The 141,084-nt window shown below is 42.4% G+C and overlaps 11 protein-coding genes and 1 non-coding gene across 18 annotated transcripts; 4 read left to right on the forward strand and 8 right to left on the reverse strand.

The window, feature by feature from the left end:
* Positions 1-749: 749 nt before the first annotated feature.
* Positions 750-12,860, reverse strand: msna (moesin a). The gene is made up of 13 exons (XM_076101191.1): positions 12,555-12,860; positions 5,665-5,748; positions 5,037-5,132; positions 4,639-4,913; positions 4,442-4,525; positions 4,145-4,291; positions 3,939-4,035; positions 3,687-3,850; positions 3,433-3,563; positions 3,162-3,322; positions 2,981-3,073; positions 2,099-2,332; positions 750-1,589 (listed from the first exon to the last, which is right to left on the reverse strand). Exons 1-13 carry the CDS (start codon positions 12,564-12,566, stop codon positions 1,425-1,427), a joined length of 1,743 nt encoding a protein of 580 aa, XP_075957306.1. The 5' UTR covers positions 12,567-12,860; the 3' UTR covers positions 750-1,424.
* Positions 12,861-15,425: 2,565 nt separating this feature from the next.
* On the reverse strand, positions 15,426-30,583 carry zc3h12b (zinc finger CCCH-type containing 12B). The gene is made up of 6 exons (XM_076101186.1): positions 30,481-30,583; positions 25,609-26,388; positions 25,357-25,496; positions 24,978-25,212; positions 24,616-24,722; positions 15,426-24,494 (listed from the first exon to the last, which is right to left on the reverse strand). Exons 2-6 carry the CDS (start codon positions 26,232-26,234, stop codon positions 23,068-23,070), a joined length of 2,535 nt encoding a protein of 844 aa, XP_075957301.1. The 5' UTR covers positions 26,235-26,388; positions 30,481-30,583; the 3' UTR covers positions 15,426-23,067.
* Positions 30,584-30,948: 365 nt separating this feature from the next.
* LOC142959754 (APC membrane recruitment protein 1-like) lies at positions 30,949-36,697 on the reverse strand. 2 transcript variants are annotated; one of them, XM_076101185.1, is made up of 3 exons: positions 36,258-36,697; positions 32,399-35,192; positions 30,949-32,220 (listed from the first exon to the last, which is right to left on the reverse strand). In XM_076101185.1, exons 2-3 carry the CDS (start codon positions 35,082-35,084, stop codon positions 32,171-32,173), a joined length of 2,736 nt encoding a protein of 911 aa, XP_075957300.1. In that variant the 5' UTR covers positions 35,085-35,192; positions 36,258-36,697; the 3' UTR covers positions 30,949-32,170. The 2 variants fall into 2 exon arrangements, with proteins under 2 accessions (XP_075957300.1, XP_075957299.1); XM_076101184.1 differs by having other exon boundaries at positions 30,949-35,192.
* A 422-nt stretch (positions 36,698-37,119) lies between these two features.
* gab3 (GRB2 associated binding protein 3) lies at positions 37,120-47,398 on the reverse strand. Of its 4 annotated transcripts, none has more exons than XM_076101187.1 (10): positions 47,212-47,398; positions 44,316-44,616; positions 42,190-42,346; positions 41,628-42,085; positions 41,376-41,425; positions 40,481-40,730; positions 40,086-40,176; positions 39,833-39,917; positions 38,691-38,810; positions 37,120-38,089 (listed from the first exon to the last, which is right to left on the reverse strand). In XM_076101187.1, exons 1-10 carry the CDS (start codon positions 47,365-47,367, stop codon positions 37,970-37,972), a joined length of 1,788 nt encoding a protein of 595 aa, XP_075957302.1. In that variant the 5' UTR covers positions 47,368-47,398; the 3' UTR covers positions 37,120-37,969. The 4 variants fall into 4 exon arrangements, with proteins under 4 accessions (XP_075957302.1, XP_075957304.1, XP_075957303.1 ...); XM_076101189.1 differs by having other exon boundaries at positions 37,120-38,086; positions 40,481-40,727; positions 47,212-47,397; XM_076101188.1 differs by having other exon boundaries at positions 37,120-38,086; positions 47,212-47,396.
* A 7,843-nt stretch (positions 47,399-55,241) lies between these two features.
* On the reverse strand, positions 55,242-55,314 carry trnav-cac (transfer RNA valine (anticodon CAC)). Its single transcript has one exon. It is a non-coding gene; the product is annotated as a tRNA-Val (tRNA).
* A 2,136-nt stretch (positions 55,315-57,450) lies between these two features.
* radx (RPA1 related single stranded DNA binding protein) lies at positions 57,451-62,896 on the forward strand. 2 transcript variants are annotated; one of them, XM_076102477.1, is made up of 15 exons: positions 57,451-58,547; positions 59,129-59,271; positions 59,375-59,567; positions 59,654-59,762; positions 59,913-60,013; positions 60,117-60,236; positions 60,341-60,436; positions 60,524-60,691; positions 61,173-61,330; positions 61,415-61,536; positions 61,659-61,706; positions 61,785-61,888; positions 61,970-62,206; positions 62,306-62,488; positions 62,597-62,896. In XM_076102477.1, exons 1-15 carry the CDS (start codon positions 57,950-57,952, stop codon positions 62,746-62,748), a joined length of 2,532 nt encoding a protein of 843 aa, XP_075958592.1. In that variant the 5' UTR covers positions 57,451-57,949; the 3' UTR covers positions 62,749-62,896. The 2 variants fall into 2 exon arrangements, with proteins under 2 accessions (XP_075958592.1, XP_075958593.1); XM_076102478.1 differs by having other exon boundaries at positions 57,453-58,547; positions 62,632-62,896.
* Positions 62,897-66,646: 3,750 nt separating this feature from the next.
* On the reverse strand, positions 66,647-78,779 carry npas2 (neuronal PAS domain protein 2). The gene is made up of 21 exons (XM_076101845.1): positions 78,733-78,779; positions 77,573-77,727; positions 77,309-77,400; positions 76,898-76,987; positions 76,323-76,443; positions 75,197-75,310; positions 74,616-74,734; positions 73,733-73,815; positions 73,522-73,628; positions 73,269-73,416; positions 73,032-73,116; positions 72,808-72,934; positions 71,525-71,622; positions 71,327-71,413; positions 70,781-70,975; positions 70,210-70,254; positions 69,895-70,068; positions 69,142-69,326; positions 68,837-68,929; positions 68,520-68,730; positions 66,647-67,236 (listed from the first exon to the last, which is right to left on the reverse strand). The coding sequence occupies exons 1-21, from the start codon at positions 78,762-78,764 to the stop codon at positions 67,030-67,032; spliced, it is 2,568 nt and encodes an 855-aa protein (XP_075957960.1). The 5' UTR covers positions 78,765-78,779; the 3' UTR covers positions 66,647-67,029.
* A 25,016-nt stretch (positions 78,780-103,795) lies between these two features.
* On the forward strand, positions 103,796-116,705 carry brwd3 (bromodomain and WD repeat domain containing 3). Its single transcript, XM_076101952.1, has 40 exons — positions 103,796-103,967; positions 104,144-104,202; positions 104,307-104,336; positions 104,521-104,580; positions 105,636-105,786; positions 105,912-106,010; positions 106,139-106,299; positions 106,529-106,750; positions 106,843-106,943; positions 107,054-107,124; positions 107,357-107,457; positions 107,554-107,594; positions 107,692-107,796; positions 107,893-108,043; positions 108,138-108,272; positions 108,355-108,483; positions 108,797-109,022; positions 109,140-109,280; positions 109,539-109,719; positions 109,852-109,945; positions 110,037-110,207; positions 110,320-110,393; positions 110,474-110,675; positions 110,774-110,884; positions 110,965-111,072; positions 111,628-111,752; positions 111,843-111,925; positions 112,447-112,558; positions 112,739-112,800; positions 113,051-113,206; positions 113,312-113,432; positions 113,547-113,672; positions 113,771-113,846; positions 113,958-114,008; positions 114,104-114,247; positions 114,362-114,514; positions 114,602-114,771; positions 115,028-115,122; positions 115,433-115,567; positions 115,679-116,705. The coding sequence occupies exons 1-40, from the start codon at positions 103,934-103,936 to the stop codon at positions 116,575-116,577; spliced, it is 5,466 nt and encodes a 1,821-aa protein (XP_075958067.1). The 5' UTR covers positions 103,796-103,933; the 3' UTR covers positions 116,578-116,705.
* A 4,282-nt stretch (positions 116,706-120,987) lies between these two features.
* On the reverse strand, positions 120,988-125,930 carry LOC142960708 (terminal nucleotidyltransferase 5C-like). Of its 2 annotated transcripts, none has more exons than XM_076102685.1 (2): positions 123,373-125,930; positions 120,988-122,301 (listed from the first exon to the last, which is right to left on the reverse strand). In XM_076102685.1, the coding sequence occupies exons 1-2, from the start codon at positions 123,936-123,938 to the stop codon at positions 121,686-121,688; spliced, it is 1,182 nt and encodes a 393-aa protein (XP_075958800.1). In that variant the 5' UTR covers positions 123,939-125,930; the 3' UTR covers positions 120,988-121,685. The 2 variants fall into 2 exon arrangements, with proteins under 2 accessions (XP_075958800.1, XP_075958799.1); XM_076102684.1 differs by having other exon boundaries at positions 120,988-122,272; positions 123,326-125,930.
* Positions 125,931-126,651: 721 nt separating this feature from the next.
* chmp1b (charged multivesicular body protein 1B) lies at positions 126,652-129,067 on the forward strand. Its single transcript, XM_076102687.1, has 8 exons — positions 126,652-126,846; positions 127,514-127,611; positions 127,708-127,854; positions 127,966-128,034; positions 128,166-128,273; positions 128,362-128,405; positions 128,551-128,623; positions 128,886-129,067. Exons 1-8 carry the CDS (start codon positions 126,831-126,833, stop codon positions 128,928-128,930), a joined length of 600 nt encoding a protein of 199 aa, XP_075958802.1. The 5' UTR covers positions 126,652-126,830; the 3' UTR covers positions 128,931-129,067.
* Positions 129,068-131,258: 2,191 nt separating this feature from the next.
* rraga (Ras-related GTP binding A) lies at positions 131,259-135,058 on the forward strand. The gene is made up of 10 exons (XM_076102686.1): positions 131,259-131,417; positions 131,743-131,866; positions 132,795-132,894; positions 132,993-133,059; positions 133,157-133,379; positions 133,669-133,764; positions 133,849-133,971; positions 134,071-134,162; positions 134,270-134,385; positions 134,491-135,058. The coding sequence occupies exons 2-10, from the start codon at positions 131,840-131,842 to the stop codon at positions 134,592-134,594; spliced, it is 948 nt and encodes a 315-aa protein (XP_075958801.1). The 5' UTR covers positions 131,259-131,417; positions 131,743-131,839; the 3' UTR covers positions 134,595-135,058.
* A 2,199-nt stretch (positions 135,059-137,257) lies between these two features.
* cnga2b (cyclic nucleotide gated channel subunit alpha 2b) lies at positions 137,258-140,975 on the reverse strand. The gene is given in 6 exon segments (XM_076101386.1): positions 137,258-138,753; positions 139,140-139,246; positions 139,351-139,458; positions 139,564-139,740; positions 140,657-140,767; positions 140,875-140,975. Coding segments are annotated over 6 exon segments (2,100 nt in total).
* Positions 140,976-141,084: the final 109 nt, after the last annotated feature.

Raw genomic sequence — 141,084 nt, forward strand, 5'->3', positions numbered from 1 at the left:
ATTTTGCCTGCCTGGAACACAGTAGCGTCCTGTAGCGTCTGGCTTTTCATTGGTCCCATCACAGGCGTGTTTGGGGTGTTGCTTGTTCCATCAGCTCACTATCACAGCACTGAGCTGTGCTATTAGTTAACACCAAAACGATGTTCGTTCTGAACAAAAACTGTTACTTTGACGAGTACTTCTAGTTTTTTTTTTTTTTAATAATACAAAAATATCCTCAGTGGTGTCTGTTTTTCCACCTTACATAGTTCTAGCACTTCTGAAAAAAATCCAAATTACAAAATACACAAACGTAATTAAATACATACAGTATATCAAAAAAGCATGCATTGGAGACAGTAAGTCTGTCTTGACTCATTTTGCAAAGGTAAGCTGTGGTTTTCCAGTGCATGGTTAATGAAATCATTTTATTCTATGAAGATTTTTTTCAAAGGAAAGTTCCCAGAATGCAAGTTTAAACTACAACTTTTACCTTTACAGATGACTTTATTTGTGACCACTACAGTGTAATTCCTAATGCTGAACTGGTTATAGCAATGCAAAAATATATATATTCTGATTATCCAACAGGCTCCTCACAAGTAAGCAGAACATAAAACTAGAGTAAAACCCTTAAAGGTACAGTAAAATCGACTCATTGAACGCTGAATCGACTAGATGGCCCTGAATACTACAACATTTACACTAAAGCCTTGTAGTTGCAAACTGACTTGAAGGAGTTTCAGAAATGTAAAATCAGACAAAAAAAATGTAATGAAATTGATCTTTAATATCACCTGTTGAGTGGGGTGTGAATACTGAACGATTTATAACAGTAGGCAGATTCAGAATACACTCAAATGATCAGTAAGTCAATTTAAAGGGAATTTGCCAAAAGAATAACACTGCTCTGGTGATGCTCTACGTGGATTACAGAGCGTTTCTTTCTAGAACGATGGGCAGCGGATCAACGTTTAGCTTGATGTGAAGAACCGTTGCATGTGAACAGGCACAGTTTTCAATCGGAAATTTTGATTGGTCTCCGAGCGTTTTATTTTGAAATCATGATACAAAAACGTGACAGAAATATATAAAGAAATTAAAAATGCTAACTCAATGTGTCATGAAATGAGGCGAGAGCCCATCGCCAATATGCTACATAAACCCCTCGTGAGGGATGAAACTAATAAAATACAGTTTGTCCCTTTTCAACCAGTAACTTGCCAAAATTCATAGTCAGGAATGATAACAAATGGAGATCCATGTTTGTACATTGTGCTGTGCTTGTGCAACCATGTCATGTTGTGGATCTGATTTATTTGGGTGCAGAGGAAACAGCTTGAGTGAGGCAGGACTGCAGTCCAGGCAGAGAGGCCCAGCGGAGTGGGCTTTTTTTTGTTGTTGCTTTTTTTGCTTTTTTGTTGTTGCATTGGGCTGTGCAGACATCACATGCACTCGAACTCGTCAATGCGCTGTTTGGTGTTTCCTGACCGGATCTGTCTGAGGGTCTTGTACTTGTCTCGTCCTGCCTTCATGTTCTCTGCGTGGATCATGTCGTTCATCGTTTTCTTGCTCTCGTCCCGAGCGTTGGCCAGCTCCGAGCTCAAAGCCTGGAAGTACAGACGCGGCGGCATTAATACGTCTCACAGCAGTTTGTTATCACGGACACACGAGACTCGTTCTCCTCCCTGAATGTGCAAACACCACGTTCTCAGTGATTCACATCTGCTTTTTGAGCCAACCACATCTGTTTACAATGTAGCAATCCTTCTCTATTTGTTTCTCTTAATCTTCTTTTTCTCCATCGTAAAAATTGATTTATTAGAGAAATCGAGAGGCGATGATCGATTTATCTCATCAGTCTATGAGAGTAGCCAGTGTATTTATAAACACATATTTGCACTTCAACACTGAAGCTGTAGAGGGACAAACTGAAGGAAGAAAAGCAGTAATGAAACCCACTTGCCCATTTTATTCTTAAATTAAAATGAAAAAAACATTAAAAAAGCCCTTTAAAATGCAGCTGTGTGTCTTATAAGATCGAAACTTTACAATTAGCCTCTCGATCTATCGATCCAATCATTTCTTTACGGATCAAACTTGATGAGCGAAGACTTACGAGTAGATGTTTCTGCAAGCGCTCGTTCTTCTCGGCCTCGGTCATGCGCTCCTCTTCGCTGCGGTCCTTGTACGCGACGGCGGCTCCGAACTCGGCGCTGGCCTCGGCGCTGCTCTCGTCGTCCTCGTCGTTCTCGTCGTTCTCCGCGCTGGGGGGCTCCTGAACGTGAGACACCATCACCTTGTTTCTGAGCTCCTCTTTAGTCTTCTCCAGGTCCTCCTGCACCGTGGTGGCCTGAGGGGACAGAGAGCGACAGCAACACAAGTCACGCGACAATCCATCCCATAGTTTTCTCTAATCTCCAGAGAACTTCGGAGGACGACTTGTGCTTCGGAATTTGTTGAACAATAAATTAAAACCGCTGAGAGAGTGAAAATGGAGTGCAGAGCCAATTATGAGTAAGGCTGGAATTTCAACTGAAACTAAACCGTTTGCCAAAAAATACACGATATGGAAACCAGCACTTAGCACTTAGAAGACGGAACATCATAATGGTGCACAAGAGACACGACAGGATTTCCTCGGCACAAAGACGGCCTTCACCGCCGCAAACGGCATGAGTCACCCTGCCCATAAAGAAGAAGAAGGGGCTGGCCTGGCACACAGCGTTTAAACCTAAAGAGACGCTGTGAGCTTTCACACCCCCCCCCAGAAACACACAACAACAAGACCTCAGGAATGTCCTCACTGTGGGACAACATGATCAGCAGAATGTCAGATTGATTAACAGTCTGCTATTCACGCTGCTATGGTCATATGCACGATGTAAAAACTCAAACAAACACTTTCTTTTCATGTCATGAGTTCTAATGTCTTTTGTACTTTAATCTTCAACAACTGCAACCACAGGAAGAAGACTGGTTAGTGTAGATCAGATCATACCTTCTCTTGCCACTCCACCGCCTCTTCTTCCTTCTTCTTCTTGGCATCCTCCAGGAGGGAAATCTTGGAAGTCAGATCAGCCAACTCTGTCGCCTGAAAGCACGTTCTTTTTCTTTTAGTTTTTCTTGATATTTGAAGCGTCAGAACACTCATTTCTTTCATATAGTTTTGGATAACTGACCAGGTGTTCCTGGTTCTTCATCTGGTTCTCCGACTGTTGCAGCAGCGCCTCCTTGGCGTCCTCGGCGCCCTTCAGATCGGCCTCCAGGCGCTCGGCCTCCACCTGAGCGCTCTTCCTCTCCACCTCCAACTCCAGAGCCCTCTGCGTTTGCTCCTCCAGCTCTGTGCAGACACACGTTCACAGAGAAAGCACTAAAGGTCAGCACTGCGTGACAAACAACACCGTCAGCATTCACCACAGAACGTGCACGCTTCTCTAACGGGTCGCTCACCATGTTGGGCTATTTTCGTCTGCTCCTCGATCTGCTTTAACCTCTCCATTAGTTCCTCCTTCTCCTTCTCAATCTTTTCCTTTTCCTTTTCGGCGACTTCTCTTTTCCTCTTTTCGTTCTCCAGCAGAGCTCTAATGGAAACAGAAACAGTAATCATAGATCATCCCCATATTATACACGGGGTGTTTAAAAGTACAGTAGTTTACACATCCATAATACAGGTTTTACAGTTCAAAACATCAAACGTCTCTTACCTCTCCATCTTCTTGTGATTCTTCTCCTCCCGAGCCTGAGCCTTCATCTGCTGCACTTCAATGGTGTCGGGTTTGCGGCGGCGCATGTACAGCTCGTGGTTCCCCATGCAAAGAGCCAGGATGCGCTTGTTGATGCGCAGTCTCGGAGCGTAGAATACAAAGTCCTAAAACGGCGACATTAGAGATTGAGGAGACTAGGAGCGATACGCAGACGTACACACAGAAGTTGTCCGTTATTGAGGGGTAACATACGGGTGCTTTCTTGTCGATTGGTTTGATGACAAACTTCTTGTCATTAAAGGAAATGTTCCTGATTTCACTCCAAGGAAATCCAATTTTGGGCGTCATTCTGTTGAAGACAATGCAAAAAAAAAAAAAAACTCGGCGTCAGCTGCATGACATCGGACAGGAACACAAATTGTGAGCGTGTGCATTCTCGCTGTGGCGGAATCACTTACTTGTCATTTTGTTCATAGATGTTGAGCCCCAAAGCGTCCACTCCCAAAAACAGTTCCGTTCCTTTCTTGTTCTTGATGTTGAAGTAGTTGACTCCGTACATCTCCAGATCTTGAGCGATCTTCAGATACTCCATCATGGACTCCTCTCTGTGGACAAATAACAAGTGTCTTTAACCAGCGCTACGGAGAGACGGATTAAGGAGCACGTATACACACACTTCAGCCAGTATTTTTTGGGGGAAAGGTGGTAAAAGAAGATCCTTCGTTGAAGGAGCAGGTCTCTTCTTCGAACGCTACCTCATCATGCTCTTGTGTTCTTCGTGCCACACTTGAATCCTCTCCTCCCACTGGTCCTTGTTGAGTTTGTGCTGGTCCAGAACTCTGAGGAGACGAGACATCAGAGTGTGAGACGCCACGCAGAGACACACTGGCCCGACAGGTGACGTCTATCGGACATCGACTATCATTAACCTGGCGACATAAACCCGCGTTACCTCTGAGGGAGCAGCTGTTCACCGGACAGATAGCCTGGCGTGTGGACTTCCTTGTTGTAGTCGGCGTACTTGGCCTGCACTGCGTAGGAGGCCAGGAGGACTGCGGTCTCTGGAGGGCAGTAGATGTCGTCGTTTAGGATCCCCTCCTTCACCTGCAGGAAGAACAGCCGCTGTGTGGCATCTTGGATTAACTCCTCCGTCACATCCTCGGGGAAGAACTTGGCGCGGAACTTAAACAGCAGCGGGCTTTCCTTCCTCACATCCTGGGCCGTCACCTAAAATAAAGCGTGACCCGGGTGAGGGGGTAGAGGTTATGCTTCTGTAGATAGACTTGAGTTCAATTTTGACAAAGAAAGGCAAAACAGATATTGTGTTAGACGTTGTAGTGAGGATCTCACCTTCTTATTGAGCTTGAGCCATGTGGAGAAACCCTTCGTATCCTGGTATTGGAGTCCAAAGTACCAAACCTCTCGCAGCCCGATGGTCTTAACAACCTGGAAACGTGAAAGCACAAGTATTGTGTGATCCTCTACACAACACGAGCACGCAGTGAACAGTGAACCGCAGGCAACAGGTGCCATCGTCATCTACTGCATGTTTGTTGTTGTTTCATACACTCAAAAACAGCAAATACTAATTATTTTGTGACATAAAAAAGAGCATCCTAATCCTGCATGTGATAAAAATAGAAACATAAATAAACAAATGTGACGGCATCCCCAGAATTGTTTTTCAGAATAAAGTATATGCTCCTTAGACAATTTAATAACTGTATTTTCTAGATAAAGCAGAGGTTAACCCATATATGTTACAATGGCAAATAAAATGTATTAAATTGGCATTGTTATGTACCTAACAAGTTATAGAACTATTACAGTTATTAGTTTTTTTTACACTGTAGTTGAAAATAAAGCTCCATGCCAATTACCTGCTGCTAATAGTTTCATGAAATGTTGTTTTTATGTAACAACATTAATAATACCACACAAGAATGTCACAGTCACTGTAAATCATCTGTTTTCATACCTGGTCAAAGAGCTGCTTTCCTGTTGTATTTGGCTGAATGGCGAATTCCAGTTCAGCGTCCATTGTAGTGACTCTCACACTAATCTGAGGAAGAGAGCGCATTGGAAGAATGAGGGGGGATATTTGGGGGATATATAAATATCTCACATACATATTGTGCTAAAATTCAAAAGAGCAAATGACCTTTGTATGTCTTCATTATCATTCTTGGCATCATCAGGAGATTATTATAAATGGTTTCATTTTTAGGAAACACTGAATCCCTCGATGCTTTAACTAAAATAAAGAATTTGAAAATGTCTCAATGTTGCCCCCTAGTGGTATTATTTAATAGAAATAATCATCAGAATGCCACATGAGAATGATTAGAAAAGATGATATAATGACATATAATCATACATACAGTGGCTGATCAGCTCTTTTTGAATAAACCTGGCTGTGCTCAAGCAGCAGAGGTGCACACACAACCCTCTGTGCACACCCTCCACAGGACACACACGCCTACTGTGAACAACCGGCTAAACCACGCCGGCATCAACCCTGAAAAATGTTAGACGTGTGGAGGATTCGATCGTGTCTCAAGGTCCCCGCCTAGTCAGCGACGAAACGTGCCAATCTGGCTCCGTCTTAGTATAGAACTTATCTACAGGAAGTAACCACATCCTCTGTGGCTGTGAGGCACTGCTGCTGCTGAACACTGAGCTCTCATGAGAGTCGCCTACATCCTGCCGTGTGTCAAGCGACCCGCCAGCTATCTGCTAAGCTATCTGCACAAGCAGCATTCAACCAGAGCAGGCTTTGATAAGTAGGCTCATCCTCTACAGGTAGCACGCTTTGTGACAGCTATTTAGCCAGTGAGGCACTGCTCTTAAGAGATGATATGTCAAGAGTCAAATGAATATATTTAACCTTAAAACCCCCCTCAATGAGGTCGCCCAGAGAATAAATTCATTCTGTACTGAGTAAACCGACCATGTAGGCATTTTCTCTGTCCTCTTAAGAGATGACGAAAACAGCAGCAAGCATGTCTGTTGAGAAATAACTGTGCAGGCTGAGGCCCACGCCTGCCCGGGACAACAATGGTATGCATTATTTCCCAGTTGCGGGGCCTGATTAGAGTTGCGTTCTTTCCCCATTCATGTCAGCAGGACCCCATTTACTGCTCAGGATACTTGCCCCCGTCATCTCACTTCCTGTCATCACCAGGGGCAGAATGAGTTGTAGTGAAAACCTACAATCTGGGCCCTACGCCGAACTACACCTCCAGTCATCTAGAGTAGACGTACCGCTCTTTAAACAAAGTATGAACTTTCATGAGCATCTGCTTCACTAGAGTGTAGATTAGAGTTCACTTCATGTGACCAGCCCTGCTGTGGGTTCAGCGCTTTCGTTTCCTGTGACAGAGCGGCTAATTCTGCCAGAAAAAGGAACTGTACTCGAACATTTTCTGCCTGGTTAGGGTGTGTCTCTCATGGCCAGAATTCAAAAACACTTAACACCCTATTATTAGGACACGCTCAAAAAAACACCCCTCTCGGGACAGCGCGTCGAGTTTCCATGACCTATTCTCAACACTTTTAACAACTTTGACAAAGCTTCACATTTAGAGGCACGGGTGACAGTGTTGTTGTTGAATCACCTCTATAATGTGAAGCTCTCTTCAAGAGTCCTCTGCTTCACTGACTGCCTGAAATGTTGGGTTATTTCCAATATCTCTGTTTACTTTATCCTTATTCATACAACTGTCATACTCCTTCTATTGACCGCACAGTAACCAGAAAGGCTCCTGTGTTAGTGTGCCTCGCCTTTGAGTTATCAAACCAACTCATCACTTCATAACTAAATCATAGCTCTGAAATTAAATAATATGAAAAACTAAAGATGGTATAAAAGTATACTGACTTATTATTTAAATACATCCAGAGAGAAATGCCACAAGCATGGTTGAAATCTATTCTATTTCAGACTCTATTCGTACATATTGTAATGCTGAAAACTCTTAACTGAACTGTAAAACAGAAAACACGAGAGCTGTATGACTGACAGTATTGAAAGCTGTATTAACCCCATCAAGAGAGACAAAACCCGCTGACCATCATTTGTTGTCGTGGACAAGTTTGTTTTAAAATCAGATGGCCGTTAGGAAGCATCAGCAACAACGGAGAGGTTAACCTAAAAGTGAACTCTAAGAAACACACCTTGTGAGGAAGAGGAAGCAAAACTACAGAAATTCACTGAACACAGGTGTTCAGCATTCAGTCAGTTACCACCACCCTTACATTCCCACACCGGTGTTACCGCTGTGTGCCGTTCACAACCACAACAGGCAACAATGAAGACACCGCTCAGTGGTTTTAAGAGCGAGAGGGAACTGCAATGTTGACCGACAGCTTCATTACGTATGTGGATCACAGGATTTGGGAGCAGGATTGTCGTCATTTAATTTTACTTCTCAAACAATACAAGGCGAAGCCGCTTTATTCGAGCGGTCAACTGAGCGTTGCAGCACGTGTAATGCGCCATCTTAAGTAATGTACATCTAGTATTTGAAATCTTCATTCTAACCATGTCACTCCCAGCAGCATACAGTTAACAGTTATTAGGTATAACGTCAAGCTGAATATGAAGCGTGAGAAATGTGGGAAAATGTGACGGTGACGGCCAAATCTGTCTTGAGGCGCGGCACAACAGACTTGTAACTATGATGATGTTAGCACTCGAAGCTGAAAGGGTAATCATGTGAGAAAAACAATGAGCATGTTTATGTCCTCTAAAGCCCATACACACACACACACACACACACACACACACACACACGTTACCCTTCACTACAGTGCTGTGTTTGTAGAGGGCCAACAGGAGCGCATCTATACGACAACAAAACAGTTCAGATCCTGGTGAGTAAAAGCACGAGTGCTCTATTGACACTGGTCCCAACGAGCTTTTAATAAGAACATCCACCGTGGTGATATACTGCTGCTTCATCCCCTCCAATAATCTACATCCTGTTTACTGTTAAGCTGACTCATCACCAGCTAACACACTTGTCCTTCTTTACCCCATTCATTTTGGTATTTTATCAGTCATTTAATTATCATTCTGATGACATATTGCCTTCCTTTCTGACCCCTGCCATCTTGTTTGCCAGCTGTAAGCCTCCTACTGACCAAGTACGGGCTGTTTTATCCCGACTGCTGTTGTCTGCCAAGTCTCCTTTTGGATCAAAATCCACAGTTATATTGTTACCGCCATATACACAAAAATATGTAGACCCAACAACAACACCAGGCGGCAACATGTAGGTGTAATACTTGTCTGACTATATTCCCTTTTCCAATATACATTGTATGTACCTAATACGACATTTTATACCTAGTTCCATGTTTCCAGCGTAGTCCAATCCTACAGGGTGTGGCAGTAATGCACTACTGTGTTTACTATTGCTCACTGTAGTGCTCTGTTTATGCTATTCTTTCATCAAGTACACAGTTTGTTGGCTTGAAGGTTGTACTAGACACTTCCATTACAACGAGGGGCCAAATAATCATAACATCCATTTGTCATGTCCTTTTAATGTGTAATTGTAATATTTTAATGTCTGTAACGGTAGATTATATCCAATCCTGTATGATCTAAACGGAAAATTATGTTTTCTTTTATTCCAATAGCAGCTTTAGCAATAGACAAAAAACAGAGGATAATAAGTTCATATTAAAGTAAAAATAAATAAATAAATAACAACAAAGGACTTACTTTCAGAAGTTTGATTTTCTCACTACCTCCAAACAGAAAACATTGAACTCGCTACTTGTGTGTAAAAAAAGGTTTTGATTGTAGTTTGTCCGCCACCTCCACCTCCACACACACCGTTAATCTGCTCTGCTATGTGCACTATACAGACTTATTTAATCCCCTGCTTGCATACCGCTGGGTGTTTCCATTTACCATTTCTCCACAGCCACACTTGTTAAAAGTTTGGTCGGAGAAAACAGCATCTGTCGAGGTTTCTACATAACAGGCTTTAATGGTAAATTCGGCTCAAAGTTTTGTGTAATAAGTTAACAGGAGGCCGTTTCTGTATTCGGGGATAAAAGGGTGCTGTATAAGTGTTAATGTTATTTACGTTAATTTTATTTTTGTCACTTAAGCGCTTGAGAAAAATGGCCTATCTCAAATATCTAAATTGAGGGTGCTTCCTTAAAAAAAAGCAGATAATAAGCCGCAACTACACATCAACATTTAAATATCGATATATGCAAAACTGATATCCACTAAAATGTACAATATAACACTGATAAACACAGACAGAAATACAGCAGGTCCTGAACTTGTTGCACTGCTGTAATGCAATCTAAAGTGGAGCATGGCATCCGAGGACCGCGCTAGGGGGAGAGGCAGGGAGGAGAATAGAGAGACTGTGATGTGAAAGTCCTTATAAGGCTGCAGGCGAGGAAACTACCAGAGAGGAACTGATGTAAGAGCAGAAACCTTGAGTCACAACATGGCTTCCTTGGGAAACTGAAGCACTGCCAAGAGGAGTCCAGCAAACTCAGAGCTTCTCAATAATTATTGCTTTTGTGAGACGTCAAAGCTGTTACACTACATAAATCACCAAAACGGTTCATGGAAAAAGGCTATTTTTGAAGGGACAGAATGAATTTTACTCCCTGACCCGGTTTGTTGTGGCTGTGACTATAAAATCGGAGGAACAACTTCCACTGGGAGCAGTTAGCTTTGGATCATTTGCTGAATCAGTGTCTGCTTTCTTCTGCCAAACGTCGAGTCTACTGCAGTGTCTTACTAAAGGAAACGGCCCACTGAGTGTTGCAATAACAGGTCTAGGTTTTAGCAATTTCATCACCGATACGTTACTTTACTGGATCCATACATAGCTTCTCTTGGTGGTCGCTAGTTCATACGTTTAGTGTTGGAATACAAGCCTTGTTGTCTAGATATCCCAGAATCCTGTACGTCATAATTTACGCCCTGTTTATTTTGAGAGGATCTCGCCACTTCCTCTTGAACCGTCTATGCCGTCCACTACTAGTTTCCTCTGTCCTAGCTCTTTATTATGTGCAGGCGAAGGTCTCTACAAACACAGCTGCAGTGTCCCTGTGCTAATGTGAGCTGATGGCGACTGCCAAACAGATTCTTCAGAGGTCTGTCAGGTCCCCAGCTGTTACTCCAGTAGCTGCTGCACACAACACAGGCTACTAGTGTTGTACAGAGTCTCTCTGCAGAGATCTGGCCCAAAGACAAGCACTAAGTGGAGGACTAAGAATACATATAGAGAGAACAGCAGCGAGAAACACTAACAATGCTAATTTCTATAAGTACAGTACAGGACGTCTGAAGGTCCTCCTACCACAAACAGGATACCGACCGTATGTAATTCTAACCAATGTTTCACTTCTTTAAAATTGTTACGGTCTTGGGCAAATAATTCTACTTTCAATTCAAAGCAGCATTAAATGTGCCAATGTTAATTGCCCCAGAAGCACAATGTGATAACATAAAATGGCCCTGTGAAGGCTGATGTGATAAGGGGAATTCCTTCCAGGAAGAGGAGGGTAGTGAACACTTTAAGTATGCACTTTAAATGCCAGGATGCTATGGCTTTTTTTTTTTTTTCTTCAAGTTGACAGCTGGAAAAAAAATACAGAGGAAGTAAAAGCAGAAACAATGCGGCAGGAAGAAATCAGCCACAAACTCTGGTACCATTTGTACTTCTGCTTTAAATTTTTGGAAGTCCACAGGTTTAATGCTACGTCAACGGTGATAAAATACACAATATAGTTTTTATAATAACGGGTAAATTATGAAAGGGTAGTGATGCACAAGATGATCCCATGATGCTCCATTGATATTCATTAATATAGTGATATAATGAATTAAAGTGGCTACACTGTGCCATCTAAATGGCTTTGTACACAGCATCAGCTCCATCACATGGGTCACGCCTGTCTCTTTTTGTAGCATCACGTCTCTTTCATTGTCAGAGTGAGCACGTCGGCCTTACAGACTGTGAATAAGAAGGATGGCAGACAGATTTCCGGTTCTATATGAACTTGCAAATTCAAAAAAGCGTGACGCTGACTCAAAAGCCCAAACTCATGCTTTCACCAAACAGAGGAGATGGGTTGGACCCCACTTTCCCCTCAGCGTGCAGCTGACGAAGGCACAGAGAGAGCCGGGCTTTGCCTGATGCTGCTTGAAGAAAACAAAAGAGTCAAGTCTGAGTCAACCATCTCTTTGTTCACAGCTACAAATCTGTGAAGCTCTGGGTGCTTCTTCATGTGATATCACAACATTTTGACATATTTCTCTTAACAGTGGCAATAAAGCACAGTAGTTCATGGTGCCTGCCCCCTTTGTGCCACCTCCCCCGTTTTAAGTTTGCCTCCATTTGCTCCAGATTTTGGGCTGCACAGCTGGCCCTGAATGACAGTTGAAATCCCTCCTTGTTAGACGTGAGTGAAAGGGAGGCCTAGCTGGTTAGCTCGTGCAGGCCACACAGTCGATGAGAGCCCACAGCCTAAATGTGATTATCTTGAGTGTGGAGAGAAAGCTCACAGTACCGTAATAACGTAAGAACGCCTAAATGAATGATCTGATTTAAGGTGCTAATTTTAATGAACAAACGGGCGGGCGCGCGCACGCGCACACATCTAACGGAAAGTACCCCCGAGTCTAACGGGACGTAAAGGGGGCTAAAACACCGCAATGTGTACCAGAGATGCATTTAGGGTTGATTTAAGGTTAATTTTAAGCACCAGTGTCAAAAAAATAAACCTAATTGTAAAGATATTATGGGGCGAGAGAGCGACAGACAAAATACCGTAACGTTAGTTTTTTTTCACATGATAACGTTAATGCGTGTTCATTCTTACCGTCTTCGGCATCTTTCCTTTCTTTTACGTCCGGCTCAGGTTTTATTGAGAAAAAAAAAAAAGTTATTAAATCAGACGACCGGTTAGCGAGACCAGCAGAAAACTTTTTCCCATTAGAACAAACGGCGCCAACCGAACGTCTCGAGGACACGAACGTTACTTCTCGCTTTGACCACGAAGAAGAACAAATTTTCAACCGAGTGGGTTTTTTTTTTTCTTTGTTTCGCCTTAAAGTGAAATGGCTCGAGCTTGATTTCCTGCTAACGGTACCCCCGACTGCAAAGACCACACCCAGGCCGATGACAGTATAGCAGTCAGCCAGACAGAGAAAAGAGGGTTCAGGCCGGCAGACTCCGCCTGCTGCAGCCGCATCATCATGTGCTGACTCTCGGTCACAGCCCAAAATGTTCACCAACACTCTCTCTTTCTCTCTCTCTCTCTCTTTCTCTCTATCTCTCAGGCAGCAGACACTTTAACACAGATCCATATGTTACTGTTGTGACCCTCTAAATGTGGACTACATCACATAACCGTTAAAGCAGGCCCATTAAAGGTGCTGTCACTTTAAATCATTTTAAACACTCAAACAGAAGGGGGCCACATTCAATTAAGGGTTTGTTCAGTCTGCCTGTAACCAACACAAACATGATAGATAATAATCATGAAATTCCATTAATTGTTTTAGAGGAGGGAAGAAAACCTAAAATACAGGCTACTAAACAGATTTAACTATGAGAGAATAGTCTACTTAGTAGTTTTAAATCTCTTAAGCTTATATATTTCCAACCAATATATTTATTTTAATTTTAAACGGTGGTCTTATTTCTTAGGCTGCTCACATCCAGTAGACCACATGTAGTGTTTGTACCATGAAGGTCTGACATAGATCACTTTTTCTCTTTCACTTTTGCTTCTGAAGAAAGTGAATGTAATGAGCAGTACTATGCCCTTAATGGAGGTCATGTAGAGACACTGCAGCTATGCTTCCCCTGCATCCAGATAAAGAGGGGTTGAATCAATACTGACACTCACTTCAGCATAGTTTTTCTAACGTTAATTACAGGAGGCAGACACAATAGTGCATGGGATACAACTGACACTTTGAGGTAACTTCACAGTTGCACTTCTGCAAAGTTTGGTTTATGAGGTTAAATTAATGTCATAAAAGATATCCCTTCTGTAGTTTGAAACAGAGAGAGAGAGACAACCAACAGAGCTCTAAAGACAATGTAAATGACGACCAACGAGTTATATCACACGTCCACAGTGAGAGCATATTATTCCTAAGTGTTCAGCTTGTGTGGTCAGATTTGAAGAAGAAATAATAATGTATTTGTGTAACACAATAGCCTTTTGTCATGAAAGCTTAGATTGTTTTGTTGTGCTCCCTGTGTAAAATATGTTTAGGGCCAAAATAATGTAATGTGGTGGAGACAATCACGTTACCACTTGTGTCGTAGTGAGTGACACAAAAAAAAAAGTTGTTTTTGTGGTTATGAAACTGTTTCCGTGACCACTGATGTCCTGTAGAGGGATTCCTGGGTGCCTTCAGGAGAGAAATGTTGTCTTCAAAGAGCGACCCCGATCACTGAAACTAATCTTTTGCTTTGTCAGAGGTTCAACTTGGTCATAAAATGTTCCCTCAGCAGACGGCTTTATTGGACCCACAGAGCATGCTGACTCATCATACCACACCATTTTCCCTCAGTAAACCAAAATATGTCTTCTTTGTACCACTAAAAAGTGAGAGTGTAATGCTGAACGTACACTTGTGCATCGTGTGGACGTAGAATAAAAAATAAAAAAACATAATTTAAGGTTTAAGGACAAAGCACAACAATGACTCCATGAAGGAATCCCAGGAGACTGGAGCTGGTGCTTCAATGATCCCACAGAGACGTCAATGCGTTTGCATGTTGACTCATCTTACACTCCCAGGGCAGGATGACCTCCCACATTCTGTGCTCAGTGAGCTGCTCACTGCAGCCCAATCAAAGGGAAGATGGTGTGTAGTTCCAAAAAAAAAAAGAAATCAAGGTTGATACTGACCAGACGTTTTCTGTGTGTGTCATAAGGCCTCAGCTGGCCAGAGAGGACAGACCCGTACAAACCTCTTCTGTCATTATCACTGTGTGGGTTGCACGATCTGTACGATCTGCCGTATACTCACCAGACGTCAGCCAGGGACTAAAGGTCTCTGCAGCTTTTATTGCATTAGTTCAACGGGCTGATTTTAGGGTCTGTTTGTGAAAGGAATCAATGTAAAATCACAAAAGTCTGTTTCCGTGAATGTGTGCGTCTCAAAGCCCTGAGCCATTACACCCTTTCACCACCAGATAGTGTGCATGTGCTGTGTAACCTTTTGCACAACTAGCTGCTGTACACACACACACACACACACACACCATTTGGTTTAGATGAGGTGCTTAGTAATCATAAGGGCTTTGCCATACCACTACCAAACCTCTAAGACCATTACAGGAAAACAAGACATGGCATTCTTTGGGTACATTGTTCCTCATGTACGTATGTAGCTTCCTCTAACAAACAATGGAGACTGTTTTCAAGGAGCAGCCGTTTCCAGCTGTCATGGATAAAGCATGATGCTATTATTTCAGTGTGACTGAACAGGATCCATCCAGCTTCTCTCTGTTCTCGGCTAACTTAATTATAAAGTGTAAAAGCTATTGAGCAGTAGCTACAGAAAAGGCTTGAATCCAAAGAAAAGTGGCATACAGTGGTGGAGGATAAGAGCTGTAAGGGAAATATTTTTCTTAGATTTCATTAACTCCGACATCACAATTTAATATGCCATTTTATTCAGGTAAATAACCAACACACTCTCCTGTCTCATTAAAAACAATAAAACAGTTTGAACAGCACTTTGCTTTATTTATGAAGAGAAACACATTTTGTCATTAAGACTTACATTTTGTTTGAGCCCACGGACCCAAATAGTCTATTCTTGTATATTCTGGTCTATAAAAGCAATGCTATCCAGTCAGAGTGGATTACAATACTGCAGATCATCACAACACACACAACAAAAAAACGTGCTTTATATCCCCCCCCCTTTTTTTTTTAAACATTGCACACACACACCGGTCTACTCAAACAGGAGACTTCAGAAATGTGACCAAAGTATGTGATTTAAAATGTTTTGTGTGACTTGACCTGAGCGATACACCGTGTATATATGTAGCCGTGTTTAAATACATCTTCCTCTTCTCGTTTGTACACCAACACTTGAAATTGTAACAGATATGGTTGCAGGAACTTCAGGGGGTTCACAATAATTTGACCACAGCTGTTTGTGTACATGTGTGTTTGAACCAATTGTTGTAACTCCGTGTTGACCTCACAGCCGATGCTGAACTTAAGTTGACGTTACATTGACATCAGAATAGTAAAACACATCACAAGTCAACACACCTCACTCCCAATAAATTCCTGTTTTTAGAAGGATGTGTACCTGAAGAGCGTTAAACGTCAAACACAAATCGGAGTAAAAACGGACGGAGTTTAACCATTCAAGTGTCAGCATGATGCTGATGCTGCACTCTGCCTCTCGTCCAGACCATCTCTGTGACCCGCTGTTAACCGCCCGGCTGACCACAGGTCTGTGTTTGGTGTTCAGTTGCTCTCGAATTCACGTCGTGTGGAAAACAAAACCCTCCGTCCGCTGAAAATACAGAACGCATTGCACGACAACGGGCGTGTTCAATCACAACAACTTACGTTTGAGAAAGCCACCCGAGAACAACTTTGGCATGTTTTATTAGGCAAAATATATTCAAAATATATTGAAATTCCCATTAAAATAGCGCAACGCTGACACGTCAAATCAGAGGAAATAGATGCACTTAACCAGGGTGCACAGGTCACAACACAGAAATCATCGAAGTATTTGAACAACTGAAGTAACTGTTACATTTTACAGATCGCATTCTATATATATATACATACATACATACACACACACACACACACACACACACACACGTGTGGCTATGTACAGAGAGGACATGATGCTTACTACTGTACACAGGGTATCTGTGCACCGGTATGTAGCACGTAAATGTCCCTGTAAATTAACTACTGTACCCAGTAAGAATTAGTACATACCAATGGGCTACTCCCAGTGACACACAGTGTCACCAACATTATGGCATTGATTTTTTTTCTTTTTCTCCCTTTATTTAAATAAAACTATTTTCATACTATACATTTCATATTTTGTTACATTCAAGGTATAGATACAATTTGTATCAACAAGCAAAAGTCAATTCTAGACATTTTGTGGCTTAGTTGTTTGCGGCACTTTCAAAAGGGAGGGTGGGGGACACCTACGTTATGGCCTTTAGTGTAACCTTTTAGCAAAAGAAGCTAAATAAAAGTCTTTTGTGGTGATAGTGAGTTCATTTTTAGCCTGACAGTCGTCTGTTGTCGAGCAAAAGCACAATCTTTCTGAAGGTAGTGTTAGGAACAGGGACGAAACTGAGTATTAACCAATAAAGAAAGAAAAATCAATGAACGACAGAGCTTGTGTCCCTACGTTTCTTTACTCTCTGTGTCCATGTGGGGGGAAATGTCCAGAGGGAAATTTGTGAAAGTCTAACCTCTAGGATTAGGGCAGCTACCATCATTATGGGCACACATAATTAGCAGCCATTGGGCTTTGAATGTGCATTTGCTCAAACACTCGTCAAGCCCACACTGTCCACGAGTGCATTTTATCTAATGACGGAGAAGTGCAGGCCGCGTGGCCCTGTGCCAGAAATAGTAACACAGGTTAAACACAAGTTTAAATTGAGTTGACATTCATTTAATCGGGTGTAAATCCCGTGTATACTACAGCCATACAAAGTCTACTTCGACATAAACTGCTGCTTCATTCACTCAATGATTTAGTAATTCTTTAACACATCTAAGTAAATGTACTCTGCGTTCATCGGGGCAGTGTGACTATCCCAGTGTTCAGGTTAAAGAAGGATCTCACTATCACCAACAAACATATTAAACCACATTAAAGTCAAATCACTGGTGATGGTACTTTGGCCTCTCAATCAGCAAACCATGCTGATGTGTTTAGGGATATTCCTCACTACTACTACTAGAACTTCTAGAACTGTTTGCACTGTTTCTAATCTGTTCTGAACAATTCATATCTCAAGGGGAAAAGGGTGGCACGCAAACTTTTAGCCAAATGCCAGAAACAACCTTGACAGCAGCCTTGCAGTCTGATTTGTTTCACATGAAGAAACATTTAGGCAGTTTGTTTCACCTTCTCATGAGCAGACAGCCGGCCTTAGGTGGCCTATAGTCTTTTTTTCATGAAAAAACAAAGTCAGCAAAGCCCAATACTCATTTGGGCAGAACACATTCAAATTATTTTTTTTCTTTACGTCTGTTCATATACCACAGTTGTACGTAGACATTATAAAGAAATAAAGATTTTTTTTGTTTTTTGTTTAAAACACCACCAATGAGGAAAAAGTCAGGCTCATACAAATCAGCCCCGTTACAGAGTAATACCACTCAGTTAGAAAATTCTCAGACATTTTTCTTTGTAATCGTGAACATGTTCCTAATTCAAAAGGACACGTATACGGGCCTGCTCCATATTTTACAAATGAGAGGCAACTTCCTAGACAGTTTGAGCTCAACATCACTTCCGTGTGTTTTATTATCTTATTTATTAAGATGATAAAACATCTTAAAAATAAATTACCACCAAGAGATTTCTGTTATTTGATCACAATGGAGTCAGATGTGACATTAGGGGGCGGCTCCTCTATTCTATTTGTAACGCTCATGTAATCCAATAGTAGGCCATAGGAGTACCACACCTGCATCTTAAAGATTAAGTGGCATTTCCCTTAAAATGTAAAATGCACTCAAAACATGATCTTGTTATTAGGGCTGGCTTTACATGTAACAACCTCTTTGCAATTTATAGGCTGAAAGTTTCATGTGGCACTTTGTCCTGAGAGTGGGAATAAAGGCAATGGATCATTACGATCATGGGGGGTTTATCCTCTTGGGAGCATGAATGTGCTTCGCATTAGTTCATATTTCTTGAGAAGAAGTGATAGCTTTTGACCTGATGACCCGGGGGCCGTACCGAATGTCATGATTAGCATCCAACATTAGCGTCCTAAGGCCCAAAGTGTTGGGTAAAATGTAACGGTCTAATCGAGATCACTGGCTCAACAACTGCCAGACAATCAGCATATTATTACAAATATGGGGAAATCAAAACACCCATTTTTGATTTGGGCTGCAACATTACTTCATCTGACTGTAGCTGCATCACGTAAAGCCATCCTATTAGCCCAATTTGTTTTAGGGCTCACGGTGCGTAACAAGGATATACACAAAAAGTACAAAGTTCTGCAATGCCATCTCCACTTCTCAACTGTACATTAACTAACTTTTAAAGTACTACATGGTACATGTAGGTTTTTCACAAAATATATCACTACTAGATCAGAGTAGACTCTTGCCAGTAACCACTGGATTTTGGCAGGGAGACTGAAAACTAGAAAATTTAAAGCATCCTGAGAGCAATGTGCTGCAAGGCACAGCCAAACCCCTCCACCGTCCTCTGGGGACCGGCTGCATGTTTGCGTTCTGTACGTCTGTATTCGAGCAAGCAGCCCCGCCCCCCCCCCCCCCCCCCCCATAAAAAGCCATACAATAAATGTAATCTTCAACATGCATTCTAGCATTCCTTTCATTTTACTTGTACACTTACTGAAGCCTCATACTCTACAATATATAACTAAATGAGTCCAATATACAACTCAGTCCCAGGTCTGACTGTGTATCGGCCAGATTCCATCATTCGATCTGACAAAAGGTAACATCAGGTAAGCATTCAGTCTTCTGCAGAATTCCTTGTGCAAAAACATTTAAACTGTTTCCATCTCCCATAGCAAACTTCTATCACATCACAGCCTGGTTAGATGAATTCTCCATGTTTCACTACGTTTACATGCACTAAGAAACCAGGTAACTTCCAGAAATCAGGTTTAAGGCGTGACACGGGGCAACGTGTTTAGATGCACTGCGATGGTCGGATTTCTATAAAACCAGTTCACCCGCAGTTTTGTCAGGAAGCAGATCACTCCCATTCCTCCATCATATTTTAACTTTGACATATTTTATGTGTATCTAATATGAAACATAATAAACTTGCTAAGTAATAGGACACTGCCACATTGGTTGTTGTTTTTTTTGATTGGAGTATTTGGATTGACAGTACAGTGAGAACTGCATAGCGTGTTTTCCTGTGTGCATTTGTTTAAAGTTAACAAATTAAACCACTTACATTAGAATAGGTAAATCACTAGGTGTGTTCAGCATAGGATGTATTTAGTCTCGATGCAATGATGCATGGGCATAATTAACTAAATTGTCTTTAATCCTGCTAGATTACCGCCACAGGGATGATACCTTCCTAGTCCTGGGGTTTTGTCATGCACATTAGCACACGTAAAACAAAACAAACCCAACCCGTTATAAAGTGTATAAATGGCTGAATTCAATCAGAAATCTAGCAGGTTTAACCAAGTTTCTCTTAGTGCTCTAAACTCATGTGTGCATCAGGATTCAGGTCACTGAGAAAAGCTGGAAATCATCAGACTGCTAACGTGCACGTAAAAAACGACACCAACCCACTCCTGAAAACACACTTGCTCCTCTGACAACGTGAAGAAGTCCATTAGAGCTACTGTTTGAAACAAAGATACTTTGAATATTTTCACATTGAAAAGAATCGGCACGACAAATTTGACAAATATATAAATAGGAAAATCTTGGACGCAGCATCCAATAAAATCAGAACGGTAAACTATACAGCACATAGATGTTAGTTTATACTGTAATCCAATCGCTTCCAGGTTATGTAGAATACTGACACTATATAAAGTCTATCTTTTTTTTTGGCATTATTTAGCAGCTTATAAATGACTTTGAAATAATGGCTTTTGTGTGATTATATGTACATCGATATGTGCACGTGGATACAAGTCAAATCTCTTTTTTGGCTTGCTTTGTGCACTGTCAAATTCTACCAAAATAGTAGCTTTGTTAAGCGAGGCTGAGAAAATATATCTCTTTAGATACTGAGATAGTGCTTTACATTTGAAAATAGGAGGCTTCAACGACGAAAGACTTTCATCGAAACGAATTAGACGATGACTAAAGCGTGAGGTCATTCAGATATAAGGCCATTAAATGTCATAGTTCATGCTGTGAGGTATGTCACTACCTCCCTCTTACTTATCTTTAAAATAAATGCACAAAAAAAAAAGTCACACGGAATATTTACAGCAGAGGCAGACCTAAAGCAAGGTTATTTATAGTTCCACTGCACCAGAAACACTTTAGATGCCTTTCATAACACGTTCATGGGGCCTGAACAAGATCCTCATAAAAGCTACATTGTGTACAAATGTTGACGTTCTCTTCAGTCAGAAGTCCAATGTGGGAGATGTTGCCGAGTTGTTACTTCCTGTCCACAAGCTAGCTATATTAGTTAGTTATTAGATTATGATTAAAGTTAGGTCCAAATTATAATAGTCAACCAGCCGGTCACTATAATTATGTACTCAGTATTACTTAAATTTATGGATTAAACGCGTTAAACAATATTTAAAATATATAAATCAACCAACAATTTGTTCAAAAAAAAATGTTACTTCATTATTCTTATTGTATGAATACTTTTTGGGATATAAATATTTAAAAGTCTGTTTTTAGTTTCCCAGTGACACATCATATTATTTCATAATGACACATATTAATTAATGCAGCCATTTTTGATGACAGTGGTGTTGTCACAGCTTCATCACCTCTCCAACCTCAAGCCAGCAAGCTCAACAACTGCTACCAAATTTAACCAGTTAGCACCAAGAGCAACAACAACAATGCCAAGATGTAAGTGGGTGAAGACAGCACACAGACACAGTAACTAAATGTCTTTAGTTGTTAAGGATTAGCTTAACAAAACAGCTGATACTACCCATCTACCACTTACGCTGGCTTGTGAGCTCCGTTTACTACTCAGCGTCAACGTGACGAGTCAGTGTTAGCGGCGTTAGCTCACCACCAACATCCTCAGAATCAAAGCACAGCTGAGGTGACTTTGATTAGCTGCAGCTTGTCAACACTGGCTCTTCACTTTGATGCAGAGTAATAAACCAACCCTTTGTAGCTAGCTAGCCAGCTAGGTGCTATGTGCAGCCGTATTAAGTTAAATAAATAGAAGGAGAAGACAGTTTATGTGTCTATTTAAAGCAGCAGCCTCTAGTTAGTTAATTCAGAATAACTTTAGCATCGTTGTTGCGTTAGCGTTAGCTAGTGGGTGCTGACTGGCTGGCACTGCGTTACAAGATAGCATACTTCTTACTTTTAGTACAGAGTGCAGCTGCCCTTACAAAGTACGTACTTTTAGGATGCAGTATGCATTCAATTGGGACGTTCAGCTTCTTCATAATAATTGCACCTTTAACTTTGACCCTCTTGCTCATAAATCTGCTGTGCAGAGGATTGTGGGTCAGATTAGCCTGAAAGAATGCAGTAGGACATCCTGGTATTTTTGGCATACTGCATTTGACGAACAAAATCTTTTTTTCTGGCATAGTAAATAGCCTGGTAGTGTGGGCGTTGGAACACACAGTAAATCTGCTAGCAGTTGTTAAGGTTGCTATCTAGAGGCAGGGCAGGGGGCATGTGATTGGCTGACAGGTGACAGGGTGGTGACATCACCACAGTGACGTTGTAAATCGTGACATGAAATAAAAAGGGTACAGGACATAACGCGCCATTGCGAAAAATGCCTTTATGATGTAAAAACAAATTCTTGAAGAGGGGATATTTAGAAATAAAACAAAGAAATCAAATGAATTCCTCAATAAATTAATTTATGTATATTCCACAATATATTCCTGTGGTTATCTATTTCATGAAAACTTATTTATTGACCTAATACTGAACAGTCTGGAGCTCCATACATCAAACCATATGTAATCAACCAAATCAAAGGAACTCTTTCAGAGTTGACTGAGTGGACATTTAACAGCCCTGCTAAATGTTGGCAGAGTATTCCGTGTATATTTTCTAGAGTTAATGACGTTGAACAAAGGCTCAGTTGATCGTGGATATGGTACAAAGCTGGTATGCAGCTCCTGCTCAGGTGGTATGAATGTGTTATGAAGCAGATTTCTAATAAGGTGTACTGCACCACACATAGAAAAACGTAGCTTTCAAATGTGAAACATCTTACAATTTGAGATAAACTTATTAGACAAACTTCCTCTAAGCTGATTACTTCTATGTCATCTTAGTGATGTAAAATCTTATTTCCCCACCCTAAGACATTAAAAAAAAAAAAACTCCTGAGGGCAGATGTTGCACATGCAGCAACATTTTTAAGTGCCTATCTTTGCAATCAAAATCTGTATTTCCCTTATCACATCACTCTTGAATGTTTAATAAGATTAATCGCTTAATGGCATGACCTCAGTTTTGTAACAATGATGGCGGCAAGTTGTTGTGGATCGGTTAAATGAGGGTTCTTCTCCATTACAGAGTGGACTACGTAAGCGGGAAAGATGTTACAAAGGTTCCGATATGTTTGATACTGGTGGTCTGGGATGACGTACCGCTCTTGATGTTCAGCTGCAGATGGCATCTCCCACGGCGAGTTCCAGATTTGCTCCATTTTGTCCGGCATGCTGCGGACCATCACTCGCTCGCAACACGGCATCAGGTTGTTACTCAAAGGATACGAATGATATCCGTAGGACTCGTTGCCACAAGGCAGCGGGTCCCAGCTTGCATGCTGCTCCCGGCACAGTGGAGGTCGCCTCTGTCTCATTGGGTTGCTATCATATAGCCTTGAATCCGATATGCTGTCCATGCGAGTCATGCCGAGGGACCGTGTGGGCTGCGAGGACAGAGGTGGGAGGACGTTCTGAGTGAGGGGATAGTCTCCGGGACAGCTGGACCTGGCTCCCACCGCAATGTGCTGGATATGCGGTGCCAGACGAGATCCGGGCTGCTTGCGGGGGCCCTGCTTGGGTTCCTCAGGTCCATAACTCTGCACCCGAGTCAGCGCTTCATGACGAAACCCATGGGAGAAAGCCTGCATCCGACCCTGCGCAGGAGACTGCTGCTGCCCCTTCATGCTCTCCTCTAAGCTACTGTCCACGGAGCTCGGGTACATGTCCCCGTAAGAGGAGAAGGAGTCACTGTTTGAATGGCTGAGGCAGGACTCAAGGCAGTGGCTGGGATTTCTCTGATACACGCCGTGCTCGTGCTCCATGCTACAGAAACTGTCGACATTGTGCATGCTGCTCATGCTCATATTTGAAAAATCACTGTGCAGTGAATAATAGCCATGGTCGCTAACCGAGTCATACTTTGGGAACTGCTCATTGTACGTAATAGAGGCGCCATGACTATTGGTAACTAAAATAGGAGGGTACTGTACGCTGGACATGTGCTCCAGAGAACTGTGCGCGAACTGCAAAGAACCCGGCACCGGGCTGCTGGCTGATCGTGTGTTCAAGGCCCCAGCTGCGTGACTCTTGACGGGCTGCATGGTGGGCACGCTGAGAGCGGACACCAGGGAAGGCACTGAATTTGCCTCAGACTTCCTCGCGACGGACAGCGCCTCCAGAGGCTCACAGGCCACCGAGCGAATACTGGGGTCAGACTGACGTTTGGGTGCCACGCGTTTGACCTCGGAGTTGCCGTCCCCCTTTACGGTCGCCGGACCAAGACCGCATTTAGCTAAAGCCCCCTCGCTCATCGTCTTCACCGCGGACAATTTGGCAAAAGCCCGTAGTTCGTCAGCCACCGACCGCAGCGGCTGGTTGACGCGCTCCGGATGATAGTACTTGCACTTGTGTCCATATGTGCACTTTTTCCCTTGTTTGAAGAAAGAGTAGATCAAGTCAATAAAAAAAGAAAAAAGTACACACTCAGATTCTGCAAAGAAAACTGCAACATCGTTCAGACCATGATTTGAAAAGACACATAGAGAACTTACCATAGGGGCAAGGTTGTTTCTTGTGCTCTGGAACAACAGGGCGCTTGCGGAGGAAATTTTCTAAGCTCGGACCATGTCTTCCCAAGGGATCGTCAGGTGGCATAAACCTATTCAAAAAAAAAAAATGTCAGCTGTATTGTTTCCAGCATTAAGAGTCGCTGTCGATTTTCTAATTAGCAAAGGCCATAATACAATCACTAAATAGATTACGTCACACATAAATAGTCTTCAAAAGTTGTGAATAAATAACAATGTACACCACTAACATGCTTTGATATAAAAATCATTATATTATAGTGGATGAATTATAGTCCTTGAGTGCATTTCTAAATACTTTGGAAGCCATAAGAATGAATCCTTACTTGTCATTGACAAACGAGTACATTAGGAGACGCTCTTCTATGAACTTCTTCCACTCTGGCTTCTCATTTTGCAAGTCCCTGTAGTTGTCGTTTGACACAATAATTCCATCAGAATCATAAGACAGCTTCACTATGAAGCGATCGTCGTAGCACACCACTCTCCTGCCCTGAACTCTCCGAGACGGGGTGAAAACCAGGATCTTCTCTTTTTCCAGCTTGCGCAATACCTCTTGATCTGAAGGAGAAGTGTCAAGTAAGACCACACTACAAGATCATACTTCAGTCACATACACAGAAAAACAAATTACATGTAGTTTGACTGTTGCCTCGCCAACTACAACTACTCAAACAGCAACTGCCTCACGAACAGCTTTACTACCTGCGATGAGGGCGTCGGGCCTCGACTGTTCCTTTCTCCAGGCGGGCACAAACACGGTGATGTCCTTGTGTCCTTTCTCCAAGAACCACTCGACGGCAAGCTGGATACCACGACACGAGAACACCTCTTTGTTTCCATGGCTAGAAAAATAAAACATCGGGTAGAAAGGGCTTTGTTTACCTCACAAAATTGGACATTGATTAGAGGCAAATGTTTCCTCAACGAAAAAGACCAATTAAGTGTGTGTGTTACCTCATTGCCACATTTGAGCCATCGACGACGATGGGCCTGAGGTTGTCAAACATGTCCACAGAGTCGTCCTCCACCGACACCTCTGGGCTGACGGCCTCTTTAACGCAGGGCGGCCGTGATGTCGCCGCGCTGCCGCAGGGTTGGACTTCCGGCTCCACCTTGTTTCCGAGCCTCACCAGCTCCGCGAGAACGTCGTTGATGAGCGCGGCGGCCCCCAGCTTGGTGAGCACCGTCTCCACCTGCTCCCCCGAGTAGCCCAACTTCAGCGCAAATTCCATCTTGGTCTGGTACTCTCGGTCGCTGGCGGGCTTGGCCCCTGGTCCGGCGCCGGCGTCATCCTCGCGGAGCTCTTGGGCGGTGCTGCCCTGGGAGAAACTGGGCCGGTCGAGGCAGGGAGAGCGGCAGAGCTGCCGGTGGGGTTTGGCGACGGCCAAGGGCTCCCTCTTCTTACACCGGCCGCTCACCCGAACCCTCTGGTGCTGCTGCTGCTCTTCCGGTTCGCTCTCTGAGCTGCTTCCGTCCTCGGAATCGTCACTGGCATGCTGGGCCTCGCTTGAGTCAATGTTCTCCTCCCTGCATGGGCGTTTTTCCATTTTGAGCTTCTCCACCATCAACCATACTGTCATCACGTTCGTCTCGACACCTCAGATTTCTGCCCCATGCTTCCTCACCTCCGCCGCAACCAGGGAATCATGCTGAATGCTGGACTTTAGTGCCACAGGCTCTTTGTTTGGAGCCAAAGTAACACGTGTGGGCAGAGCAAAATCAAGCTATTAAATCCTGAAAGAGAGCGAAAAAGTTTCAATCAGTGAAATACGTTACATTTTAAATGAACCATAAGCAATCATTTGCCTCTGTTCCCATACATAGACTTCATTTGTAGGCCCACCAAGAAGGACTATTATGTATCTTTAAAAGTCTGCTTGGAAAAGCAGTTGAAAGACAGAAGAGTCCACTTGAATGAAACATTTTAGTTTGTTAGCTTGTGAATTCAGACATCTTTTAATGCACCTTGGAGAATGTCCACATAAAGACGATTCAATTTGGGAATATATATCTTTTTCTCTCCGTTTCAGCACCATTTCCCCCCCAAAACTGAGCTTTTCCAAAACTGGTAGGCCAGCCCAATGGGGGTCCGGAGCTGTGTGCCAGCTCGCCAGTAAAGTTATAAGGACAAACTTTAGTCGCCTCTAAAAGCAGAGCCGTCATTCACTTGGATCTGTGATCATTTTGTCCGGATTCTATCACCGCTGTGCAGCAGCTTGGGAGTGACTGCTGGTTAACATGTAATGTTTATTGGCCAATATTAAATAACACTACAAAAAAACGAAAATGATTTGACGCTAATGTGGGTGCAAAACGTTTTCACACGAAATCTGCATTTGAAAATGTAGGTGTTGACTCTCCACCCTACTTGTGGTAGACCATGAACTTTTCCACTTATGGGAAACACTGCTATCTGGGGCAAGTAACAAACTTAGTCAGACACATGAAACGTGTTAGTCACCACCACAAAAAAACCTAATATATAGCAGCACAGGAAAAGGGCTGATATGAATAACGTACATATGCACGTTCTCACTGTCTGACTGTGTTTTTCTGTTTGTGGTTCACAAGCGGCGACTTTGATCTTTTGCTGTGTTTGTTGGTGAAACTGGACGGTTAAATAGTCGGTCAGTGAAAGGTTGTATGTCACAGCTACAAACTCTCTGATTCTCACACATTTACAACCAATGATGTACTTACAGCCTTAACTAACTGCGCATTCAAACCATAGCAAAGCATCGTGTACAGAAAGTCACTTAAGTACTTTCTCCACGCTACAACAAATACATACATACAAAAAAAGAAAAATGTCCTCGACCTCCTCTTGCTTGTAGGTGCAATATGTAAAATAAATATATCGATACAACAGACAGCAAAGTCTCCACCTGACTTGTATGTAAATGAAAAGCCCCGGTCTTCCAGCACAGAAGGTGTTAACGTGCTGCAGTACAACCGTCGCCTCTATGTGCACAAGAAGCCTCGCTGGTCTCTCAAAGCAGCGTCTGAGCCAGACACACGTGGAGTGAGTTCATGCACAACCTGAGACAAAGTGTGGGCAGCACAGTGTATCCCTGCGCCTGCAGCTCTCTGACAGACTCTCTGAATCGAAGCAGAACCCCCGAGGGAACGTGTTTTCATGGTAAAGCAGAGCAGGACTTCAGGTCATAAACATCTGGACATTTCCACATGTGGATACTGGTAATAATCAGATAATCTCAACAACAAGAAGCCCTGGAACTACACTTTCCTCCGGTCTTGCAGAGGGAAGAATACAGCTCAGCTTTTTCGAGCTTCAAGAGGCGCAGCCCGTGATGTGGGTTGCTTAGCAACACAGCTTTGTCATCAGCTAACTCCTTTTTTTTTTTTTTTACCAGTCACGACTAACACAAACACAGCTCATCATCTCTCTTCAGGCAGTCAGTGAACGCAGAACACTTACAGCTGCACTACACAGCTATACTGAAACTCTTGAGGCAGCATATTTTGAGATTAAAATAAAAATAAAAATCACATTACTACTATGTCACTGGTAACATCCTCATCAGGTAATACACAAGACTGGTAATCATGGAAAGACCCTGAAGGTTGATCGATATTCTGTAGTCAATCTACAGCTCCAAATGTATACATTTCACCATCTCACTGTTGATCAGAACTTAGGTTTCAACATTTAAAAACAACTAGCGAGGCTCATTCGTTGGAAATCACACATCCCACTGCCATTCAGGACATTTCACAACATGTTTAAGGGAGCAGAGCTCTCTTCCAGTCCTTTCCCATCCACCTCCAGATTCACAGGCATCGACTCAGCGAGGCCTCCAGACTCTCTCTGCACATGCACAGGCTCGTGTGCTTCTGTTTCATAGCAACAAGTGAAACAGGTCCCCGAAGCCATCCCAACATGGTATACCCAGTATAAAGCAGGGACATAGTCAGTGTTGGGGACATGTGCCACTCGGCTAGTTGGATATGTTGAAATTAAGATTGACATATTTAAAGTGAAGTGCAGCCACCACTATAAAAAAAAGATCCAGCTGTTATTTCCTATGAGACCGACGAATGACAGAATGGCATGTACGTGTTACTGTGTACTCTGTATTATATGGTTGTGACACTTTCACCAGGCTTAAAACTCAAAACTACAAAACTGAGATTATCTTGAACAGCAGCTACTGCAACACGTAATCGGTGTGTTCTGCAAAAAGATGATCCATGCCTAGAAATAAACTTATCTTCTGAGCTGAAAAGCACAAAGATAAATGAGAATGGACATCCAAGGGGAAGTCGTAGTAGTCCGTCATCCAGGGCATGGAACCAAGAAACACTAATTCATCAGATGACGGCACTACGCTCCTATCTTATTTTACACTCATTAGATCAATGACATCTCTACTGCTACAACGGGAAGACTGGATGCTGACTGATCATCATGAGACTGCGTTTACTGGTCATCTTACACACCAACATCCTCCATTTGACCCACTGGTAGATGATCTCTCACAGTGGGTCAAGCCAACACTTCACCAGGAGAGGAAGATCTTTCATTGATAGCAAAAAAGTACGAGTAAAATCATCAGTCAAGCAGGAAGAAATTTCTTCTTTTCAGTCATTTTTGGGGGGTTTTAAAGTACAAATTTAGCCACATGTCATTACTGGGCCCATGGACGATTACTCTTACGTCTTAGGCCAACAGACTAATCTCACCCCAGAAAATCAGCATCATTGCCTCGCACCACAGGTACATAATATAAAGTTGCACCTATTTTCTCTATACTGAATAAGGAAACTAATCTCCTGAAGATTCCTGCTTTATATTAATCATATTAGTCAAGAGTATTGTATGTCATAGATATTGCATTAACTTCTAACCAACAATGCTCTATCGATATCGACCTATTTTTAAGTTTTTTCCTCTCATCACTTTGAAAGGAAAACGAGGAAATGATCCCTTTAGCGAGGGTATATTAAAAGTAGCCAAAAAGAAAGTAAAGATTGAACTGATTTCTCATGTTCAGACAGTTTTTCCTTGACTCACTGTAACATCAAACTACATGAATGTGCAACCAAACTCAAACGCTGCATTGATCCCGATGACAGTGACGGTACATAAAAGCTCCCGAGCTGTGGAATGAACCTATAGATGGACTATAACTAGTTGACACGTCAATAGAAAACCCTCAAGTGCTTGACATCATTAGCAACAGCATCCTGAGTTGAGAAGGGTGAAAAGGAAGGTTAAACAAGATGACAGTCACAGAGCTCTCATACTCACAATGCACTTTTTTCGTGTAGCATCGTAACATTAGCGCTGCTCACGACGTCACCTTTGTGATTGAGAATGACTGGTTTGACGTTCTTTAGGCCCAGAGTCACAGCTAGCACAGCAGCTAGCATGCTAGCGTACCGTTACTTGACCGGCTGGAGAGTCAACATGTTAGCTTCATAAACTCACCGGCCTACTTCGGTTTATCCTGCCGGTCAAAATGGCTGGAGAGCGGTTAGATAGCGGTTATCGGAAGATATCGCTAACAACGAAGCCTGTCAGGCAACCCGGTGTCTATTCAGTTAACGGTAGCAATGCTAGGTAGGTTAGCTAACGTAACGCGACAGTAATAACGGACAATTCAGCGGCTCCACGGGCTAACATTAGTTAGCTTTTGAGCGTGTGCTAACATTTTTCGGCAGAATACTGCTGTAACTTGAGATAAAGTTGACGATCGGTGGCTATTTCACGCGGAGGTGAAACACAGCAACACAACGACATCCTCTACATAATGTGCCCGCATTTCACGGCTCTCGTTGACTTCACACGGGGGCTCATCTCACCTTGTTGCTGTCATCCTTCCTCGCCTGTAACACTTCTGTTTTGCTGCCATTGGCGCTGTCGCAGTTTAGTCCGGGTTGCCAGATAACGCGAAGGAAACAAGTAACCTAAGCGGTGAAAAGACGGGTCACAAGCGCAAGGAAGCGAGGGCATATTAGTGGTGGATTCCAACTGGGGTAATTAAATGGGAATAACTTTATCATGAATTCATAACGGAATATAAATTATTATTGAAATGAGGTCTTGACTGTTTTTGACTACATGTTCTCATTGCATTGAGTGACTTGCTGAAAATGTCAGCTTAAATCAAATACAGAAGAATACATTAAAATGAATTATGTATCTGGTGTATATTAAAGATAAGTGCCACGTCAACTCCTGTCAAGATGGTCGTGGACTCCACACCTCAGTTTCAGTTGAACTTTAAACTGTTCATAGGTGTCGGTGTGAATGAAAATGAAAAAAAGAAATGAAAATGAAAACAAAAAGTTTATTTTTGTATAAGGCAGTGTTCTACTGTAACAAAAATAGTAACAGATTCTCAAGGGGAAGCCCCTAACGTAACATGGATGTAACTTAATAAAAAACATTTTAAAAACAGAAACAATATTGCCAATTTGTAATAACCATTCTGAATACAATGTTAAGAGTGTACAGACAGCTGAGAATATAAATACAAATTCTTTGACATTTCTGCAGTATTCCCCTATAAAAGAAACTACATCATCTGACAGTTTAACCTCCAACCGATCAAAATGCACAAGAAAATGATACAAGGTGAAAACACCAGTTTATCTTTTGACAGATCATTTCAAAACAAAAGTCCAACTACGTTTTCCACAAGCGTACAGTCATGTAATAAGTTGAGTGCATCATTTCAGTCAGAATTTAAACTTCACAGGTGGTCCAGCTGTCGGAAAATGGGAGAAAAACAACAACACCCACAGTAAGGCCGATTCGATTTGTCGGGCCAGAAGCAGAACAGTGAATTTGAGACTATTAGGTTCTACTAGTTTTTTTCCCTCCACCGTTTTATATATATTTTACTCTTTGACTATTTCTTCAACCGGTTATGTAAATCACTTTCACACATACAGGATAACTGCGTGTGAAATGTGCTATGGTAAGTAGATACCTTGTAAGGCCATCTACAGTATGTAAATGACTTGTTTGAATGTGTATATTGTGGACTAGACTATTCCTCTCTGTGAATTGATATATTCTCTCGTTGTTTACTAAACCCAATCTGTCTGGAAATGAGGTACCTCAAAAAAAGAGGTAAAAAAAAAAAAAAAAACAGTATATTTGAACATCATGACAGGCCTACATAAACCTTACTGGAGTAAAGAGAGGCTGTGAAAAAAGTAGTAAACATAAGCCGGCACTTAAAGCAAAAGCACGCGTGATTTCGGGGGCAATTGGCAGAGAAAGCGAGACTTGGCTCGCCCCGTTTGGCTGTGCTATGGAAACACAGGGCTAATGAAGCGCCATCAAACAAAGTGTGGCATTACTATTGAGACCTGGACACTGAGGCTACGTGTGGAGACAAGCATTCTAGTAAAGTTCAGTAGCTTAATGAGATGAAACAATCACTTGCTGAAACACTTTTGTGTCTGTGTCCTTTGTGAAACTGATACTGGGTAAAAGCGGACAATCCCCTTCTGACTTCCCAATGAGGTCGCGCTCCACATTTCAGAGTAGTGTCACGTCTCTCTTGGTGTACAGCAACTTGTCAAATGAATCTGTTGTACAAGTAAAAAAAAAAAAAAAAAATGAAGCAACAGTTACTCCTTTGGATGAGACATAAAAGCACTCATTAGCACATACAAATGGGATTTTCGACGCCAGGAGCCGATTAATTAAAGGTTGCCTCCGGTGAGTTTGCTGCGGGCCACGTCTCTCTGGGTGTTCTCGTCTCACCTTTAGACACACCTGCACTCAGAGGACTGGCGGGATGAGATGTCCCCTCCCTGCTCGCCACTGGTCTGCTGTTATAGGACCGCAAGTTAGTGGCAGCGTTACAAAAAACATCCTCATCCGATTCCTCGTCCATCGTTCCGGAATAAACAAAGGTGCCGTGATGTAAACAAGAATCTGACTGCGAAGGAAGCGATTTACTGTCGGCGCGTTCGCTGCTGGGTGAACTCGAAAATATGTTGCGTTTGACTTGGGTTTGACTCTGAACTTTTTCTCTGTTCTCTCTGTATCCGCCGGGCGTCTTCAACTCGAGGCCTTCCGTGTCCAGAGACCTGCTCCTCCGGTCTAGAGACAACGGATTAGATGTGGGCTGACCGACTCTCGCGAGGTGCCGTGGGAGACTAGCGATCGCCCACGTGTTGCTGATCAGGTTCTGTTCGTACAGGTCTAACATTTGATAGTCGCACTCGGCAAACGCGTCTTTTTGCAGGTAGCTTTCTTCAAATTCCTGATAGGGCGACGAGATGTCCTCCTCCAGCTCCATGTGAATCTGCTCGTCGTACTCGCCCTCGTTGTGCATGTCCACCACGTCAAACGTGACGATGGTGGGTAAGGCCTGCATGTTCGGAGTGAAGGCGGAGTTCGTCTCCGAATCGTCCGCGCCGTCGTCCAAGTCGCTCAGCATCTGGGAGCGCTTCGTGTAGTCCACGAGCGCTTGAGAGAAACACACGGTTTGCCCATCGTCCAAGTCGTTGCCTTCGTCCGGAGACTGAGAACTGATGGTCCTGTACGGTAACGCCACGGGCTTGTTTTCCTCCAGGTGTTGCTCTTTGGGTTCGCAAAATGTTTCAAAATCGGGGTCGGACGTGCTTCCGAATGACACGCTGCTGTGCCGTTTCTCACAGTCGGCATTTATGGATTTTGTTCTTTTTTCAGTGGAAGCAGGCATGGTTCCCTTTTCGTCAAACACATCCGGTTCTATGTTATTCCTGTTGACTGACGCTTGTGGTTTTGAACTCGAACTACAGTTCTTATTCGTGCCGATTTCCTGCCGACCAATCATATTTTGTGCCACCTCGTACATTTCCGCGCCGATCTGCAGTCGATTCATGTCCGGAACGAAGGCGGAGTCTGTCGCACCGACGGGCTCACTTGAATACTCGCACTGTTTGGAAGTGGGCAGCTTCGGTTTGTTCTCGTAATGCGGACTGATGAGACTCTCGTCGGGTGCGAACAGTTCATAGAGGGCGTCGCCGCTGTAACTGTCCCTGGGTAACCTCTCTGCCCTCAGTCTGTCGGCCTTCTCCTGTCCGTCATCCGGCCCCGGCGTAGTCGAGTCGTAGTAGCCCTCGTCGCTGTTCGGAACCGATTCTTGATGCTCACTTTGGGGCGTCAGCACGTCGGCGATCGAAGAAGCGTCCGTGCCGCTGGCTTGCTGCGTACTGTTACTGTTCAGCAGGTCCATGTTGTGAGAACTCGTCAGGTCGGCAGTCAAATCTGCGTGCTCCTGGTTGCAAGTGCAGCAAATTTCCTCCGACGTGTTGTTCCCCCAGAAGTCATGAAGACACTCCTCATCCAAGTCTTCGGGTGAAGCCATTTCTTCACCGCCTCCCTGATAGGTGAGATAACAAGAGGCCCTCTTTCCTCCGCTCCTGCTCCTCTCTCCGGAGACGGTGCTCTCCGTGATGCTGTCGTCTTCCTGATCTGCGATAATGTCCCCGCAGCCGGTGAGGGAATCGAAGCTCTTTAACGACGCGACGTCTCCGTAAATCAGGCTCAGCTGCTCCGACGAGCCAGCGGGCGTTTCCGACTGCAATGCGGGCGAAGGCGTCGTCTGAAGCTTCAGACAAGGCTCGCTGTGTCCTCTCGAACTATCCTTCAAGTCGCTGGAAACTACAGCCGTCAAATTCATTTCCTCCGTTTCCTCATCGCACATCTCATCGTCAAGCTCAGACTTTGGGCTGCCGAGCTCCGCGCTCTTCTCCGACGGCACCTCGTCGGCATCGATACATTCAGGCCCGACGGAAACATCTCGTGGAACTTCTGCAAAATCAGGCACATCGGGTTCAGATCCCAGGCACTCCGTGACATACTGGTCGGTGTTGTCCTGGACAACAGGCACCTCTTTCTTGCAGCGAGAGGTCATTGCAATCATTTCAGTTTTATCCAATCCAACATTTCTGTGGTTTCTGTGATACTTGAAACTTTGAAAAATGCTCCTCAAGCCCCTTTTCTGCCGGGTGAGAGTCAGTGATTTCTGTTCAGCAGGGGAGTGACTACATTCATTGCGACAGCTACTGTGGAGCTCTCCAGCAGAGTCCCTCTGGCCGAGGAACTCACAATCTCTAGCCGAGGTGCACCGACTGCTCCCACTGTCCTCATGACAGACCTTACTCAGCCCATCGTGTGTTCTGCTTTTGCTCATTCCTTTCTTCGAAGACCACTTGTTGGGATTTTTACTCCTTCCTCCAAAAAAACTCGGCAAAATACAGATACTTTTACGAACTCCGAAGAACGTCAGAGCAGTCCTCCTAAATTTCCCAGACTTCGGGGATTTCACCGTCGCAGTCATCGTATCCGGCTGAGGCTCTTCCGTGATGTCGTCGGGGCCGCGTCGGGACGGTTGTGCGGGGGCCGAAGCCAAATCCACGGTGTCCCTCGGTAGCTCGGCGGCTTTCCGAGAAGCCATGGCTGCCGCGTTTTACAAAAGCAGTCCAACGGAAGGCATGGCAGCGGGAGTTTCTAAACCAGCGGACGGGACCGCTGCGGTGAATTTGTCCTCCATCTGATGTGAACCCTGTATCAAAGAAACCAAAATCAATGATCCATTTAACATTTGTCACATTGATGTGTAGGATTCCTGTTGCAGACTTTAAACAATAATTCCATTAGAACGTTGGAATTTCTCGTCGTCATTTGTGTATCACTGTGGCCATCTGCCTTTTTAACCTTCGCCATCGATTAGTGCATTATGTACAGAGCCCAGAAGTACATGAACCTTTAAAAGCTACATACATTTCTTTTAAGATCACATTTTCCCCCTCCATGTCCCTTCCAGGCCTCCGTAATTACAGACATACCAAGTTGCCTCAGTTGTTCAGACAATGTAGATGGACTCATGTGTCTGGAAATAAAAGTTGAATAATAATGGTGACTTGCAATATTATATTTTTGTACATACTTTGAAAGTAAGTTTCCTCTCTATTAAGTAATTTGAGCAAATCTCTTCTCAAAAAAAGCCAGATGCATAAATGTAATGTTTGTGCAATATTATTTGGCTTGGACTGTGTTTAATATGTTAAAAATAGGTGCAAAACTATAACATTAATATAAAGCCAATAGGACTCTTTAGTTATATTTTATTTTTTTCATTTCATTTTAGATCATTCCCTATGCTCGTACAGAATCTATTGTCTTTGTATGATTATTATTATATATCTTCAAGTATGTTATGGAGGCCTATAAGTTGTTTAGTGGGAGAATAGAACTAAATTAAACCAATAAGTTAAACCTTATAGTACTGTTTATCTAAACACACGTGCATGCATGAGAAAGACGGGCTAAGATCAAACTATTCAGGCTATTTAAGTTTAAAAGTGAACATTAATGACAGATCAAAGAAAACCCGTAAGATAGGAAGCAACAGGCTACAGATGTAACTATGATACAGCTGGACAGTAAAAAAAATAAAAATAAAATTCAACATTTCTCCGAAACGTACTACAAACGAGAGCCTTATCAAAGATAATGCACGGTAACGTTAGCTCACGTTAAGTCAGACCTAATGTTCGTTGGAGACCAAACTAAACGCTACACCACCACATTCACGCGATGGAGCTAACCGTAATGTAAACAAACGTACCAACTGAAGACAGAACCTTGCAGCACGGAGCTGGCGTTGTTTCTTCCGAGCAGAAGACGAAGTTCCCCTTCAATGCATTGTTTCTGCTAACGCTAGCTTTAACTTCGGGCTACGTTGGTTCCCGTGTGGAGGACTCGGGGGCCCCGGGGCAGCTTTGTACGGTCTCATTTGTTTCCACCGTTAGCTAGCCGAGGTGTCTGCTAACAACGTTACTCACCAGTGTCTGTGGCTGTAACGCGAGTGTGACACGTTAAACCACATGGTAGCGAGGACCGTGTGGTATCAATACGCGGTCAAACTACACCCGGGACTGAATTAATGGCTCTAGGCATGTCGATTTGAGTCTAGACGCTCACAGGAACCCGTTTTGCGTTTACGGTTTAAATACCGGATGATGACTTCCTCTCCCCGACTTCTCAGGTAATTTACCCAAACCTCCTTTCGTGAACGTCCTTTTGGCGCATGCTAGTGACGCACCACGTGTGTAACCTATGTGTGTAACGTGTGTTTTATAATACAATAATAATATAACTATTCATGGTCATAATAATAATAATGAATATGTAATAAAAAAAACGACATCATTGCATGCTGAAAAAGTGTGACGCCACTATTATTTCTAAACAAATAGACGATGAAGAGTTCCTTCTCCATAATGCATGTTTATCCATTCCGGAATAATTGTAAAATAATATATTGCTGCCTGCATGTGCTATCTATCTATCTATGATCATGGTTTTATCTTTCTGTTTTACACATTTGTATGGGAAAGGGAACCTTGCTGAGATGGGATCTGTTTCCTTTGCTGAGGTGTAGTGTAAATAAAATGCTGACTGGTGTGTCATCTGTGAATAAAGGAGAGTTTTTTTTATTATTTAAAAAATATATAAACTTTATTTGTACTCGACAGCGCATAGACCTTAGAAAATGCCAGTGGGGGAAGACAGAGAGAGAAAAGACATTATACAATTAAATAAATAACCAAAACATAATAAATAAAAAAATATCCAAAAAACATTGATGTTGTTCATGACAACAGATAATGATGGTTTGTCTCCTTTGAATTTTGACTGATGGATGTGATATTTAGCTAGACTTAAGATATGTCTCGTCACACAAAAAAAGTCATCTCCCTTCAAATCACTATGACCAAAGTTAACATTTTCAAGCCTCAATAAGGTTTGTTGGTATGTTCAGGAAACAGTGTCTATGACTTGTGTCCAGAATCTCTTGGAGTAATGACAGCACCAAAACAAGTGGAAATCATCTTCAATATGGGTCACAGAAAGAGCAGAAGATGGAGGAAGCTGTAAAACATGTCATCATTCAAATATTTGTCTTATTTACAGTCACATTCACTATACATACATTTACAGCAGGTCTAACATGTGTTTATTTACAATGAAGAAAAATTATGCCCTTTTTAAAAATTTGGTAAAACGTAATGCTACAGTAAAAATAGTTACAGTGCAAAATCTGGTTTTATTTACAATACTGATCTACTGAGAGAAAACGTTTTTTTCAGTGCAATTTGGTGTTTCCAGCCCATATACAAGCATCAAACTGCTTACCAACTCTTGTACTTTTATTTCCCAAACCATTTTTCAAAGTGCGTTTAAATCTGTTTTCCGGTCCTCCTCGCTGGTGTTATTGTTCTTCTTCTTTAAACAAAGTGTTCCTGATTTTTTCTCTTTCCCGGATGTATGTTCCAGTTATGTTTTTGACTGCCGGACATCTGTCCACTCCATTTTTGTGTTTTGCAGCGCCTGAGTCTTCTTCTCATCCACCCGCACGTAATCTACTCTGTGCTCATCAGACAGAAAGGGCTTCTGCTGGACATAGAGAGGGAGAGATGAGGAGACGGTGAGTGATGCGTTTCCAGAAATGAACATGGTTCTGCTTTACACGTGCAAGCAAACAATCATGTTGCACTAAATGTATTCAAACTACTGATGCTCCGAAGTGTACTGTAGACCTCCTGATGTACAACTCTTTGGGATCATATATTTGATTTCTCATTGCAAGGGATGTCGTGCAACACGCAATTCTTCATTACCATGATAGTAGCAGTAAGCTGTGTAAAGACATCATAAGAAATCGGTCTTAAAATATGCTTACAGGCAAGTTGTAGCTGGTTTTCTTTACCCTTTGGAGTGAGCCCTGACTTGGTCATTGAGATAGTAATAATACAGGTCAGGGGAGCTAATAGTAGGCAGTGACTGTAATGCTACACCCCTGCTGAGTGTGGGCTGGCTGAGCTGAAGTTTAAAGAAGATTCCTTTTACAATGTCAAAGATCATTCACGTGTGGTGTTAGCTGTTCCCTCTCCACTTCAGACACCAAAGCGTGAAGTATTTAGGTGAGTCACATCAACAATGTCACAGTCTGTACCTAAAGGAGGAAGACATTGCCATGTATCTGATCAGAACATACCTTCTGTACAGGAGAGGGGGATGCAGAATTGAAATCCAGTGATAAATAGTCGAGGTTTGATCTTCTCGCCCAGGGCTGAGCCGCTCCATCGAAGGTGAGACAGAAAGGGAGCCTGGACTCCTGTCAGAGAAAGGATTAAATAAAGACCTTACTGAACCGTCACTGTTCCCAGGTAAAAGGATCAGACACACCTATGAGATAGGTTCATATGTGCTGCATTGTCAATAATTACATAAAAACGGCGGCCTTAGACTGATCGAGTTTAGGGAAACCACTTGTGTCCAGAGTGCATCCACTTGTCTGTCAGTATGTTTTTGTACAACAAGAGATACGTGACTAATATGCCTTTACTCATGACTCTTCTCTGACTTTATTCCAGGAAGAATCAATTAAATATGCAGCATTTCCAGAAGCAGCCTTGTGCAACATCACACTGTCAAATGCTCACTCCCTAGAAGGTGCCCCAGTGCGATTACAGTTCGCTGAGGAGAACATTTCAGAAACACATGGTCACTTTCCACACCCACATTCTTAGCTGTGTGGGGATTCAAGCACATTGTTCCACTCAAACATGGTCCTGTAATTATAAGACTGTAAGATTTAGTTCTTTTTTTAGTATTCTGTAAAATAAAAACTAGTAGAGTGACGTCTGGAATTACCTGGAAATTAATTTTGGCTTTTGATATTAAAGTCAACAGTGAATTAAAGATTTCTGCCCATGTGATGGATATTAAAACACTTTTTTATTGCTGTGTTTAGACAGCGGATCTGCCCAACCACTGCAATATGATCACAAAGTGATCACACTGATGTGAAAAGTGAATGATTCATTATGTTTATATACAAGGATGAGAAAAGGTGGGCTGACTGAGTGAGCCACACCATACAAATATATTACCATCAGAGCTACTTCCAATCATCAATTATCATCAATAATGTCTAGATAAATGAAATCCATCTTCATGGCATGAATGCCAGATTGCTTCATATTCCTGAATATATTTTTAGTGCATTAAAATAAACACAGATCTATATGTGAAAGTCCTCCTTCAGTCTCTGCTAGAGACAAAGGTGAGCATCATTAATGAAGTCAGTGACATATGCGTGGTTTGAAAGGTGTTGCCACGACTGTAAAACGTTACCATTGCAGTGCAGTTTGTGTCTTCATCTCTTGGATTGTCCCCGTTCTCAAGTCTTCTTTCAAGGGGTAAAGAGTTTGCTAAAAAGCTACAACAACACAAAAAAATAGGAAGAAGGTCGGATTAGCAACTAGATATGAAATTCTGGAAAAAGAAACTGAGAAGCAGAACATCACTGTTGAGCTGTAACCCTAACCCACATGACTGGAACCCGCTATGACACTTTGAGGATAAAGAGACTTTTTCCCTCTCTCACCAGGATTCATTCAGTGCTCTGCTCAAAGGAAGATGAGTGGGACACTCTGTGATTGTAGAGAGGCCTCTCAAGTCAAGAGGCGGAGGCCGAGCTGTGAACCCAGAAAAGGGCAAAGTTACTGGATTGGTTGTAACATTCCGCGGAAAGACCCGCTTTCAAACGGTGGCGGGTAGTAAAGATCATTGTGTGGAAAAATCTGATACCTGCACGAATCCTGTATCGACATTTCATTGTCAGTATTTCCAATCATTTCATACATTTACAAACCGTGTTTAAAGTCCAGATAAGATCATGAGGAGGCCCAGCTGATTAACTGAGTAGAAATAAAAGCTCAGTTTTCCACACAATTATAAGACATGTAACATGAACCAATCGGGGGCTCTTGTGACTCTCACCTCTCCTCAGGCGAGGCTTGAGATGCCGGTGAACGGGAGGCGGCGCAAGATCTCCAGTTTGGCACGTTAGGGAACCGAGAGTCGGGGAGGACTCAGCGTTGCAGCTTGTGTTGGCGAAACTGAGCATCCTGGGGCTCATGGGGATGTAACCGTCACATTCAGTGGGGGTAACAGAGGCAGTCGGGGAAGCCATGGGGACGTACGACTCGTCCTGGTAGCTTTGAACCCGCGTGGTATTTAAACAAGGCTGCTGAAAGACAAAGTATCACGAGGTCAGACGAGGTCACTATGACGGCATACGTTTTTATTCATAGAGAAATCATACTTCCCCTCTGTGTGCTAAAGTTGTACATTTTCCAATCCTCCATTTCTTTTTTTAAAAGAATGGTACGACGTATTAATGAATTAGATGAGGATATCGTTACCACTCTCTGTGTCTGTACGGTAAATATGAAGCAAGCAGCTAGCAAGCTTAGCTTAGCACAAACATTGGAAACAAGGGTAAACAGCTAGCCTGACTCTGTCCAATGGAAACTTTATCTACGTCCTTCATTAATTAACACAACGTATATATTGCATGTTTATTACATAGAAAAAACAGCTTAAAATTAAAATAAAAATTGACACGTTCTGGGTGGTTATGTTTCGTCATCCTTTCTGGAGCCGTTGTGAAGCGAAGACTCTAGGTTACAGATTAAACAACTGAGATACTGTTTGCAGTCTTTGTGCTAAGCTAAGCTAACTGTCACCTGGCTGCACACCACAGAGTGGTGAGATCAATGTTCTCATCTAACTCTCGGCAAGAAAACAGATCAGCATATGTCCAAAAATGTCAAGCTACTCCATAAGCATAATGGTTTTCTTTGTTTTTTTCTGCTGTTGATGATTCTCTTACCAGATTAAGACTCTGCCTCCTGTTCCTCATCGCTCTGCTATCGGCATTTGCTAAAAAAAAAAAAAAGATGTACGATTGGAAAATGACATTAGTTTACATTCTCAGCTCTTACAGTCAGCTATTGTCAATATGAAAACGTATGTTGCCTCATCATAATAGCACCAGGATTACGATTAATTTTGTTTAGCCCAGCTTTCACAGTTTTTTTTGTATCATGCATTCCGTGGGACTGCTTTCCTACTGAGGACATACCTATTCTGAAATAGTCCAGGCTTGACAAAGAGGTCCTCCGGAGGAATAACGCAGCGTGGTTTGAGAAATGCTGTGCACTGGTTGCCCTCGGCCTGTGAGCTCCGTCATCACTCAGCTGCTCTGACAGGAGATTAGACTTGGGTGGCAGCGCCGGAGGCGTTTGTCTGTCACTCGTGGCCTCGCACGACGCAGGGGAATACAGTTTGTCAAACTGGAAGACACTTGTGGCACAGTGACGTAGTGGAGAGGAAGAGGATGACGGCAGAGCCATGGAAGGGCACGGAGCGCTGAAGGGGGGGTTAGTCGACCTTCCGTGGTGGAGAAGAGACGGACTGGGGCTGGCATGAAAAATGGAGGACGAGGAATTGGTGTAAAGAGGCGAGGGGAGAGAGTCCTTCACGCCTTCGTCAGATGACTTCTGCTCCAGAGAGATCTCAGAGTTTGAAAAGCTGTCATGTCTACATACATGAGAGGGGGGGGGATGAAAACATTGCATTTGTTAAACATTAAACTACTTGCGTCATTTCGTCTTGTGTCAAAGGTTTTTACAGATTGTACATACCTACTAGTGCTCACATTCCCCGTCTCACACTGCGAGAGGAAGAGGTAGTCCAGCGGGTGACCTGAATCTAGTTGGCTTGATAAAGACAGTCGGTCAGAGCTGTTGGGGGACGGGTGAGTTGATGTGGGGGTGTGAGGAAAGCCTTCTTCTGAGCTCTCTGTTGACAACAAGCAGAGCAGAGATCATGGAGTGTCAGGAGTGATAAGAAAACTGCCATCATGCTGACACCAAGGGCCTGGCTAAAGGATGCAAACTGTAAGCAAACACACATGCAGGTTTCTGCCAGCCGGCACTCAAATTTACAATGTATCGTAAATAAAGCAGGTGAATTTGAAAAGAGGAATGGTGTTTTTTTTTTGCAAGGCACCTTGAAAGTAGAGCCTGTTGCCTCTTTTGTTTATACATCCTCCAATCTTCTAGTCAGATTGGCTCGCGTTCAGAAATTTGTTTCATTCCATTTCACTCAAGGCCGCCGAGTCAAGGCTCTCCCTGCGAAACCATGTGTGTGGGGGGGGGGGGGGGGGTGGGGGGGGGGGGGGGACGGACCAAAGTCTTGCATGTTCTCATAAAACATTTTCTACCCTTAATATAGGTTTGTGTTCTCTTGTGGGTGCAGAACAACCTTTTAATCCCTTCTGCAAAAATTATGAAGCGCTACAGCACAGAAGCCTTTTGAGGTCCATGCAGTCCTACTCTAAAAACAAAAAAAACCTTTAAAGCTACATAACATTATTCTAAAGTTCAGTGTTTAGTGTGTGGAATCTAATTTTGCATTCATAATCGACCACGTGTGTGTGTGTGTGTGTGTGTGTGTGCGTGTGTGTGTGTGTGTGTGTGTGTGTGTGTGTGTGTGTGTGTGTGTGTGTGTGTGTTTACGGTAACACGCAGGGCAGCATATCAGCCACATTGCTCTATCTCGCTCACACAGAGGTTCAGTGTTCTAACAGACATGTCTCCACGTTTCCTCACCAAATATCACAGTAGAGCAAAGGTCACAGCAGCATCGCTCTGACAATAGATTGATAGAGTCTAGATGTGTCAGCAGGAGAAGTTTGAATGTAGACATAGTTGTCAACGCCATAAGAATACGGTGGTCATGGGTCAATTAAAGCCTTTAAAAGTGATAGAAAGATGATTCAGCATGTTAAGGGAAATGATACAAACATGACATTATTAATCTGTTAATCTGAATAGGACCTCGGCTCACTGTTGATCTGCGGTTAATACAGCGGCAACATCAGGCAAGGAGCAGCTACAACATTTTTTTAACAGCTGGAATCATTAAACACTGCACTTTGCTTGACCTGAGCACTCATCTGAATTAACTTCCATTCCAGAGGAGTTGTGTGAAAACATTCAGTTACAATATCTCTATATTTCTAATGTTAACATTTTAGGATAATGCAGCATCTACTCGTTGTTGTTTCTGATGCTGCAGGAAGCAGACCGAGAATGATTTGTATCAAATGGTGTTAACCACAGCGTGATGACGTGAGATCGTGTGTGTGGTTTTAGGAGCTGACTTATAGAGAAATCTATCTGAAAAGTCCACAGCTCTGTATCAAGCACAACGGTGCTGAAACTGACTGCTCAGCTGATAAAATGTTTTTGAAATTCGCTACTTCAACCACAAGTGTGGATCTTTCAGAAAGATGGAAACTTACTCATTTAAATCTCGATGTTCCCCTGAAATTTTCCCTCTGGTTTGTTTTATAAAATGTAAATAAAAAACGCTTCACACTATACCACAGAAACCAAAAAGAATACAAAACACCGTGGAAATATTCCAGATGTTTTTTGCATCATTTTTTATCAAAAACTGTCATCTTTAGACTCCATTAAAATAGAGAATGAAGTACTTTAGGTTTGACAAAGCATGAAAACTCAACCTGTGAGTACAGCAGATATACAAATTCTCACTTAAAGCTCAACTTTGGGCGTTTTGCGGCATGACAAAAGAAATTGAAATTGCAACACAGCACCAAATAAACAGCTTGTTTATGTCCACCAGCAGAGTGGATCTGCTGAATTGCAACTATAGTGAATGGGATGACCTTCTGTTTTACCCCATTACTTTGTGAGTAGTAGTAGTAGTAGTCGTAGTCATAGTAGTGGTGTGTATTTACCTGCATCCTCCAGGCTCCCAAACTGGCAAATTTGACTGATATTACTGATCCAGCTGTTCATCTCCTCCTCAGTTTTGGCCACCAGGTAAAAAGCACGGAATGAGGTCTTGACCACAAAGAGGTGCTTCCCGTGGAAGTCTCTCTTTATCCTGAGCTGCCCGTTGAGCATTTCGACCTCACACTCTCTCAGGTCGATGGTGCGGATCGGCTTTTTGGAGTTATTACTTTGGTAGTACTCCAGCACATCGGGATTGCCATTCATGCGGCCTCTTCGAAGCACAAACCAGCGTTTCCGCCACGCCTGCAGGAGAAAAAGGGAGCAAAAGGTTCATCATGGAGTGTTAACTTTATCCTTACTGTGCAGTATTATTCACAGTATTGCATAGTTCTAACAGTCTCCTCTCCCCCCCCCACCACCATCTCATTAGTCACGACCAGTCTTGGGAATAAGATCACAGCTCCTGCTCACGACAGCGAACTTTAAACTGTTTTTTTGGCTTTTGATTTGGTCAGTAAGAGGAACCTCAACTCAAATTTCCCAGCAGTACAGAGAAGAGGAAGTTGTATTTTGCAGAAAATGTCTTAACACACCGAAAGAGGTATTTATACTTGGTCAGTCCTTTTCACTGAGGTCTTACTGAAAACGTAACACTGAAACTTAACAGGTATTTATAGTTCCTGAGATCTACTTGTAATATGTTAACGTCTGAGCCCTCTTTGCATACAGAGTGCGAGTCTTCCCCCCAGTCCTGTCGGTGTCATATTTCATAATAAAACAAATCATAAGGGTAGTAATGCTGGATGTATATTTTCTCTCTTGGTTTTAGTGCCGCTGTGAGCCTCGCCTGCTAATTTTGTGGTGTGTACTTAAAACAAAACTTTTTCTTTGTTCTGCGTGTGGGTAATCCGCTCCTGCACAAGTCAGTTGGTAGTGTTTGTACCAGGAAATGGTTAGACACGCCACACTTACCGCGAAAAACACTGCCAAGTTTAAGAGGAAACCGTAACTCGACAGATGGCTATTCTATCCTATAGGGGTTTTGAACATGGAAAGTTTGAGCTCTGAAAAATGAGTTGTTTTGTAAATATAGTGAAAGTAGAAGCGGATCCACATTTTTTTTGTTTGTTTTCATTTTCAAGTGAAGACGGAGCACTTCAGGAGGTTTCACTGGTTTCATTAAAGTCAACTTCTTATCTTTTCTTTCTGTTAACTGCAGGCCAACACCCACATGTTCTCCCACTGTGGATACCATGCATGTTTAACACGATGACAGCCAGGACGTCAGAAACAACAAGCTGAGGATTGTCAAAAAAGAAAGATACAGACTAGTTTCTTCCAGAGCTTTCAACCACATCTCATGGTCTTCCTCGGCAGACGAAGTTTGATTCGTTGTCATTAGTTGTGACCTAAGAGTGACCTTAATCCACAGGAGGACCGTGAAGTGGACCTTGAGTTCGGATGTTTTTCACAGCACACATCTTCACTTGTCATAGAAGCAAAAGCACAGGTCTGTTCTATTCAACACTGGTGACAGCGAGCCAGAATGAACAACACCAGGACCCTGAAACCGAAGCAGCTAAATAGAATTCATCCATCATTGATTTGGTTATTTCCACCTGTGCTTTTCCTGCTGTGACTTGTCAAAATGTTTTCAGAGAAAAAGGCCTTTGCATTTAGAGGTTAAAAATGCAAAACTATATCCAGTCTCAAAAGTCTTGAAATGATGGGAACAACAGTACTTAGCATGAGATATTAGATGTTTGTATACAGCATCTAATTAATAAGATTTGCAAAATTTGTACAATGGACTTTGTATTAAAGAAAACAGTGACATAGTAGGGCCTTTTGAATAAAATACATGTCCTCAAAGGTGGCAGTGACAATAATGTACGTTTGTCTCTTGTGAGTAAGGACCAACTTCACCACAGTGAGGTGAAATGAAGTGTTGTGGATGCTTCTGTTTCTACACAAGGTGGAAGCTGCAACCAAACAAGTCCCCTTTTGGGACCATCAACAAGACACGCTACGTCGTTTTCTTTAAACTTCTTAATGCTGTGTGAAGATTTTCATTTCACATCAGGATGCCACAGAGCAGCAGCGTACATTCGTCCCGTGATAATTTGATAGCATGCGCTCGACATTTGAATACTGAGTCAGATAGTGTGCCTGCCCATACAACAGTCTGAAAAACATAATTTTCTCTGGTATCTACAGGATTTGCATAGTGTGCTAAAAGAAGTTTCTATTTACCGCCCCGAGACCCCATCAATGCACACCTCCCACCCCCCCGGCCCTGCTCTGGTGTTGACAAATTGCCCTCCTCCTCCACCTCCTCCTCCATCATTGGTACAGAGGAAGTGCAAACAGCCGTCATAAAGCTGGACTATTTCTGCTTGTCACCTAAGTCTGTCTGACTGACATTACTTCCCATGTTTCACAATGCACACGCTCATCACACAAACACACATACACAGAGTGGCCAGCCCAGCATTATCACATGACAACCCCCCCCCCCCCCCCCAACAACCACAAAACACTGCTGACCGTGTAAGCAATTACATATACTTGTTGTAGGAGTCATTTCCATGTTGCCTGAAGTACATCTGCAGGCTGTGACATATTGTTATTGTTGTTGTTGTAACTATGAAGTGCATCCAGAAGCCAGAACACGAGAGCAAGGCGTCATTGTAGAAACGAGGAAGAAGATGTAAAAGGAGAGAGGATTACAGCTCAGTTACACAAACGCATACAAACCCACAGTATGTTTATAAATCATCATTCCACACACACACACACGCACACACACACACACAAGACAAGGCTCAGCAGCACAACCTGGCATTTCTACTGCTGGCAGAGGACATAAACAAGTGTCCGGTGTGTACTCCTACTCACAAATCTTTTTAATTTCTTCTCCGGAGGGGATTTAATGAGCCAGCCGGTGCAGACCACATCCCCAGCACTCATCTTGACTGCAGAGCGTGTCGTCCTCACGGTGGTTGCTGCTGCTGCTGCTGCTGCTACTGTGAAACTGAGAGCACTGCGAAGCATATCCTGTGTTCTGGTATTCAGCCTAGCCACTCCAAAAGGAGGAAGTCGAAAAATTGATCACACTGACAGAGAGAGAGGGGAGGGGGGAAGCATTATGTGCTGATTTTCCTCATGTGCTCTGAGCAAGTGGATGGAGCTGTTGGCTATAATACGACGCGTGAAGAGGTTTGACAGGTTTAAGGATTGGGTTGTAATGATTCCTGAGTCACATGCTGTTAAAAGACCTTATTGTCTTTAATAAACGTGTCGCCGATTCCATTTTGCCGTTATCATGTTGTTCGTTTGTTTGTTTGTTTGTCCAGCGAGGTTCCTGAGCTCTATACACCGGAAAACAGAAGTGGGTTTTGACAGCAGGTAACTGATTCCTACGTCAACCTGCTGCACCTCTTCGATGCTCAATGATAAACTAATGAGGGCTAACTTGAATAGGAGCTTTCAGGGAGGTCTTGGTGCAGAAAGTTAATAAGGTGAATTTAAAGATGAATGCACCGTGTATTGAACAAATTTAGAAAGTAACTTGATCTTATGTTGGATTCACACTTTACTGAGGAACATGGTAACAATTTATTAGATGAACTTTTCACATTTTGTAACTCCTTAGCCACAAGCATCTTCAACAATCAGGCCTCTTAAGATGATAAACAGTACAATTCCAATTTTGCATTGGAAGCCCTTAAAATCCCAACACTGCCATATTTGTGACAAACATTTATTATTAGAGACTGTATTAAACATATCCATTAATGCTATAAATAACAGTCTCCTCGGGCGCTGACGGGGTGGTAGGCTTTCTCTCGGGGTGTCTGGCTCAGTAACGGCATCTATGAGGAGCTGCCACCTCTTCCTCTGATCAATATGTGGAACCCATTATGGATCATAATTCTATAGCGTCATGTCAAAACAGCTTTGAAAGAGGGTTCGGTCATGTAGTCGAGGCCGACGACGCTTGTCATTGAGTTTCATGGTAATCGTATGAACTGTTAAATTTAGTTTAGTTGCAGTTCAGAGGAAATTGCTACTATTGCATTATTTTCTCAGAAACTTGCTGGGAGATTTTTCCAGTTAATTATAGCAAAATGACAACTACAAATTCCCAGTGAAGTATGATATAGCAGCATGTTGCTGTAGAAATACTGCACTGAACTGTAACTGTAAAAAGTCCATCAGATGACTGCGATGTAACAGCATGCTATTCTACAAATACAGTAAAAGTAATGCAACTCAGTATTAATTGTATATTTACACTTATAATACTATTGTAAAATACTGTAAAGTTAACTTTTTCACCCTCTGTTCACCCATCACTAACCTAAAACATTGACAAAAGTTTGAATTCACATAGATGCAAACAACATCTAATTCAGGTGTTTATTTTGCAGTCTGTTACACATAAATGCATCATACATTCATTTAGTTAATTCATAGCATCCAGCATTCAACTACACTGAAGACTAAATACTATAAGAATCAGCAGACAACACAGTTAGAGGAAAGTGATATTAATCACATTTAGTCCTTTTCTCCATTTGCTCTTGCCACTCTTTCAACTCCTGTTATATATTTATGCATACATCAATATTTGAAATTAACTTAATAATACGTTTTGTTGATACAGTCTGATTTTTGCTGACCCCGAGTGGCCGGTCTCGCAGGTTTCAAATCTGCTGAATTTACAATATTTTGGTATAATTTACGGGATTGTCGGTATGAGCGATGTTTGAACGGAGACGGTTACATAATGTGACAGAAGGACGGCCGTTCATTGTTCATCATACTCACCATGAGGTTCACTGTGTATGAAGTGACACCGCGCCCACAACTGCCACTTTTCACCAAGACTTCTTTTTAATTGTCCAGTAGACTCAGCAATAAAACAACAGCTCCTGTGACGTGTATCAACAGTTACACGGTAATCGCACGCACGTGGAAGTGACAATCCACACGTCACGGCTGTGCCCTCTGCAGATCCAAGGTTTCTCGTGTTTACGTCTCCCATGCGTCTCCAACACCTCTCTGCATGTGTGTGCAGTTCAAGTCCTTCTCCAAGTCCTTCTCTTTACACACCCAGAGACAGGTCACTGTTTCAGCTCCCGTGGTATAGTTGCGGTTCTTCTGGATCATCTGCCTGCTTTGCTTCCACCGAGCAGCATCAGCCTCTTGGAGCCTGGTCTGGACTCCACCACGGTTCCCCTTGGTTCCTTAAATAAACCTTCTTACCATCACCAACTCCTAGTCTGTGTCCTGCGTTTGGGTCCACCTGTACCACACCACAATAATATCTGTTTTGTTGAGTTTGTTTTGTCCTTTTTTTCCTTCCTGTATTTCTCAAGTTTCCACACAAACACCACTTTGGGAAGTTGATCCGAAAACACTCAAAGTTTGTCAGATGTGTAGAGATAGATGGACTTTATTGACCTCAAATTGGGAAATTATTGTTACAGCAGCAGGTTATCCACAACAACAGTAAATATACAGTTATAAGTCAACACTACCCCATACATATACCCAACTACAACAACTAGAATATAAAATAGTACCAAAGGATCACATACTATATACATTAGGCAAAAGTGTGCAAATTTGTTGCAGTTTTTATTTGATTTTTTGTTTTGAATTCAACCAGATGAGGTAGCGTGGGAATGAAACATCTCAAGAATTTAGAGGCAAATCTTCAAGGCTCAATCGATTCTGTGACATCAACAGGATTATTAAGTGTAGCATCATGTAAGCAGTCAGAGTACACAGAGTATTTACAGTAGAGGCAGTATTGACCTCAGCATGCAAATGTAACCAGATGCAATAAACTAAATGCAACAACTTTATAAATGTATTTAAAAGACAACACAGACACACATTAGGACGACAACTTGGAGCCCTCAGACATAATTGTCCACTACAAGATGTGCACTCTGCATGCACTGACAGGAAGATGTCTCCTGAAAAAGAGACTCAGACCTGCTGTATAATAAATGCGGAGTGCTTACATTCATATTTTTGGTGCTGTATACTTTTATTTCTTTTTTAATGTATTTTATTTGAACGTAAAATAAACTGTATTTTGGGGATTAGTGGTCTCTCTGCCCATTTTGAGTAGATCAGTGTTGGAGTCTGTCCAGGCCAGTAGGGGGCAGTAGTGGAGCGTTTGAACTCAGGGAACGTCTTCTGGGGGTTATGAGGGTTTATTAGGTTACTATGTGTCATATCTTATTAATAACCACCAGAGGTGGAATGTAACTAAGTACAAAACAAAGAATGAATACTTTTACTTTTGATACTCAACTGTGCTGATATTACTCACACATGTTTACTGTTTACATGTTTTCACTTGTTGTGGAGTATTTGCTGCTTTAATTTAAGTAAAACGAAATACTGAAGGATTGATGTGTTGAGAAAATATTCACATTTCTTAAGATAAATAAACTATTTCATTGTAAAATACTGACAGGGGCCAGAATGAGTACTTTTACTTTTGATACTTTAAGTACATTTTGCTGATAATACTTACACATGTTTACTTAAGGTTTTGAATACAGGACTTTTTTTCACTTGTAGAGTACTTGCTGCTTTAACTTGATCTGAATGCTTCTTCCACCGCTGACAGTCACATAAATGCATCATATATCCATTTAGTTGATTCATAGCATTTCACTACACTGAAGACTGATGTGGAAACCCTCAAGATGGAGTGAAGGTGTGCATCAGTGAGACGACTCCTGTGTGGGTTTTTGTTCATCTTCATCACAGAGAAAAGCTGCTCACACAGGTATGTGCTTTCAAACATGCAGAGCGTTTGAGCAGCATGTAGGCGGAGTTAAGGCATCATTTCGGGGACGAAGCTTGGAAACTTTCGCTACAATCAGAAGGTCTGTAACTCCAGCTTTAATCTCCTGTCAGTCTTCACCACAGGTTTAGCAGATCTAGGATTATTTTCTTTACTGTCTTCAAAAACATGAAAATACTTAAAAAGATAAAGATATTACTCCCCGTCGGGGAATCGAACCCCGGTCTCGTGCCCGCGCGCGGCGCGGGACAGACAGTCCCAGCTCTGTTGAGCCGTGTATTCCGACAGACCCCAGTAGTAATGACTTCATGAACTTCTTCAATGATACGATTATAACCATGTACCGCAGTCCTTCAAAGTAGATGTAATTAATCCTCTTCTTAAGAAACGTCTCACGGTTTCAGCAGCGGAGCTTAACACTCTTAACGTTCTCCATTCATTCTCTATGGTAGTTCTCAGCACTACGGGTGTAATACATATTCTGGCCACAAACGGGATTTTGGGGGCGCTGTTTCTCACTTAAACGAGACCTCGTTTCAGACAGCAGAATACAAACCAGACCTGAAGTCAACTATATGTCAAACTATCAAAACATCTCAGAGGTACATATTGTACTTTATACTGTACTACATCTCAGAGGTACATGTTGTACTTTATACTGTACTACATCTCAGAGGTACATATTGTACTTTTTACTACTTAAGTAAACAAATTGCTTGAAAAAAATATACAAACTGAATCAGCTTTTATCAAAACACCACAACTTAAATGTCTTGATCTTTTTTTTCACTACATCAGACTCAGATGAATACTTAAATTGACTTTAAGCACAAGTGGGCCCACAAACACACACACACAAATAAGTTGTGCTGTTTATTTCACCTACTCACTCACCTATTTACATTCTACTTTATTTAGGACTAAACGATCTTAATCTCTTAGTAAAACACTTTTTCTTTATTAAACTAAATTACTTTCAGTTTAATGACCTCACTGAGTTATTTCGTCTGACTTCATTATGAATAACTTGTTTTAATATAACTTTTACACCAGAGCTACACATGTGTAACAGTTGAAAAGGATCATCTGATAAATGGGGAAACTCTGCCACCTGCTGTTGTAAATGTGTACCTGCACCTAGTAGTAGAAGCGAAGGATTATGGGTAATCCTCACAGCCATGGAGGATTCTCAAGTAGGTAACGTGTCTGTGGACAAAATAATGTGAACTAACTTGAAAAGTACATAAAGGTTGAGCTGGCTTTATCTGTTTGGATGTTATTTGTCTTAGATTATATTCGTCATGTTTTCATTCACTTAAACATTCGTTTTTTGTGTTTTATTGAAGTAAAAATGTCTCCAGTACAGCTAACATACACATGATGCCATCTTTACAGACATTTTTACTGGCGCAGCTTTTCTAGTCTTTACGGTACTCGTTCAGAAGGTCCAGGAAGCACACCGACCAATCACAAGCGTTGTAAATCATATCACGCGATGCTACTCGGCCAATCAAATGTGTGTTCTGATAAGCGTTAGCTAGCCTCCCGTCGGAGGAAAGCTAACGTCAGCTAGCCTCCCGTCGGACGACAGCTAACGTTAAGTTTTAGGCGGTCAGGGGGTACATCCCAAGTCTTTTAATTGCATCCCCGTTTCCCTCACTTGGGTCCTTTCCTTGTGTCTTAGTCCCTCCCACTAGGGATGCATGGAGGAAACCATGCGAGGAGAGAGGAACGAGGAAATATGTTTTAAGAGACATGAGACGTCCTTTCCTCAGTTGCGTCACGTGAAGCGACGTCTGTTTCTGATGACGGAGGATCAGCTGATCACAGCTGTCAGTCGGCTTTAACAGCTGGAGAGACTTTTGAGAAGTTTGTGTCTGTTCACATGATCACTGTACTTAATAATAGAAGTGAAGATGGAAGTTTATTTTGAAAAGACAGTATGCATGTAACAAGCGAAAACAGACTCATGTTGCTGGACTTTTCCAGGAAAAACGCACGAAAAATGGAGTAATATTTCGTAAGATATCAATAAAACGGGGATGAATTTATATCATTGTATAATGAGAGTGACATGAGAAGATCAATCTCATGTCTAAGTTAAATCAGCTATAATCACTATTTTAAAGTGATTAGTGACTCGTCTAAAACATTTAAAAAAGGAATAACTTCAATAGAATCATTCTATACACTGTAGCTTTACATTGTATTGGAATGTAAAGAAAGTTACATTCTAATACAATGTAAAGAAGTTACAGTGTTGCCTTTTCTTTTCTTTTCTTCCCACAAGAACGTAATTTTGTCAGGTTGATAAAATGTCACTTTACTTCCTGACATTATTGTTACTTTACCGCAGGGGTACAGTAGCCTATACATACATTGTTATTTAATCATTTTATTTTCAATGACAGCAAATAGCAATGTAACCAAATGTAAGCATTCATGTATGAACACATCTCAACAACTATTCTGCCTTTCTTTCACATCTTGAACGTCAGATAACACAAAGAACAAGCCATCTAAAAGCTAATTACATAGAAACCGATCAATATTCTCACCTCAAGACAATCTTAAATATGACTTAGTGAGGGTAATGAAAAGTTGTCTAACATTTAAGTTCAACACACATGAAACAGGCTAACGAAAAAAATCAAATTGTCTCTTAGTATCTGATGACAGCGCTTCAGTGTTACGAGCCAGGCAAACATTAGCAAACTCTGTCTTCTTCTCGGGGCAATTATGTTTTCTGCTATTTTCATAACACAGTCTTTGATAAACTCACCTTCCGTAAAAGGTTTGTCATGTTTAGCAATTACCATGGCCACTTGGTAGCTTACTTTGATGATGTTGTCATGTGAAAAGGACCGCTGCTGTGAGGCCAAGTTATCTTGGAGTTGCTTCACTTTTCTAGCTCGGTCGCTCTCTGATAGCTTGTTGTAGCATTAGCATGTTTGGTCTCGTAGTGTCTCTTTACATTATATTCATTAAACAAGGCAACAGTCTCATGACTAATTAGGCAGACACAGTTGTTTCGGTTTTTGGTGAAAAAAATATTGCGATCTCCACCTCTCCTGGAAGCGGCGGCCCTCATTGTCGACTTTCCTTTTTTTACTTGCCGTAACATGACAGTTCAAGGGTCAGAGCCAATTTCAAACAGCCAGACAGTTACAGAGTGGTGCTGCCACCATGAGGTAAAAAGAGGAATTGCATGTTGAATTTGTATGATTTATTCATTCCGTTTTGACTGTGCTGGCGGGCCATAAATAATGCATTTTAAGACAGAAGGTGCGGGCCATATAAAATCTGACCTCGGGCCGTGATTGGCCCGCGGGCCGGACTTTGGACATGCCTGGTTTAAACAGAGTGAAACCTGCAAGAGTCCTCTTCAGGATCACACAGTAAACTCTTCTTTTATCAACATGGGCCACACTACATCCTCATTGAAACAATGATGATTTAATGCAGCAAATAACTGATTAAAGAATAAAAACAAGGGTTTAAATGTGAACATCATGAACTCAGAGAGGATATTGATGATCCACATCCACCACAGTCCAACAACCAAGATGCATCACACTACAGAGAGACATGGGGAAAGGTCCAAAAATTACTCCTAACGTCCTTCCCTAACCACTTTTCCTTGACCTCCATGGGAAACGTCGCGGGTTGCGGGTCGCTGTCTCTGGAGCTTCAGCCTCCACCAAATATTTCATCCATCTGCTGTAAAAGAGACAAAATCAGACGAACAAAGAGATTATTAGTTCACAATGAGGCACTGATGATGAATCAGTTAAACACTGAACAGTGAAAATGGAGGATTGATACTCAGAGAGTCTCACTAACATCGAAGATGTGTACAAACACTCACCAAGTAGCAGTTCTTTCTTATTTATTCTTTTGTGAATTTGTATCTTTTGCATTTAAGGTAATTATGACTTTATCTGTTGTTGTGGGTCAAACCGAGGTTCTGCAGGAGTCGTTATCGACCCAACTGCACGACAAGAAATGAACATATTATATTTAACAACAGACTGTCATCACAGTGACGGCTGACGTCATATTTATTTAAACATTTATGATGAAAAGCAATAACTGTTTCCGCCCGGTCTCGAACCGGGGACCTTTCGCGTGTGAGGCGAACGTGATAACCACTACACTACGGAAACTCGGTGAAATGATGCGTTCAGGTACCACTAGAAACGTTCGACCCGTTCCCTATCTTTCCTATCTAGATCCTAGAGGAAGAGGTTGTTTCACAACCCGTTGTGATGAACCACCAGAAGACTTATCTGAAGAGGACAGATTAAAATGAACTGAATGAATAATTTAGATGACGTATAAAATAAAAGCATAAATGTTTAGAACAAGGTGAGTGATATTTCTTTAAACTAGAAACAAACACATTTATACCGCAGCTGAACATTGAAGGGACTGTTACTGATAATAAAAACAAAACAAAAACAACCTAAATTCATTAGGGAAGCCTTGTCAGCTTTTTCTAAATATTTAAACAAATCAATTAGTTATGAAGGAAGAGATAATGTGTGATTCAACAATCACTTCAGAAGAAGTTAAAGTTGGTCATTTAAAAATGAATAAGTCACCAGTAATAATGAAATTACACAGTTATAATCTGTGTTCAAGGTTCCAAAGATGATCCTGAAGTGGAAATATAAGTCTTACTCTCTTAACTTTCTCCATTCATTCTCTATGGTACTCCCGATCACTACGGCTGTCAGATATCTTTGGCCACAAGCGCGATGTTGGGGGCGCTGTTTGTCCCCTTTCAGTGGCAGACGTCCCAGCGTCATATAAGTTATTGCATTAAAATAAATACAGTTATTGTATTAGAATGTATACATTCATTGCACTAGAATAAATACAATATGTTCATGATATGATTGTCTGTATTGTGGCTCAATGTTCTCATCTGTGTATAGTTAATATCTAGTATTAATAAAAATCACCTGGACTGACTTACTTACTTACACTTTTAATTCAGCGTATCAAATAACAATCCTTTTCATTCATTTATTTAATAGTTTTTTCCAAATCCAACAGATATTCAGAGAAGCAGCAATCCTGACATGATGATTATTGTTTCAGCACTTATATCGTAACTATGTTTATGAATACACCATCTACTGTATGTATATATGTATACTGTATATTTAATGTACTGGTCATTTGTTTTATATGATGTTTTAGGGGCATTGTGTTTTTGTACATTCTAGAATCAGCTCGATACAGAAACTCAGAGTGTTGCGTTCAGGTACCAAACCAAAAGCTCGTCCCGTTCCCTGTCTTTCTTCATTCTAGATCCCGGATCAGGAGGTTGAATGAATAAATCGCCAGTAATGATGAAATTACACAATCAGAATTTGTGCCACAGATACAAAGGGTTCAAAGATGATCCCGAAGTGGAAAAAATACGTGTTTCCGCCCGGTTTCGAACAAACAGCGAAGAGCTCCTGAAAATCCGGCCTGTCGCCGGAGAAAGTCTTTCACTCGCAAAACGGCACCACAGCGCTGCTGGTGGCCAAATATATATTACATCCGTACTGGTTTAGGACTACCATTGAAAATGAATGGGAAACGGTTAAGATACTGTCCACTAAAGAGGAGCGTAAAGCATCATGTGACCCAATCTAACGAATCAATGGGCTGACACGGAGTAGCTAATGAATATTAAGTAGGTGTTTTACATTTTTAAAAAGTAGTTTGTAAAACGCTGCTTCACTGTGATGAAAAAATAGTCCAGTTTTGAAATAAAGAAATCCTGTTTACCTTTAAACCAGGGAGCCTCTAAAAATGTTACCTGGTTGATGTCTAAAGAGGTAAATATTGTACTTTTTACTACATCTCAGAAGTAAATATTGTACTTTTTACAAAGACATTGTTTGCATCATACATGAGCGACTGGCAGCCCAAAACAGCATTTTGATGGATTTTTGTGGCCCTCCGACAAATATATAGCTTGAATATATCAATTTTAAAAAGGCTGACTTGTGTTCAGCCTGGAGTATTACATTTACACAGAAACGTTAAGGGTTAAAGATTAAACAAAAAATAAACTTGAAATCAGAGGATATATATTAATTTATTTATTCAATATTTGATTTTGTCATTGAAGCCGTTTTGACCGTTTTCATGGTAACGTGATAAAGAGCTGTCCCATTCCTATTTACACCATCTCAAGCCCTCACAGTCTCTCACACTCACCCACTTACCAGGTGACGTCAGTAAATCCGTGAGGGTTCAGGGTTTGAGGGTTTAGGGGGGACATTGGGATTGGCCTAACACTCGTCGCATTGATGACGTCAGGTCAGGTCCTGCTCAGCGCGGAATTTAAAAACAACGTCATGCACTTCCTGTTTACGTTAGCCGGCTAGCTTTTAGCTCAGGCTAAAACAATTCTGCATGGTAACGTCAGACATGTAAATAAAGTATTTAAACTATTTCTTTCATTTTGTGCACTTTTTGCTTTGTTCGACGCAAATAGTGACACAATCAAACAGCAACCGCGTTGTTTGCACCGTTAGCCAGAAGTAACGGTAACTTCGTTAGCCAAATAGCTAACGGCTATCCGAGACCGACAGATATTGACTGTAACTGCAGTAAGAGACGTCTACTCTACATTCACCCAGGTACCACTAATTAACCCGCGTATGTTTAAAAGCGTGTAGGACAGAAGCTAGTTTACGTTAGCCAACAAGCTAACATGAGATAGTCTGGTGACAGCAGCTACCTTCGCTCTCTGACAGCTAACTTGATGACTTGATTTAGCGCCACCTGTCCATAATGGAGGACACCTCTTCTTGTTCTTCTACGGTCGCTGGTCTTTCTGGAGCGTCTTTCTTGCAGCGGACGTTGGAGCGGTTATCCTCCACACAGTCTCTGAACGTAAACACCGAGGACGAGGCGGCGACTCCTGTCGCTGTCATCGCACTTCAGCGGTACTTATCCGAGCAAACCGACGGGCAGCAGCAGCTCGACAGCTACAGCTACGACGTGACGGTCACCGACGGAGTCTGGAGAGCCAAATGCTTCGTCCACCCGAGTTTAAATCACCTGGTGCACACTAACACCCTGCGGACTGGGGCCGACATCGACATCACGCAGTGCTCTTTCGTTTACAACGAAAGGAGGCTGGGACACGGCTACATGTGCATCGAAAAGCTCCGGTGCGGTGCGGAGAGGTCCGCGCTCCTGTCCCGCGTCAAGGACGTCGGTTCACTGCCCATGTTGGTCAAGCACGGCATGGAGAGGAGCGTGCTGCTGCAAAGCGACGTTCCTCTCCAGGTGAGCCGCAAACATTACCTGTCTCTGTGGAACAACGAAGACCCAGAGGGGGACATCTGGACCTCCGGGTCTCCCCCATCCGACACGGTGCTGGATGGTGAGATGACCCGTCTGTCCCACACTGATCTGTTCACATGGCTCACATTCACATTTGCTGCTTTGTCAGACCAATGTGTCCTATTGTGGCAATATTTTTTATGCACAAGACAATTTTGTGAATTGAACAAGTTGGATATGATGCATGGCTGCAACTAACAAGTTTTGTCATCAATTTGTTCATCTATTTTTGTTATTTACCTCCTGGCAAACACAACAAATTTGTGGAAATGCTCGTCACAGTTCCTGAGAACACAAAGTGATGTCTTCAAACTGCTTGTTTTGTCTGACCAACAATCAAAACACCAAACTAATATATTTATAATGATTTAAAACAAAGAAAGGCAAATAAATCCTCAAATGTGTCTGCTGACACTGAGAATGTTTCCTAGACAAGATGTAGTCTTACGCCTTAAAAACTATTTGTTGTTGAGAATATTTGCGCTAAAGCTGGCATATTAGTCACTCTATTGCTTCTCCTTATGAAATGTATTTAAGATTTATTTTTGCATGACATTTTGCCACTAAATTGCACAGAAAATCCTGACGATGTGTTATCCTCAATGTCTTCTTTTTCAACAGTGTCCACGATTACTCTGCTGTGTAGTCTGGAGTCCTGCTTTAAAAAGACATGGAAGCCCCTCCCTCTCCTCGTGAAGATACTACACAAATCTAGATTACGCTATTATGGGAAGTTTGGCCTCAAGATTGATTATCCTTTCTACGTGAGTTTGAACTTCCTAAGAATTTGGAGCGGCAGTAACGAGATGTGATCGGGATCTCACAGATCAGAGTGTGGTCTTACTTGTTTTCTCTGTCATATTCCAGACCTACTTTGAAGTGGCTGACCAGACTGGGACAATGTCCCTCGTGCTCTGGAACGAACTCTGCCCAGACTTCTACCAGAGGCTGAGCGTCGGCACCGTGTTGTACATCCAAAACTACGCCCTGAAGCCGAGTTATTCAAACCGATCACACCCGCAAATGGACCACTACCGAATGAAGATGTTTCACTCTGTAGGTATGTACAGATTGGTTTTTGGGGTTTTGTATTAAAGGGCTGAACCACAGGCATACATGTAATGTCTCCATATGTATTTTTCTAAGAAATCGGCCTGAACTTTCGCAACCCTACTTCAGTCATCACCGTGGTCTCACCAAAGAGTGTGCTGCCTCAGTGGCGGTTGCCCGAGGTTTCCTACCAATTCACCACCAGGTAAAGAACAGGCATCGATCTAAAGTTCAACATTTCATCATTATCTAACACAATGCACGCTGTGCCATTATTTACTGCTGTGGTTTATGCACAAAAGACAAACAGTTTTGTTATAACAAAAGTGCTTCATGGTATGAATGTATCTTGCAGGTCAGAGTTAGAAAACCTTTCCAACAATTCTGCGTGTGATGTCATCGGTTTGGTGACGTTTGTTGGCCGTGTTGAAAGAGTCAAGAGTAAAGGGAACAAGGGTAAAAAAATGTTCACTATCTATAAACTGGTAAGTAGTAGTTTTACAACTGAAGTAACGCTGCTGATTTCCCTTTTTTTATATTTTAATGTTCACCTTTTTAGGTCCAGAAAAATACTGGACTTACCGCTGGATCCACGCGGTGGATGGAACGTCGGAGCATCCTTTTATCCTGGAGGTTTTTTCCTCTTCCCACCCGGAAGTCTTCAGTCGTATATGCCCGAGTAAGTCAGCGGTGTCGGCTCCTATCCGACAGCTCTGCTGCCTGCACTCCATATTCTCCACATTTCCATAAACCCTTCTCGATGCATCGTCTTCTCTGCCGCAGTGACCTACCTGGTGTGCACTCAGATGAGGGTTTGTCCGGTGGAAGGCTCGTTGCCCTACCTCACCAGCAGCAACGAGACCGAGACGTTCATCACAGGTGAGCACAGCTGCAGCAATAAAGTACCTGACAACGTGGTGGGGTGAGTGACGGCGTCGGTCACTATGTCATCCGTCTCCACGACAGGCCACCACAAAGGTCAGCCGTATGTGAGCGACCCCAGAGTGAAAAGCTTCATCCAGTGGACCAAAACTCTGAAGGACAACGTCGTCCTCCAGAAGACTGCTGTCGGTGGCCATTACTGCTACCCTCGGCCCCCTGGGACATTCACACAGTCAATGGCGGACGTCTCAAGTGAGGAAAATAAACGTAGAATGGTTTTATTAAAAAAAGTAATGTTTTTACAACATGGCCTCTATCTCAGAATACACCGATTAGCCCCAGAATATTCTTTAAAAAAAATGTATTTTTTATAATTTCAGGGCATGAAATGATGAAGTCCTCTTCAGTACTGAACCATACTGTGATTCATTCTGTTCTCTTGTGGGAGGCAGGAATAAAATAGAATCTGGGTCAGCGTTTTCCTGCACTTCTTGCCAGCCCACTGTACAGTCCAGATAAATCATTTGCACCTGCGCTCTGCATCTTACTTGCAGGGAGTTAATTCTTTCTGCATCTTCATTTGAAGTTGTAAAAGCTGTTCTCTCAAGCTGCCCATAAGACGACTATTAATTTATTAATAGACTACTTACTTATAGACATTGGTTTGTCCTGTAAGGTGGAGTCTAGTGTACCACCGGTTTGTTGTTTTGAAAGCTCTCTGCTCCGTCTGCAGCTCAAGCTCCTCTGGTTGCTGCGGCTGACTTGAAGAAGGAGTTGGAGACTCTGCAATATAGGGAACATAAAAAAGTTGCACTTCAAGGACAGATCACGGCAGTGCGGTACATGAAAAACCCAAAGACCACAGAGTCTCGGGGAACACAAGAGAAAGAGGTAACGGACGTCATTTCAAAGCATTGTTTCCGAGAGTAGTGATGACCTTTAAAACTGAAAAATAACTCGACTGATTTCATGCAGGTGCGAGATGTTTCTACAGATGCTCACAACCATCCCTCAACAGCTGAGCAGACTTTGGCGGCCAGTTCAACATCTGCCTCTCCTGAGAAAATCTCAGCAAGGAAAAGAAGAATTCAAACGAGGTACGATTTGACTCCTGACCAACAGACTTTTTGTGGCTAGAAAGGAGCAAACGCATCAAGGAGAGTTTCTAATCCATAAATTAAATGTAAAATATCAACTTTTTATCTTTTTTCCCCCCTAGAAAAGCCACGCAGTCCTCTTTGAATTGTGTCAGCGCGTTGGCGAAAAGGTACCGAAGATCCAGCTGGTAGTGTTCATCGGTAATCCAGTTTAAGGGTTCTGAGCTCATCTGTTTCTGCTCCTACAGGAGACATAAAGACACCGAAGAAGAAGAAGAAGAAGAGAGTGACTCTGGATCTGAGGAGGCTCAGGATGTGGAATGCCGCCAACAGCTGCAAAATCTAAATCCAGGTGTGTTACAGGAGCCAGAGCTCCACCGCGGTGTACCTACCATGTAACTGATACCGCGTTAACACCTTTTGTGTCCATCAGACGCCGACGTACTATCTTGGGAGAGCAGCAGTTGGCCGAAGCAACGACAAGAAGTGTCCGAACATCTGGTCAGAGGCGGTCTGTACCGGGACAGCGTGTCTCGGAGGTTCACGTTCGACGAAAAGAACGTCCTCCTGCGGCAAAGTAACCTTCAACCGACACGGTGGACGGCGGAGCAGAACGCAGACGTCATTGCTCCTGTGGTGTGTCCGGGGTACTACCAAGTAACAATATTAGGTAATGTTTTATCCTAAGAGATACTCTGATCTGATCTTAGCTGTTTTAAACATCGAAATCAGTTTGCCAATCTGCTTTTTGTTTGAACTTCCCTGACAGGCATAAACAAGCAGATAGCCGTGGATGCTGCATATTTGCCGGTTGTGAGCTCAGACGAGCCCCGGGCTGTCGGTCTTCCTCAGGATCCCCACGGCAACACCATGCTGTCCTGCCTCTCGTCGGGCTTCCTCTGTCCGCTCGGCGACGCCGACAGCAACAGCGAATCAGCGCTTCCCGAGCCAGGTAGCAAACGCACACCGGTGGAAGAGGGAGAGGACCGAAACCTCGTTCGGTTCAGCCTTGACCTGAAGATCTTTTTTTCATCACTAATACACAGCAGCGCATTTTCAGAAATCAACGTGACGGCCCAGATGTTTGTCTTGCAGAGGAGGTCTTGGCGACTGCCGTCGAGCTGGAGGACACGCACGTGGTGTGCGTCCTGGACCTTTGCAGTCTGGGTGGAGACGAGGTGGAAGTCCTGGTCGACAAGGTGTACAGAGTGACAGAGGTTTCTCTCAATTAAGATCAGCAGCACACATTAATCATGTCATTGAAATGTCATTTTGATCCAAAACCTTTGTGTAAATACTTCGATTACCCGTTTACACATGTACAGTAAATGTCACATCATTCAATAAATGATGCTTTTGAAGAAAAGGAAGATGTCAATGCAATCAATTCAAATGCTGAAGTACATGAAACTGCATATTTTATGACCGTCAGAATTCTGATTTTACTGCGACTGACAGAGTAGGTGTCAGCTTCCGACACGCTGCAAGTTTGAACTCCTCGAAGCAGCAAATCGACTTGTTTTGAGAAGCCAATGGATTCATTTATTTTTTTGGATGGCTGACATCAAATGAATCAGTGTGAAAGTGAAATCACAGGCAGGAGTGATGTGATCATATGGGCGGCCCTCTGCTGTGTGAGAGAAGTGTTGAAACCTCGTTGCACAATACTGTATAGAAGTACCGCTGCCAAACCCTTTTCATAGATTAACGCTATTAAGATAAAAAGGCTTTTTGCAATAAGGACACACAGTTGAGAAACAATCCAGTACATAAATCATTTTCTACGTAAACAGTTTGCTCGGAATAACAATACATATGTTTAAAAATATTTATTTTCAAATATTTCACAATATCCAGGTTGATTTATAAATAATTCTATATATATATATATATATCATAGTTAATATCAAGATATTTTAGAATGTAAACTTAATTTGTTAATTTATTTTAAAAACAATATTAACGATATTTTTAAAGCTTATGTTGATGGTGAATACGGAAAGAAAACGAGCCATACAGGCGACTGTGCAACACCAAAACAAAGCCTCTCCTCTAATAAGACACTTCATTATCTGTTACAAAATTACTTTAATTTTAAAGTAATTTAACATACATATATAATCTATGACATATAAAATAATAATAAACTATATATAGTTTAAACTTCTTTTTACATTCTATTATACAATATATTCAATGTTTGTTTCTGCACTGAAGCTGCAGAGGTGGCTGTGCACCAGGTTCGTTGTGTTCGTGTCACACAGAGAGCATCGATCGGACTCCACGCCTACATTTAACGTGTCAGTCACTGTTTTACAGAAAAACAGAAAAAAAGCACAAGTTACATGTGAATCACATGTCTTCAAAAACAATGACACGCAATGGAAAAAAAAAAAAAACCATGAAGAAGGAAAGCACTCTGAAAGTTGGTTTAAAAAAATAAATAAAATAAGGTGCTGCAAATACTGTTAGGAACTACAAGACAAACCGTGCCGATGGGTTATTTACAATAACGCATGTGAAGCAATACACACTTGAAAATCTTCTCTGGCGTTCAAATGGGAAACAACCTCAAGGGGAAATTTTACTGCGATTCACTGAAAGGTTGAACATATCTTTAGATTTCTTTCAGTGATTAAAATGAAAGTAAAAAATAGTCATTTATGGCACCTCTGAGTTGCTGGCTGAGCTGAACTGTTGCTATACCAAATGTGGACGTATAGAAATACACACAGAGAGACTCAGACATCCCTCAACCTCCTAAAAACAGATGTCGATGATGAACAATTGCACTTTTTCTTAAAAGCAATTTAAATAAAAGGGAAAAAGACCCTTTAAAGACCTTCTGCTTGATGAGGACATTTCATTTCATGATCAAGGTGAACGTATATGAGCTTTTACTCCAGAGTGTCTGTGTTTAATTATGTCTCTGCACCACCATGCGATACCTTAAAAAAAAAAAAAAAAAGATACTGCCGATAAACGGTTGGAGGAATGTTCGGACATTTTTCATTAAAAAAATACTTCCATATAATTTACATGGTACAATGGCTTATTATACACCTCGTGAAACATTTAAAAACAGTATAAATTAACATTCTTCTTCTTCTTTTTCAAATGGACATTGCACATAGGGAAAGCGTGAACGAGCACTGCTCGTACATGTAGAGCGTTTGTGGTCCACTGTGAACCAGCACCAGTCTTGAGTGATGTTGTGCGGCTCAGACCGAACGGTCACGCTGAGCGTCAGCTTCTCATAAAGTGGAGCAGTGAGGCTTTCAGGAGACGCTGAGTCACGATAAACTGGGTTTGTTTCTCTCCTGCCGAGCTGGAAACAAGTATGTGATCCAGGAACAAATTTAAAGATAGATTTTGAAATTCAAATGGTGAAGTCAGACTCTATGAGACAGGCAGTTTTTTTCGTACTGTATACAAGTTATCAGATTGTAAGAGAGACGCTCGCATGTTCTTCGCTGCGTTTTCTTCTTGGAAGTGGTTCAACTGTCGCTCCACCGGTACACTCAAACCCCTCTTTTTGTGGTCATCTCACCATTATTGCAGCGCTGCAATGGGACTTAACTTTATACTCAAAATGAGCGTGTGAGACAGGAGTGCAGCTACAAGAGCTGATGAGTTAGTGGCACAAGATCTCCTTCATCTGATGAACTCAGAGGACTGACATTCAGAAAGCACATGAACAGATTGTAACATCTTGAAATACTCACAGAACGGCCGTGGGCAACTTCCAGACGACGTCAAAACGTAGTGTTTTTGTTGTGATATTCGGAACAATAATACATTGGAGAAAAATAAAATAAATTCTTGCGGTATGTCCGTTTTTAACGACAATATCACATTCATAGCAGGAAGCAATGTATTGCTTTTTTTTTAATGTAAATGAGCTCATTTGGTCACGATTAGAGCGTAAATTTAGTGACTTCTCTGATGGTGGAATAAACCCCCCCAAAAAAAAAGGATGACCAGAATGAACGGGGTAATACTGTTAGCAGTCAGAATATCTCCCAAATCATTTCTCCAACATTTTTAAATCTCCAAGCTTACACTTCTGCAGCCCTTTGTTGTTTTGGGCGGTATAAGAGCCACACACACATCAGCGGACTGCTGTGTTATTAAAGCATTAACCCAGGAGGGGTAAGACGAGACATGACCTTTCGCTGTCTCAATGAACACATAAAATCAATTAAAACCTTCGAGTATAAAACTAGTTTCTCAATCAAATATATTGTTTCAAATATATACTGTATGTAATAAATAAACATGAAGGGATTTGGGGATTTCCGTATATAGTTAAATGAATCTTATTAGCTACCATCACTACATTAAGTGTTCAAAAAGAGTTTGGACTCACTGACGAAAAGGTTGCGAAAAAGCATCCAATACATATTTGTAATACACCCATTACAAATCTAGATGTCATTTTGTTTCAATTTGATGCAGGAAAAACAATAAATTATGACTTATGAAAATATAACTTTAGTATTCCAAATGGACCTGAGCTGGATTTTTAAAGCCGTAATCAGACACAACCATCAAAACCGCACCGCGGACGACCCCACGGTGAAAGGCACTAATTATTCCCCCTCCGGTAGCTCGTTTAAGGACTCATCAGAAGACTTCAGAGCTTTGTTGTCCTCTCAGTAAAAAAAAAGTGGTGCAACAGTCGTGGCGTCCCTTCTGCAGGCCCAGATTGAGGCTTTAAAAATCTAGATAGACCTTTCTAATAATTGGAGAACATCCCCCCCCCTCCAGCATCCCTGTGTAGCATCGTCGTGTTACATTTAAATTCTTACCCGACCTGATTTCAGATACAACAGTCATCTCACCGCTGCATGTTTCACAAATGATCGCTTGGGGGACTTTTGTCGTCTGCCGACTGAAACAAACATTGACGTCGAGGTCCCGTATACACAAATCCCTTTGATGAGATGAGCCATTTATACTGGAGCTAAAAAAAAACATCTGACCAGAGGGGATGATTGTCGCTGGGGAGGAGGGGTGTCGAGCTGTCATCAGTGAGGAAAATAGAATATTAATTCAGGGGGCAAACATAAATATTCTACCTTTTGGTAGGGGGCGGGACCAAAGTGCAAACACACACACACACACTTAGAAGGAAACTCTCTTGGATGAAAAACGTCCCCTTGTAAACATGTGAAAGTGGTGTCTTGTTGAGAGCTTTGATAATCCACTCGTTCCAGCTGTTTCACCGATTGGCGACTGAGTGCGATGCGGGCCGAGCCCCTCAGACTCTCCTGTGGATCCTGCAGATGACGTCCGGGTCAGTGCAGCCTCTGCTCGTGGGTTTCACTCCGGCGATGTGCTCGACCGCCTTCTTCTGAACGTGGGCGGCCAGACACCAGCAGTAAGGTCACGAGAAGCAATTCTTCACTTCCAAATGGCCACGAAGTGCTGCCGCCCACACGGCGACGGCACAGTGGGATATCTCGGCCGGTCTAACACGGTCCACGGCCGCTACCGAGTCAGCATATTTCGGAAGTCTGAAACACTGCCCGTCTGGTTTTGGGAATGTTGGTATTGCCTTTGTTGCTGATACGCCTGTTGCTGTTGTGCCTGCGGCAGTTGCTGCTGCTGGATGTATCCCACAGTGCTTTGCTGTGGGACGTTAGTGGTGTGTAAGAATGCTGGAGTAGATCCGCCGTGTACAAGTCCTTGAGCCATCTGTAGACACAAAAGAAAACATGAATCGGTTGCCAATTTAATCCTTGGAACTTAAGCCTGAACCATCATCAGAATGACTTTACTTTGTTTCTAATGCAAAGATACATACAGTCCTTAGTTTTGTACTGATTTCAAGCTTAAAATGTCAAATCACACATGAGTGTTATTAGCAATAGCCAAAATGATGAGTTTAAATTGCAGGCAGGTTGAATTGGACAAAAGGCAAAGTTTAATGTAACAAAGCTAGTTCCGAAGAACAAGAGAGCAGGCTGGTAATAATCTAAGACCAGGGGGGGGAAACTAAAGAGGAATGGAACGAGGAACATTAATTACAAACACAGAACAACCTGACATTGAACGAGGGAGCTCACTGCTGAAGACACAAGGACAGCTCGGTGATTAGACACAGGTGGAACAAATCAAGGACAGACAATCACAAAGGCGGGAAAACACAAAGACAGGAAGTAAAACCAGACACATGAGAGTGAACTTTCAAAATAAAACAGGAACCAGACTAAGCACAAACCCAGGACCATGACATCAATAGTGTGTCCCTCCAAGAGTTACTAAATGAACAGTTACCACTGTGCCCAAATAACAGGCAGCAGCTCTGTGGCTGCTCAAGAGCCCCAGCAGCACCGTAATGTTTTCCTTTGGCACAACAGGTTGGGCTGACATTTAACTTGCTGTAGTTTTGTTATAATGCAGAATAAAGTGCTAGTGGAAAAATAGTGCACTCTTTAGAGAGAGACTGAATCAAAGCCCTGATACAGAGACGTAATGCTGTCCTCACAACATGACAACTTTATGATTCATGGCTGCACACAAAAGGAATGTTTCTGATTTAATTCCACAATCTTTTTTCTTTTCTTTTTTTATCGTAATTCTCACAAGAAAATCATGATTTATAAAATCTTGGGTATGGAAAATGGACTCGTGACATGTGCGCGACAAGCAAGTCTGGTGAACATAATATATCTGACCTGATGAATTTTAGCTTACATCAGAGCTTTGCCGCAAAGACGAGGTTTTAGAGCGATTGAAAATAACACGGCCCTCTGACAGAATGACACAGCAGCCTGTTGCTGTGGTAACCAAGGATTTAGATGCAGTGCAATGCCTAAAATGATCATAAATCAGCTAAAATAGAGCCATCGGTAATTAACCTGAGCTGCGTTACGCGACGAGCCATCACATATTACTTGCAGTTACGAGTATATAAGTCAAAAGGACAACAGTTTTACACAAAGGGACCGACGCCGCGTCATCGCTGCACGGCGTACCTGAAAGAACTGCTGGGGCTGCTGTAGCTGCAGGGAGTGCTGAGGAGCCTGGGGCTGAGTCTGATAGGCTGACTGGGACTGGTTCGCGATGAAACTGTTGTGCGGGATCATTATGGGGGACGTGAAGACCGGGGAGGGGACGAGGACGGCGTTGCAGTTGACCTGCTGCATGGAGAACGACGGGGCGATGATCTGCTGCTCCAAGGTATATCTGTTGGGAGGGCACAACGACGAACTTAGGCACAATATGAAATAGCGCCATTGCAAACGGAGAGGTGTGTGTGTGTGTGTGCGCCGTGGAATAACACGGTTCTCACATGGTTTGGGAGATGCCCATGTTGCACTGGGAAGGCTGCGAGGTGACACTGCCAGTGGGAACCAGCGTCTGCATTGGCTGGTTGAGGAGCATGCTGCGGGAAACAAAACCGGTCACTGAGAGAACTCAATCTGTCCTGTGAAAAAGCAAGGTTTCGGAGAGCATTTTTCCTCATGAAAATAATATCAATGAAGATGTTTTCCCTGCTAACTGCGTCCGCTATTAATTAAGCTGACGGCATATTAGTAATTTCCCATAGCGTATGCCACACCGCCGATGTCTTCTGTGGTTTTAAGTGTCTCTCACCGTAGTTGTCCGTCTTGGTTGAACTCGCCGTCTGTGTGTCTTTGGTTCGCGTCCTGCAGAGACCTCGTGTTGGTCTGAGAGAACATCATGGGGTTGCTGTAGAAGGGCATCGTCACACTTGTGTTCGTCTGCACGGGCACGCTCACCGACTGGGCCTGCACTCTCCGTGCAATCCTCTGCTGGACCTGCTGAAACGAAGGAAACACACACACACACACACACACACACACACACACACACACACACACACACACACACACACACACACACACACACACACACACACACACACACACACACACACACACACACACACACACACACACACACACACCATGTAAAAACTAAACATTAGCCAAGTATCTAATATGCAGATATTTCCTTCCTGCACGAAACTACAGTATAAGTAGGGAGAGGCAAAATAAAGTGTATATTTGATGTTGTGATTATTAAATTCCATCACCTGAAACACTTTTTACTACAGTGCAAACAAGCACAAACTACAAGCAGCATATGGCCGTCAAACTGAATACCACCGGTTGTTGTTGTGATGTTTATACCTTTAAATAACAGACCGACATTAACGATGGTGTCGTGAGCACTGAAGTAGGCTACCAGTCTTCAGCAATGACTGAAGGTGATTTGATTCAATATTGATCCTCTTAACATTAGAGGACAGCTTTCCAAACTCTTTGGACAGATTTACCACAGTTGGTTCGAGATTTTGTATTTTTCACTTGTGCAGCTCTGTACCTGTGTTGAGGGTGAGCTGTTCAGTGAGTGAGAGGATGAATTGTGGGCCCCGCAGGATGGTGCTTTAGAGTGGCTTGAGTGCCGCCTGGTCAACCTTGACTGGCTCTGCTGGGCCGCCCGGCCTGATCCCTGCTGCTGGGGCTGCTGCTGCTGCTGCTGCTGCTGCTGCTGCTGGGGCTGCTGCTGGGGCTGCTGCTGCTGCTGCTGGGGCTGCTGGGGCTGCTGCTGCTGGGGCTGCTGCTGCTGGGGCTGCTGCTGGGGCTGCTGCTGCTGGGGCTGCTGCTGGGGCTGCTGGGGCTGCTGGGGCTGCGGCTGCTGGGGCTGGCCAAAGTCATTTTGGACAGGCTGCTGTAACAACATCTTACACACACATAAAAAGAAATATTAATCTATCCTCCATTACTTAAATGTCTGTAATGCCTTCGAGTTATTCATATTTAGGTGAGGTTACAATGGCCGACAATAAGGGAAGGACAGTCGGTTACGGTTTCATTCTGATTGGCTAACTGTTAATCTGTTGCCTTTGTGTTTCAAATCACAGCTCATCTCATGTCGCCTTCACATCCAGCAGGCAAAATGACGTGTGACAACTTGTGTTTACTAGACAAACACCGCAACGCTCCCAGAGCCTCTTCTCTGTGCTTGTTATGGAGGTCATGGAGTTGATGGTGTACTTAGGCTGAACTGGTTTGTGCTGGCCTCTTGGTGGGGCCCTTCCACCATCGCTCTGAGGGGTTAGGTAATGTGAGCTTACAATATGATGTTGAATTACATTAACAGCACTTACTTAAATGTCTCGATTAAAGTCTGTGGCTATCTTTTTTTCCTTTGATTTAGTGCTGCATGCCATGGTGGTTGTGTTTTTGTCTTCATGGGAGAGTGTTACCTGGAGATTAGCGAGGTGAAGCTTCTCCTTGATGTCGTGCAGCTCCTGCTGCTGCGTCTTAATGTCAGCTTGCAGAATGCGCGTCCTCTCCTCCAGCTGCTCCTTCAGCTGGTTCATTACACAGAGCTGAGGCTGCTGCGGCGGATACATGGGCGACGACGACGACGACTGCTGCTGCTGCTGTGGTTGCTGTTGCTGCAAAGACATGATCCGAAAAAAACCAACAGACATGAGAAAAGCTTGCCAGTTATATTTATTTTCTTCAGTGAACGCAGCATGTGAGGACATAATCAGTTAGCACGAGTCAAATAGATGCTTATTCCTGCGATTCTTCACACTTGAAATTGGTTTTACAAGTCAAAGAAACGATCAGGATGACTGACGGTCTTTCTCACTTGATTTTATAACACATATCTTTTAACTGGCCAAGAGGCACCGGAGGCACAAGCAACAGATGAAATGAACACAAAGCACAATACAATAAGACATCGTACACAAACAGAGGAGAGGAAGGCAACAGGCAGGAGGAGACGTCTCAGCACTAACCATTGCGGAGTGCTTGCTGCAGGTAGGAGAAAGGGGGAGGCTCAGTTGGGGAACGAGGTCAAAGGAATTTTGTCTTTGTGCCAAATTCTACAGGGGAAAATGACAACGTTTTACACACAATCTTGACAACCTGTGACATGATATGGTGTCAACTTATCCCCGAAGACCGACAGAGACACGTAAACGCTGCGAACTGACCTTTGAACTACTGGGTTGGTGTCTGGCAGGCGTCTTCTCGGTCCCGACGGAAGCAGACTGCCATGACGGCGTGCAGGCTTCTGTGTAGGAGTTAGCTGCTGGAAGAAAGACAGGCCACCTCTAAACACACTTAGATAACAGTGGACTGAGGTTATGTTCAGTTAGGTCATCGTCACGGCTTTTCTTCGTCAAATAACAGCTAACGAATAACTGGAACAAAGGCATGATACACTGAAAGTTTTATTATTAATATTTCAGTCTGTCCTTCCTCGGTCAGAGCTGTGCTCATCAGGGAAAGAACAGCTTCATTGAATCTTTGCTTGTATGCAGTAATCTTCATTTAAAGATTAGGCAGAGATTGGGCTCTTTGTTGTGAAGATGTACATACAATATATGAAAAAGCATGAGGTCTCTATTGCGGAAAACCAAATAATCATGTGATTATAACTGACATTAGTGTATTAATAACGCTGCAATGAACTTTTTGTATCCTCTTTGTCCATTTTTCCTAAGCAGAGTAACTATAGCCTTTCTGAGGTGAAGGCAGAACAACTTTTGAAATGAATTTCCTTTCTGGTTTTATAACTATACTGCTGATTCACCCACAATGGGACGCATTCAGCGGATACTTTTTCATCGTAGCCGACGCACAATGAAAAAGCCGAGAGGAAACATCTACTACCTATTTTTTCTGACAGATACAGTTTTATGAATATATCTTTGGAAATAGTGAAAGCAGGTTTATTTTTTTTTTTTATGTGTGGGAAGACAGCAGCAGCAGCAGCAGCTATGTTTATGAACAACTGCAATTAGTCTGCCACTGCGGCTGTGTATTGTTCATAAACACGCAGATGGAAGTGAAAAGTTTTAGACGGTGGGTGGAAGAGCAGCTAAAGTCAGAGCGACTGGAGGCTCAAACAAACAGGGAAACATTTCATTATTGATGCATCGTCACCCACATATATAAAAGGTAGGTGTTTTCCTGACTCCTGGTCTGCTTAGTTAAAGAAGATTTTACCTCCGATAACAACGTTTTCTCAGATCAATTGTAGGATTTGTCAGGTTTAAATCTATTGGAAGGATTTTATTCTAAACTTTAAAGTCTGAGCGTTATCACCGATGCTGCAGTGAACAACAACAGGAGTTTTTTCCTTTGCTGCCATTTGTCCACAGAGGAGAATCCCATTCTTTCCGCTAAACTGAAATAACACAGCAGTTCCTTCAGCAATGTATAGGAGCAGGATTGACCCGCTGTTGAGTTTAGGGAGCAGTCGATGACTCACATGCGGAGTCTGACATCGGCGTGTGGGAGGACTTCCGGGAGCTGTGGGAGGAAACCGAACGTGCGCCGCTGTTTCTGTCCCGCGGAGGGTCCAGTGTGGAGCAGATGTCCAAGTACAGCTCCTGAGCCTGGGACACAGGGTGAGGTTCAACTCCGAGGGTCAGGTCTGAAGCAGATACAAACACTGACACACACACTGTATGTAAAAGGGAATGTAACTCTTACCTTCACTGAAGAGGGAGCGATCTCAGGTGGAGACAGCTCCTCAAAGCCAAACGCTCTCCTCCTTTCAGCTCGCACTTCAGCATAACTGAAAAAAAACAGCACATAGAGAGAGTATGTGTGAGTGTAAATCTTTTTTTTTTTTTTAAATACAACCAATGCCTTGCACACATCCCTAATCTCAGGACACTGACAAAAGCGTACACATCTCCAACTCTGCAGACAAAAGACCAGGCTCACCTGACAACAGTGTGAGTACAGACGATGAACTCAGGTTTGGAGTTCCACTGGTGGTAAGTGATGTAGTAGTGAGTCTGCAACCAAATCCACTGCTGACCTTTGGTCAGGAAGCGATAGTAGCAGGATTTACCCTTTCCAAACTGCATTACTGAGGAGGAGGGAAAACAGAAGGGAGACCTGTTACCCATTTGTTTTTCTGAGATGGATTCGTGGATGTGGTGGTGGTGAAGACAGAGAAGCAACAGTTACTCACGCTGCTTATGACACTGAGCTATAAGCTCCAAGTCATCCACGTGATAGTAATCATAGCCGGAAGTTCCAAGAACCTCAAAGGGTAAATATCCTATGATTGGTGAAGCCCTGAAACATAAAAATGAGTTGATAAACATGCAAGAAAGACAAATTCTTGCGAAAAAAAGCGACACTGCCAATTAATAGGAGAAGGAATCATGCACATCTTTTACCTGTGATCTAAAAACAGGAACTTCCATTCAAGGCTGTGTCTGGATGTGAATTCATCACAGGGATCTTCCACATTACACAAATCCTAAACAAAAATAACAGAGTGAGAAAGTCACATTTTCTTTTTGCCTAAGTCATTGGGACATTTGAATCTCATCCACTAGATTCAGCTGCTCTAATGTGAAGCAGGAAGACGTTACACATCACGTCCTGTCTTCAAATTGTCAACTTTGTTCAGACATAAAGTGTAGAGTTAAAAAAACTGCAGATTTAAACCGGTATTTGCAGTAGATTTGTTTGAGGGAAAAAATAATCCATGTGTCATATGGTGCAGACTACACTGTTACAGTCACTCCATCTGGCAGACCAGTGTAATCAGTGTCTTCTACATTTTGGAATAAGTAGAGGGGGAGAGATGAAGCCTGTCCAATAAATCTGGTTCTTCTGGCGCTTTTTTTTCCACATGTTAGGCAGAAAAATGCCTGAGTAAAGAAAAAAACAATGAAAACACCTGCCAGACTTGCATTTTTTGGGCTTGGAAGTTTAGAACGTGTTGAGGTAAGTATTTAATGTGAGGTGAGTTGATCTCAACATTACCAAGATCTCAGAAAGCTTACAGGACTGTCATTTACTACGATAACTGGTGCGCATATTTCAACTCAGCGAGCGCCTCTGGGATCAGAATTGTCCTAATGATGTAATCAGCTGGAAGGTACACACTGTGCAACAAGAAGTCTCCAGATACTGGGAGTTCTCATGGACCCTCACACAACATCCCACCACCTGTTTATATTTAAAAAGTCCTTTTAAAGTAATGACAGCGCACACATGCAACACAAACTGAGAAAGAAAGGCACAAGATGTTAATATCCGCGCTGGCGTTACCTTTAGAAACTGTGGAGTGACTAATCGTACGGTAGCAATGAGGCAGACCTGCTCCTCCAGCGACGACTGAAGGCTTCTCGGCAACGTCAAATCGAGACCGTTACAAGAAGATGTAGGCACTATGTGAGAGAAGTCAAGGTACATGGGATGTACGGTTGGTTGTGAAGTCCATCTTAATTCAATCCCATGAAAAAAAAAAAAGCTTTTATGTATTTTTCCATTCTGTTTGTTAAAGCTACTACGAGGAGCTTTAACCGGGATCCATTTAGAAAACCTCTCATATTAATGTGCAGGTCGGTTTCTGGTAAACCTGCGTGACTTTGTGTGGCACCGATTTAAAAGCCTTAAGAATGACTCTTAGAAATAGCCAACCTTCTCACTGATGGTCTCATGTAGGTGCTTATGTAGGTCGTATAGAGTCAACAGTATTAAATTGAGTTTCATAACCAGTTCGAAGTTCCTCACAATAGCTTTAAACAAAAGCAGATTTAAGAGAATTGATGGACCTTAACTGCACTAAAGTGACACATTTGACTGAATCTTAAGTCTTTAAAACAAGTAGAAAATAAAAAAATCCTTACCATTGTTATGAAACTTGAAATCTCCCACAAACTTGACGTACTCGTACACCGGCGGTTCCTTTGGGTCGATGTTACCTCTGGCTAGATGACAGCAAAATTCAATATGTGCCTCGTCTGAAAAACAGCAGATTTTATTTTCAAGGTTAACAACCTATTCATGATACAAAATCTCTGTCACAAATTGTCTCTTATTGAGGTGCTTCTTGATAATGTCTGTGTTTTTTTGGATGACACTAACAAAGAAAGATCTAAAGTGTAATTTCTATGCTACAGAAAACAATCATATGAAATCTTGTATTCACAATACTTCAATAGATCTGACAGTAGAAAACGTCCGCTGTCTAAGTATTAAAACAACAAAGGGTTAAGGCATAACGCTTATGTAATATTTTAATATTCATTAATACATTTCGTACATCCATTGGGAGGCAATTTATGTGAATTACACAAATGTGAAATTTCACATCTTGTGTTACATGATTCAGGATAATTTTTAGGTCAAGTGAAGCAAAAATTTAGCTTAAAAGCCAGGCAATCATTTTTATGCAAGAAAGACAAACGATGGATGTGTCTTTTAAAATGTGCCAAAGAGATGAAGATCGCTCCAGACGCGGCTCTATTTAGGCGTCTAAGTATAGGCCGAGACACTAGCTCCTCACCCTCTCTCTTTCTCAGAAAAGCCCAATAGTAACACAGGATTAAGGTCAGTGTCTTGAGCCCCATATACTACACTGCTTTGGATTACTGTGTTAACATAACAGTGATTTAAAGTCTTAACTATGATACTAAGCTAGCTCCTATTATTAGTGAAAGGGCTAATCATAGATCCACACTAATCATCAATCCAATAAACGTTGGACCCCAATTCAGCAACCTGCTCTAAATATAAAGAGGTTTAACTCGGAAAAAGAACTCGTCAGGAGTCAGGTTTAGTTTGTATGTCACACAAAAGCCTCCTTACACAGATCTCTGAGCTAAAAGTGAATAGTGACGACGCCGACTACATATTTCTCTCACATAGTGAACTTTTCACCTCCTGATTTGGGAGACAACCAGACACAACGTGGTGTTAGAGACAGACAGGGGACAGACAGTGTGCGGAGAGGCCGCCCGGCAGGATACTCACTGTCCAGGAAGTCAGCAGCAATGGGGTCAGTCATCAGCATGTGGGACGATAGCAGCTTATACACCTCCCCGTGTTCCCGCTCCGGGAGGAAATTCAAGATATTTTGGTCCACCATATCTGACTGGTGCAAAAGGATAGATGAACTTTAAGCATTTTAAAGTAGTTCCAGACGCGCTCAGAGCTTATGGTCAGTTTTGAACCGGCGCATTCAGCAATCGATGCCGTTTAGTTTCTTCATTACCGTAAAGAAGTTAACGAACTGAAATCTCTATGTGGTACTCAAACAATCTCTTGTAAATGTGTTTTGGGAACACAAATGAAATAAACATCAAGGCAAATATAAAATGTCTACTTCCAACATGTCCTGGATCAGATCAGATGAATTGCAGATATAGATTTACCAGTGCAAGTCAAATATCGGCCAAATAACATATCGGTAAACATGTAACGGGTCTTTTTCTAATCAGGCAGCATTTGTACTTTATAAATTCTTAAATTAAAAAGAGAACAACATCAAAAACAACGCTGTGTTAGGAGGAGAATAGAAGTCACTTATTTCAGCTCATTTCACTTACCGGTAAATGGCCAATGAGTGAAGACACACTGTCAGATACGTATATGATGTTGCCATCTGTAGTTAATGCGACCAAGAAGCCATCTAGGGCCTGAAGGAAGAGGGAGAAATTGGGCACTTTTGACAATGAGCTCATAAGGTGTGAAGGCATAAATGAAAGATTGCACTCTTACATTGTGACATATCGTCATTATCTGTGGTAGTTACCACATGTTTTTTGTACCCTATTTGCCTCTAAGAGCCTCCTCTACTAGTACCACACTTTGGACGTTAGGAATTTTATTCTCATCATGTCTTCTTGCCATGGGCGTTTAAGGGAGAGGGCTTCCTTGTTGTTTTATTAACAGCATTAATCAATGCCCGAGCTTAATCGACTTGGGCTCTTCCACAAACACATCCTCCTGAGCTTTACCTCCAGCATTAGCTGAGTGAACTCCTCATTACTGAGGAACGAAGGCTTCCAGTCCTGCCTCACATCACACGTTTCGCTCTGCGCAGTGATGTCTGAAAAAGACAAGGCCGAGGATTAAGTGTAATAAAGTGCCTGGGAAGAAGTGTATTTGGGTAATAATGGAAGTAAAGGGGGAAATAAATAAAAGGTGTGTCGAATGGGAGAAACAATACTAAGACAGTCCACTTCTCAAACTGTGAATACATGCAGTATGTATTTCCCTACCTTTCTGTTTCTGCAGGAAGTCAATAGTTCTCTGCAGTATGGTGGACTTGTCCATCTTGCGCGGATGTCCCTGACCCTGCAGCATGGTGCATAGCTCCTTGATGAGCACATTGAATTGGTCTCTTCTCTTCTTTTCCGATTTGTTACGAGATGCCCTGCGGCGGTCAACACAAGAGAACAATCATAAATCAGTGGAGTCGCAGGTGGAAGCTCAGCCAATCAAGCACCTGTAGTTGATGTTTGTTTATCCCGTTTGGACTGAGCGTTGCTTTTCCAAACAAAAGCGAGCCAAGGACTGCAGGGACACAGTTAGCTGCAGACAGACGTCGAAGAGGGAGAGAGAAGGAAACGAGAGAGCGGAGCAGCAGCACAGCGATATAGTACAGAAGAAAGTCATTTTCATCTTGATTCCCTCTCTAATGCGTTTCAGCTTGTATCAGCTGTTGCTTTCAACTTGGTTTGAGCCAACATCAATATTTGTGATGATCCCACAGAGAATTATGAACCAACTCTGCAGTTCAACAGAGCTGTTCAGCCTCTTTTAGCTCACTGTTTCGGATTTACGACACACGTTTATTGATGTCTGTCTTTGATACTGTTTTTAGGAAACGCACTTAACAAACCCACTGTGCGTTACCTGCTACACAGTAAACAAAGTTAGCATGCTAAAGCATATTTTTCTAAGGAGTTGGGGGAATATCGGATATCCAACAGGTGGCCAAAGCCTCGTCTGTAATGGAGCCACGTTAGCGTTCGGAAATTGATCAATACATTTATGCAGCTTTAATAAGAGAAAGTATTAAGTTTGTGAAATGAGATGGAGTCATAGATTCTGGTTTATGTGATTAACATATTTCATCAAAGAGGTCAAAGAGGTGACAAAAGTAATCATCGTTTGTGAATTCCTTTTTACCTGAATTATGTCAATTTGTTTAGCAAAAATTGTCAGATTTTAACCATCATGGACTTCATTCTTAACCATCATGGACTTCATTCTTAACCATAATGTGACATTGAAGCTTCAAGGTACTTTTAAAATGATTAACTACCACCGCAGACGCAGCAAAGAGAGAAACTACACATTGATTTAGTAGAGTTGTAAATATAGGAGTTAAAATTTCCACGCTCGACATACAAACGTTAACAAAAAGACTGAGTACCTTTTCGCCCTGTCTTTCTCATCTTCATCCATTAAATCGTCCACGCAGCTGTTGGTGCTGGAAAACACAGGCGTACAAGGTCAATGTAGTTTGTTCGATGATTTCACAGAGTCGTCAGATAATAGCTCGGCATATTTAAAAGTTGTCATGATACATTGTTGAACCTTTCATAACAGGCCTTTTCTCACAGCAGACGTTTCGACTCGTCACGGTAGGAAAATGACATGTTACTAATAAGTAACAACACTGACAATGAGTCTGTTCAAGTGTCTCAGTAAGAGTAAGCCATGGCAGTGTGACAGTGAAGCAGCATGCACAATACCAAAAACCCTGAAACACAAGCAGCTAAATAAAATTCAGCTACAGGTATTTTGTCATTTACACCCACGCTTTTCGTGACAACAAGTGACACGTCAAAATGTCTTCTGCAAAACAGATACAAATTCGGGAGGTTAGCCTCGACAAACTGTGATTCCATGTCTTTAAGCGCTCTCCACTGTTAACACCGTGACCCAGTTGGAGTGCCGTCTTTTCCTCCCGTGTTTAACAGGTCACTGTGGCACGTAAACGCCCTGCTCTATATTTGGTCCGTGCACACTCGGACTCACACAGTTTGATAATGACAAGGAATATGGCAGCAAGTTTAACATGTGGAATCACATTTTTATGTTTTAGAGGACACCTGTTCTGTCAAAGAGCCGAGGGGGGACTTAACCAGCAGCCAGTGTGGATATTTACTATCTGAGGCCAGAGCGGCACGTGTGGACTTTAATATACTGTAACAAGGTCATCAGTGGCAACAGACATATCCATAAAGTCGTAAAGCATTGAGGTATATGTAAACAGCCTCATCCAAAAATAGACTTTAACCGGCCAGCATCTAGCCTGCCACACATAAGCAATTTCAAGGTGTGCCGCCAGGCTTCTGTTGTTGAGTAAAGCTCCAAGCTCGGGTTGGGTTTGGTTATTTTTTAATTTAATCTAAGATAGAAGGTGCCGTTTAAGTATTTTGTATTTTAGAAGCTATTAATGATTAACCATAATTAATGGTTCCTTTCACCCTTTATATGTAGCCTACTAATGCAACATCTTAATTGGGATTAATTTAAAAGGTTGAAGAACTATTTGAACAATATATATATATATATATATATATATATATATATATATATATATATATATATATATATATATATATATATATATATATATATATATATATATATATATATATATATATATATATATATATATATATATATATATATATATATATATATATATATATATAAGTACTGTGTATGGAGCAGAAGTACAATAAAGATCACAAAGTGAAGTTAATTAGTTTGAATACTCACTCCCATTCTCTGTGGCTGGATGGACAGGGGCCCCCGAAGTCAGAAAGGTTGTCCATACTCACTCCTTTTCCCAACCAGGCCCTTTCTGAAGTCTTAGAAGTCCCATCCGCGCTGACCTCGTCTGAACACTCGTTTGGAAAAACCTAGCGCGGACCGGTTGCCCACCGCCTCCTCGAGTCCACCGAAGAAACGCCAAATTCTGTGAAAACAGAGCCATTTCGTTGAAGATGAAAACCGTGTCGCATAAATTCGTATTTTCTTTGGAACCTGTAGAGATGAAAATACAGAAAGATCCGCTATTCATCTGTAAAAAACCTGTCTTTTTCTTTTTACTATAAGGACTTATATGGACTTATATGAATGTGTTCTGCAGGATAACCATTTAAAAATACAATATAAAGTGTACTAGCAATCTTCAGCTCCTACCTGGGTACAGCGTTTTTGCACAGGAGGAGCTCCCCTGACCTAGAAAAATGTCAGAGGCAGAAACCTCTTTTGATAACCCAGCATAAAAAAAGAAGAGTGTAGCCACCTCCTTCACATCCTCTGTACAAAACTACAACACGGAGCAGAGACCTCGATTATAAACCAAACACAACTCACACACCGGAGCCTTGGTCAGCTGCAATGAAACAACATACAGCTGTATTCCATTACAGATATTAATACATTGTCTGCATATAGTCTTTATGTGGTTGACAGAACATACTGTATATCATCTCAGTCACCAAATATCAACTGTATATATATATATATATATATATATATATATATATGTTGTAGCGACCCTGTACAGTAGGGGCTGGTAGTAGAGGGTTCAGGCTGTCATCTCCCTCTCTCTGGCCAATCACGGGATGCACTGTACACGTTAGTCAAAGTGCATGCCTGTGATTGGTAGAGCAGCTGGTTTGTCTGAGAGATTTACACAAGAACCCTCAGGGGAAGCCACCATTATTGCATTTTCTATCATTTCAAATCAAAATGAGCTCCGTTGCCCTAAATAATTACTCCAAAAAACACTATAAGTCTAAAAAAAAGAGTTCCCCTGACTGCACGTTCCTCAGGCTAGCCTGATCTTACAGAGTCTTATGGTAAAGAAGTATATCATGATACTGACATGAAGGTCTTTCATTTTAGGATATTCTTAGGTTTCAATATTCGTCTCTACTCCGACAGCATGAATGAACCTACAACTGTATGCAGCAAATGCAAATATGTGAATGTGTTCGATTGTCTGTCTCTGCGTGTCAGCCCTGGGATTGATTGGATCGTGGGCGTGCCCCGCCGCTCCCGCAGTGTAAATGGTGACGGGGAATGCACTTGCATTTATGTAGCTCCTTTCTAGTCTTTGGACCAAAGCGCTGTACGCTACATGTGAACATTCACCCGTCAATGTCAGCTGGGATTGGCTACAGCCCCCCCCCCAACCCTCTAAAAGATAAGCAGCCAATAGACGAAAGGATGTCCGGACTTATTGAGAAAAAAAGAAGATACATTCTATGTGACAGAGCATTGCAGCTCAATACATTTCTCAAGTGGTGCAACACAGGAAAACACAATTCTCTACATTTTAAAGTGTCTTATATTGACTGACCTTCACCATACTGTCATTGTTCTCAAGTTGTCATGTCCCCAATATTCCCCCAATCTTTACTCTTGTTGCCTCAACATATTGTTGGGGGGGGGGGGGAAGTTAACATTTAACAAGTTGAAATTTTGTTTTTGTTTGGCAGATCAATGCAAACTTGTCAGATCTTGAAATTAAGATTGAGCTATCCATGTCCTCATTAATGATGCACACACCCCACTTTCAAACTTAGCTGGTTCATAGAAGGCACAAACCAATTCAATTGAAACGCACCTTTCCATTAGAGTCTTAATTAATGTCAACAAACCAACATCTCCTCCTCTGTCCACACAAACACACAGACTCACACACACACACACAGACTCTCACACTCACACACACACACACACACACATTAGAAAAGAAAGCAGGAAAAGCAGCAGGGAGAAACTTTGCAGGAAAAGATGTTGAACTGCCGACTGCTGAAATTCTAATATGTTACAGACAAATCAAGCTATTATTTAACTGGGACGTTGGGATTTTAATGTTTCCCAAATTGATCATGATGAGCAAGAAAGAATATTTGCTATCGCTGAAGTTAACACTAAATAAAAAACTCACTCACGTACTACCAAACTACTGTTTCAACAGATTAGAGTCACATCTGAACTTAAAACCTCTTTACTCCACATAAATATCAACCATGCATTCTTTTAACGTATTAAGGGGAAACCACACCTTGCAAGGTTAACAGCACGGAACCGCCAGAGTCTAGTTACATTTGTGCCCTCGGGTATTTAAAGCCTTTAACCAGCGACCTCCGCTCCTGACACCGGTCTGTACACTGAAGTTCAAGTTTATGACTAAACTCTGTACATAAACGGGCCGTAAAAGGGATGGGGGACGATTACTCTGGCAATAAATTACAAAAGAGGAAACGCAAAGTAAGATTAGAAGTGGTTTCTTTTTCTTGAGAGCGTGTAGGTTTCATTTTAAAGTTTAATGGAGGTAAAAGCCCCCGCTGCCACAACAACTGAGCCTCACACCTCCCCCTGTAGCTTGTTGGGGGATACAATGTTCTCCCTCAGTTCATCTGGTTTAACTGTACCTACTGGGTTTCCTGAGGCAAACAGCACTAGCACACTGCAGATTTCTAAAGTTAATACCAGATTTACCAATGCTGTGCCACCCTCAGACACCAGACCTGCTCGCTGCTGAAGATAAAATCCTCCACTGCGGAAAAAAAAGGACATCTGAAAAGCCCTTGTTCCCTCTTCAATTTCTGTCTGTCAGATCCTCATTTACAGAGCTTGCGTGCGGCTCAGGTAATTGTCATTATGTAGTTAATGGTGGATTAACAATGGAGCACACGGGCTGTTTTTTGTCATTAACTTCCTGATAATACTTGGCTTGATGATGGATCTTGACAGAAGACATTGCCTGGAACTGTCATCGCCAAAATACCTGTTTGACATCAGGGATTGGGGGCGTGGCCGGCAAGCCTATCGGCTTCCATACAAAAGGAGTCCAACTGCAGCGTTACATGAGCATTATGTTCAACATCGCCACCGCCACACAGACATCGTAACACGTTATTGTCTGCATTACATTCTTGCAGTAGTTTCACAATGATGAAGCGGACAAGGGCAAAACTCCCGCAGGGCTTTAATCTTAATCTTAACCTCATAATGCTTATTGTTTCAGCATAGATGATGTTTACTGGGCAATTCATACAAAGGTACAGTTTATCTTTAATATATAATGTAAGACAAACCGAAGAAAACCTACTTTACACCTGAATATAATATAATAATGTACCACTCACAAATTAGAAGTAAGACTTGCACAATTACCTTCTAAAGCCTGTCAGCTCCACATCTCTGGTAATATTAAGCCTTTATAGGCAACGTTGCAAATCGAGGAGCAGGACTGATTTATGGTCAAACTGGATTTTGGCAACAATGAGATGAAGCCAAAGATCAGGAAAAAAAAACAGTAAATAGATTTTCCAGAAACCCTCTCACAATATATCAATATGGAAACCGTATAAATCTCACCGCCTCCTAAATTTTGAATCACCAAACAGAAATGGTCAGATTCATATAACTGATATCACACAAAAAAAAGTTTAAACCCAGCCAATATCAGCAGCTCACACATTGGCAGCAGTCTCCAATTTATTGATATTTCAAAACAGAAACTTTAAAAGCCACAGGCCATCTCTGATTATCAAAACCATAAGAAATGCAAAGCACCACTTTAGACCACGCAAACTCCATGAGAAAAACCTGTGCTGCTTTCAGAAGAGGCAAACCGGGTAACTTGCAAATAATGGCTCCATTAACGGCTAATACATTATTTAGCAAATCAATATCAAGAAGCAATGACACACGAGTACAAAATAGACACATTGTGTACGAAAACTAATGAAGTGCTCGACCAAACAAGAGCAAAGACCTGGTCCTCATACTGAAAGCTCACAATAAAAGAAATGCCCGTCATCACTTTAACACTTTATTTTTGTTGTCTGTATTTGGCTATGTCCCTTCATAATGAATTAAAGAGCAACAATTCATAATGCCATTAGTTATTACTTCTGAAGTGATGGCGAAACATCTACTCTCTGTAATACTAAAATAAATCCACAATGAAGAGAGGACTTTTTCTAGGGCCGCCCCCTTTCAGTTGATTCTTAGTCGAGTCGATTACATTTTCTTTAGTAATTGGTTTTATGCTGAATGACTCATTTACACAAAGGTTACGAGCACGTCTCACACAACACAACACGAGATTTAAAGTGGTGCTTTTGTGCGATTATTTGAGGCTAAGCTCAGTTTTAAAGATCTGTAGATTAAATCAACTAATCGATTAGTCGACAAAAATGTCTGTTTGTTAGTCGACCCCGAACTTCTTTTTTCGAGGACAGCCTTCACAGGGTTTATCACGTTTACATTGCCAGACCACCTCCACCTGCATCTGGTTTCGAGCTGACGGCTCAAGCCGTCAGGTAAACATTAACTGGGCCTGGACAAGCTGAGGGTAGTCAAACCGGAAATGTTTGGTTCGACGTATATCTAGGTCTGCTTTATCTTTTATTGCATATAATCTGAAGTCATATTTGTGTAGAATTAACTAATTTGCTTCATTTCCCCATGGTTATTACGGTTAAATACTAAAATACAGAACAGATTATCTAAAAACTGATATCCTCAACTTCCAACATAGATGTGATCACAAATGCATCTGCTGGTCTTTTGATTCTGTCAACATAATAACCCATATATGTGTACAATATGTACATATTTGCATATGCAGCGGTGTGAACATATTTAAGTTCTGATAACATGTAAGATCGTATATTGATCAGTTTCTAAATCAGTTTGAAAGAGTTTGTTTTCTGTTGTGATTCATGGTGTCACGTGATAAGGAAACAGGAAATACTTATATTGGTTACACACTAAATGACAAACAGTGACGAGGCCAATGAGTGCACTCAATGACCCTTCATCCTCCAGTGTACACACAGTGAATAAGTAATTCTGCCACACTTCAGACAGAGGAGATCTCTCTAAAACTATGTCAACTGCAAATGAGAAGCCCCAAAATGCCCCTAGAACAAGAAAAGAGAAGGTTAGTCAGAGAAATGTGAACTCCAGCAGACTTAAAGCTGCCAGGTTGGGTAACACTAGCCTGACCTCAGCCTGCTGAGAAATTATTTAAGGATTTATTTTCCTGTGACATTCAACATTTTGGTCTAACAATGACGAAGTGTTTGCCATGCATGTCATCAGCAGAGGTAAATGGGTTATTTCACCTTGTAACCGGTGCACTTTTGAAGACTGTGAGCTTAAAAAAAACATGTAAGCAGCATTCAAGAGCGTATATGTAACGTTACTAATACAGACTTCTGTATCGGACTAAATACACCTTCAGCCTGCGCAGTCTGGCTCTCCTAGAACATGTTGAAAAGGGGGGGATCATCTCGCTGTCGACGCTTCGACCGCCCCTCCTTTAATTAGAAAAGAAGCCACTCGTGAACTTTGATGTCACAGACTTTTGCGCTCTGTGACGCGAAACTGAAAGCTGTAATTAAATCCCACGTACCTTGAAAGGGGGTCTCCTCCTGCAGGAATAAAGATCCGCGCCTAACTTTGAGCAGTCGAGTCATCGTATTTAAAACTACAGCATGGCAACTGAAGCGCAACTGACGTGACCAGCGTCTGGCTGAGTGGGGCACCGAAAGCGTTAAATTGCATAACAAACGCCTAAGTTAATAACGTGCAGGTTATTAAGATGTCTGCGGCTCCTCATTTATCAACAACACACCAAACAATAAATAGTCCCATTCGTGGTGTTTGCTAGTCTATTTTTCCAGGCACTGTACTCCACATCCTCCGCTGGCAGCGAGTGGCTGAGAGCAGAGAAAGTAGGTCAGCTGGTAGCTCAATACTCGGCTAACGACGGCAGCGGCATAAGCAGTCTGCTGTGCACCACAAGCGAAAGAAACCTGTAGTGGCCGGGAGGAGAAGGGGGGGGGGGGCTGATTGTAATCTTTAACACGTGCTAAATGCATAATAGCACCCCACTGGATGTCGTCCGTAATGCCACTTGGCCGTGGAAGCATGACAAGGAGCCTGATCTATTATGGTGTCCTCATTCATCCGCATGGATCAGTGTCAACTCTTTAAAGTAAGGGACTGACATATGTCTGCCAGAGTACAGTATGGAGGAGAATCACACGCAGAGGAGGTGATGCTGTCTCCTCCCCATGACAGCAAGACGGAGCCAATTAGCCTGTCTGACCCTGGCTGTACACTTCTAATCCATTCATTTCAATCTGGAAGAGAGAAAGAAATTTGACACTCAAATTCAGAAGCAGAACAAGAAGCTGAAGGCTTTTTTTGTTTTTCCCCTGAAGTACTTCCCCACTTCCTATGTTTTTTTTTTTTTTTTTTTTAACTTCCTGGTTGCCTTCTTCCTCAGCTGAAGTCTCAAATGTGGGTCAGCAGTCTGCATGACTTTGCTGACACTGAGTCATCTTAAAGCTGTGTGACTACTTTTGTTTGTGTTGAGCAGGTATCATGTTTAGCATGCTCACTGTCATTAGGGCTCATTCAATGGGGACCATGAACGTCCGTCTGAAACATCATGGCAATGTTATACATTAGTGGCGTTAGTATAGTCGCTAAGATATTTCAGTCTGGAACAAAGTGGTGGACCGACTGACATTGACATTCGTAGAACCACACTTCCAGCATCTCTAAAAAGCACTGAGTATGGGGCGGTGACATTCAACAATAATCAAGAGTCTGATTCAAAGCGAGAACATCCCTATTATCCTTTCACACTGATCCACCAGGACACCAGATACTAAGCTGTTTGTACATCATGACAATCACACTTAAGGATTTCCCCCCTCTGGCCTGTATTGACTTATGTCTGACAGACCTCTGATAACAAATGTGTTCTTCTGTCAGGGTCTTTGATCATTTCGACAAGGTCTTAGTGCTCTAATATAATCTCACAGCGTCCTTTCCTTTTGATTCTGGACGTTTAGGTTGCGTAGGAGAGTTCCCCTAATAATAGATGGACTTGACTTAAAAGCCAGTTGTCATGTGAGTGAAGAGATAATGGAGCACATGAAAATCCAACATCAGAAAACCTTAAGTGCAGGTTCCCAATTAGACGAAAGCAGCTTCTCATAATGGAGAGGGCGAGCTTTGGTCCTGTGAGTATGAGCTGCCTCTTTGAACATTTTCAGCAAATCATTTTAAAGATTAAAAAAATATATATCTACCCCCTTTGAGCACATTCAATACAATATCAATAATAAGCTGTGCAATGTAATATACAGAAATATGAAATACTGTGTGCACTGTGTGCATGTTCTATATTTTTGGGGTCCCTGTGGATGTGTTTAATAGCTTTTAACAACATTACTTTTAAACCAGAAACAGTCTGTGGGTATGTGATTTCAACGTCAAAGCCTCTGCAAGTCCTCATTATTTGACATTTTAGGATTAGAGTCTCTCTCCAGACGTCGTTGGGCTTGAGACAAGAGTAATAGCAATGCTATATTTGCAGACCACTTGCCTCAGTGGCCATCTTCGTGTCATGACTCACACTTTCCCACTGTTTATTCAGACTGCAGCTGTTGTAGTAGTCCAGGTTTTCGATGACTGATCCGGCTTCTGATGCGGTACCAGTGTGATGCCAGTTCAACCAGCTTGTGAGACGTGGAGTCAGAGCCGCACAGCCAGTCTGCCAATTATTGGCATGGCATCTTTTATTGAGGCGATAGCACTCGACTGTCTGTGCTAACTCACTTCAGTCGCAAATTCCCACTGTCTCACCACTCTTCTGCTCCACAGCCGATACAGAGTTTGAGGGAACAGTCTATGACAACTAGTGCACTTAGTTCTGCACTTAGTATGAATGAAAGTGAACTCTTGAGAGACAAGGTGGCTCTATTCAGTGATGGGAGATAACGGTCTAAAAAGTCTGACCTTTAACACCCAGAAATCATGCAACATGATGTCAATAAACTGCACTTGTATTTACCAACCTGTCTAGTCTGGGATTGCTTTACATCAAAGGATACTAACAACCTTTTTTTCCTTAACATGTTACACTTGAGGATTCCTTACCAATAGTAATTGTGCCCCGTTTGCATTGTCTCTTAGTAGTTTTTGCGTTCCCTATCAATTATATTTTCTGCAAGCTCAGATAATGCCTACATAATGCTTGGCCTGCCATGGAGGAAAGAAATGTTCTTCAATGCTTTCTGAAGCTCTCACGTCATAATGACCAAATCAATTAATGAAAGGTAGTGCTAATTAGCAAATATTAGCACACTAACATGCTAAACTAAGATGGAAACCATGGTAAACACAAAGCCTGTTAGCATTGTCATTGTGAGCTTATTAGCGTGCTTATAGCATTTAGCTCAAATAACTGCTGTGCCAAAGTGCAGCCTCATATGCATGGCTGTCGTGTCACATAAATATCTCCCTAATAAGTATGCAGTTCCTCTAAAGTGATACTCTAAAGCCGTGATTCTCAAAGTGGTGTCTGTGGCACTCTGCCTGGAGGTCTTCTAAAAAGTTTTCAGATTAATTTATTCAAATTATTGTGATGTAAAAATTAATAAAGTTTATTTTTTTTCTTCTTTTTTATACAAAAGGCTTCATAGTTCAACGAAAAATATGTTACATTGCCTTGTAAGTTAACAAATTGTATATAATTGAAACACTTCCCACTTCTCTTATGTGTGTGTGTGTGTGTGTGTGTGTGTGTGTGTGTGTGTGTGTGTGTGTGTGTGTGTGTGTGTGTGTTCTAAAATTAGCCTTTTTCTCTTGATTTGCCTTTGATATTGTCTTCAGGTACAGTGTTACTCGCAGCCAGTGGTGTATAAAGTACCCAAAAGCCATACTTGAGTAAAAGTAAAGATACCTTACTGGAAAATGACTCCAGTAAAAGTAAAAGTCACCTATTAGAATACTACTTGAGTAAAAGTCTTAAAGTATCGGATATTTATTGTACTTAAGTATCAAAAGTAATTACAAGTAAAGTAGTACAAGTACAAGTAAATGCTGTTAATAAAAAAGCAAAGGGTCAGAATTGTGAAGTTTATTATTTTAAGTGCTGTGGCACCATCACCAAGGACAAGGAGCTGTGTTGAAAATAATTGGGTTGGCTGTGATCCATCCAGGAGCAACAATGTTCAACATAATATATTGTACATAAGTATACTTTTGCATCTACTATGAACTTATCATCATAATTCTCCGAAAAGCAATATGACACTATGAAGGAGTTGTAACAGTGCGTTTATAAGTATGCTCATTCCAACTAGAGGATGTAGAGGGCAAATGCATAATATTGTGTTCAGCAAAAAATATCCACTTGATGCATCAGGTCAGTGTTGTGAGAAAGGACGCCTGCCTTGTAAACTCCTATGGGCCTGATTTGAACACAATAGGCAAAGGTTTTGCTCAAGCTGAATCTGCAATTGGGCGACTGCTACCATCATAACTCCATCTGATCATCCACAAAATGACTCAAATATCAAAACATGATCAATACTAAAGCAGCACCGAAAGTAACAACCCAGTCATTACTTGAAACTGAAAAATGTCCTGTTCACCTTCAAAAGACAATTCTATTAGAATGTAAAGAAGCTACATTGTAGCTTCTTGATCTTCTCATGTCACTCTCTTTATACAATGATATAAATTCATCCCCGTTTTATTGATATCTTACGAAAAGTTACTCCTCATTTTTCGTGCGTTTTTCCTGCAAAAGTCCAGCAACATGAGTCTGTTTTCGCTTGTTACACGCATACTGTCTTTTCAAAATAAACTTCCATCTTCACAGGAAACAACTAAGGTTTAGGGGATGAAACTACTTAGATAGGTTTAGGAAAAGATCGTGGTTTGCGTTAAAATATCTACGGAAGTGACGTTGCTTGAGTACGGAAGTCACGTCACAAATAAATCAACATTGGCTTCTCGTTTCACACACGGCACAAACTGCGGCCTCCTGGAGGAAACACCAGTGTTTGTTTGACCCATCCACCTCTCCTCATCCCACCCGTCCTGTGTGGAATTCTACTCGTGTTGTCGCTCGCTAGCTATAGCATGTAGCATCCTGGGCATCACTGGGAATCAAAACACCGCGGCTTTGAGAGCACTTGTTTGCAATTGCACATTAACGTGATTAACCAATGATTTAACTTGCAAGCTAGGACCACTGATTCACCAAACCTGCTTGCTTGCAGTATCTGTTCCACCACAGCCCCCGACGCTGGTCTCATGATTCATTTTGTTTCTAAAGGTAGATTTGATTTTGTAGCGAGTAACGAAGGTTTCAGGGGAAATGTATCGGAGTCAAAGTATCAGTTTTCTTTGCAAAATGTAGTGAAGTAAAAGTAAAAGTCAACAGAAATATAAATAGTAAAGTACAGATATCCAAAAAAACGACTTAAGTACAGTAACGAAGTATTTCTACTTCGTTACTGTACACCACTGCTCGCAGCTAATTGAAATGGTGTCAGTTGCGTTGGCTTGTGGGTATCCTGTGTTTAGATGGTGCACATATTTTTTAATACATGTCAAACTTATTTCGAATGCATGCCCTCTTGTGTTGTTCTTTCACATAACAAATACTTTATAAGTGTAAAAGGGACAGCTGCCATTTGTCATATAAAATAACAAAGTCAACTAATGAAGGCTTGTTTTAATGAAATTATCTAAAAATCTGTGTCGTGTGGTAGCTCAAACACACTGCATACACAAACCGATGAGAAACAATGCCAGAGTGATGATATAGAATAATTATGAACGAAATATGCCAGCGACCAACACGTGTGAGACATCTAAGATTCAGAAAGATCTCCCACATTTTACTGCATTATTCACCACCCGCCTACATGGAGATTAGTTCTGCTCTTTTAATGTAGGTCATGTTATTGGATGATGAGATGACATTTAGTGCTCATAACATAAGCAGGCTTCACTACATTACAAATGTTCAGTAGTTGGGTGCTTCACATCCTGTGCCTTTATTCCAGACTGCCTTTGCCTTTACGTCAGTGAAGAAACTGGATTATTGTGATAATCACTCAGACACTAAAGCCATATTGCCTTGAGCTACATCTGTGACACTGGTATTGATGATGTCATCGTGGCCCTCTGCTGAAGCACTGACTGTCATTAATTAGACTGTGGCACTGCTGCTCGCTCTGTGTTCCCATGGTAACAATGTGTGGTGTCTACTTTCCCCCGACCGAGGCAGCTATACGTCCATCAAGCCGCTGGGTTTTTTTTTTTGTTCTTCATGGTCCAGGAGATTTTACATGCACACCTCAAGAAGCCCATTTATTAGACTGATTAATATTAATAAAGTCGCCGTTTGCTGTGATTCCTCATCATAACAACACGAACCTTCTTAACACATTAACACAGCAATGATACATGATTGCATCCTGGTCGGCAGGTAACATTTTGGCATTTTACGGTTCTGCAAGCCAGGGATATGTCGGCATTTCTGAACCAAAATAACGTTTCATGTCAACATTTCTTTTTGTTTGGTTACGTTTAAGTACTTGGGTTAGGTTTAGTAAAAGATCACGGTTCGGTACGTCATTTTTAGGAGATTGAGCTAAAAGATGGGCTACAGAGAGGATTTACTGTTGCAGCTTTGAAGTAATAAGCACAAGTAATAGTTTTTTTATGTAATATTAAATTGTATTTGACAAAGAGAACATCTCAAATAACATTAATAAAACAAAACATCCTGAGGATATGAAATCTGAAGAGGTAAAGAAGAATACGTACCGTAATTCACAGTGTCTACTCATGTGTAGATGAGGCAGGGTTAAAGCCCTAACTGTGAATAGAAGGTACTCTATCTACTCTATCTTGAACTGGGAGGACTGGTATTTCTGATGATGAATGCTTCACTGTCTTCTCCCAGAGAGATAAGAGCGTCACACCAACAGTAGATCATCTTCCTGCAGCAACTAAAGAAAATCACCTTATTACCAGAAATGGTGTCCCACTTTTTTCTACTTAACCGCTCTTCAGTCCATTCTCACTGTTGGCTGGTATGACGTAATACAATGTTCAGGTCATGGGCATTTTCCACCTTGTAATTCATACATGGAGCAACACTAAAAAAAACAACTTCAGACATGATCCAACAGCAGAGGAAGGGCGGGGAAAAAAAATCACAGAAGAGACTGTTTGGTCTATTCTCCACTAAAACAGCGTTTTTCTTGAATTGAGCAGCCAATGGAAAAAAATGTCAGTCACTGGTCAGTAAGGAAACAAGTCATCACGCCGCTCCTCAGCACCGTCCATCTGAACCACACAGCAGCTCACACTAATGCTCCCCTGGGCAACAGCTGAACCCTCGCGCTCACTGAGCTTTACCCACTGGACAACCTGCTGTGCACTAAGGGGGGGAAAAAGAAATGGATGCCCTTTCCTCATGCTCTTCATAACTGCACTTTAGTAAACAACCTGAATCACGTACTTGTATTTTTTTTTTGTGCTGAAATTGTAAATCAAAGAATCTATTTGTCAATCAAATAGTCAGTTGGCCTTTTTAAGTAAATTTGCAATCAAAGATGCCGTTGACATGTCGTTTGATGGCTACTTAGTATTTTTCCATTTCACTTTGGTAATCTGAAGACATCATTTTAAGGGCTCTCATTCAAATTTGATGGAAATTACTGAAGGCATTTAATAGACAGAATCAGATTAGTGTGAGTAAATAATAACTTGATTTGAGTACATTACATTCATAAGTCCTGTCCTTTTTTATGTGGGTTTCTTTCACTTATTCTGTGTTTACTTTTGATGCTCATACCCAACAACATTTGTCAGTGATTCTGCTGATACTTTACCCAAAGTGCCTCTGTGATGAAACATTCACCACACAGCCTCACTGTTGGCGGCCACATCCTTTCAATGAAAACCAGAAATAAACGTCCCTTTCACCAGGTAGACCTACTCTCAAATTTTCCTCACAATTATATTCTTTCAGCAATTCTAAATGAATCACCAAATGATTCCAGGCCTGCTATTGTGTGCTGCTGCTCAGAAAAAAAGATGCAATTACCTAAGGTGGTGTGTGAGCAAATATGTGGGTCACGATTCTAGGGCACGGGTGGAAAGGGCAACGCCGCTCCTTCTTTGTGCCGCTGTCTCGAACTCAGATCGCAGGTTACGTCTTTTATTAAATTCCTGGCCGTGGAAACATTTAGATCTGAGAACCAGAATAATATTGTTTTTATGGATCCATCAGTGAGTGACTGTTCGTAAAAAACCCAAAACCACAACCAGCCGCTTCAGAGTCGGTGCATAACACCGACTCTGAAATGAACTCAAACAGCCTTCTGCTAGCAGCCCATGGAAAAAATGACCTTATGTCTCCATTCCTATCTATTGCTCTTTAATTTTCCTTGCTATGAAAGGTTGCCGTCTGTGTTTCCAGAGCTCCACTCCTGAAAGCACACAAATCTCTCTCTCATTCATTTCAGGTTTCTTTTTAAAGAGAAACGCAGCTTGTGATAAATAAATAAAAAACATGCATCTCTTGAAAAGAAAGGGCGAACCAATTGCTGAATACTAAATTGCACTATGACCAAATATCCATTCTGCCTCATTTTATTCCACTGAAAACCAAAAGCACAGGAGTGAAGATATTTTTCATTGCCAGATTCAAACAGCTAGACATTCATTTTTCATATGTTTGTGAGGTAATTAACATTTTAATTGAACTACAGGACACAATATCAGCTGCAGATGGCCTCTTTTTGTTGGCCCGAGGGCCTGTTAACTGAAGAAATTAGTTAATCACTAAATAAGACAGTGGGTTAATAACGTCTACATTTCTAATGATAAAAGGCTGGATCATTAGTCGTCTGGGGAAAGAAATAATCACACTGACTATTTTTCACATTAACCGAGTGTGTCACTCGGTTAATGCTTCACGCCTAATTAAAGTAGCAAAATACAGCTAATTTGGATGATTTAAAATACCTCAATCTCCTTGAGTGCACACATTATTCAGCTCATGCTAACAGGGAGGCAGATTGGTGTAGTGAGTGCATGCTTCACTGTGATAATGACTCGCGATTCATTCAACCTGCTGAAGTATCCTTGAGAGAAGCCTTGCATCGCTTCCAGCTCTGTAAGAGGCCGTGTTCTCTGACCTCTCTGTGGTGCATACTCTACTTCCTTGTGTTCTTTAGAGATACGTATCATATCAACACAATGTTGAAAATAACAATCCTGCACAAGATGAGACGAGAGCATCCGTCGCTGTAGCATATGTATGCGGTTTTTGTGCGAAACTAGTAGCACGCAACAGAGTTACGTAATTAAATAATTCAAAATAAATGTATTTGAAATCAGTTACAGTTACTGAGGAAAAATATGCAATTACAAAGGGGTTCCATCCTATTATATTGTTGTCGGTAAAAAGCTTAGCCTATATGTAGAATATAATAATCATTGTTGCTCCGTTCTAATCTTAATTCAAGTAATATTGAAGAAGAACTTTCAATAAAAGTAATTATTGTGTGTATTTTCAGCTTTATTGCCCAGTTTGTTAGAAAAGTAATCAAGTGTAATAAGTGTTACTTTGTATTACTTGTAGTAGTCCCATTACTTATGGCATATTTAGTAATCTGTAACCTATTTTCTAAAGTAACCTTCCCAACACTGTCAGTACGTCTTACCTAATTGTATTCACATGGTGACTCTGACACTCCAGGTTCAGTTTCACGAGCCACGATCAGGTTTTGCTTACTCGCCATCACAGATTGCAGATACTGAACATCAGAGGAATGAGGAACCCGGCCAGGAAGTGCTCCTTCCATTCCAGCATCAGACCTGACATGCTCGTTTGTTATACGGTCTTCTGCTGCATTGTCTCCACCAAGAACATTGTGAAGCCCACGCAGCGAACACCCTGAGCTAAAGATCCGAATCACATGTAGGTCAAACGCACATATTGTGAAACACTTTTTTTTTCTTCATTCGAAATACAAAGTGTGGCCGCTCCCGTTACCTTCTGTTGGTAAAGACAGATAAAAGCTCATGTGAATCAGCTACATAAAGGGTCTCCTGAATAAAAGTAAAACAAGGAGACAGTGTAGCACTCAAATAGTGTCCGAATTAATTTCACCTGCTACTTTATGAACCTCATCTTTACTCCTTTAAATGTGGATAACGACCTCAGAAGCCACCCAGAACAATTTAGGTCACCTTTTTGCTTACTAGAGATCTTAGTGTACTACTACTGCCACATCTCTGAAAAGGTTCCACACATTATGCTCAGATGTTTATCTCAGAGTTTCACGCTACTAATATATAAAGAGAGGAAGCAAATTCACATAACGTGAGAGGTCTTGGGGCCTGTAGAAGGCGCATAAAAACAATAAAAATAAAAATAAAATAGCAGCTAAATGTCTTAATCATGCTCCGGTGGATGTGAGCCTGCGAGCTACTGAGGACAATGACTGTGTGCTTTGGAGCAAGAGATCAGCGACAGCAGCAAGGACGATGACGTCTGTGGAGGCCGTTATATAACTGGAGCTGAACATTTTGTCTGTCATAGTTACAAGGTTAAAGAGGGATACATGAATACCAGTCATAGTCCCGAGCGTCATGTGCACCGTCGTTCCACCGGCCCGAGTTCATCGAGGCTGACATCATTCAGTTCGGCATTTTTGGAGCGAAAGGAATGTCCGTGTTTGATGTTATTAATCAGCATGTCTGCCTCTTTAGACACATGGCTTCTCTCAGGGGTTCAAGGCTCCTTACTGGTGATTCAGTTAGAAAACCCATATGGGACAAATTATTATTGAAAGAGTATTTCTATAAGTCTTAAAACATGTCTGGAGGGGACCTTTAAGGACTTTCTGACTTTACCTCCCACATCCAGCTCATTAGCTATGTACAAAGTGTCTCAGTGAGTCTATTACAGCACAATACGCAGCAGATGTAGTGCAGAGTACAGCAACAACATAACAACAAATCATCCTAAGAATAGACAAATATCTCAACATAGAAAGACCGAGAGAGAAATGAGGAAGTAAATAGATAAGTGAGTGTGTGGGCACTCAACATATTGTCATCACAGTATCAAAGATATGATGCATTGGCTGAAAACAAAATGCTACAATTCCAAAATCAACTGTAAAACTCTCTCACAATCATGCAGGAGATGTTATAGGAAGATATAGAGAATGACATTAGGCATAGTCTAAATCAAAGTCTTGTAATATGTTGATATACAGTATGTATCTTCACAGAGAGCGATGCACAGACCACGGTGCCAGTTAGTGAGAAGTTATTAACTCCAGTCAAACTAAATGAGAGACAAACTATATTTTTGCAGAAATTGAACCCCAGTTTGTGTTTTATATCGTCCATTACAATTGTACAAAAGTATTCAAGGACTTCGATTCCTTGGAAGAGTGCAAACTATCTTTGAGGGTTGGACAGAGGGCTTACCAAACAATTGAAACATCAGGAACTATGTGTAACAGGTTGTTAAGGTGCATGGGAAATCTAGTCAAGATCAAGTTATTCCCAAGCGAAACAAGTGTTACAGCCAAGTGTTAAGCAAGTACAAAGGCATCCACGTACAGGTAACATGAGAGTTTCCATATAATATTGAAGGAACTTTTGCACGATGACTCCAAAGGTTTGAAACATCTTTTAGAGGAACAAAATCCAAGATTCGTTTCCTCGGACTTCCTTATAGACAATATAGCAGTAAGCCGCAGTTATCTTCGGCTTCAGCAATAGCATTTACTCTTTGTTTCTAAGAGACAAACTAACATTGATATCAATGTGAGTAAGTGAAATGTAGTCAACCTGTTTCACTCCATTTCATGTGTGTTTGAGGTGAATCAACGTGGGCTGAACGTTCAACATTCATTCTATGTGGAGCGCCTCTGTCTTCTTAAAGAGACAGAGGGTAGAAAGGATGTCGTCGCCGTTGCACAGACCTACACCATTTGTGCATGCCCAGTCACACTAAGCAGCTCGAGCAATATTCAGAGTAGCCTTCAGTTTAAGCTTGCAGGACATGGCCCAGTAACCTACTTTCCCCACAACATGCTCTGTAACATCAGAGACGGGGTTGTGTGTGTCATCAGTTAGCAAACCTTCACCGCAGCATATTTTCAGCAAAGAGACTTAAAAAAAACAGCACTGCTGAGGCAAAAACAGAAGAACCCAATGATCACAATGATTTATCCGTCCATATGTCTCTTGCTCAGTCTACTCTTAAAGGTGACATACGATGTTGTAAACTGATGTTCTTTGCTTATTAACGGTAGAGGAGACACAGACATGTATAGGGACAGAAGAAGGAATTAAATGGCACAAAGAGGACAGGATGAAGGGAGAAATTGTCAAAAAGATTGCGATACTATGGGGCTAATTGTGAAAAGGATTGTCATAATTGTGAAATGCTACACCATAGTAATGGGTTTATTAATTATAATTACAGGATAATCAGTCCTAGTTATATCAACGTTTCTTAAAATCATGACAAGCCTGCACTTGATAGATAGATTATGAGATGTCTTGTATAATAATAATAATTATATTAGTTAATTAATTGTATTGCCTGCTGCAAAAACGGGGGTTTCCCCCCCTTCCTCTGTGTATATCCCATCCCACTACAGTCCATGTATCAGGTGAACAGCACTATAAACTGTGTAACAATACAACCTGAAACCCTTAAGCTATTGTTCTGAGTTTCTAGGTTAACATAAACCACAAACACCCAAAGTGACACATAGTAACAGAGCATTGATTGTGAGCCACTGACACAGTTGGTGTATTTTCACTCTAATAACTATGACACTGGTGATAAAGTACGACCGTTGACCACTTAGATTGTGGACTAATGGACTGTGTGCTGATTGAATGGTTGAATTACTGTTTTAGCAGTTGGTGTTGTATCTATCCTCAGTTTATTTATATGGGATAAAGACAACTTATCAAAAATTGCAATATGACTATTTGGATTGGTAAGAGATCGATAATGTCTGCAGTTCAATGATATTTGCTTTATTGCCCAGCCTTTATTTCTACCCCATAATTAATACAATTATTATTTTCACAAGTGAGAAAGTGAAACAGCTGTCAGCAGAAGGCAGCCACAGCACATAAAGGACAAGGAGTATCGTTGACTCCTGATCTCTGTTTCTGTAGGAGCAGACTGTATACTGAAATCTAATACACTCATTTATCTAGCCCACGGTGTAAATTAGGGTTTGTTGGATTCAGCGTCGGGACCAGAAATTAGCTGAAGCGAGAGGACGGCACCACGAGTCACGAGGCCGGCCCGAGTGTTTAGCAGCATGATGTAAAAGGGAGCATAAGATGCAGTGAACACCCCGGTTCAGTCAGTCATGGACCAGCCCATCCTGTCCTACTCAGCTGTCAGCACACATCCTCATCACTATTCATGTCTGCTGGGCCGAGCTCAGCACTGACGCAGCAAGCTCAAGCCTCAATGAGAGTGTACTCGGATGAAGATGAGGAACAATAATTTTGGACACCGACATGATTTGCACAAAGGCTCCTTTCAGCTACAACACAGGCATTTGGTTGTTGTTGTTTTTTTTGGGGGGGGGGGGGGGGGCAGGTCCCCTTAACAAAGTGGCACAGTTGCCATGGACTTGGCATCAGTCTTTTAGTTTAGAGGAGTGAGACATGAGCCTTGCCTCATTAAACTCGTTTTACCATCACACCATGCAGCACCTCTCACTTATCCCAGTCCTAATAGCCTATATATGTCTTCACACACACATAAACCCTCTCCATTACCCTTTTAAATAAATGCCACTGACCTAGGCTTACATTTCTTTCTCCTCTGATCATACAATGTTGTACTTTTTCAGATTTAATAACGTGCCATTGTAAAAAAAAGCCCCAAACCCACAGCTGGTGTCCAGGTGGCAATGTCAACACATACAAAACATCAATTAGTTACAGTTAAACAGCACTTCATTAATTAAGAGAGTCCCTTCACACTGCTGCACACAACATCAGTGCAAGAGAAAATGTCCATCTCTTCAAATACACCACTACAATGCACATGTGTCAAACAGTCATGTAGGTTAAATGTTTTAACTAAAACGTGAAAAAGCACTCACTGCCTCCACACATCAGCGAGTGTTAAACTGACTGAATGTGAAGAAAGAGACAACTATGAGCATGTTTCATTTCGTACATGGCAAAAGAGTTTCTACACCCGTTCATTTGTTCGCTACAGTGTGTTTGTAACAGCCGTGACGTTACAAGTCAAGTCGAAACGGACACGGTGGACCGAAATCGTTAGCGCGTAACGACACAGAGCTGGAGCCTTACCGTATTCTGCGAGATAAAACGGGGGTCAGAAGAAAAACGAAACGGAAGCATGCGGGAAACCGCCCCCCCCCCCCCCCCCCAAAAAAATCCCCGACGTCCTATCTTCCAAAAAAGTTACCCAGAGATGGAACACAGCCTGTGGAGGAGGAGGTCCTGACCCAGCCCACACACCTCACTCGTTATACAGTCTCCGGTCCGAGCGAGTCCTGTCCACATGCACGGATGAAAGCTGAATGAAGAGATTTCTCTGCAGCCACAGTTCGTCCACTCTCGGAGTCCCGCCCACCGGACTATATACTGTACTAAACAAAGTTATGCGAGCGGCCGTTTGTGTGTATAAGTGGTGGTGGTGGGTGGGCTTTAAAGATGAACAGCTAGTACATTAATGTGATTAAATGCGCTCCGAACGATCCGTTAAAAATGTTTGAATTCTAATTGCCTGATCATACAAATCATCAACAGGTTATTAAAAGCTCTGAACGCCGGTATTCCATATTTGTACAGTACACTGGTGTGCTTGGTGTGAGTCATGCCTTCTGCTTCCTGAGTCATGCTTTCAAAAGCTATTATATACAGCCGATCTTCACATATTGGTCCATGCAATGCTGAAAATGTAAGACAAACGCAGTTGTGAGAGGAATTAATCCTCTAGGTTTCACATAATCCAACAAGTCGTTGAACACTGTAATCAGTGCTGGAAGTAAGGGCCCCTCTGAGACCCCAAGGATTACTGTCTCTAAGAGGCTGTAGCGGACTCAGTTTTATAAACTAAAGTGAAGATATTGGTATCATGTGAAACTAGACGACGTAGAATCCATCTTCAAAGGTCCCTTGACCTCTGACCTTATGTTGATATGATATGATATGTTTATGAGAAATGGGTTCAATGGGCACCCACGAGTCTCCTCTTTACAGATATGCACACTTTATGATTATCCCATGCAGTTTTGATACCAAATCACAGCATAATGTGGTATTTTGAAGGGATTTTTGAAATGGTATAAACCCCAAGATTTGCTACAATTATACATGAACAAATTAATGACATAAAACTTGACACATATTACTGACCTGCTCTACTTAATCTTCAGGTTCGCAGTTTTTGGATGATGTACACCATTTGGAATATACTGTTGATCTGCTGTCTCAAGATCCCCTGTCCCCCCTAAAAAAGACTAAAATGGTATGTGGCTCCATTACAAGTATGAAATACCTGCATTCAAAATTGTTGTATCGGCAAAATGTAGAAAGCACTGATGCAGAAATATGGCCCTTGTGAAAGTTATATTCTATATCATATTACATTACATATTAAAGCATATTAGTGTTGTAACTGGTCGAGGTTGTGGAGCTAATTTTTACTTTATTAATTGGGTATATCGAGTCGTTTAATCTATAATGTTGCCTTATATTTTATAAGCTAATATGTTATGTTGTAGATACAAATGTTTATCTGCAAAGTAACCAACCTGTAACAGTGACATTAATGTAGGGAAATACAAAGCACTACATTTCCCTCCGAAACGTATAGAATGTATACAATCAACGGTAATGTTCAAGTGCCTCGAACATGTAATTAATTGCAGCACTTGATTATGTACTTGGCTACTTTCCATCAGTGGAGCAATTTTCTTTTTTTAAATGTCAGCTTTCAGCAGTGAGCTTCCTCATGCCATTCACTTTAACTTTTGGGATATCTCGAGCCGAACCTGAGAAAGCAGAACCGACTCAAATGCCAAATAATTCAAATCAAACGCTCCACCGTGAATACATACCTTTACAGCGCGGCTCGACCTGGAAGTGTTGTCACTCCTTGTTTTCTTTGATTCCTCTGTTCCTTACAAGCAACATGTCAGAGGTGAACAACTTTGGCTTGTTGAGATACTACACATACTTAATGAAAGATTAAAGGTGCCGGCTGAAAGGCAACTCTGACATGCTATAATTTAGTAGACAGGTGAAATGATTTGTTGTGAGTCAAGGCTTCAAAATAGCTGCAAGGCTTTAAAGACTGTTTTGCACAATGACAATAAATAATTATTGTCACTATCACATGGAAAACAAAACAAAACAACTACAGTAGCACATTCCTGTGGTGCATTTTTGGAAGTTGCATCAGAAGGAATGTAAACAGCGGCAACAAAAAAAATCTGATTGATCTTGTGTGGTGAGTTTTTTTCTTATATATATGTAAACTGTCCATAAAAGTTTTAAGCTAAGACACAACAAACACTGCTATTCTGCTATTCTGCAGGAAATCACTTTTATAATTATTACCCATTAAGAGACAAAAAAAAGGTATCACAATATGTAAGTGTCCCTTAGAAATAAATACTAACCGTAGATTACTGAGATACAGATTTAAGTAAAAACGACATCACTCTCCCAGAATGAATTTCATAAGGGATTTTCTATCATGGTAGGGAAGAATTCAAATTCAAAATTGATGCAGCAGAGGGCAAGATTTTATGACTTTTTGGTGTGCATAACTTTTCAAAAACAGTGGATCCTACACTTCCCATAATGCAATTTCCCTGTGTTTTTAGCAAGACCCTGAGAAAACTCCTCCAGGGGCACAGACGTGATAACCCTCATGACTAGGAAACTGACTAAGTGCCCCTTTAAGATAAAAATATCGATCAACCAGCAAGCCTAAAAGTGTCCTTGAAATTAACAAGGCTATTCATAATTATTTGACAGAAAACCCTTGAGGGCCATTTTAATTTAAAAAAATAGTACTACAGATAAAGCAGGGCATAAAAATGAAGATATTTCTTTAGAGTGTACTGGCACGTCTGAGACCTTCAATCACAATACATCTGTGATGAAAGGCAAACTTTGAGTCAGGTAACTGCACTACACTGCCTTTGTTTTTAAATTGAAGTGTCTGCAGAGACACTATATTACATACTCAGACACTTGGTATTGAAATTTCTTTTAGAGTTAAATATAATATAAAAAACAAGCTAGAACATCATAGCTCCAATTTCATATGCTAAGCATAACGGTCAAACCACACACTGACACAGAAAGTCAATTTAGTGGCAAAGTGAACATACTGCCCATGGTGATATGTACAACCACAACTCCTAAATCCAATAACAATCCATCTGCCTTGCAGTTGTAATGCCAGGCGGAGAAGGATGTTACGTCAGTCATGCACTTCTTTTGTGGGCCACAGTGGTAAAAATAGGTTATAAGGGGATTATGCCTTTCTCAGTTCTTTCTTTGTGAGTGTCAGATAAGTTGGGGAACAAAAAGCAAGAATCATAGCACATTTACCTTCAGTTTTACAAATAACTAGTGACATCTTGGTTGTTGTTTTTTTGAGACTCAGACATGTTTTTATTTCAGCAAATTATTGCCTGTGAAAAAAAAAAGCAGTGCAACACTAGCTCATTCAATTGTTTTTACTTGTTCTGGACCATCTAAATACATCAGTAGGTCTAATTTGTTTTTACTTTTCAAAACTTGTCACAACCACATTGGAAACGTCTACTTTGACAATGAGCAAAAATAACTGTACCATTTTATTAGAATCATATGGCAATCTAATCGAATCTAAAATGTAGAAGATCCATAATTACCTAATCATAACAATAAATGCCCACTCTTTGAAATAAAACTACTGGAAATTTTGCAGGGGGGGATTTGATTGATGTTGGTAAGTTTGGAAAATGACCACTTTAGAATCTACCCTGTACCTGTTCTTTGTTACCATTAAAGCCAAGGAGGCCTCTTACAAAATGAAACCCAGATGCTATCTCTGGAGCGACGGTGTCCAAATACGGCCCAATTATCAAACAGGAATGCACATTTCATTTAACAGAAAATGGTCAGAGGAACACCTTCTTGTGAACTATCTGTGTGCCCAAACATGTAAACAAATAAGATTTCAACAGTTTCAACTTTATAAATGTATACTGTGTATGTAACCTTTATGTATTTGACAGCAACATTTTGTGAACCTTAGGGTGCACACGTGTTTTTTCCTTCTACAGGATGATACATAAATATGGAAACGTATTTTCCCTTACTTGAATTTGAAAACTAAAGCAGGGAAATATAAAGTATGTCTGGCCATTAAATAAAGCAATTATGTTCCTAATTTGTAGGACTAAGAGTTGTAAATATGAGCATTTTAGCATTTATTCACAACTTGGATTAAAAAAACAAACAAACCAATATCGCACTGTTTCACTGGAGGGCGCTAACACAAAGCACCAGGTGGCCAGGGAACAACTTGAGAAAGGAGGAGGCCATTCACTAGCCTGTTTTAGCTACACACACTTAGCTACTGTTAGCTAGCCGGCGGCTAACGAGCAAGCTAGAACATCAGTTTGTCTTAATGTCGTCCGTCTCATCAAGTGATGGCAGGAGAACGGTGTTCACAAACCGAAGCTGGTGAGTGCTGTGCGTGCATTTGATCCGCGACAAAACATTTAGTATTCTCACAGTTTGCAGCTGTGTGCCTGCTAACGCGCTAAGCAACCGAGTGCAACCCGGAGCTAGCTAACGTTAGCTCGGCTCAATAGCAACATTAGCTAGCACCAAGCTAACACACTTCTGTTTCTTTTCAGAACTGTATTACCTCATTGCCAGATTTCTACAGTCTGGACCCTGTAAAAAGGCATCACAGGTAACGACACACAATAAGCAAGATATTGACTAAACCCGTTGGAAAATAATTGAATAAGTAGCTGGTGCTAGCAGCTAACGCTAACTGTGTCCGTCTGTTGTTAGATTCTGATTGAGGAGCTGGAGGAGTATGAGGTAGGTTCAGCTGGTCCTTTCTGTGTTTATTGACATGTGAGGTTTCCGTACTGTTGCGTATCAGTTCGCTTTTTGGGCAACTTTTCAGTAATTATGGCTGGTGTCAGATAAGGGAGCGTGTTGCCGAGCCGTGGACATACTGGCAGTTTGGTGCCGTCTCTAACCGCTTGTTTTTTAACTTTAGTTGGTCCCTCAACGATGGAGTTGGGACGGGAAGAATTACAAACGGACCTTCCAAGACTGGGTGAGTGTGAACTGTCATAATTAACCTTTTAATGAAATAAAGCGCATAACCTTTATGTTAATCGACAATTATCTCTTAGTGATGTGGATATTTTAATTAAATTAACCACCCAGAAGAGACGCTGTGGTAATGTGTTTGTGTTTATTTGAACACATTTAAACATTTATATTAGTACAGGCCCGTTGCGAAATAACTATATATAGCCTTTGGTATTGTGTGGGCTAGTAGGAGGAGATTAGAGACGAGGGTAGGTAGTGATAGGCTGAGCCAGATCCAGAGAGCTGTCAGTCATCCGTTGGAGCCAATGAAATCACAGTTGTATTTGCGAGCGAACCGGAACACTCTTAAGAGACTCTTGTGATTGGCTGTGAGCTTCTCTGCACCGCCTGCTTCTTTCCCTCCCTCTCCCTCTTCAATGTTTTTTTCAACTAGCTGCATTACAAGACCATGTCACAACAATGAGCAAGTATAAACAGGAAGAGAATAAAATAAGTTAGGTCATTTTTGAGGAAGAAGTAATAAATTACAGAGGGTCTAAACAGTGTTTAAATCGTGTCTTTGAGGATGTTGTGTTCCAGTCTCATAAGTTATGAAATAATGAATAAGAATATCGACAACAATCTAGTTTTTATGCCAGCTGACATTTTGTTTATTAAAGTGAAATTGATTTAAATTGAGCTAAACGGATGAATTGGTCGGGCCGACATATTGAACAACATTAGCTTATTGCTGATATTTTGGTTTAGATGTACATGTCTGCTGATGTCTAAAATGTCCCAGTCTGTACACGTCATGGTCACAAATCCTCAAATTGGTCAGTTTAAATAATTGCGGTGCTGCCTGTAAAAAGCACTGTCTGTTAAACGGAGCTGGAGTTCACTTAATGTCTTCAAATGTTTTAGTTGTTTGTTGTAGCATTTTTTTGAAAATATAACAGAGATGATAATATTGTCGTGTTCGTTATTAAATGCTACTTATATATTGTATGTATTGTTGTATTGGTTTGTGTTATTATTGTTGTTATTATTATTAATAGCAGTCTGTGACTCCTGCAGGTGATTTTGAACCAGCACATTCCTGCAGACTATCTGCTCCGTGTTTGTCAGCGCATAGGCCCGCTTATAGAGAAGGAGATCCCACCTAGTGTTCCTGGAGTCCAAACACTTCTGGGGCTGGGAAGACAGTCCTTGCTTCGTACTACCAAAAGTAAGCCTTTCTCTCCAATCCTGCAGTTGTTTTTGTGTGGTTTGTTTGGTAATAGATCTGTATTTAAATCAGTGATCATTCCCTTTCCACACTATGCTTTTTAATTCATTACCTGTGTAATTTAGGTTGTAGCCACAAAGTATGCAGTGGCTCAGCTGTTGCTGCACTCCACCGAGGACGTCCACCAGAACCTCCGGTCACCAATGGAGAGGCTCCCAGTGTTGGTGTGTAAAACTTTCAAAAATATATTTCTACCCATTAAGAGGTCCCGAAGCCCCGAGACCAATTCAGTTAAATCTGCTTTAGCAGTCTGTTGCTTCCACTAATCATTGTCGTCCGTCTTCATATCAAGTGGCCATCTTGGATGCTCGCCAGGCCACAGGCACAGCTCGCTTCAGCCAGGCCCTGCCGTCTTCCACCTACCAACATATGAAGATACACAAACGTATCCTCGGCCACCTTTCTTCAGTCTACTGTGTAGCCTTTGACCGCACCGGCCGTAGGATATTTACGGTGAGTGGTGATTTTCTGGTTCAGATGATTACTGCAGCAAAACTCTACTTGAAGGTTTTCACTAGTTTGTGTTTCCGTCTGCTGAGTCGCACTTGAGCAAACTATCGGCAGGGGTGAAGTACGTGAATAGAAGATTCCAGATGAGTGACGATGGAGACTCTTCAGTCAAAGCTAGTTCCCAGTCAAACAGTGTTTTTTTTATTTGTTACCAATGTCCTTTGTGATTTAGGGTTCTGATGACTGCCTGGTCAAAATCTGGGCCACAGATGACGGCCGGCTCCTGGCCACCCTCCGCGGCCACTCAGCGGAGATCTGTGACATGGCCGTCAACCACGAGAACACCCTCATCGCCTCAGCAAGCTGCGACAAAGCCATCCGAGTGTGGTGCCTGCGTACCTGTGCACCCATCACTGTTCTGCAGGCCCACGGCGCCTCCATCACATCCATACAGGTGAGACCGGTGCATTTTAAAGGAATAACTCAAACAAATCTGGGAATGCAGCATGATGTTTTTAACCAACACTAACTTTCTATCCCTTTTAGTTCTGTCCTGCTGTCAAAGGGACAACGCGGTACCTGGGCTCCACCGGTGCAGACGGCATGGTGTGTTTCTGGAAGTGGCACTCGCTCAGCATGAAATTCCAGTAAGTGTTTTAAGCATCATTTGAAGCTTTTTTTCTCCCATTTCTAGCTCCAGCAGTTGTCCGTCTCCATGGAAATATCTACAGCTGTTGTGTTTCTCCTCTTGTCTCAGTGATCAACCCGTCAAGTTTGTCGAGCGGTCGCGTCCCGGAGTTCAGGTCTCCACTTCCTCCTTCAGCAGTGGTGAGTTTCCCTGTCTGCATATATTATGTAGCCCAGACAGTGATGAAGTAGTGTGTTTTTTAATCATTGTGGGGTTTTATTTGTTTAATGATTCTGTTGGCAAAGTGGGAAACGTTTTGATAGTTTGTTTTAAGATCTAAACATATTAGTAGTGCTTATTGATATAAGGATATTGTTGGAGACTGCGTATGTTCTTGTCACGTCCATTTCAGTCTTTCTTTACTGTTAATAGGTGGTATGTTCATGGCCACCGGTGGCACCGATCACTTGATCAGAGTCTACTACCTTGGTGCTGACACTCCTGTGAAGGTCTCTGAGATGGATGCACACACGGTAAGAAACAAAACGCATTCTTGTTCCATTCTGTTTACCTTCATTGAAACAAGAGCTCTCCGTAAATTCAATACATGTCTCCGCTTCCTGTTTCAGGATAAAGTTGTAGTCGTCCAGTTTAGCAATAACAGCGACAGGTGAGTGTGCTGGCTGGGATCATCGACTTCAAATTGTTTCTCCGTGTGGTTTTTCGAAGCCTCTGACTTGTGTGTGTGTGTGTGTATATGTGTCCAGCCTAAGGTTTGTGAGCGGCAGTCGCGACGGCACAGCCAGGATCTGGCATTACCAGCAACAGGAGTGGAAGAGCGTCACTTTAGACATTGCTGCCAGGCTGCCCGGGTAAGAGAGTGAACAACATTACAGAGTTTGATGGCGCCTCGTCCGTCTCCGCGAACCGCTCAGTGTTTCATGCCTTGATGGGATGTTTTCCTCCAGGAATACTGTCGCCAACGGGGATGATAAAACCAAGCTGGTGGTGACCATGGTGGCCTGGGACCGTGCAGACCGCACCGTCATCACAGCGGTGTCCAACTACCTGCTCAAAGTGTGGAGCACAACCACTGGACAGCTGCTGCATGTTTTATCTGTGAGTGGCTGGAGCTGGTATTTTCTGCTGTGTAAAAATGAACAAAAAATGCCATTTTTGACCAACCGACCGCGCGATGCGCTCTCTGTTCAAGGGTCACGATGACGAGGTGTATGTGCTGGAGGCTCACCCGTTTGACTCCCGCATCATGCTGTCTGCCGGCCACGACGGCAACATTTACATGTGGGACCTGACCAAAGGAGCCAAGATCCGCAACTTCTTCAACATGGTAATTCGTCCATCAATGATCACCCATCAGTAGTGTTCTCTCTACGCTATCATCGAGCTCATGTTGACATTTCTGCTTCCAGATTGAAGGGCAAGGCCACGGGGCTATTTTTGACTGCAAGTTCTCGGCTGATGGGCAGCATTTTGCCTGCACTGACTCACACGGCCATTTGCTCATCTTTGGCTTCGGCTGCAGCCGACCGTACGAGAAGGTAACGACACTTAACTGTTAAAAACTTATTTACCATTGACAAAAATCTCCTTTTTTTAAAGGAACAGCATAAATACAGTTTCGCATCATGGTGGATTTGAGGTTACACACATACTGCTCTTTAATCATAAAATCTGAATTGACGGCAAGTGTCAACAAGGATCTGAAACATTGAAGGCACGTCTGCAAATAACCATCAAGAAGCTCTCTTGTAACTTCCTCTGTGTCCTGGTCTGCCTTGCAGAGGAAGGAAGCAAGCCAAAGTTTTTTTTCACCCTCATTATCAACACTAACGTACTCTTTATTCCCTCCAGATTCCTGACCAGATGTTCTTCCACACGGACTACCGGCCTCTCATCCGTGACGCTAATAACTACGTGCTGGACGAGCAGACGCAGCAAGCCCCACACCTCATGCCTCCACCCTTCCTGGTGGATATTGATGGAAACCCTCACCCTCCTCACTACCAGCGCCTGGTGCCCGGAAGAGAAAACTGCAAGGAGGATCAGCTGGTACCCCAGCTAGGATACATGGCTAACAGTAAAACCTGCTCATTTATTACTCGTGCCGCTCAGAATGCTTGTATAGTAATTGTAGAGTATTTATTGTGAGTATAACCGACAGTTTCACCCAAGATCTGCCTCTCTTGCTGCTTAGGTGATGGAGAGTTGGTTGAGCAGGTACTTGGCCAGCAAACGGCAGAAAACAGAGAAAGCCTGTTGGACGATCTCATCAGACAGTTGCAGAATGAGCAGGACGAGCTTCACAACGAAGAGGAGCCGGCTCCAGACGCAGAGGGTATGTTTAACTGTACATTGTGCAAAGTAAAGCTGTTTACTGTGATTTTAGGTTTTATATGTTCTTGTTTTGTCTAGTGTGCTCAGTGTGACTTAAATTATGCCTTTTTAAAAGTCTGAAATGTATTGTAAAACTGAGCATGAGCATTGTGCGGGTACTAGGTTTTTAATAGTTTATTGTTATAAACTTCAATTGCCAAAGTGCCATATTTGCCAAGTAAGGTATTGTCATAATAAACAAATCTCTTCGTGTTTTCAGCGGGTGATGAAGCAGAGGTGGAGGCCTCCTCTCCGGCTGCTGAAACACACAGGAGTGGGCAGGTGGGCGGGGTGTGGCAGATGCAGCACAATGCCCTGCGTAGTCAAGTGGCCACTGAGAGGGACCTGCTGGCCTGGAGCCACAGAGTGATGGTCAATGAAGTGCCAAAAGGCATATCCAGGTGAGGCAGCGGTAGTTGGATGCAAGGACATTGCAGAGAGTCGATTTAGATTTTTAAACAAATTCATATTTTTATATATATATGGGGTTTTTGTGTTCATTTCACGATGGAAATTATTATTTTTTTATTAAGAGTTGTGGAGGAGTGCAGACGAGCCAAAGGCGACATGGAATGTTCTCTATACAATGCAGAGAGGAGGAAGAAACCAGCAGCCTGCACACCCAATGTATGCAACACTTACCGTAAAAAAAAAAATATATATATATATATATGCCGATTCATTCCGGCTCGACTTATTTTCTAACCTCCTTCCGTAGAGCAATCTGCTGACTTCGCGCCTGCGCTCCCTGCGGCCCACCAAGAAGAAGCAGCAGCGCCACGCCTATCAGACCCGCTCAGCTCAAGTCCGCCGCATCGGGACCAGGAGTCGAAATTCCAGCAACCCACGTAACTCTGACAGCCAGTTGGACTCCGACAGTGACGGAAATGTACGCTCCGCCTTTCTACGCTACATCTCTAAACGTGACATGACAAAGTGGAGCAATGTCTGTTTACCAGCATTCATAACAGTGACGGTGCTTTCTGTCTTTTTGTTGACAGGCAGCAGCGCAGGCGGAGCAAAGCGCAGCCTCCTCTGATGGTGAAACTCGGTGGCAGAGCGAGAGCAGCTCCAGGTGAATGTCTTTTACTGAGCGGCCTTTTCAAGATGTTAATTACGATCGCCCAACTCACATCACCCCTCTTTCCCTCTCAGCAACTCCTCCAGTGAATATTCTGATTGGACAGCCGACGCTGGGATCAACCTGCAGCCGCCGAAGAGACCGACCAGGAGGTCTGTACAGCCCAAAGGTTGCAGCAGCTCTGAGGAGGAGGAGGAGGAGGAAGGCGATGGCGAGGCAAAGGAGGCCAAGAGGAGGGATCGTGAGAAGAGGAAGAAGCCTAAGGAGACCAAACAGGTACGCTAGCAGCCCCTTTACTCGCAGTGAATGTCTCCACCACACGGTGCAGGAGAAGTTCTGGACTTGATCATTTCGTTCTCATTGCACATACCTAGAAACCCACAGCCTCTCTGGCTGGACTCGATGCGGAGGAGTGGCTTCCACCGTCGTGGATAATGGAGACCATCCCACACCGCTCTCCTTTTGTTCCTCAAATGGGAGATGAGGTAAGGAGTGTCCCTCTCGTATCAAACGGAGAAATACATTTTATCCCTTTCATTTTGATCATGAGTCTCCTGTCCTCCAGCTCATCTACTTCAAACAGGGCCACCAGGCCTACGTCCGGGCGGTGCGCAGGGCCAAGGCCTACAGCATCAACCCTCAGAAGCAGCCGTGGAACAGACTCGACCTCAGGGTGAGGCGCAGTGTTATTTAAAAGGCAGTGTTGCGTAGAGGCCCTTACAAGCTCCATTAGACGAGCTGATAAGAGAGTTTGTTAGCAGCAGCCAAATGTTGTAACTTTCGCAAAGTGGTAATCTTATGGTCAGGCCCACTTTCCAGGGCAGTTGGCCAGGTACAAAAAATTGGCAAAGCTGATCCTCTCCGTCGGTCTTTCACCACTGTTCACAGCTGAACCGCATTGTTCATCTCTGTGGTCAGCCTGCTGTGGTTATTGCTAATTAGCTAAGCTAAGGTGGTGAACATGGTAAAAGTTTTACCTGCTAAACATCATCACAGATAACATTGTCATTGTTAGCATTCATCTCAAAGCAACGCTGTGCCTAAGCACAGCCTCACAGCGCTGCTAGCGTGGCTAACATGGCATGGTAGTCGCTGTTTTGCCTGCTGCTTGTAGCATCTTCCAAACAGATGTTGTTTTTGGCTTCAGGGGGTTGTTGTGAATGAAAACAACTTGTGGAGAACAGCTTCACTGTTTTACCCTTTGTGTATTTTCCTCTGCCCCCTCCAGGACCAGGAATCTGTGAAGGTGGTTGGGATTAAATATGAGGTGGGACCTCCTACCCTCTGCTGCCTAAAACTGGCTTTCTTGGACCCAGTCTCAGGGAAAATGACCAATGAGTCTTTCTCATTGAAGTAAGCATTTACATGCAGTACAAACAGTGCAAGATAATAATTGTTGAAGCATGTGCATTTCATTTCATTTTTCATTCCCACACTCTAAAGGTACCATGACATGCCTGATGTCATAGATTTTCTGGTACTGCAGCAGTTTTACAACGAGGCTAAAGAGCACAACTGGCAGCCAGGTGAGTGTTTTAAAGTGATGTGTTTACCACTCATGATTTGATTTTACTTTACCTATTACTTACTTATCATCAGGGTATTTTCCGACATACACCGTGCTGCATAAATACAAGACACAACATTTAACCAAACAACAAAACCATACTGCAAACATTTAACACATCAGATGTTACGAAAAGTGGATGCATTGCAATCAATTCACTTCCTTTAGTGTTCGACCGAGGTACACTGAGGCCTACTTAGAACCCGAACTCTGACTTATTAGTTTAATAGGCTGAAGAACAAAACAGTTGTTTAACATGATCTGTCTAGCCTGGGGGGCTCTAAATCTTCTGCATGATGGCAAAAGCTGATTCTTCAAATAAAATGTCTGTGAGAGGGGTCTGATGTATCGATACCAGCCAGAGACAACATTATTTTAGTGTACGCGGTTTAAAAACAGATCAAGAACATGTTCATTGTTGTGGATAGTGTACCGTCCTTCTCTTTAGTTTGATCCGGTCTTCGCTTTGCTCTCCTCCAGGTATGAGGTTCCGCAGCATCATTGATGACGCCTGGTGGTTCGGCTCCGTGGAGGACCAGGAGCCTCTGCAGCCAGAGTACCCAGACAGCCTGTTTCAGTGCTATGCAGTGAAGTGCGTGTGTGTTTCTGCAGTGTTTGTGCTGCTGGAGTGTATCCACGGTGCTCTCAGTTAATGCTCTTCTTTGCTGACCCGATGTCACGTGTCATCACACTTAAATCAAATAAGCGATTGTAATCTTGCATGCAGTGTGATTTCATTATTAACTAATGTTTTTTTTTCTTGTTTCGTCAGGTGGGATAATGGAGAGCGGGAGAAAATGAGTCCCTGGGACATGGAGCCTATTCCTGAGGAAGGTCAGTGGTATTATTAATGTGACAATTCCATCAAGTTATTAACCGATTTTGAAGTTGACTCCTTTTGAAATAAAAACTGGAGCATAATGGCCACATTATGGTTGTGAATCAGGGCTTTAGAAGACCTTTTTAGAAGAATAAAAGTATTTTATTAGGATTGTGTGGCTGATAATTATCTGTAATTCATACTAGTTTTGAGCAATTAACTAAATACCTTTTCATTTTCTGACACGTTTTGTGGCTCCATCAGCGGCGTTGCCTGAACAGGTTGGTGATGGCGTGGAGGTGGCCGAGGAGGAGCTGAAGGCTCTGCTTTACACGCCTCAGGAGGGAGAATGGGGCGCTCACACGCGAGATGAAGACTGTGAGAGAGTCCTCCATGGCATCGATCAGCTTCTTACTCTGGGTAGGCCACCAAAAGGGTCGACGGCTGTTTGTTCGTTGCGGGGGGAAAAAAAGTCTGATCTCGTACGTGTCTGCCATGTTTGATCTGGTTCCTGTCTGTCCACAGATGTAGCCAAGGCATTCGCGTCGCCAGTGAACCTGCGGGAATACTCTCTGTACTGCACCGCGGTGGCTTACCCTACTGACCTCAGCACCGTCCACAAACGACTGGAGAACCGCTTCTACAGGTGAGGCAGCGCACATGAACACACACACATTCCACCCTCGCCGTAAATTCAACGTCCGGATGCCAATGCGTTGACATTTGAGCTTGAAGTGCGGGTTTTTCTCGTCTGCTGCAGGCGGATCTCTGCATTAATGTGGGAGGTGCGCTACATTGAACACAATGCCCGCACTTTCAACGAACCCCAGAGCCCCATTGTAGCAACGGCCAAGGTGGTGACTGATGTTCTCCTGCACTACATCGGGTAAGTTCATGTAATAGCCACCTCAATGGTATTCTGGGGAAACAGTAATGAACACTGCTGCTCATGTGTCTGATGCCTGAGCCCTCTCTCTCCTTCAGCGACCAGAGCTGCACAGACATCTTGGATCTGTATCACAAACTGAAGTCTGAGGTCAGCAGTGGAGGAGAAGCTGAGGTGAGAATTCGGTTGTGTTATTTTTTTTAACATTATGGTCACTATTCTTTTCATTAAATTACTGTATTTGCTGTAAATAGTCGTTTTAAGTTTGTATGTGTGCCTCTGCAGGCTGAGCTGGATGTGGACTCTGACACCCCGGGCACATCTTCAGGACATTGGGTAAGAGGGACCAGAGTCCAGTGTCTTAGAACACCACAGACTTAAATCATCTGCAGTAGCTCCGGTCTTAATTCATTTAATCTTCTCTCTGCCAGGGAGCCGACCCGAATTCCAAGAAGCGTGGTGTGGTTTTGGATGTGACTCTCTGGCTCGGTCAATGCAAAGAGCTGGTGCGTCGAATGATTGTCTCGCCAGATTCCGAGCCGTTCAGGCAGTCCGTGGACCTCTTTGAGTATCCGGTAAAACAACTTTTAAACAACATGAACAATGCGTGCCGAGGGTGTGTAATTATATGCAGGAGTGAAATAAAAATGAACCTCGTTAACGTTTCCACTCCACCTTGTTTTGTGCAGGACTACAGAAACATCATTGACACTCCCATGGATCTGTCTACAGTGTCGGAGACGCTGGTAGCAGGGAATTATGAAAACCCGATGGAGTTTGCCAAAGACGTGCGCCTCATTTTCAGCAACTCCAAAGCATACACGCCGAACAAGAAATCCCAGGTGAAGTAGCATCACTGGGATTGAAAATGCGCTGCAGCCGTACCTGTGTAAAGTAGATTCACTCTCACCGTCTTGCTTTATGTCTAGATCTACACCATGACCCTCAGCCTGTCGGCCTACTTTGAAAAAAACATCATCTCCATCATCTCCGACCACAAGTCGTCCATTCAGAATGAACGGCGGGCTCTTCAGAGACTCAGTTACAGAAACAGAATGCACAACGGAGGCAACTCCCCGCCTATTAGCCCCTCCCCCAGGTGCTGATCGTCATCTACAAACTCGACACTCCTTATTATCTAAATATCTTTGTCAATCCAGTGTGTCTGCAGCTCCTGAAAATATCTCAAATGTGCTACTTTAAACGCGAGGCCTGTTATTATCATTCAGATTTAGAAAGTCCTAGTCTGGATCTAAAATCCCTCTCTTAAATTCATGCTGCAGGCACCCTGCTGTTATATAATGAAGTTAATTATTCTGAAATGTTGCTTCTTCTCCCTGTTTCCATATGTCCAGCCCGAAGGGGAAGCACAAGTCAAGACACAAGAAGGTGTCCATGCCAAAAAAATCCCAGACCTCAACGAATAGTCGTTCTCAGAGATCACATCGGGGTAAGACTGCACTGTTGTGGCTGACTGTGTTTTTTAGGTGCTAGTGTTGTGCAGGATCTTGCTATTAATTGTTTGGTAGCAGTGTTTGTGTTGTAAATATTTCTATATGATTCTGACTGTAGAAGGAAATAGTTTTTCCTTTCATAGATACGGTATTGACTCGTTTGAATTCAGCACGTTTCCTCAAGCTTTGTGTAATTCTGTTCTTACTGAAGATCAGACGTAATGCATTATGCGAGGGAATGTCCTGTGAAAAGTAATGTGATTACACTCCCGATTAGTAAGTAGCCGTCTGTTGTTGCTGCTGCAGCTCAGCAAAGCGGCAGTGTAGCAGAGGAGGAAGACGTCCAGCCTTCTTCCCCAAGTTCAGGGACGAGGAGCGAGAGCAGAACCCAAGGGCCACACCGGGTGACCCGCAGCCAAGCATCTCCAGTGAAGAAGTCAGGTATGACGAGCAATACTCTCCGACTGAAACGTATCAACATCTTTCATTTAAATGTGAGGTTTAAAGTTGAGGTTGCCGAAATGAACCATCGTCCTCCTTGTGTTGCATCAGGGCACCAGCGTAACCTGCAACTAAGTAACGGCTCCAGACAGCGCCACGGGCGAGAGGCGCCGCAGTCTGACAACGAGGAGGATGAGGAGGAGGAGGAGGAGGAGCAGGAGGAGGAGGGGGCGGTGTCCGGATCCAAAAGCTCCTCGTCGGAGTCATCCTCCACCTCATCGTCCTCCTCTTCCTCGTCCTCGTCGGACAGCGAGAACAGCTCTGAGTCTGAGATGGAGAAGTACGTGGAGGGGGGAGATCACGACTACAGCAAAGCCCCCTGCCTGTCAGTGTGCCACTCGGCTAAGGGGAAGGTGGCGGCCTCAGGGAAAAGGAGACACAAAGGAGGAGAGGACGCGGCACAGAGACCTAAAAGAGCACGAGTGCAGCCGCCGGTAGAGGAGGAGGAGGAAGTTGAAGAGGTCGAAGAGGAGGAGGAGGAAGAGGAGGAAGAGGAGGAAGAGGAGGAGCAGCAGCAGCAACCGGTAGATGTAAGACATGAGAAGGAGGAGGGAGAACTGGAAGAGGAAGAGGAGGGGGATGAAGAGGAAGAGGGGGATGAAGACGAAGAGGAGGAACCCAAGGAAGAGGAGGAACCCGAGGAGGAGGAACCCGAGGAAGAGGAACCCGAGGAGGAGGAAGAGGAAGAGGACGACGAGGACAACTCTGAGGTGCAGACGGGAGCGGCGACGGCAACAGCAGCGAGCAGTCTGAGAGGCAGCCAGTGCAAGTCTCGGCGGGTCAACACACGCAACCAGGGCCGCAGGACAGTTCTGTACAGGGACGAGTCGGAGGACGATGGCCGTGGGTCCAAGGAGGACCCCCTCAACCTGGGCAGGTCCCGCTCAGGACGGGTACGCCGCATGACTGAGAAAGCTCGAGTCAGCCACCTCATGGGCTGGGGTCACTGACACGACGCCCCTTTTCAAACCTCAATTTTAAAACAGACTGTTTAACGTGCGTAACACTTCAGGGATTTTTTTCTTTCTTTTTGTACAAGTGTATATTATGGGGTGTGTGTGTGTGTGTGTGTGTGTGTATATATATATATATATATATATATATATATATATATATATATATATATATATATATATATATATATATATATATATATATATATATATGACACTGCTTATGACACTGCTTATGACTCTCAAACTGATGGTGCTCATGATGTGTTGCCAAGTAGTTTCCTTCAGACAGAGCCACTGTTCAACACGGATAATCTCCAACTGGACTAACTCACCTCGGCCTTACTGCTCGCTGGAGGAGCTTTTTAAGAAGCGCCTCCTCCTCCTCTTCTTCCTCCTCTTCCTCCTCCTGCGAGTTTCAAGTCTAGTACTGAACACTAAACCCCTCTGTCTCCTCCTCCTTGTCCCTCCCACGACTTTTCTTGCTCCTGGTCACCAAAGAAAGATATGGAGATGCCAAAAAAAAACGGTGCTCATGTTTTTATTTCTCTGTTTTTTTGTTTTGTTTTCCTCGACGAGTAATGTAACACAACTCTCCACGCTAGCGGCCACTATAGTTCAGTCACGACCACCACCGGACATGTGCAGTGTCACTTAAGGTCACTGATGTCCACTTCTTTGGTACTTTCCTCACAACCACACGCCTTAGTTTTCAGAGCTGATATCATTGAGATTGAGTTCTGTCTGTGGCTCCAGTGTAGTTTGGGCACTAGCAATACTTGGAGTCAGAGTGGCTGAAGTCAGCAGAATACAGTACCGTAGTAATACCACAGCTCCCACAGCCCCTTGTCACACAACTTAACGTCCTTGGCCTGTGAATGTTAGATGTTCCTCCCCTGCTTCCCTCTCTGTGGTGTTCTTCGATTCAGTTATTTAGTCAGAATTGGGTGTTTCTTTTTTCTTTTTTGTTTGTAGGGTAAAAGTGATTTCCTGGGGTAAAAAAAGCCACTGCATCCCGTTAGTATCTCTACTGTTGTACTCCCGGGTGGATCAGACCCATTCACACTTTCTCCACCCAGCATGTGCAGACGCGAGGTGTCCCCGGTGTACTCTCTTCCACAGAAATATTTATTTTTTCATTGCATTGTACTAAGGTTACTTTAACTATTTGTTATGTTAATAGTGATGAGGAAGATGAAATATTTGCACATTTATCTTCTCCACGTGGCAGCTGAGTAATAGAGAGAAAGAAGTGATTTCTTTTTGTGTGTGTAAGAATGTTTAAATGTTTTATTTTAGTTTGATCAGGTAAAACAGGATACAACTAAATCTATTTTAACTTGTGTATGATGACGCTGAAGGTCTCGTCTGATTACACAACCGTGTGCGTGGCTTCTTTCGGCCTTTCTAACAGTCTATGGGCTGATGGCTGTTTTTTAGCTTCAGGTAGATCATCTGCACAGATTACTGCTTTTGTTTTTTTTTGTTCATTATATGCTACAATCAAAATCACTGTGTAGTTTTTTTTCTGCCTATTTTTCTAATGAGCGATTCCTCATCGTCGATTGGTTTGCGTTTCTTGTAGAACTTGGATCCTTGTTGTCGCACCAATCATGTTTACTTCGAAGCTCGCGTGTGGCCGTCGGCTGGCAAAAATCATTTGAAGACGGCGTCCAGTCGGGAGAAACCAGGAAAGCTGACTCACAAATAGTCAACACTGGGTGCTCTAATCCGAACACACCTCCTCTATCAATCTGCCTCTGTAAGGTCGCAGACATCAGAGAGAGGCCGAGGAGGTTGTTCTGTTTTTTAATTTTTTTCCGGTTGAGGTGGGGGGGCGTCAGGTGCTCTGAGATATTAAAAACACACAAATCAGCATCAAGGGTGCTCCGAGCGACAGCATTAACTGAAGTCTTGAAATTATTCTGGTTGAGTGTGAGAAGACTATGATTCATATTTTGGAATCTTATTTTCCTACAGTAGATGGCTTTTAGTCTCGCCTCGATGCGTCAGATTAGTCGATGACAGATACAGTAACATTCTACTGTAGGTGGATTAAGATTATGTGACTGTCTTTTATACGCAATAATTTGATTGTGTTTTCTTTTTTAATAAAAAAACAAAAAAAGATCTTAAAATGAAATTTGTTGGTTTTGGTCTTCTGTCGAGATGTTTGAGGTCTCGTTCTTAAATGATTTGCTGATTCCTGAAGCTTCAAGAGCGGTTCACCAGCACTTAAACTGAGTCAGCTGTCTTCTTCTTATGACCGTGTGGTCATAAACATGCACCCGAATCAAGAGGCTCAGAGTACCGGGGCTGTCTCGCCACTGTGATAGACCGCCGCAAACCTCACTGTACCATCTGCATTACTGCACTGAGAGCTGGGGTGAGTCAGACGAGCAACAAACAAGGTTGAGCTGTGACGCACCTTGCTCAACCTAAAGTAAAATCTTCTCCTACTTTTCTCAGCCAGAGTTTGTAAATGAGTTTACAGATTCTGACTCCTAGAAACTGCAGAGGTGCTGGAGGATCATGGCAATTAAAATGGATCAAATGCATAAAGGTCACTTTAAAGGTCACTCCACATCTACTCGTGTGGAGGACAAAAGATGACCATGGTGTATAAATGAGGTCGGGTGAAGTTTGTGTTCTATATTTAATTGGGATTAGTTACAATTCTTACATTATTAGGATGTAGATGATCTGTATGGATGCATAAATGAAGCAACAGACATGCGATGCTGGTGTTTTTCCATCAGATAATTACAGGTATCGGTAGTGGAATACCCAAATGGCATGTATAGTCTTCTATGTAAGGCATTCAGGAACAAACAAAATACCCATCAACCTTCTGAAGACTATAAATAGGCCCCTCCCTAAATAGTGTAGTTGTTTTTGTGCAAATGTCAAAAACAACACTCAGGTTTAGGATGTATCATACTGTGGTGAGAGCCGTCAGGATTATACAATGTTTAAGTGTCGTACCTAACAACATATTCTTATAGTATTTCAGTGTTGAGGACCAGCAGGAGAAAAAAAACAACCTTTTGGGTTTTAAAGTGACTTAAAATGTAATAACTCCAATAAATTGATGATCTAAACCGTACTTTCTCTATCATCTTAAGTCATGCATGTGCATAACCACATACATAAAAATATAAAAAGGTTTGGGTACTTTGCATGCCATTAATAAATAAGAAACTACGGCTTAATGAAATTAAAACTGACAGTGAATCTCAGACCACCAATGGAAGACTCCAGACAAAGAGCGGTTGTGTTATATTTATTACCACAGTAACGCAACAATCTGAGCAACTAGATATCAGAACAGGAATATTTGAGTTTCTCTACCGGTGAAACAGTTCCGTAACGACACACAACATACCCAAAGTCTCGAGATAGATACATCACTTCAAAGCTACATAGGGCACTATTGCACACAGGATTTTTTTTTTTTAACGTCTTCAATAGTTGTGAGATTGACAAGCATGTCAGAAACACCATCATTACTCAACAACAGCTATGTGCATTCACCTTGTGATTCAGTCTCAAATTTAGTTTGAGCAGCCCACATATCCTAACATGTGCTTAAATTGTGTGTTTTAATAAATATATATATACAGAGTACATGTACTAGCTATGCATACACAGGGATCAAACACACAGGGACAGAGTGCAATACCTGCTGGCTGCAGTGAATAATTGAAATGTGCAGAAACATTTTTGTTCACGATGGCAGGCAGAACCCTGACAGAACATTCACTATAGGTCCACTACAACAAACAACTGTCACCATGTAGTACACATAGGAAGAGTATTCAGCCTGTTGGAGTTGGGGGGGAAAAACAGAATTCAACATGCTCTCTGTGTTTTCAGCAGAAAAAACAAAAACAAGACAGCCAAGGCTTTCTTCATTATACCATCAGGAGGTGAATCCGTCAGATGTTTCTCAGACATGGAATAGAAGAATGGATGTGATGAAATGAAAAGGGAATTCAGCGATATGACCACAGCTCCTGGTTTATAAACTCTCGCACTATGCCAAAATGTTACAATGCAAAAGCACGACTAAACACTAACACCTTAACATCTGCCACTGATCTAAAGGGCTGTAGGAACATTAGGGGAGTCTGATTTTTTTTTTAGGGACAGTTTCTCAGAGATTTCTGTTTTTGTTATTCGTTTATGTGAGCCAGTCCGAATTTAGCAACGTTTGAATTAAACTCTGTTGAGAGTTGCTGTGTTGTTTGCACATGATGCCAGGCCACTGTCAATCAAATCAGATTAAACCACACCAACACAGTCCCGATGAAGATGAAACTCTTAAGAAATAAATAAATTCCTGAGGTTCAGCCCCCTCCCCCACCACCCCAATCATTTTCATACAGTCCTAATGGACCTACTCGGATCTCTTGTTTCTACCTTTGAAATAAATTGTTTACATTCACAAATCTAAAACTTACGACAACATGGACACACCACAGAAAAGTTTGTCTAATGTCTGCCCTCAGTAAAGGGTGTCCTATTACTATACAGTGAATACACAGGAATACTCACGTGCTGAAATTTACTCCACGGAGACTGATGATTCACAAAAACAGCTATATGAGGTTTTTAAACCGTCAGAAACATTAACATTTTATCATTAATCAAACTTGAACCCAAATCACTTTTGCTGCCAACAGGTGTTATTATGTTGGAGAAGTGCATCTTCAAGCCTTAGAGAATTGTCACATGACAACTTTCTCCTCCACACGGGATGATGACCAGCGTAGAGACCTGCCAAAGCTGAGCGGACACGGTCGTACACCCACCTCAATGAAATCCTCTCTCCGAGCTCTCAGGAAAAGCGGGCTCCTCGCATTTCTTTCCTTTCCTAAAGTGTTCATCTTGAAAGGGTGACATGCTTTGCCTCCAGAAACCTTTCAGTTCTGGCCTTTTCATGATCTTTCATGTCATAAGCAGCAGGGGGTTTCGAAGCATCAAACAACACTGCGCCCGTGGGTTGCCTGTTGTGTTTTTGTAAAACTTCCATTTGTGCCTCTGCTCGCAGAGCACCATGCTGAAAGCAGCCTACACGCCTCCCTGCGGGCAGGTCACCGTAGCTACACCAGGCCGGTCTGCACGTGGACATGTAGCGGGTAGGGGTGGTAGACGAGTGGGGGCTGGGCCTGGGTGATGAAGTAGCTGCTGTAAATCGGTTCCGTCACGTACGGGGCCGGCTGGTAGAAGCAGGTGACGTTGGCCGTGTTGGGGATGGCGTTCTGCTCGCCCAGCACCCTCAGAGCCAGGACCGTGATCATGTTGAGCGTCTGCCTCCTCTCGTGTCCCATCAAGCACACCGTGCTCTCGTCTATCACGCGCCGCAGGGTCATCAGGTAGTCGTACTTGCTCGTCTCCTCGTTGCCGAGGAAATGGCACTGCAGGTAGGCCTCGATCTTGCGCTGCTGCTCGCTCACGTCGGGGAAGTCGATGAAGAAGCGGGAGCACATGTATCGCTCCAAGGACTTGATCTCCGTCTCGCTCGCCGGCCTGAAGTTCCTCACCAGCAGGTCGCTGTATTTGAGCAGGCCCCCGCCTCGGATCTCCTCCGGGTTGTGTGTGGCGATGAGACGGTGGCGAAGGTGGTCCATCGCCTGTTCGAAGTCTCCGTACATGCACTCTGCTTCGACGGTGATGGTGGGCTCCCCTGCTGCCCCGGCCCATGAGCTTGGCCCGCACCTGTTCGGGACGGCGTCCGCCTGCTCCCATGGTTGATCGTTGATCTGAGGCTGAGCGTTTGCCGCACGTGTGCTGCTTTGTGTTTGGGAATCAGGAGGCTTCTTCGGGTGTTTTGGCTTAACGGTTTGTTCCACAGATTCATTGGAGCCGGTCCCATCCTGAGGTGTACCGGCTTGGCGGCATGCGAGAGCTGTTAAGGCGTCTAAGGTCTCTGGCTCGGAGGCCGGAACATTTGAGGCATGAACTTGAGCGCTGACCACTGAGGGAGGCTGAAGTGGTTTGGGTATGTCTATGGGTGGAAACAGCTGTGTTGTAAGATCGGATAAATCAGTCAGTAAAGACCATTTCTCAGGCTGACTGATCATCTTCCTTGACATTTTCCTTTGTAATTTTGGTGAGGGGCAATAGTCCGGTACAACGCCCTGTGACGTGCTGCAAGTCTTCTTCGCTGGAGGAGGAAAGGAATATTCATGATGTGAACCTTGTGCGCTCGATGTATTTTCAGAGTCGACTTTGAACTGAATCATCTCTGCACAATGGACGTTCTCCTGTGGAGCTGCCTTTTCTGCTGGTTGGCAAGCCTGTGACTCAGACGGCTCTTCATCGCTCTGTGGCTTTAAACATGCATGCGTCATCGGCGGATCCCTGACAACTGCCAGTAAAGTTTTAGGAGATGAGACTAAAGGGTAATCACTGCGAAGCTGTCCTTTCTCTTCTCCGTTGCCTTCACATAGCTCAAACACAATGTCCTCTTCTGAATGAACGTCCTCTATGCCGTCCACTTCCTCCCGCTGTAAGTTGACGGTCTCGTGCTCCAACACTTCCTCTGCCTCCTGCTTTCCATCCACACGCTCAATCTTTGCATGTGGAAGATCTTTCTCAAGCACAGAAGCTGCTTCATTCAGGCATAGACTTTCACCGCTCAAGTCTTTTCCAACATCCGCTTCAACGTCCCGAGGAATGCTCGGTTTCGCTTGCATTTTTTTTTCATCCTCACTGTCTCTTTTAGACAAATCCCCAGCGCTCAATGCCAACTTTTCTCCCTGTTTCCGTTCGGTCTCCCAGTAAGACTCCAGCACGCGGTCTAATATTATCTGGAAGGAGTCCACGCTGAACTCAAACTGTCTTCGCAGGGAGCTGATGAACCGGAGCCCCACGGTTTTAGCTCTGTTGTTAGAAAGCGAGATGAGGCTCCATCGGTCGTGCTCATTGAAGACTTTCACCATCTTTTGCACGTAGGCCTCCTTCATTGTCAGGCAGGTGATCTTCCGTCTGTTAACTCCACAAGGGAGGAGGTCTCGCAGGCTGCCCAGCACCACCTCCTTTATCACCTGGAGGTCCTCCTGCCTGGGCAGCTCCACTCCAAAAATGATGTCCAAGTCTCTATAGCCCATGCAGTTGTCTCTCACCAGGACGTGGCTGGCAGTCGCGCCATTGAGCCGTATGTCTTTCACCTGGATGTCTCTTTCGATCAGCCGATCCTTCACCACACGAATGATGTCCTTCGCTCTCACCTGCAGCGTGGGAAAGTTCCCTCGTCCGTGGATGGGGATTACCTCGGTCAAGACCTCGTCCAGAGCTTGGATTTGCTCGAGGGTCAAGTTGTGGAACCTTTTCTCCGCTTGAAGCTCCATCATCCTCACCTGTGAAACAGAGATCTGACATATATATCATATATATATATCAAATTAGAATGTGTAAATGAATGCTGTAAAATAACAACCCAATGCATTGTGAGTTTTGAAAGGTTTTTTTTCTTTTTCTGACAGTGAACAAATACATTCCAGGTGTATTATGAACGTCATCAGCTGTTTCTCACATGATTTTACTTCTCACAAGATAAACATTCAGTAGTCGCCATGTTGAAATGCCTCCATGATCATGTGCCCGTCCGCTGGTTACAGGTGACTCACCTGTCCGTTATTCACTGGCTGGCAGCTGCAGGGACAATCTGATCGACAGATCTATAAGAGACAGTCTGGACTTATCTTTTTCTACTGCACCTGTATGTGTGAGCTCTTTTCCCTCCGAAGTAGCCTATAGGAGTGCTGAATATAAGCGTGTCATACCAAAAAAGGCATTAATCCTGTGGTTGCACAATAGGCCACTTAATGATTCTAATAAATTGCGATGTGCTTATTCCTGCTGTTATAATGTGACAATATTGTAATGTGTACAAGGGAAAAGGGTGCGTCATCATGAATGACTGACTCACTCACTACTTAGGCAAATGTTTAGCCCATTGCTGGAAGGTTTAAAGGACCTTCATACTCATCTACCTTAATGACAACATTAGAGTTAATAAGGATCCTCACGGGGTTTTGAGATGAATGCTCATACTTGCTATAAAGTGCTTTTTATTATCTACTTTCGTTTTTTTTTTGTCTTTTTATGTCTTAAAAGGAGATGGAGATTAAACTTTATTAGATTTTTTCAGTCAGGATTTTAGCTAAATCTTTGCCACTGCTGCTTCACCACACTAATGCTTTTTCAGAATGATATCAAAATATAGGCTATTGTAAAGGAAATTTAATCTTTGAGTTCAAGGTAAGTGAATCAGTGCAATATCATAAAGCTTGACAGAAAATGTGAAGATGCACCAACTTTCAGGTCATCGTATCAATGGTACTTTAAATATCACTTAAGATTATAATCCTTTATTTAAACATCTTTAAATGTCTTTACTTAATTAGATTTATTAGTTCATACCAGGTGTGTGCCAAAAGTATTAAGAGTGATTAGAAATGATCGGCCATCTATGTCCATCTGTTATTTTTTATAAATTATTCTTATATTCTTTTATTTATTTTGCATTTTTTTTTTTTGCATTTTTGGACCAAGATATAGGAGAGCATAACGCTTGCATTTAATGCATTCAATTCAATATAGCCCAAATTTAATATCAATATTTTCAGAAATATGTTTTGCAGTGAAAACAAACACCAGTTGTCCCGCTGCCCTGGTCCTGTTGCACTACATCCTCAGGCTGTGTTAGTATCAGGGGGTCATCAGGGTAAATAAAGTCAGTGGGTAAGAACACAGTGTGGCCCACAGCAGCCTCTAGTGAATCTCAGGGGTTACATCAGCTCGGTCCTGCAGCAGCGCTGCTCCTCTATACCACTCGGCTTCTTTATAGATAAGAAGACTATATGAGTCATACAGCCTCTGAAAGAAACATCACTCGTTAGCTCTCCTGGATTATCTCCCTGTGCGCAAAACAACGACACAAAACGCACCACTTAAGGTGGCGTTTAGGGTTGTGAAATTCATCAAATGTTCCACCAGTGAATAGATTATAGCCTTTTTTAAAGACTATATTAGTCAACCTATAGATTGTCGTGATCTGGAGGCACACATATTGATGGATATTTTAAACACTTCTATGACCAAACAATATTTTGCACAGGCCACTTTTGTTCTTTGATGTTTTAAACTCAAATATTGCTCATTTATCAAACTCACTAAATCACCACATCGTTCATAACGAGCTCAGCATCTGTGCTTTATGGTGCATTTATACTCCTTTAAAGACACAGATGCAGGTCTCAAGTTGAACATTTGGGGCAACCTACTGGAGTAAAATAACAGTAAACATTAACTGCGTTTTTTCTCCAGACTAAAAGGCACAATAATACAACAGAAGCACAGTTTTAAAAACTCACCTGATTTATGGTCAAAATGCAAAGTAAAACCAGAGTAGCACCACAAGAAAAGCAACAAAAACAAACCAGTGAGATATCCAACAGGTTTATCCGACCCCTCTGGAGAGGTTGATGCTGAACTTCACGCGGACAGTCTCCTCTCAGCGCAGTAGCACTGTTTCCATGGCAAATCAGGCGTCACGAAATGTACGGTAAATCACGACGCTCGGTCTCTGCGTCTATAACGCTACAGCAGGGGACTGACAAACACTGAAGTGTTCAAAACAAACAAGGTATAGGCTGTGGTGTCGGGGGCACGTCCTAACTAACGCTAACAAATAGATGAAGTTTAGACTGTCGCTGGTGGAGCACACCGACGTGTCAGGCGGAGTGAACCGGCGTGCCACTGCACTGTTGCGGGCTGAGCATCACATCAGACCGGGGTGAGTCATCGTGATCCACACCGTGAATCTAATCATCAATCAGCCGCGTTCACCGCCCACTACTACCGACACTACGACACAGCCCCGTTAATCCCACACCAAATAACACCAACGCGTTAACACGAAGTTTAACATCAACCGTGTCACGTTTTAATGTTAACAGTTGTTTTTCTTTTTTTTTCTTTTTTCATTCACATTTTTTTGCGAGGAGGAGGCAGCTCCCGTCGTGACGTCGAATGGAACACCGCCACCACGTGACGCTGACGTCGTTCATATTTTGGTAAAGACACCAGGAAGTGCGGAAGAAGGCGAACGGGGCGACAGACCGAAACCTGGAAAAAAGACTGAAGTTTCACTGCTAAGTTTAGTTTTTAGTTTTTTTTGCGGACTGACCGTAAATTATTTCATCGTGTTAATCGTTGGACTCGCTAAAAGTCGCCTCAAGATGCCGTCAATGGACAGTATCCTTTAAAAACAACGACGCGTTAGCGTCGATATGGAGAAACAAGACCGAGCACAACAACATGACGATACTGGTGAGCTGTATGCCCGACAAGACATCTGAAACACCTGCTTAATACGTGAGATATTGACCAAAAACATATTACATAACCTCAACATGTCCTAGTTATTTCCAGACGTCGTAAAACAGGACAGAACTGGACTCGAAGGCCTCGGAAGCTTCAATGCAAATGACTGGAAATACCCAACAACGGACATATGACATACAATGTAACCATGTAGTGTTAGCTAGCCTCCAAATACTAAAGTAAAGGGCCAAAGCGCGCGCCTACGTCTTAACGTTTGACTTGTTTTACTATGTTTATGTAATCTCGTTATGACTGTCTTTGATCTAACAAAGCATTAATAAAGTCACAGGAAACTAAAACAACACCGGTTACATAACTGTATTTGTCACTGCACGTCTACTCGGTCAAGGGTACAGTTTTTCCAAATATGTCTATTTTAAATATGAGCAGATACAACTATAAACAGATTTAGAAGCTTAATACATGCATTTTAAGACCTGATATTTCCTCCTACAACGCAAACACATATTTTTAGAGTTATCAAAGGTTGCTTGTTGTGTGTGTTTGGACTTTGTGTTTCCTTAACCTCCTATTACAGAACAGCTCTTCAACTTAAAGTTCGCTGCCAAAGAACTCCAAAGAAACTCCAAGAGATGTGACAAAGAGGAAAAAGTGGAGAAGGCTAAAATCAAGAAAGTAAGTGGGCCCCTCTGAAGCCGGTCATCAAGGTAACACATGACCAAAGGCCACAGAAGAATTTTACTCTACCGCCTTGTTGTTGTTGTTTTTTAGGCCATCCAGAAGGGGAACATGGAAGTGGCAAGGATCCACGCGGAGAACGCCATCCGACAGAAGAACCAGTCTGTGAACTTCTTGAGGATGAGCGCTCGGATAGACGCGGTGGCAGCGAGGGTCCAAACTGCAGTTACAATGAACCAGGTACATTGAGTACTGCTGTAAGACTTGGAAATCAGCTACAGGCTGAAGATTTTCATTTCAGACTTGCGTGTTTGTTTGTTGTCAATTTGGTGATGGTGTTTTATTTTTCAGGTCACAAAATCTATGGCTGGAGTGGTGAAAGGCATGGATGCCACCCTGAAGTCTATGAATCTGGAAAAGGTAGAGAGTCATGAAAAAAATATGTTCTTCCATATTTCTTTTTAGCAAAAACAATGTAAATGTCTTAGTCGTTGGTAACAAAACTCCTCATACTTATAAAACAATGTCTCGATCCCTTTTTTTCTTGTCAGATTTCGGGTCTCATGGAGAGATTCGAGCGCCAATTTGAAACTCTGGATGTTCAGACGGCCCACATGGAGGACAGCATGAGCAGCACAACAACGCTCACGACGCCACAGGTACATTTCTCTCCTCTACGCTTACATTCTCTCTTGTTGTTTTTTTACAGACAAACACATTCACTGTGAATCTCATGTGTGTTTTCAGAATCAAGTGGACTCTTTGATGCACGAACTGGCGGATGAAGCAGGGTAACCTTCTCATTCTTTTTTTCTCCCCATTCTTTGTGAAACGATGTTCAATCACGTACACGGGTCTGTGGTATGCATTCTTAGATTGAAGCGTCAAATACATTGTGTTTGTAATCTAAAAATAAGCTTTGTTTGTGTGTTTTAGATTGGACCTGAACATGGAGCTCCCTCAGGGACAGACGGGATCAGTGGGTACCAGCGTGGCCTCTGCAGAGCAGGTACACGTGCACACTTGGTGTTAAAACACTTTAAATATACATTTAAAAAAAAAAAAAATAACACAAACCAGATGGCTTGTAGCAATGTAAGTTAAGGGTTTATCGCATAGACTCAGGAAATGTGATGACCGTAAAGACAAACAAAGTCAAACAATGACATAAAAAATGCAGTATTTGCAATAAAAACTTCAATGGAATGGATTCTTCTCTCGTCTTCCTCTTGCTCACTAATGCCGGTCATTGCTCTCTCTCTTGTCCAAAGGATGAACTGTCTCAACGGCTCGCCAAACTCCGAGATCAAATGTGAAGGACGACTACAGTGGACCGGCACCGTCATGCAGAGCTCCAGAACGCTGCCTGAATACTACTCCCAAACATATTTTTATTTTTCGTCATGTCTTTTCTCCTCTTTACTTCTCGTGTGTCTTTGTAGAGGAGCTACTGTATCATCGTCTTGTCCCGCAGGTAATAGCCCCTCGTTGGTTCTGTGTTAATAATAACCTTTTGGATTCTGTAAACTAACTTGAGATGCTGGTTGTTGAAAATATATATATTTCTTAAATATACATATTTACACAGGAGGTAGATGTAATGTAACTTTATTGTTTGATATGTATACTTAAGAACTTCATACATTTAGCTGAATATATGGAGCGTGGCAGTTATTATCCTGTATTCATAAGCCAATTTCATATCACTATGGTGAATAAGCTGAAGGTTTTGGAGTATAGAATTACATTTTTATCTTCATATGTGCATGATTGCAGAAAACATATATGCTTTTTCTCTTCTTGGTTTGAAAGTGTGAAAGTCTTTCCTGCTTACTGTTGAACTGACACCTTGTTTCGATTTGTTGTATTTTATTTCTGAGGAATATTTCAAGAAGATAACGGATGACTAGCCGGGTGTTTGTCTGGCCATCTTAAGCATATTCACTGATCATTTGGGGAGGGGTTACAGTATGGAGACTGCATACAGTAAACAATAAAATTTTATAATGCTTTTATCTCTTTGCCTTTTCAATAAACTTTTTGTCATGACATACATTTTTATTCCATCTATTGTGAAAATGAACTGCAAAGTCACGTACTTTATATCCACGGCAGAAATTGCAGCTTTTTATGTTGATGTAGTGGCTCATCCAGCTGTCGGGGGGGACAGGAGACAAAGGGTCTCATTTATCAACATTATGTAGGAGCTGATATTTGTACAACATATATGCCATCTAATGAATATCCCCAAAGAACCAGAAATAAACTGGCTGAGACTGAAAGTACACCCAGTGCTAAGCATTCGTAGGAAATGTCAGACTTTCAGTGCAAAAAAAACAAGACAAGGACCATTATATAAATGTGTAATATAATCATGTAAAACATGACGCACAGTGTTTCAGGTGTGTGTAAAGTGGCTCTTCTTGCTTTAATATGTTATTTCTGGCCACGTCGTTGCCAGTCTTCTCTCATTTGCTCATCAACTCAAAGAGGACAAGTGGTCTGAATCAGCTGCTCTCTGTCTTTGCCCTTTGTCTGTTGCTGCTGGGTCCCTCTTGGCAATCATCAGCTCGCTTCAAGAGGAAGTCCTTATTTCAAATATATATATTTTTTAAATGTTCTCCTCCACTGCATGCAGATGAAGTCAGTCATATTTTCCATCACTGTGGGCTCTAAAACGGCAATTTCTGTGTCAGAAAGACACATTTTGCTTCTCTTCAGCTGAACAATGTCCAGTTAGAGAAATGTCAGTGATATTTAGGAAGATTGTGGTATTTGGTTTTTGAAGTCATGGTATTAATTGTAAAATGTCTTTGTTTAAAGACAGCCCCAAGTAAACAGTATAGATGAAGTAGGGGAAAACCTGAAGCAATAAGCAATATTTATTTTACTGGTCCATTTCCTTTGACAGAGTATTGGTCAAACTGCTCCTTAAACGCGACCACACTGTATTCCACACTACCCTAACACACGCGTACAATGTACACAGTCTGCATTTAAATATACAGACTGACCGCAGATTGCACCGCTGCACGACGTTACAAAAGCGAGGAGGCCAACCCGGACGTGACGTCATGACGCCATGACTATTTCCTGCCATCTAGTGGCCATTGTCAGGAACTGCAACAACAACTTTACCAACTGAATTTTACATCTTAAGACTTACTGTAATTACTTTGTTAGAGACACAAGTTAAAAAATATGTTTATTTTGAGTATTATGTACAGTAGTTATTATTTACTTTTCGATGAGTTACATTAAACTGATTCTTAAATTATCCTGCCAACCACAAAATGAGAATCTACATGTCCCACTATTGATAGTGCAGTATACTTTGCAAATATGCATTTAAAAAAAACGTTTCTCTGATGCAATATTGGACAAAATGTACTAATAGTATCTTCTAAACCTATTTTGACACTACTAAAGAAGAAGAAGACAGTTTAATATTTATCCCTGTGTCATGCCTGTTAGGCAATTTGAACTTTATGCTTCCAAAAGACTCTAACAGTAACTACTTTCCGAATCCTAATTTAAAACATTTGTAACCTTAATATTTAATTTGTGTGTGTCCTCAGTGGTAAACATGATCTGGTAATGAAGCAAAATCTGCCAGTGAGACAAAACTCGGGGCATACCAAGCCACCCATCATGTGACTTTGGCGTAAACAGGAAGCAGCTGATCTTCACCTCACTACTGCCTGCTTCCATCAAGTAATGTGTACAACTGTAATCTGAAAAACAAAAAATAAACTGGTAGTCTGAAATTGCTTGAATTCAAGTAACGGATCTACCCTGTCAGGGTAAGTGGACTACTGAGTGTTAACTTAGCTAGCTAAGCTAACACTGCCTACCTTGGCTAATGCTATATCTGGACTATTTGTCGTGCTAGCTAACTTAGCATTTAGCTTAGATGTTTATCCGGAACGGAGAAAAGAGTTTAAATAAAGTTATTGAACTGTTTATATATTCGTCCGTGTCTAATAAGCTCACGACCGGATACACATGTCTGACTTGTTTGTCGTGTAAGCGTTTAAACGTGTCCTTTTGTAGTAATGTCGGCTGTCTGCTTCATGAGAGCTAACCTTCAGTGACAGCTAGGTGAAACTATTTGTGTCTGTTCTGCAGCTGACGGAGAGCAAGAGGAGAGCTGCTGCAGACGCTTGACTAAAGTCACCTGACTTGCAGCTCAGAGAAATACTCTACTTCGTGTCTGCTAAGGGGGATGTCAAGCACAGCAATGAAGAAAAAGGTGAAGCAGGAGCTAATCATTGACTCTTCATCAAGTAGTGGTACATGTACTTAAATGCAACATTGAGGTGGTTGTACTTTACTCCAGTACCTTCATTTCATACCTCTGACGTTTTTAGCATGAGCTGTTTTCCAATGGCTCTAATAATGAATAATCACATCTTGATATGTAGTAGTTGCTATTTTAAGATCTGTCCTAAAATACACATCATTTAGAAGTCAAAAGGATTTTTCAACTTGTACCCACTTATATTCTGCACTTCCAGCTAAAAATAGCCTTCCGCTATTCTCTAAATGACTGGTGATTTAACGTCATCACACACATCTTCACAGACCTTTTTAAGGCTGATTCTAAAATTCTTCTTAAAGTTTAATTAAATTAAAATGATGATATTAAGTGCTTCTCTCTCAAAGTTATATTCCCGGCAGAGTGGAGATCTCGTTGAAGCATTTCAGGCCATTGTGCAATCAGATAATATTGAACAATTTAATTTATAAATGACATGTGAAATACATCTTACAAATCATTTACGTGTTTTTTGGTGTCAAACATTTCTTAGACTGCTATGTTTTGTACAAAACATATAATCAGCTAATAGAATATGAGGCATTGTCAGAAATTAAAATAAGCCCTCTTGACTAGCAACAACATTTACATGTAATTAGACGTTAACGCACCACAAATCATGTAATATAATATAACACTATGGTGCTTTTGCTTTTCACATTTCAAGAGCACGATGTTGCTTGTCATGTATATGTAAGTTAAAGGACTTTTACATCCTCTGAAGTGTTTTAACATTGCGACACTGCTTACTTTATTTGAGTAAAGAGTCTGATTATTTCTTCCACCGCTGGTCATAAGAGTAGAGAAGAGACGAAGACTTTATCTTCAGCGATGAGTGAATCTGTTGCATTTGTGCTTTCAGGTGTTACTGATGGGAAAAAGTGGTTCTGGAAAGACCAGTATGAGATCAATCATCTTTGCTAATTACATAGCTCGAGACACACGCCGCCTTGGAGCTACAAGTAAGAGTGCTTTCAAAATAAAAGGCGCCGCATGATGCCCCATGTTTCTTTATTAATATCATCTATAAAACAATATTTACATCCTTTGTTAAATGTAGTTGACGTGGAGCACTCCCATGTACGGTTTCTTGGCAATCTGGTTCTAAACCTGTGGGACTGTGGAGGGTAAAGTACAAAGTTTGTTATTTGCCATTTTTTGGACCGACTTCTTCAATCTGAGCTCCTCTGTCAAACGTCGCTCTGTGCTTCCTTCACCCAACAGACAGGACACGTTCATGGAGAACTACTTCACCAGCCAGAGGGACAACATTTTTAGGAATGTAGAGGTACTTATTTATATATTCGACGTTGAGAGCCGCGAGCTGGAGAAAGACATGCACTACTACCAGTCGTGCCTGGAGGCCATCCTGCAGAACTCCCCCGACGCCAAAGTGTTCTGCCTCGTTCACAAGATGGATCTGGTGCAGGAAGACCAGAGAGACCTGGTAAGCTTAACAATTGTGATAGTTTGTCTTTTTTATGAATGTTATTTATACCGTTTTAAAGACACATTTCTCTATTTGAAATCCTTAATTTTTCAATAGTTGAGGTAAGATTGAGTGTAACAGCAAATCATCGGCCTTAAAATACATCTGTAATACTGGATAACTTCAACAAAAGTATAAAAATATGGTCCTCTTGTTTATCCTCTTGTTTATTATCCCCTCCTCCACCCTGGATGTCATATTTGTTATTCATTAATTGATTGATTTGATCGTTTGACTGTTTCAACAGATCTTTAAGGAGCGCGAAGAGGATCTGAAGAGACTGTCCAGACCTCTGGCCTGCACTTGCTTCAGGACGTCAATCTGGGACGAGACCCTGTATAAGGTTGTGACGCTTGACTGCTTTGTATGTCTGGACTTCTGGTAATAAAGTCGACACAGTAAGAAACATTTCTAAATGTCTTTGCAGGCCTGGTCTAGCATAGTCTACCAGCTCATCCCAAACGTCCAGCAGCTGGAAACCAACCTGAGAAATTTTGCGCAGATCATAGAGGCGGATGAAGTTCTCCTGTTTGAGAGAGCCACCTTCCTGGTGAGAGAAACCTCTTCCTCTGGTCTGGTGTCTGGTGTCTGGGCAGAAAATCTGGATCCGGTAATGAAAGAATTGTGTTTTGTTTTTTTGTAAATGCAGGTGATCTCCCACTATCAGTGCAAAGAGCAGCGCGATGCTCACCGGTTTGAGAAGATCAGCAACATTATCAAACAGTTCAAACTCAGCTGTAGGTGAGTTCACGCTGCACAAACGTCGCCGTCACACCCCCGCACATCACCCACCAACTTTCTGTTTTTTTAAATCATGTTTCTGATTATTTCTTTATTTTGTGTTCCAGTAAACTGGCAGCCTCTTTCCAAAGCATGGAAGTGAGGAACTCCAACTTCGCGGCCTTCATCGACGTCTTCACCTCCAACACATACGTCATGGTCATCATGTCGGACCCCTCCATTCGTAAGCAGTCACAATTAACAACTTCTCAGCAGTGAATGTGCGGTTAAGAAACCAAACCGGCGTGATTCAATATCCATGTCTCTGTTATTTTAATTTTTTTTTCAGCATCTGCAGCCACTCTCATCAATATCCGTAATGCTAGGAAACACTTTGAGAAGTTGGAGCGGGTGGATGGACCCAAGCACAGCTTGCACATGCGAATGCGCTAGCCGGTGCGTTTGTCCCCGTGGAAACCATCAGCCAATCAGTCCACCGACCGCAGACGGCATGTTGCGGTCCTCCAGCTCCGATACATACGAAGCAGCCCTGCACTGTCTCCTCTACATCTTCTTATTTCAATCACAGCTATTTACTGGAGAAATCATATTTTCTTTTTGTCTAAGTTCTACAGTGATCGTAAAGTATCTTGAGCTTTCGACATGTACTGTTGGAGTATTTGCCCCGTAGCTCGACCCATTAAAAGTAAAATGAATAGTTGTGTTTACTATGAAGGGGACTACCTTTGCTGTCACACTTTGTCTTACACGGTCCATTCATTCACTCCATGCAGTGACTCCCAGTGATCGGGGGGACAGTATCTCCAAATGATAAGCAGCAGATACTGTCTCATTTTTCAAATGCAGTTTGTAAGCTGTTACACTTTGAAAACAATATATAGTTATATTCAGAAAAATATGTGACGTGTTTTTTTTTTGCTTCTGTTTTTACATTTTGACAATGCTCACCACTTGATCAACATTTTCAAAACAATTGTGCATATTTTGTGAACAGATACATATTACACAGATACATATTATTACATGTTTACTTCCTGTAAAAAGACTTGTTGCTCAGAGTTCATTCCTGTTATTCCTTTCAGTCACTGCAGCGTCTCTGGCCATGAGGCCTTTTGACACTCTGCACCAGTTGTCCTGTGCACATGACATGTGGTTGTGTGTGTGTGTGTGCGTGTGTGTGTGAGAGAGAGTGTGGAGAAGTTCAGTGCAGCTGTTCAGCACTTTTCATGGAGTCGACAGCAGTGTATGTGCAGATGGAACAACGTGTTACAACACAATCACTTCATTTCAGTGACAAACAGCTGAGTTAAGCTTGTTATACAGAATGAGTTTTAATTTCCTTTATTGTCTGAATTAGCACTTAAGCCCTTGAAAACGTGGCTTCAAAGCTGAAGTTTTTCTTTATAACATTTAACAACAAATAATCAAAGTAAGAACATCTTTAGGTTTTATTTGTTAAGAGTTTAACACTTTCAAAACTCTGCTGATCTGCTTCACCAGGTCCGTGTGGATGTGGTTTGATCAGATGTAATTGAAAGTGACCTAACACTTAGAACAACCTGGCAGTCATCAGTCTGACTTGAATTCGAAAGTATGTGACGTAACCTTTTTCTAACTGAGCTCCTCCTTCTTTTAAGCAACATTAACACCACAGTGAGAAAAGAAATGTAGTTCTATCTAACGAGAATATAACCAAACATTGTTCTAACTTAGATAATAGTGCGTTCATGTGGTGCTCGTAGTAAGGGGCAGATGAAGAAAATATATCAAATTTCAACCCGGTATAAAACAGAGAAGGAAGCATCCACGGCAATTCAAATGATAACTGACTCACGCCAACACCATCCATTTCTGCTGATGAAGAACCACGTGATTTAAAAAAAAAGGCTTGTCACTGGACTTTGAGTTGGGATTGTCTTGTCTTGTCTTGTTAGGCCAAGATCTTCCGATTCTGCTCACAAAACAGGTTTGACATTGGAGCCTATCACGAGCTGTAGCTACCTCTCATTAGCTTCTAGTGTGATGTACAGTCTTCATATATATTCATGCTGTTTGACCAGCCGACGGCAGGTAACTGGAGATTTGTCCATGGCACTTGATCACACCCACTCCTTCGGGGGCTGCAGGGGATATGCACTCATTACCTCCTGCCCCTTTACTATAGCCAGCTCTGCTGCAGAGGCATTGTTCCAGCTGTGCTTATCAACACTGCTCGTGTGGTTGAGTTGTAACCTGGAATGCACACGGCTGAATAACTGGAAAATCCCCAGTCCCTCGCTGCTGAGAGAGAGAGTCTCCACGACAGAAAAGGGGGCAGCTAAATGCAAACAGAGATTAAGCGGCTCACTCATTCTAATGTAAGACTGGCTGAGTACGTTTTAAAGCAAATGAAAATAGACTGAACACCTGAAAAAACAGAAGCTGCACATTGCGAGTGAGTCACTTCACCAGAGACAAAATTGTTTTCAATGCACAAACTCACAACAGCCAAAGTAAGAAATAAAATGTCAAAAGGTTGTTGTGATAATCACCAAAACAGACTGATTCAGATCTAACCTGGAAGATAACAGAACATAAGGACACTGGAAAATAATTGTGTTTGTGTATGTGAACTCAGCAAATCACCTTCTACCATCTCTCCTCGGACTTTTTCCCCAGGAGGAGCAGCAAGAGACGAGGTGTACGGGAACCAGAGCGTAATATACAACAAGTAGAGAGAACTGAATCCCTCCGCTGATGCAACCCAACACGAGATGTTTACAAGTGACCCAAAAACTAGAACAACCTGCAATTCTTAAGAGCTTTTTAGTCGGGAAATCTAAAAAAAAGTGACATTTGTAGGTTGTCAGTGTGCTCTAGTTTAAATTCAAATGTAAACGCTAAAAATGTCTTCTCAATTCTTTGAAGTAGCTTGATCTGGGATATAACCATTTAAACACACTTTCAATTCACTGGTTTTAGTAGACAAGAACTCAAAGACTGCATAGGCGTGGCAGTGTTTTCCAATTTCTTTTTCATGTTTTATTGACATGCAGACATCTCTTTACACTCAGCTAAACATTTTCACAATAGAAGAAACAATCTAAAAAATCTCCTTAGTGTGACAGTTTTGCTGGGCTCTTTTTGTCCTCCATTTACACATCACTCCGTTGCGGGGACCCATCCGTATGGGCAACAGGCCCAGGGTCTGTTCCACTGAAGGTCTCCGCGTCTGCACCCGTTTCATCGCTTGCGTCTGCGCCGCAGTCCGTTTGATTTTGTTGCCGCTCCAGCAGAGTGATGCGCTGCTTCAGCCGCTGCTGAGTGTGTTTGTATTCGCTGAGCAGGCGGGCGAAGCGAGTCTGGAGGGTGTCCAGAGAGGACTCCAGCCTCTCCACCTTCTCCTCTGTGTCCTCTTTCTGCAGCCCGCCGCTCTCGGTGTTCTCATCAAGCAGGCCCTCCTTCATCAGGATCTCCCGGCCCCTCTCCTCGAGCACAGTCTTGGCATTTGGATACTCGGTCACCGCTTCCATCAAGTCGTCCTTAGAGAGGCAGAAGAGATCCGAGTAGCCCAAGCTGCGAATGTTGGCTGTCCGGCGGTTTCCCATTTTGCTACCTTTTATGTTCAGGATGCTGATTTCCCCGAAGCAGCTGCCGGCTGTGAGGAGGGCGTACTGTGTGACCCCGTCATCGGCCACCACAGCCAGCTTTCCCTCTTTAATGATGTACATCTCCTTCCCTATGTCCCCCTTTCTGCAGATGTAGTCCCCCGGACTGAAGACCTGGGGGCGAAGTTTGAGCACGAGCTCCACCAGCAGGCCAGCCTCACAGTCTTGAAAAATGCGCACTTTCTTCAAGGTCTCCAGGTGTACATTAATTGCAATCTCCGCCCGTAGTTTGTTTGGCAAATTCTTCAGCACCTCCTTCTCGTCTACTGCTTTCTTGTTGGTCCAGAGATAGTCGAACCATTTGATGACCCGCGTCTCCAGTTCTTTGCTGACCTTGCGGAAGTGCATGTAGTGTTTGATGGCGTCGATCCGGGCTTGAAACTCGGCACGGGTGGCGTTCATGTTGGCAATCATGGAACCAACATTTCCCACAATTGTGGCAAAGATGAGAACCCCAACAAGAAAGTCAAAGACCACAAATAGGTACTCCTCGTCCCGCACAGGTGCAGGCATCTCTCCAATGGTGGTGAGAGTTAGAGTCGACCAGTACAGACAGTAGACGTAGCTCCGAGTCAAGGAGGAATACTCAGGTTTGGAGATGTTTGGGAACACCCAAGTGTCCGAGCCAAATCCCAAAGAACTGGATATAGCGTAGTAGATGCAGGCGTTCCAGTGAATGATGACCAGGATGTAAAGCACCAAGTTGCCGATGCGGAAGATGTTGGGGTAGTTGGTGCGCGTCTCAGTGCGGTCAAAGAATTCAAACATGCGCGGGAATCGAAGCAGACGGTTAAACCTGAGCTGTGGCGTATGGATGCCAGTGGAGATGTACGCCAGGTCCGTGGGCAGGATGGACACCACGTCCAGCTTGAACTGTAACGTTCGGACGTAGCTGTCTCTGAGCTTGGCATGGTCCTTCACCAGCAGACCTTGTTCCAAGAACCCTGAGACAAGAAGAATAGAGCACAAACTCAGCTGAGCCGTGATCTCAACTCACTGTCATGTTTTATTTCTGCGTTTCAGCACCTTTCAGCTCATTGTTTTGATTTTATCTCTCGGAACTTTACTGTTTGAGACTTTCATTAACCCTGTTTTCTGTGAAATATCTCATAAACCTACCCCGGGGCAGACAGGAAAGATAATGTTAGGGACTATAGCTGGTGAATTTATTGGAGCATTTAGCAGTTAAGGAGCCAGATTATGTCCTGCTGGAGTTGGTGGAGAACAAAAAGTAGTTAAAAGGAGAGTGAATATTAGACTAGCAAATGTCACGTGGCCAGAAACTCGACTCCAAACGAATGATATTGTTTTGTATGTTGAAATAAGTTACCTGTGCGAAGTCGGACGCAAGTGTCAATTATGTACACAAGGTCAGAGAGGTAGTCCAGCACCAGCCAGCAGATGTAATTGCTCACCTGTAACTTCTCAAAGCATGCCCTGTGAGTAGAAACAAAAAAAGAATTACAGCTCCAGCCTGTAAGGGGTCAGAACACCCATCCACCACATCCATCACCTACAGATAACGATTGTGGTGTCATTACCTCGCTACAACAAGGAACCAGTTGTAGAGCACTGCTGTGGCGATGACAAATAACCAGCGGTAGTAGGCGTTATCGGCTGGGGACACCACAAAGAAATCCCACTTTTTCCTGAAAGCATGGAGAGATTTGCAAATACAGTCAGACACAACTGTGTCTTATAGTTTACATTATTACTGCAAAGATATGCGGGGAAATAGAAGCAGCTAAAGATACCTAAAGATCCCTTTGGCATTGTTGCCATTGGCATCTGGTTGCGTGTTGCTGATGCGGCTGGGGGCCGTCCGCAGCTCAGGGCCACGAAAGCGTTCCAGGAAGGAGTCCGGCCGTTCCTCCTCCTCCAGCATGCTCCTGTGTGCCCATTCCCTCAGTCTCACCACCAGGTTCACCAGGCTGACACACACACACACACACACACACACACACACACACACACACACACACACACACACACACACACACACACACACACACACACACACACACACACACACACACACAGGAAGCATACAAGCTCTCATAACATTTTAAAGAATTGTATATGAAAATAAAGGCATGAAAGTGACACAAGGTAGACATCTCCAAGGAGCTGCAGAACAACTCAGAACATATTCAGAAACAAACACAGTTCAACTTGATCAGAGTCTCGTTCAGTTGAGATTCTACTGGGATTTACAAATAATTTAACACATTTATGTTTTAAATTACATTACATATGCTTTTATCCAAAGCGATTTACAATTTTGCATAAAGTGTAAGAAGTCCGCTTTAAAGATAAAAACAGTAATTTGTTTAGGAGAAACATCCTCAGAAAATAAATATCTATCTTGGCTCATCCAGGATATGTTTTTGAAAAGACTTATTACTATTTTTTAAATCCCAGAATTAGTCAAACAGGTCAATGCACTTTCTGGAATTCTCTTTAATCACAACTGATCGTCTTGGTTTTTATCAAATGTTTTGCACTTTTTCCTGAAGATTGTACATCAAGAATTAGTTTTACACAATGACAGAATAAGATGAAAACCATTTCTCTGGTTTTATGCTTCTAGTAGTCTTTCACCTGACCAATATGGCCTTTCGGTCATCGAGGTCTCTGTGCAGTATGTCCATTATGTGTACTTTCATCCAGCGTGTGACCTTAAAAAAGACTTTAACAAAACTCTCTGTAAACTTTGTCTGGGTTGTGGGCTGGTTTTAAGAAAAACAGACAACCTTTGCAACAAAAAATAAATAAATGAAAAAAGCTGCACAACAATGATTCACCTTCTCTGATCGGTCACTTTTCTAACAGTTGCTGTAGCTTTACCTTGAGATGGCTCCGTTCCTTTGAAATGAATTTCTGGAATTGCGTCCATGAGGGTCGAGACCAGCGACTCTTTGTAGCTCTGAGGATGTGTCATCACACACAGATGGCACCCTGGGGGCAAACACACATGTGGCCTTTTACTTCTTTGCTTTGTTTTTGTTGCTTCTCTCAAACAAACCCCTGAGACAAATACACCATGATCCAATAGCTGTCCTCACCTGCTGAGAATACTCTCGGCTCTATCGATGTCCTCATCCAAGGTGGTCTTCACCGACAGACTGTGCGGCGACCGATCTCTCTCAGCCGTCTGGCCCGTCATCCTCAGACCTGCAGGTGAGGACGAACACTCATGTTACTCTTGTCATCTGCTCTCTGTGACTGCCGGTGTCTGCAGAGATGTTCTGTGGGAGTGTTTATGGTGCGTATAG

This window comes from Anarhichas minor, unplaced genomic scaffold (assembly GCF_050575085.1).
Source record: "Anarhichas minor isolate MPS153535 unplaced genomic scaffold, ASM5057508v1 ptg000027l, whole genome shotgun sequence".
In the NCBI taxonomy this organism is placed as follows: Eukaryota; Metazoa; Chordata; class Actinopteri; order Perciformes; family Anarhichadidae; genus Anarhichas; species Anarhichas minor.

What these genes read in the sequence shown, in the direction of transcription:
- msna (XM_076101191.1), bottom strand. An exon ending in GGCTCAAGCTCAATAAGAAG is followed by an intron (nt 4,914 to 5,036) that starts GTGAGATCCTCA and finishes GCTTTATTTTAG; the next exon opens with GTGACGGCCCAGGATGTGAG. An exon ending in CAATCGACAAGAAAGCACCC is followed by an intron (nt 3,851 to 3,938) that starts GTATGTTACCCC and finishes TCGCCGTTTTAG; the next exon opens with GACTTTGTATTCTACGCTCC.
- zc3h12b (XM_076101186.1), bottom strand. Translation starts at nt 26,234, where the DNA reads ATGACAGTATGGTTGATGGTGGAGAAGCTCAAAATGGAAAAACGCCCA. An exon ending in TACTCGTTTGTCAATGACAA is followed by an intron (nt 24,723 to 24,977) that starts GTAAGGATTCAT and finishes TTTTTTGAATAG; the next exon opens with GTTTATGCCACCTGACGATC. An exon ending in GAAACAACCTTGCCCCTATG is followed by an intron (nt 24,495 to 24,615) that starts GTAAGTTCTCTA and finishes TCTTCAAACAAG; the next exon opens with GGAAAAAGTGCACATATGGA.
- LOC142959754 (XM_076101184.1), bottom strand. Translation starts at nt 35,084, where the DNA reads ATGGCTTCTCGGAAAGCCGCCGAGCTACCGAGGGACACCGTGGATTTG.
- gab3 (XM_076101187.1), bottom strand. Translation starts at nt 47,367, where the DNA reads ATGCTTCGCAGTGCTCTCAGTTTCACAGTAGCAGCAGCAGCAGCAGCA. An exon ending in CCTGGACTATTTCAGAATAG is followed by an intron (nt 41,426 to 41,627) that starts GTATGTCCTCAG and finishes TTTTTTTTTTAG; the next exon opens with CAAATGCCGATAGCAGAGCG. An exon ending in CAAGCCTCGCCTGAGGAGAG is followed by an intron (nt 40,177 to 40,480) that starts GTGAGAGTCACA and finishes CTGGGTTCACAG; the next exon opens with CTCGGCCTCCGCCTCTTGAC.
- radx (XM_076102477.1), top strand. Translation starts at nt 57,950, where the DNA reads ATGGAGGACACCTCTTCTTGTTCTTCTACGGTCGCTGGTCTTTCTGGA. An exon ending in AGATTGATTATCCTTTCTAC is followed by an intron (nt 59,272 to 59,374) that starts GTGAGTTTGAAC and finishes GTCATATTCCAG; the next exon opens with ACCTACTTTGAAGTGGCTGA. An exon ending in AAAAGAAGAATTCAAACGAG is followed by an intron (nt 61,537 to 61,658) that starts GTACGATTTGAC and finishes TTTCCCCCCTAG; the next exon opens with AAAAGCCACGCAGTCCTCTT.
- npas2 (XM_076101845.1), bottom strand. Translation starts at nt 78,764, where the DNA reads ATGGATGAAGATGAGAAAGACAGGGCGAAAAG. An exon ending in CACTCATTGGCCATTTACCG is followed by an intron (nt 76,444 to 76,897) that starts GTAAGTGAAATG and finishes CTTTTGCACCAG; the next exon opens with TCAGATATGGTGGACCAAAA. An exon ending in TGTACTCACACTGTTGTCAG is followed by an intron (nt 73,117 to 73,268) that starts GTGAGCCTGGTC and finishes GTTTTTTTTCAG; the next exon opens with TTATGCTGAAGTGCGAGCTG.
- brwd3 (XM_076101952.1), top strand. Translation starts at nt 103,934, where the DNA reads ATGGCAGGAGAACGGTGTTCACAAACCGAAGCTG. An exon ending in ATTGCTGCCAGGCTGCCCGG is followed by an intron (nt 107,797 to 107,892) that starts GTAAGAGAGTGA and finishes GTTTTCCTCCAG; the next exon opens with GAATACTGTCGCCAACGGGG. An exon ending in GGAACAGACTCGACCTCAGG is followed by an intron (nt 111,073 to 111,627) that starts GTGAGGCGCAGT and finishes TGCCCCCTCCAG; the next exon opens with GACCAGGAATCTGTGAAGGT.
- LOC142960708 (XM_076102684.1), bottom strand. Translation starts at nt 123,938, where the DNA reads ATGATGGAGCTTCAAGCGGAGAAAAGGTTCCACAACTTGACCCTCGAG. An exon ending in GGGAGAAAAGTTGGCATTGA is followed by an intron (nt 122,273 to 123,325) that starts GCGCTGGGGATT and finishes GGGCCGGGGCAG; the next exon opens with CAGGGGAGCCCACCATCACC.
- chmp1b (XM_076102687.1), top strand. An exon ending in GAACTGGCGGATGAAGCAGG is followed by an intron (nt 128,406 to 128,550) that starts GTAACCTTCTCA and finishes TGTGTGTTTTAG; the next exon opens with ATTGGACCTGAACATGGAGC. An exon ending in GCGTGGCCTCTGCAGAGCAG is followed by an intron (nt 128,624 to 128,885) that starts GTACACGTGCAC and finishes TCTTGTCCAAAG; the next exon opens with GATGAACTGTCTCAACGGCT.
- rraga (XM_076102686.1), top strand. Translation starts at nt 131,840, where the DNA reads ATGTCAAGCACAGCAATGAAGAAAAAG. An exon ending in GGGACGAGACCCTGTATAAG is followed by an intron (nt 133,765 to 133,848) that starts GTTGTGACGCTT and finishes ATGTCTTTGCAG; the next exon opens with GCCTGGTCTAGCATAGTCTA. An exon ending in CATGTCGGACCCCTCCATTC is followed by an intron (nt 134,386 to 134,490) that starts GTAAGCAGTCAC and finishes TTTTTTTTTCAG; the next exon opens with CATCTGCAGCCACTCTCATC.